The sequence below is a fragment of the Pleurodeles waltl genome, chromosome 9, assembly GCF_031143425.1.
Source record: "Pleurodeles waltl isolate 20211129_DDA chromosome 9, aPleWal1.hap1.20221129, whole genome shotgun sequence".
Classification (NCBI taxonomy): domain Eukaryota; kingdom Metazoa; phylum Chordata; class Amphibia; order Caudata; family Salamandridae; genus Pleurodeles; species Pleurodeles waltl.
In genome coordinates, this window is record NC_090448.1 from 565,001,200 (window position 1) to 565,145,378 (window position 144,179).

The window sequence follows — 144,179 nt, forward strand, 5'->3', positions numbered from 1 at the left end:
TGACCATTGTTGATTACTATGACATTCATCACTGACATCCCCTCAATCCCATGTCGCTTTGATCCATCGACCTAAGGCGAAAATCCACTATTTTGTTTGAAGTAATAGCTAGGATTTCTTGGCGCTGCAGCATGACTAAGGGGGGAAATAATTTTCCTGCCTTGAAGGTACTGTCTGGAGCCAAAGACCTTTTGAGGAACAGTCTTGTTAACCATAACGATTGAAGGTAAGACACAAAACTTTTTTAAGGTTTAATTTAGTTAAACCAATGTCCTGAAAATAAATGTTGTCAATGCAGGGATGTGTGAAGGAAGATCTTCTCCCTACAAACTTTAAAGTCACTTGATTCAATCATTCTGATTGAACCAAAATACAGATGTTCTGCATATCTGACTGCAGAGGTATCTGGATGTAGTATGTTCTGTGTGGGTAAAGTTGGGTCTTAAGTGTGAGGTTGACACTTGGCCCGATCTTTTCCCTGTAACATCTCTGCTGGCATCCATGCCGGTATGCAGGACATATGAGAAGTGGCAGAGCACACTTCATGCAGCTCTGTCCAAACATACCTGATAAAGAGTCTGTAGGAAGCTGGCCTGGTGTGTGGTTTGTACCTATGATACATACACCTTAAACCAGGTCCAGGTATCCCCTCCTAATGAAGTGTAGGCAGTGTCTAGAAGCCCGGCTCTCTAGAGGTAGCTGTGGATGAGCAGCCAAGACTTATCTAGGAGACATTCAAAGCTCATGCAATACCACTGTAGTCACGCAGTACTTACTCACATGAAAGAAAAACACTCAGTTGTACAAAAATAAAAGTACTTTATTTTTGGCACAAATCACCACAAAATACTAGACAGGTGACTCCACCCTTAGGAGGTAAGTAATATACTAAATATGTACACTAGCAATAAGAAATAGGCATAGAAAAGGTTAGAAAACAGTGCAAACAGTAATGACCAAAAGTGACTCATAGGGGGGGAGCACAAACCATATACTAAAAAAATGGAATGCGAGCAGGGTACCCCAAACTAGGTAAGGAACTGTGTAGAGGGGAGCTGGGAGTACTAGAGAACCACAAAGGTAAGTAACAGTACCCCCCAGCGATCAGGAATGCAGGAGTAAAACACTGGATTTTCCCCTAAACCACCCAAAAGGAGGAAAAGAAGAAAAAGAAGACACCCCCCCAAAAAAGTGGTGAATTCCTGAAGAAAAGGCCTGTGGCGACGAAAGGGGACCAAGTCCAAGAGTCACAGTGGAGTCCAGGAGGAGTAGGAGGTACAACCCACCCAGCTGTGGATGCAGGAGTTGGTCAATGGAACTGAAGAACAGGTCAGCACTGCAGCCCAGGAGCCGGAGAAGAGTTCCAGATGGATGCAGAAGATGTCCCACGCTGGACAAAAAATTGCAGACGGATGTTGGTGCAGGATTTCAACCAACAAGCCTTGGCAAAGGCAAACTTTCGGTTATTGGAAAAGAGGTGCTGCCGGGGACCAGCATGGCCAAGGAGGGCTCAACCCAGGAAGGGGGGGGGGGTTAACAGGGGACCCTCAGCGTCGTAGAGAGTCCACAGGAGCAGAGGCAGCACCCACAGGAAGGGGACACAGGAGTCATTGAAGGGGCCCACGCAGCACTACAAAAGAGGATCCCACATAGCAGGAGAATCATGCAGTAGGCTGTGCTTTGCTGGATGGAGTGCTGGGGGCTGGAGCTATACGTCGCCTGAAGATACTTTGGAGGAGATGCAAACAAGCCTTGGCAGCTGCAAGAGACACTGTGCACGGGGGTATTGTCATGCATGGAAAGGCAAAGGCTTACCTCTACCAAAGTTGGATAGCTGGCGGAGAGGACCAAGAGGACCACTCCGGACCACCACCCGTGATGCAGGATACACACAGCTCAGCAGGAGAGGGGATCCACGCAGCAAGTCAGAGCTTGTTTAAGGTGCCTGCGGTTTCAGGGGAGTGACTCCTTCACTCCAAGGGAGATTCCTTCTTCTTCTTGTGCAGGCTGAAGAGTTGTAGTCTTCTGAGGATGCACGGCTGGGGAAATGTTGCCAAGCTGGCAGGAGACCTGGAAACAAAGTTGCAGAAGAGTCTTCTTCATTGTAGCAGCATTTGTCGGTTCCAGGAGGGTCCAGTTGAGGTTCCAGTGGCCAGAAGTCAAAGCAGATGTTGCAGAGGAGTCCTGTTGGAATCTTGCAAGCTGAATCTGAGGAACCACACTGCAGGAAGACCCATATAGCCCAAAGAGGGGGCCTGGTCACCTAACCAGGTAACAACTTATCAGAGGGTGCCGCTGACGTCACCTGCATGGCCACTCAGATGCTCCCAGAGTTCCCTGCCAATATTGGAATCAAGGTGGCAGAACTCAGGGACCCTCTGGAGGAGCTCTGGGCATCATCCCTGGGGTAGTGATGGAAAGGGGAGTGGTCACTCCCCTTTCCATTCTCCAGTTTCGCACCAGAGCAGGGACTGGGGGTCCCTGAACCAGTGTGGACTGGTTTATGCACAGAGGGCACAAAATGTGCCCTTCAAAGCAAACCAGTGACTTGGGAGGGTACCCCTCCCAAGCGAGTCACACCTATTTCCAAAGGGGGAGGGAGTTACCTCCCTCTCCCAAAGGAAATCCTTTGTTCTGCCTTCCTGGGCTTGATCAGACCAAGCAGCAGGAGGGCAGAAACCTGTCTGAGAGGTGGCAGCAGCTGGGCTGCCCGGAAAACCCTGTAAGGCTAATGGTAGCAATGCTGGGGGTCCTCTAAGGAGCCCCCAGAGTGCATGGAATCATACTTTCAATACTTGCAAAAGTATTGGGGTATGATTCCCACATGTTTGAAACTAAACATACCAGGTTTGGAGTTACCATTAAGTAGCTGGACTAGGTAGTGACCTATGTCCAGTACACATAAAATGGCGTCCCTGCACTCACAAAGTCCAGTAAAATGGGGGTGGAGTTCACGGGGGCACCTTTGCTAGTGCAGGGGTGCCCTCACATACAGGTACCTGCACCCCTGGGCTGAGAGGGCCTACCATAGGGGTAACTTAGTGACCTGGTGCAGTGACCTGTAGTGAAACTGGGTGTGTGCACCCGGTTCACGCAGACTGCAATGGCAGGCCTGCAGAACCCTTTGCACGGGCTCCCTATGGGTGGCAGAATACCTGCTGCCACCCATAGGGGTACCCTGAAACCCCAATACCCGGGGTCACTACGTAAAATATACTAGGGACTTACGTGGGGGCACCAATATGCCAACTATCAGGATAAAAAGTTACCAGCAACCAAGCTTAGAGGAGAGAGCACAGTCAATGAGGTCCTGATTAGCAAGATCCCAGTGAACACAGTCAAACACACTGACAAATAGGCCAAAATATAGGGTAACCAAGCTAGAAAGAGGCTACATTCCTACATAGTCATAGTGTAGATGTTATTTATCTTGGTCTCCTTCCTCTATAACTCAGTGGTTGATATGTGATGTCTTAGAGCTGGATTCAGAATCAATCATTTAAGAGCTTGAAGAGACATGCTGATATGCCTTTCCAGGAAAGTGGTTTTGTGTTTTGCTTATCGACGTGTTAAGGGATTTCCTATGGTTGTTAATTTTGACTAGGAAAGAACCTCAAGAGTTTGGATTTGTTAAAGCATGGCACTTTAGGTTCTAAAAATGTGTTGGAAAGGAGGAAGCATCCAGGATGGGGATCCTTATATTTTTGTTGGTGAGGCCCCAGTCCAGTTTCTTGTAGGGCACACTGATGTGCAAAGGCAAGATAGTGGGAGTCTGTGCAAAGTCACAAGCACTAATGTATCAGAATACCAGAGTTTTCAAGTTTGATAGTAGCGAGGTGCATGAACTTGCACATGGAATACTCCTGGGTAAAGTGTGTTTGTGCAATCCAAACTAAGCCAAAGTTAAACCACAAATACCCACATTGTAGAGCCTGGTTGGTATTGTTGGGATGTGAACAGCACAGCATATAGCAGAAAGATCTAGAAGGATCTCTGAGACTCCCTCATTTTAATCCACCTGTGTGCTCAGTCCATTTCCTACAGGGAATACGATGGCTTTGTTCCCTATGCAGGGGTGAAAGCCGATTTGTGCATTCAATAGAATGTTGAGTTTTATTACTTAGCTTTCAGCATCTCAGTGCAGGCAACGACTTCCATTAGTTCGGCCAGAAAATCCATCCGTTTGTTGTAGAAGTGTATCAACGAACACACATTTAAGTTCATTTGGCATAGAAAAAATGTATTGTGAAGCTCTGTTTACCATCTGAACTGTTTCCGCAATACGTTTCATAGGATTTCCTTTAAAATTGTTGGGCTGGAGGCATGGGGTCAGCTGAAGATTTAGATTTATTTCTGAGTAATATCGGTATTTGAACAACTGCTCAAACATGGGATAAGCGTTGTTTGTTCATCGTAGATTTGGGGTCAACAGAGTGTGTAGTTCTTTGCTCTTTCTTAAGAAATGAGAGGCTAAAAAAGCACAGATTGCAAATAAGCTGTTTAGGGGAGGGTGAAGGGAGTCTTACCCTCCAAAAGGGGCAACACAAAGGAGCTGCGAGAGTGGGAATATTTATTTTAAATATTCCGAAGGTAATTCTTAAATGTATAGTTGGAGGTGCGGGGAGGAAGATCTTCCTTTGCTACCTCGGTCTGTATTTGAACTTCATCTGCGCTCAAGTGCTCTTTGAGTAAAGCAAGCTCCTTAGTGAACCATACTGCTCACCAGGTTCGGTGTGTGTGGAAATGTTTCCAGAGTGGTGATTGTGTCAAAAGCTTTGACAGCCATTCACTAAATTTCGTTATCACATATATGAGGCAGCTGAAGGTCTTGGAAGTGGACCTGAAGCTTGTCCCAATAGGATTTTGAGAGAAATTTAAAAACCTTCCACTCACAGTCCTTTACTTGGAGAAACCGGTGATGTATGTTTGCAACATTGTAGTTCTGGCTCTGATTTTGAGGAAAAGTTTAGGTTGTCACTCCAGATCAATGGTAAAGATTGGAAAAGAGTTTCAGTTTCACCAACGATTCCACCAAAAATATGTTCTCCTGCAATGTGTACAGGATCAGCAATTAATTGTGTGGACGAAAAAGCTTCAGGGCTTGAGATTAATGCTCTTTCATCTTGATAGTAGGCCTTTTTTTTAGCAATTTGTTTAAGTCATTTAGGACAAAGAGGCTGGGAATCTTTGAGAAAAGGCAAAAACATTGCAGAAGACTTTTGCAGAATACATGCTCTGAGAGATGAACAGTAAATGAGAAAGGGGGAAGATGTGTCATCGAAGAGAAGTTTTTTTTTTTGCTAGAAGTACTTTTTCAGTTGCAGGTACATTATGCAGGTACATGCTGCGCAAGATGACTCATTCACAACCGAGACTTCACGGCCATTCCATATGAATGGTATCTTGAAGAGATGTTATATTCTGGATGTGTAGGTTTATGTTATATAAAGGCTCTATCATCAGCTAGCAAGGTTGCAATTATGAATAGCTACTCAATGATTTTCATTTACGTAATGTCTGTTTTTTGTTTTGTATAGCTCTCTTGCATTTGTTTCATGCATTTTGACTCTTGATAGAAATAGGGGTCAGTCAGTTTAGGTTGAATTGTAGTTGCCTGGCAGAGATTTTTTGGGGGAGGGGTGTGTGTGTGTGTGTGTTTTTCTTTTTTTTTTTTAAAGGGAAACATAGTAAGAAATTGGATTATTATTTGGGTTCAGTGACTGGCCACCTCAAAGAACAATCAAACCTTTTCTCAGGGTGAACCCTCAAAGTAACTAAATTAACTTGAGCTCTGCCTGTTGGTAGCAATGGCACACGTCAGAAAAGTTTAACTTAAGGCAATGCACACAGTACTTATGCAGTACCAAAACAGTAGTAAAGTCAAAATGCAAAACAATACAAATCTCAATCTGAATTACAAAATAGGAGTACGATTTAACAAACAAAATGACAGCAAAGGGTAGTGGATGACACAGTAAGTGCTGCAGTCCCCTAGGGGCATCTAATAACCCGGACCACGGCTACTAGTGACTGAAAGGTAAGTTAAATATGCCAATTAGTAATACGCCAATTCGACCATGCTTAAACGTGGACCATAAGCACTTTACTACTAGTAAGCAAGGGTAAAGTGCAGAGAATTCTAAGGCTAGCAAAAAGCAACAAATGTGGGGCTACCATGCAAAAAAGGGCAGATTTGCTAAAATCATGAGTTTTTTTTTTCCCGGTTAGCGGTTCAGCTGACGAAACCAGTGCTACTTAATGAAGGATGCCCGGCGGCCACGCACAGAATGTGAGCGTGCTAGCTGTGGTTTGCACGGTCAGGGAAATATTTTACTTAATTATAGCTTTTTAGAAATATATGATACGTACTTTTAAAATACCTCTTTATTTTAGCAGCTTTGCAGCATCTTGGGCACTATCGGGGGTATTTTTCCCCACGTTTCTGACTCCTTTTGTGGCCGAAAGTGAGGGTCTGTTAGAGCCCTCTTCCCGGGTACCGGCATTCAGCACCGCTCGGTTAGCGGTTCAGCTGATTAAACCGGTGCTATTTAATTAAGGAAGCCCAGCGGCCGCTCCGAGGCAACCCCGTCTGCACCCGTCCATACCCGAACAGGCCCGGGAGCTGGGGACTCTGCCCTTTCTTTCAAAGGTGAGGTTTCTGCGGGGGCTAGCTACGAGGTTAGGACTATCCCTTGCAAGCATAAGGCGCCGTCTGATTTTAAGTCTGCCTATTCCCGCAGGGACTGTAATTGGACAGTTCAAACTCCACTAACACTGAAGGAGGCTAGGGCCCAGGATAGGAGGCCAGGGACATCTGGAATATTAGTACATCAGAATACGGAAGCAAAGGGTCTGTCGTTTCAATAAGCTTTGGTAAATGCCCGTTCTCTTCCTAAACATCAGCTGGAAATCTATTAGTTGATAGACACTTGGCATATAGTTTGCCTCTTCATAACAGAAACTTGGGGAAGACCAGACTCAGACCCGGACTTTGTCACAGCATCTCCTCCAGGATATACCCAGTATAGGCTAGATAGACCTGGAGGTAGGGGTGGGGGTTTGGCAATTATTTGCAGGGCTACTTTTATGTGTCTGGTCTGGCCCTACTGTGAAAACTTGTGAGATGATGGTCTTTAAGATCTCTAACAATAATGGCATTATGTTGGAGGGCCTACTGATCTATCGTCCACCAGGTTCTCTTACAACTTTTGTCCAAACTTGGGTTAATCTGGTAGAACCAATAGTCTTGTCCCCCAAAACTATTGTTTTAGGAGATTTTAATGTCCATTTTGATGAGACCTGCAATCCTGCGGTCAGGGAGTTTTTAGATCTTATGGAGGCTTTGGACAGGACTCTTAGAGTCTCAGCAGCCACACATAGTGCGGGGCATACATTAGATGAAGTTTTTGCTCGCACATCTACACAGTTGGCTGTATCTAATATTCAGCTTAGTTGGACTGACCATCATATGTTACGCTTTAAAACGGACACCGTACATCTTCCATATCTGCCTATAACAGAGAATAAGGTAGTGAGACCGTGGAAGCAAATTAAAAAGGAAGAATTAGTCTCTGCCTTAGAAGAAGGCTGGGACAGAGATGAGAAGTTGGCCCGGCCCTTACTTGACATCTTCTACCAAGGGGTAGAAACGGCCATGGCGCAGTTGGCCCCTCCCAAACCTTGGTTCTCTAGTGAACTAAAAAGGTTGCAGAGAAGCTATCGGCAACAGGAGCGCCGGTGGAAATTGGACCCAGTCCCGGAGGAAAAGGCAGTGTTAAAATCTGTCCTTAATGCCTATAAAGTGGCACGTTTTGCAGCTAAATCGAAATTTTATACAGCTAAAGTGAAGGAGGCATTAAACGCCCCCGAGAACTTTTTAATGTGATAAAAAACATTATCCACCCCTCTCAGGCCACTGGATCTGGAGAATTCCCAGGAGTTTTGTGACAAGGTCGCAAGGCACTTCGAGAATAAAATTCTTCAAATACATGCTACCTTTGATCCCCATGTGGTCTCTAGGGAACCCTCTTTGGACTCAGTTACCGATTCTAAAGTAAAGGGCACATTTTTATCGTATTTCCATGCCCCTACTCATGACCATATAAAAAAAATGATCTGTGAAATAAAGTCAGGTTCGCCTTTGGACCGGTGCTATCCTTCCATTTTTAGGCTGGCCCCTGACCTGATGGCTCGGAGTCTAGTCCCGATTTTTCAGGCGGTATTAGACTCTGGTATGTACCCCCCCTCCCCCTTTGAAGGAGATTATAGCTGTGCCATTAAAGAAGAAGCCGGATGGTGATAGTCAAGATTTAAACAATCTACGGCCAATAGCGCTCCTTCCCTTTCTGGCTAAGATCTTAGAGAAAACTCTGAATAAGGAACTAGGGGATTTTTTAGAGGATGGGGGAGGTCTTGATTCTTCTCAACACGGTTTCAAAAAGCCGCACAGTACTGAGACTGCCTTGATTCTTCTTCTGATGCGATCCGGAGATTGGATGATGAAGGCCAAGGGTCCATCCTAGTACTGTTGGATTTATTGGCGGCGTTTGATACGATTTCTCCTTCCTTACTGACGTCTCGCCTTAGTCAAACAGGGATTAGAGGACGAGCCCTTAAGTTTTTAGAATCATTCTTGTCTAATAGATGGACAACTAAGTTGCGGCAATTTTAGTTCATCACCTTATCTATTGCTTTGTGGGATTCCTCAGGGCTCATCTTTAAGCCCTACTTTGTTCAATTTTTATGTTGCCCCTTTGGCTGACATCATCCAATCGTTTTGGTTCATCCCGACCTCCTATGCTGATGACACTCAGCTTATTCTCTCTATTGCAAAACCCTGGGAGGAGGTCGCGGAACAGTTTAGTTACTGCATGCAAGGTGTCAGTAATTGGAGGAAGGCCAATTGGTTGAAAATGAACGCCACTAAGACGGAAATTCTTTGTTTTGGGCCGGCAAAAGAGTTATGGAACTCAAGCTGGTGGCCAGTAGATTGTGGCACTCCTCCAGCCCCTACCACGGTCAGTAGGAACCTGGGCATTCTTTTTGACGACCACCTATCTTTAAAAAATCATGTAAATCACATTTTGAAGACATGCCTTTGGCTGATTAAAATGCTCCGGAAACTTTTTCCTTACCTCAAGCAGGAATGGAGAGTTTCCGCTATCTTAGCACTAGTCATGTCTAAAGTTGATTATTGCAATGCCTTACTCCTTAATATGGATAAGGCATTGATCAATAAGCTGCAATTGGTCCAAAATGCAGCCGCTAGAGCGATTTTAATTCTTTCACGGTGGACTCCAGTCAGCAGGAGTCTTAAGAAACTACAATGGCTTCCGTTGACCCAGCGTGTTATTTTTAAATCACTTTGCCTGACCTATAAAGCAATTTATGGAATTGGTCCTTGCTATCTCACCACTAGGCTCTGTTGGTATGTTCCCAAGAGAAATCTGAGGTCCGCCAAAGCATATAGAATTCAGATCCCCCGCACATACAGAGCAAGATGGGGGGGATAAAGCTTTTACGGTGGCCGCTGCTAAATGCTGGAATTCATTGCCTTTGAATATTAGGCAAGAACCAGCTTATCTAAGGTTCAGGAAACTGGCCAAAACTTGGCTCTTTCATCAATAGCCTCAGTCTTTCTACTTGGCCTACTTTTTCATAAGCAGCATTCCGTTTGTAACTGATTGCGCAGGAATGAAAATGTCACTTACCCAGTGTACATCTGTTCGTGGCATCAGTCGCAGTAGATTCGCATGTTCTGCAATAGCTCGCCATCTGGTGTTGGGCCGGAGTGTTACAAGTTGTTTTTCTTCGAAGAAGTCTTTCGAGTCACTGGACCGAGTGACTCCTCCTTTTGTCTCCATTGCGCATGGGCGTCGACTCCATCTTTGATTGTTTTTCCCCCGCAGAGGGTGAGGTAGGAGTTGAATTGTAGTAATAGTGCCCATGCAATGGAGTGACTAAGTATGCACCTATTTAAGGTTGAGATGATACATATATAAATAATTGAAGGTAACTTCCAAACTGCTACAGGCTCCCGGGGAGGCGGGTGGGCACATGCGAATCTACTGCGACTGATGCCACGAACAGATGTACACTGGGTAAGTGACATTTTCAGTTCGATGGCATCTGTCGCTGTAGATACGCATGTTCTGCATAGACTAGTAAGCAGTTATTTCCCCAAAAGCGGTGGATCAGCCTGTAGGAGTGGAAGTAGTCTGAAATAATGTCCTTAATACAGCTTGACCTACTGTGGCTTGTTGTGCGGATAACACGTCTACACAGTAGTGCTTGGTGAATGTGTGAGGCGTAGACCATGTGGCTGCCTTACATATTTCTTGCATTGGGATGTTTCCTAGAAAGGCCATGGTAGCACCTTTCTTTCTGGTTGAGTGTGCCCTTGGTGTAATGGGCAGCTGTCGTTTAGCTTTAAGGTAGCAGATTTGGATGCATTTAACTATCCATCTGGCTATACCTTGTTTTGAAATTGGGTTTCCTGCATGAGGTTTTTGAAATGCAATAAAGAGTTGTTTAGTCTTTCTGATGTTCTTTGTTCTGTCAATGTAATACATTAATGCTCTTTTGACATCTAATGTATGTAGTGCCCTTTCAGCTACGGTATCTGGCTGTGGAAAGAACACTGGAAGTTCCACTGTTTGATTTAGATGGAACGGTGAAATAACCTTTGGCAAAAATTTAGGATTGGTCCTTAGGACGACTTTATTTTTGTGTAGTTGTATAAAAGGTTCCTGTATAGTAAACGCCTGAATCTCGCTTACTCTTCTCAGGGAAGTAATGGCGATGAGAAATGCCACCTTCCAGGTTAGGAACTGTATGTCGCAGGAGTGCATGGGTTCAAAAGGTGGACCCATAAGTCTAGTTAGGACAACATTTAGGTTCCATGAAGGAACAGGTAGTGTTCTTGGTGGTATAATTCTCCTAAGGCCCTCCATGAATGCTTTAATGACTGGTATTTTATATAGGGAAGTTGAATAGGTAGTCTGCAGGTATGCAGATATTGCTGCAAGGTGAATCTTAATGGAAGAGAAAGCTAGGTTAGATTTTTGTAAGTGAAGCAAGTAACCCACTACATGTTCTGGAGTAGTGTGTAATGGTTGTATTTGATTAATATGGCAGTAGCAAACAAACCTCTTCCATTTACTTGCATAGCAGTGCCTGGTGGATGGCCTTCTTGCTTGTTTTATGACTTCCATACATTCTTGGGTAAGTTGTAAGTGCCCGAATTCTAGGATTTCAGGAGCCAGATTGCTAGATTCAGCGATGCTGGATCTGGGTGTCTGATCTTTTGGTTGTGCTGTGTCAACAGATCTGGCCTGTTGGGCAATTTGATGCAGGGTACCACTGATAGGTCTAGCAGCGTTGTGTACCAGGGTTGCCTTGCCCAAGTTGGTGCTATCAATATGAGTTTGAGTTTGCTTTGACTGAGTTTGTTTACCAGGTAAGGAAGGAGAGGGAGAGGAGGAAAAGCGTAAGCAAATATCCCTGACCAGTTCATCCATAGGGCATTGCCTTGGGATTGTTTGTGTGGGAATCTGGATGCGAAGTTTTGGCATTTTGCGTTCTCCCTTGTCGCAAACAAGTCTATCTGAGGTGTTCCCCAGAGTTTGAAATAAGTGTTCAGTATTTGGGGGTGAATTTCCCATTCGTGGACCTGTTGGTGATCTCGAGAGAGATTGTCTGCGAGTTGATTTTGTATCCCTGGTATAAACTGTGCAATTAGGCGAATTTGGTTGTGAATTGCCCAATGCCAAATTTTTTGTGCTAGCAGGCTTAACTGCGTGGAGTGCGTCCCTCCCTGCTTGTTTAGATAATACATTGTTGTCATGTTGTCTGTTTTGACGAGAATGTATTTGTGAACTATTATTGGTTGGAAAGCTTTTAGTGCTTGAAAAACTGCTAGAAGTTCTAGGTGATTGATATGCAGTTTTGTTTGATGTATGTTCCATTGTCCTTGTATGCTGTGTTGATTGAGGTGTGCTCCCCACCCTGTCATGGAAGCATCTGTTGTTATTACGTATTGTGGCACTGGGTCTTGGAAAGGCCGCCCCTTGTTTAAATTTATGTTGTTCCACCACAGAAGCGAGAGGTAAGTTTGGCGGTCTATTAACACCAGATCTAGAAGGTGACCCTGTGCTTGAGACCACTGTGATGCTAGGCATTGTTGTAAGGGCCTCATGTGCAGTCTTGCGTTTGGGACAATGGCTATGCATGATGACATCATGCCTAGGAGTTGTAATACCATCTTTGCCTGTATCTTTTGTGTTGGATACATGCGTTGTATGATGGTGTTGAAATTTTGAATTCTTTGTGGACTTGGAGTGGCTACTCCTTTTGATGTGTCTATTATGGCTCCCAGGTATTGTTGTACCTTGCGTGGCAGAATTTTGGATTTTGTGAAATTGACGGTGAACCCTAGTTTGAAGAGGGTTTGTATGATATGATTTGTGTGATTTGAGCACTCTATTAACGAATGGGCCTTGATTAGCCAGTCGTCTAGATATGGGAACACATGTATTTGCTGCCTTCTTATGTGTGCTGCGACTACTGCTAGACATTTGGTAAAGACTCTTGGTGCGGTTGTTAATCCGAAAGGCAGTACCTTGAATTGGTAATGTATTCCTTTGAATACAAACCTTAGGTATTTCCTGTGCGATGGGTGTATTGGTATATGGAAATAAGCATCCTTGAGGTCTAAAGTTGCCATGTAGTCGTGCAGTTTTAGCAATGGCAATACTTCTTGTAGTGTGACCATGTGGAAGTGGTCTGATTTGATGAAAGTGTTCACTACTCTGAGGTCTAGGATTGGTCTCAGTGTTTTGTCCTTCTTTGGTATCAGAAAGTACAGTGAGTAAACTCCTGTGTTTATTTGTGTGTTTGGCACTAATTCGATTGCATTCTTTTGCAATAGTGCCTGCACTTCTATCTCCAGGAGATTGGAATGGTGTGTTGTTAAATTTTGTGCTTTTGGTGGTATGTTTGGAGGGAATTGTAGAAATTCTATGCAATAACCATGTTGGATAATTGCTAGAACCCAAGTGTCTGTAGTGATTTCCTCCCATGCTTTGTAATAATGACCTATTCTTCCCCCCACTGGTGTTGTGTGGAGGGGGTGAGTGACATGTGAGTCATTGTTTAGTAGTAGGGGTTTTGGGGCTTTGAAATCTCCCTCTATTTCCCTCCTCTATATTGTCCCCGAAAACCTCCTCTATACTGCCCCTGGTAAGTGGACGGTGTTGCTTGTGAGGTGCTGGCTTGTGTGCTTTGACCCCGAAACCCCCCTCGAAAGGGCGTTTTACGGAATGTGCTGTAATTCCCTCTGCTCTGCGGGGAGTAGAGTGCGCCCATGGCTTTGGCAGTGTCCGTATCTTTTTTGAGTTTCTCAATCGCTGTGTCCACTTCTGGACCGAACAGTTCTTTTTCATTAAAAGGCATATTGAGAACTGCTTGTTGAATCTCTGGTTTAAATCCAGACGTTCGGAGCCATGCATGCCTTCTGATAGTTACAGATGTATTAATTGTCCGTGCAGCTGTATCTGCAGCGTCCATGGAGGAACGTATCTGGTTGTTGGAGATGGTCTGTCCCTCCTCAACCACTTGTTTTGCCCTATTTTGGAAGTCTTTGGGCAGATGTTCAATGAGATGTTGCATCTCGTCCCAGTGGGCTCTGTCATAGCGCGCAAGTAGTGCCTGGGAGTTCGCGATGCGCCACTGGTTTGCAGCTTGTGCTGCAACTCTCTTACCAGCTGCATCGAACTTGCGGCTTTCTTTATCTGGGGGTGGTGCATCTCCAGATGTGTGAGAGTTGGCCCTTTTCCTAGCTGCTCCTACAACAACAGAGTCTGGTGGCAGCTGTGTAGTGATGAAAACCGGGTCCGTAGGAGGCGGCTTATACTTTTTTTCGACCCTTGGTGTGATTGCCCTACTTTTGACCGGGTCCTTAAATATGTCTTTTGCGTGCCGGAGCATACCAGGGAGCATAGGCAGGCTTTGGTAGGAGCTGTGGGTGGAGGAGAGTGTGTTGAACAAGAAATCATCCTCGACCTGTTCTGAGTGGAGGCTTACGTTGGGAAATTGTGCTGCTCTAGCCACCACCTGAGAGTACGCGGTGCTGTCTTCTGGTGGAGATGGTTTTGTAGGGTATGCCTCCGGGCTGTTATCTGACACTGGGGCGTCGTATAGGTCCCATGCGTCCTGATCTTGGTCACCCTGGCTCATGGTGGTGTGAGCTGGGGAGTGTGATGGCGTTTAGGCTGGTGAAACGTTAATCACGGGCGGAGGAGAGGGTGGTGGTGTAACTCTTTTCACCACTTTTGGTTGTGGTGCTTGTTCCGTCTGGAACTCCAACCTTCTCTTTCTCCTAATGGGGGGAAGGGTGCTTATTTTTCCTGTCCCCTGCTGAATGAAGATACGCTTTTGCGTATGGTCCACATCAGTTGCTTGTAGCTCTTCCTCAAACCTATGCTTTTGCATTTGGGAGGTTAGCGAGTGCTCTTCTGTATAAGAGCCTGAAGCTGGGTCGCTTGCAGTTTGTTTCGGCATCGAAACTTTGTCTGCGTGTTTTTTCGGCTCCGGGGTGACTTTTTTCCTTTTCGGGCCCGAAACCTCTCGGCGTCGATCTGTTTCGGTGCCGCTGTCTCGGCGTCGAGCCGTGTCCACACCGGCATCTCGGTGTCGAGGCTTGTCTCCAGCACTTTCTCGGTCCCGAGAAGGCTGCGTGCCGGTGTCTCGACCGGAGTCGGACGATCTCGGCACTGTTTGGGCCTTTTTCGGTGCCGACGGTCAGTCACCGAATTTATGGGTCGAGCCATGGCCTGGTGGCAGTGGCGTCCCCTGGGCCTTGTAAATGTTTCTTTGTGTGGTTTTCGACGTCTTACTCACGGTTTGTGTATCGTCGAATCCTTCGGAGTCTGAGTCTTGGATCGAGAAGGTACCTTCTTCTTCCTGTTCCTCGAACTCCTGTTGGGCTGTCGGTGCGGACGCCATTTGAAGTCTTCTGGCTCGACGGTCTCGGAGTGTTTTTCGGGACCGGAACGCACGACAGGCCTCGCAGGTGTCTTCGCTGTGCTCAGGTGACAGGCACAGGTTGCAGACCAAGTGTTGGTCTGTGTAGGGGTATTTATTGTGGCATTTGGGGCAGAAACGGAACGGGGTCCGTTCCATCGGCGTTCTTCAGCACGCGGTCGGGCCGACCAGGCCCCGACGGAGGATCGAAAAACTACCCCGAAGGGCACCGGAGCTCTTCGATCTTCGATGCGGTGTGGAATCTAAGTACGCCGATCCCGAACGCAACAATACCGACGAAAATCTTCCGAAATTAACTATTTTTTCCGTTCCGAAACTCGGAGCGACAGGAACACGTCCGAACCCGATGGCGGAAAAAAACCAATCAAAGATGGAGTCGACGCCCATGCGCAATGGAGACAAAAGGAGGAGTCACTCGGTCCCGTGACTCGAAAGACTTCTTCGAAGAAAAACAACTTGTAACACTCCGGCCCAACACCAGATGGCGAGCTATTGCAGAACATGCGTATCTACAGCGACAGATGCCATCGAACATAAGTTTTTTTTCTTATCTCTTTTTCACCTTCTACTTTAGAGTTTTGATGCTCTTTGTGAGTCGGAACACGCTTTATAAATACGACATACATACATACATTAGGTATGATAAAAACTACTACATGGCTGCAGACCTTAGGCTTGCCAATGCTAGAATGGAAAATCTGCTGGAGTTACAATTTGACTGTATAGACTTGTATTTCCAAGTTAGTACAAAATGTTAGCCATCATGCTAGCAAAGGGGGAATTCTGGGTCAGACTACTGCATACTGAAATAACATTGATACACTTCTCATCCTAGATATCATTTATAAAATATCAACCCATTAGATGAGGATTTTCCATTACTAACTCCAGTGAAGAGGTACTTTTTATAGACAACATTTATGACGATATGCTGATAATTTATTTCTGTACCACAATGCCTAGCTGGCCATGATGGCAGGGGTCTGGTGCTTATCATTGGTGCAATAAATGGTCAGCTGGCATGATGGACTCATTTCAGAAGTATCTTGATGTTTCCTTGAGTCAAGACCATGTCAAAAGGCTTACTTATGTTACGCTGACACAGTAAATGTATTTGAGATATATCCTGCTGTTTTCCTGAGCCACATAGAATGTCAACTCACGAGGCACAAAACAATGTGTCTATACCTATGGAATATGTGTGACAGAAAAGGTTAAACTAATAAATAATTAAGTATCACCTGTGAATCCACACAAAAAGTGATCCAGCTCTGCTGAACAACGTGACAGAACGGTCAATCTGGGCAGAAATCAGCCCATACTCTGAAGAACTCACAAACAAACCGTCAGAAAACAAAGTATTTTAGTCAAACTGAAAACAACGAGTATAACAGCTATGAGAACAAAATGAAAAACAGATGAGTACTACGTATGGTGTGCGGGTAGGGCTGCTAAATGCACTTGTACAGAAGCAGGGTGCTTCAACTCCATTTTGAAGGCAAAAAGCAATAGAAGTATTAAAAGAAACACTAGTGAACATGGGTAAATCTACAGGGACAAATACTGCATGTAAGTGCACATGTGACAAACAATACAGAGAAAGCCTCACAATGGGCAAACAAAATATAGTGCTCTGCTTTTTTTTAAAAACACTGCTGTCCGTGATAAGTCGACTGTGAAGAGTGTTAGACATGGACGGTTTTAAATAAAATATTAATTTCTGCAGACAAGACCAGCTAAACATATTCACAAGTAGGTGGTCGACGTACGAAACACTTTATATTTGCAAACCACATGACTCACAGCAACAGTGTTTATCCATGTCAAACAACGTTTTGTGAGATGTTAAACCCCTTTTGGGAGTCGGAGATGTATTTCTGACTCGCAATAGGGGTTCTGTAACCCTTTTAGAATAGAACAGGGCCGGTACCAAGGTATATATAAACTGAATGTACTGAGCCTCACCTTTGGGTGGTAACCTATTCCTTTCTGGTGGCCTAAAGTGGAGCACAAAGTGGTCCAGGGAACAACTTCACGTTCATCCTGATGTCTTCCCTGCGTGGTAATATTTTTTTCTGAAGCAGCACTTGTACAGTTAAGGGGCACAGTCTGCTTTATAATTTAACAAGAAAAAAAACTATTGAAGTGCAGGGAATGCGAAGGAACGAAAGTCAGCAGTCTTGCAAAATGTGACCGGCCCCATTAATATTCATGAGGCAGGAGTTTTTGCGGCTGTTAACGAATATACATTTTGTAATGCAGTTGATTAGTACATCAGACACATTGCAAAAGGGAGGGCTGCATGCAAACAAGCCAGAGTACAACTTGCACGTCCTGGTTTTAAAAACACCCACAGTATACTGGGAAACAGTTCTTTACTTAGAGCATTGTTGTGCAAAGTATTTGCTGAGGTTGAAATTTCCCACCAGTTTTAACTCTACCAGTACTTACAGGTAGTGTTCAACAACACACAGAAACATCAAGGAACAAGCACAAGGCATAAAGTTTTCAAAGACCGAAAGAACAAGTACATTGCTGACTTGGACTTATTCTGGGGACCAGGATCAGCATTTGGCTTAGCCAAGATAATTATTGTACAGGGGAGGGGAGACAACTGATAAGCAGTCACATATTCATATGTTATAAAGATTGGTTGTTCCCTATTACTTCGGTATCCTCACCAATTGTACTTTATATCAGAAAGTCCAGTTTTCATCTGCTTGGTCTTAATCAGAGGACATGCATGCTCCTAGAAAGAAGTATGCTGTGCCTAGGGTTAAACTATTAAGTGGGCATATCAAATATTTTCAAAATATTTCCTGTGATTGAAAGCAGCAACTCGACACAGGTAGAACTGCTTAAATCCTTCTGTCTTTCTAGTTCAGTCTTTAGCTCTTCTCTGAAATCCTGGGAATCTACTTCGAGTGGCACCAGCATCACTGCCATAGTGCATGGGCAGTTGAGGAGAGGAGTATAAATATCCATTTCACTTCATCTCATCGGCTTCCATTTCATCTATGTCAGCGGGCTCTTCGTCATCAAAGTAACGCTCTTCTTCATCACGGGTCACAATCTCAAGGTTGTCAAAATCCGGGTTATCGTCTACTGCACTGTGGGAAAAAAAAGCAAAGAAGGAACCCTTCACTTGTTAAAAAAAAACATAATTTAGGAGTTAACATCAAAAGAAGAGGTAAAAATGATGTTTCACAAATTAAACTTGTCTCTGGGAAAAGTAATGCATACTTACATACTAAACATCCATATTTTACAATTAAACAATTCTTAATAGACGTGCAATGGTTGAACGTTCTTTGAATTTACATGTGTGTGTAAACTACACAAATAGAAACATGGAACGGAAATTAGAGTTTACCTAGAACAATACAGATTTAGTAGAGAGGGAGATGCAATTGAAATATGGCTTTGTACAACAAAGTACATTTTTGTGAATTAACAAAAACACTGAGAGCCATCTTCCCACGATTTACTGTGCATCAGATTTTTATCCAAACTGGCCAGCACCAAAAGGGCATAATGCAGCCAAAGGTTCACCAATGCAAATATGGTAAGAAGAGGGCGGGGGGCATGTAAAATAAAATATAGTCAAGGAAATAAGGACCGTAAAAAACAAACAGTGGCATTTATCCACTCTAAACAGGTGTAACAAACTTGTTACATAAAGGGCACATGTAACATTAGCGAGATACGTGCAATTATCCAAAATAATTTAATATAGCCAAACAGATGTAAACTGCCCAAATGTGGATCAAATATCAAATACGGAATATTTTACTCATTCTTTAAATATGTCCCTTTAGTCATAGTTTCTCCCCTTGCTCGTGACTGAGGTGTTTTCACTATCTTATCTTAGCCTCCATTTTGTAGCCTCTATACTGAAAGCAGATCTTGACCTAGAGGGGTAAAAGCAACCATCTATAAACGGTGTCTAGCGCAAGATACCTATTTAAATGTATAGTGTGCAATTTATTTATTTAATATAAACATTAAATAATTACAATTAAATGTTAGGATGAAAATTCTAAATAAAGTCTATCAAATAGATTCTCTCCATCAATACAATTTATTCCACAGGTCACCATTTGGGAAAAGGCATGTCACACAATTTTCACAAAATGTTCCATTCAATAAAACTTTCAAACTGTCATCTAAAACCTTCAACCTTTACACATACACCAGAGATATCTAATACAACATAAAACAAAGCACAAGTTTTCTTCATTCACTACTTACAACTAATCTGACATCTTTTTCTCAAATGTGGAACGCATCTTCTGAAAGGCTGGCTATTTGAGAGTCTCCTCTAATCCAGCTACAAAAGCACATGTTGTGGGAACATAAGACCTAGTACTATTTTGCTGACCCACTGCTTCTTTCCTTATGGACCCAATATGTAGATACTCTGTTGTAGTTGGACTCTAGCTCCTAGCAAGACTGCTGGTTTAGGGATGACAGCACGTTTGTAGGTGACTAGACCAATCCTACAAGTCACAACTGTCGGCCCTACCCTACCGGCTTCACAAGCAGTACCCAACCAAAAAAACAAACAGTAAAAGGTGATTTCTGGCAGCCTTTACGCATGGACTTTAGATTGTGACATCTCAGGAGAGTCATGATGGAACAGAGGTTACCCTTTTCTCACATGAGCACCAAGTCTCAGTCACACACAGGCAATGAAGGAGATGCAGTGAAGTTTTCAATAGGATGCATTAACAAGACTACAATCTACTGTAAAATGCATGAGCTGCAACGATTAAGATAATGAACAATGCAAGAAGCAGGATGGTAAAAATGAGAGTCGTGAATATAAAGACCCCCACCCTATTACAATAACATGGAAAGTAAAATATCCATAGAACCCTACCATGGAGAACCTAATCTCTAACCTAAAGAGAGCTAGGTGTGATAAACCTAATCTGCGAGTACCATGTCCACAAGAAGTGCCGTCAACCCTCATTACCTTGGAATGAAGTCTCTAGATCAGACTCAGTGGGGACACGAAGGCTGGGTCTGCATCAAAACGATATGTAGATAGATAGCGTTGACGGCATCTGGTAGGACTCCCTCCGATACCCTTGTCTGCCTGAGATGCATTTATACAGATCTTGTAGGACCCCTGATGCAGGTATGATCCAATTATATAATCAATTTCCTCCAAAAGTACATTATGTTCCTGTCACATGTAAGTGGGAAAGGCACATGATGTGAATACCTACATATCTCACTTAATTTTGACACTGATAGTGACGCCTTTACAGAGTGGCACTAATAATGTAAAATCAAAGCACTTCACTAACTGTAAATATAGCAGCCATTTTGAAAGAAATAATTAAATGAATAGGCTAAGACAAAGCAAGCTAAGTAGGTTGAAAGTCACTAGGTGACGGGGACACAGGCCTGCAAGCCAGAAAGCTAAGCTAAACTCCTAAAATAGGATCCACTGCATTCATTGAAGATACTCAACTAGTTTGTTTTGTTTCACCCATAGATCAAAACATATACTGTTACAGGGAATGTACTACAATTCAAGATATTTTAATTTGATAAACTCCCTGGCAACTGAAGTAAAACTGCTAGGTGGCGGATAGATAGATGCCTCACCAGGTCATCTCACATTGCGCACACTGCAAAATCCTCCAGAATTTATCTAGATTAGCTAAAAGAACTAAACACAGTTCTTCAACCTTCAGACTTCCATCCTGTTCTTTCGTACATTTGCCATTTCTAGCATCGACTGAAGGAACTCCATCCTTGTACCTAGAGTGTTCTAGGGCAAATAAAAAACTGAACACATCATTCGCTTTCTGATAGTATTGAGTTGTTCCCACTTCAGCATGCAACTAGCATGCATTATTTTCAAAACCCTAAGGCTGGATAAACCTGGACACATCATCATCTCCCTGAAAATATCCAACAGCAAAAAATAATCTCCCAGAAGCAAAAACACCTTTCAACTTGAGAGGAAAAAATCTATACATCAATTTTCAACAGTTCAGCCATTCTCAGGAGAATAAAGGAGATGCGTCAAAGTGTGTCTGTTCTGGAAAAACATTTTTTTATTGTATATTTGTATTATATTTCAACCAGTATTTCTAATCTTTCTTTCTTCACTGGACTTCTCCCTTCACTTCCCCTTCCACCCACCTGCAATTCTTTCCAGTTATACCCCTTTTCTTCACCTGTCCTATCCTTCCCCATATGATTTTGGTACTTCCTCATTCTTCTCAAGCCTTTACCCCATTTTTTCATTCTATCTTCCTGTCTCTGCCTTGCAGGAGATGTCCAAAGGCTAACTTATTTAGGCCTGTATCTCTTCTACCAGGTGCATAGCCAAACTATTTAAGTTTTTTTTGTTCAGTTCTTTAAGTGTTTCATGTATTCTTTGTAAATAGATTTACTATCTATCTATGTACGCAAGTAGATATCTTTTGACAGAGTCATAATAATACAAATGCAAAATAAAGATATAAAAAGGTTTGACATAGATGGCTTAGGTGCCTAGGTGGCTCAGACACCACATTTCCCTGGAAAAAAGCTGCAGCTGCTAGAAATGCTCGATCAGCCACTCCCCAAATACACACCCTGAAGTATTTTGCCCTGTGTGCCCATCACAGTGCTGCAATACTAGGATTAGTGGCGAGTCTACAAAACTCTTAAAACCTATGAGAAATCAAACCCCAGTTTCCAGCTGTAGGAAGGCGCATCGTTTTGCCCCCTTTACAGTAGGTCTCATGGTAACGTTCAGTTGTTTGAGGGAGTTCAACCCTATTCCCAAATTGTTGGAATCACCTTCTCCCCCATGCATGATGGGTCTGGAGATGACATGTTTTAAAATGCTGTAGGACTTGGATCTCTAAATCCCAGTTCCCTAGTAAGTAGTAAGAATCAGCACACCCCGTGGGTGCCCAATTCATGTGGCCAACCCAACCACCTCAACATATTTAGTGCAAGAGGCCCCTAGGAGATAATGGATTGGAGAGAGATCCACTGTACACTATATATGTTCGGTATTCGGGACAATAAAGAATGCTAAAACACATATCAAGTGTTGCTTAATCCTGGGTGCCTGTTTTTATACTGCACAGGGAAATTATGTTCTAAATTTGCTGACTTACTTTGTGGTATGAACAGTATGATAAACACATAGATATGTAAACAGCCCAGCCATCATTAATTTGCAGATTTGTCTGCTTGGCATTGATATGGCTACTGTTCTTTGGGCATTACAGCTGTAAACTGCTACATATGAGTGGTTCGCTACCTAGCTGTAAAGGCTTATGTCCTGCTGAGTTCTTTGTTATGTAATAAGAGTTAATATTCTATTATTTAAAACATTTTTGGCTCCATAAGCCATTTTATGCAGGGCAAATATAAAAAAGTATCTAGATGAAAATATTAACAATAAAATAAAATAATTACACAGCCCTTTGCAAAGGGTGAGAAGTAAGAGTAATGATTTACATACAAACAGGGGAAAAGGTGAGGTTGTATGGGTGAAGGGTTTAACGTGACAAACAAGGTCAGATTGCAGAGCTGTAAATGAGAACATTCCCTTTCGGTGCCCTGGGCGGCTCCTACTAGAGGCTGACTCCACTGATGCTTTTTATTTACCACAGGTGTCCCATGCAACAATGCTACTACTCTCCAGTTGGAATTAAGTGTGAGAAAGACAGTAACTTGGTTATCTATCTAAATAGCGATAACAATCAGTTATGGCTTACTCTAGAAATTGGCAGGGTAAAGGACTCGAATACATTGTGGCACAGTAATTAACAGCAACAAATTCTACTTACATGAGGTTAATATGCATAGAAAACCAAAACCTTTGGACAAAAAGTCATATAACATATACAGGGAGTGCAGAATTATTAGGCAAGTTGTATTTTTGAGGATTAATTTTATTATTGAACAACAACCATGTTCTCAATGAACCCAAAAAACTCACCAACATCAAAGCTGAATATTTTTGGAAGTAGTTTTCAGTTTGTTTTTAGTTTTAGCTATGTTAGGGGGATATCTGTGTGTGCAGGTGACTATTACTGTGCATAATTATTAGGCAACTTAACAAAAAAAAATATATACCCATTTCAATTATTTATTATTACCAGTGAAACCAATATAACATCTCAACATTCACAAATATACATTTCTGACATTCAAAAACAAAACAAAAACAAATCAGTGACCAATATAGCCACCTTTCTTTGCAAGGACACTCAAAAGCCTGCCATCCATGGATTCTGTCAGTGTTTTGATCTGTTCACCATCAACATTGCGTGCAGCAGCAACCACAGCCTCCCAGACACTGTTCAGAGAGGTGTACTGTTTTCCCTCCTTGTAAATCTCACATTTGATGATGGACCACAGGTTCTCAATGGGGTTCAGATCAGGTGAACAAGGAGGCCATGTCATTAGATTTCCTTCTTTTATACCCTTTCTTGCCAGCCACGCTGTGGAGTACTTGGACGCGTGTGATGGAGCATTGTCCTGCATGAAAATCATGTTTTTCTTGAAGGATGCAGACTTCTTCCTGTACCACTGCTTGAAGAAGGTGTCTTCCAGGAACTGGCAGTAGGACTGGGAGTTGAGCTTGACTCCATCCTCAACCCGAAAAGGCCCCACAAGCTCATCTTTGATGATACCAGCCCAAACCAGTACTCCACCTCCACCTTGCTGGCGTCTGAGTCGGACTGGAGCTCTCTGCCCTTTACCAATCCAGCCACGGGCCCATCCATCTGGCCCATCAAGACTCACTCTCATTTCATCAGTCCATAAAACCTTAGAAAAATCAGTCTTGAGATATTTCTTGGCCCAGTCTTGACGTTTCAGCTTGTGTGTCTTGTTCAGTGGTGGTCGTCTTTCAGCCTTTCTTACCTTGGCCATGTCTCTGAGTATTGCACACCTTGTGCTTTTGGGCACTCCAGTGATGTTGCAGCTCTGACATATGGCCAAACTGGTGGCAAGTGGCATCGTGGCAGCTGCACGCTTGACTTTTCTCAGTTCATGGGCAGTTATTTTGCGCCTTGGTTTTTCCACACGCTTCTTGCGACCCTGTTGACTATTTTGAATGAAACGCTTGATTGTTCGATGATCACGCTTCAGAAGCTTTGCAATTTTAAGAGTGCTGCATCCCTCTGCAAGATATCTCACTATTTTTTACTTTTCTGAGCCTGTCAAGTCCTTCTTTTGACCCATTTTGCCAAAGGAAAGGAAGTTGCCTAATAATTATGCACACCTGATATGGGGTGTTGATGTCATTAGACCACACCCCTTCTCATTACAGAGATGCACATCACCTAATATGCTTAATTGGTAGTAGGCTTTCGAGCCTATACAGCTTGGAGTAAGACAACATGCATAAAGAGGATGATGTGGTCAAAATACTAATTTGCCTAATAATTCTGCACTCCCTGTATAATATTCAGGGATGTGGAATTCCTATCGCCGAACGCCCGGGACATCTTGTTTGGGGTCAAGGGCAACAAGTTTTTATGTTTACTTTGTCCTTGGGACAAGTAGGCCCAACCCCCTGCAGCACAAACCCTTTGGCTGCCTGTTTACAGAGAGTTGAACTCTCTGCAGTTGAGGTAATGTGTTTCCAAAGGATAATGCTGTTCGAACTTGTATTTATGGTTCATTATTTGAAAGCCTTCATTATTAGGGTGCGTGCTGTAAATAAATGTTTTAAGGTCACACTTCACTACTGACGTTGGTTCCAGTACAAAAAAAAAAAACGTGTACACACGTTTGAAAAGTTTAGGCTAAGAGGCTAAGTATAATGCTCCCAGAATGCTATCTGATTATATGCAAATGAAGTGTCATTTAGTAAAATGTGTTGATGCATGCTAGTATTTCCCAAAAATATTTCTAATGGAAAATCAGTGTAACCATTTTCAACACGATTATGGGAAGCATGAAAATAAACAAACACTGACAAAGCCAACTGATCTGACATATTTTTATAAGTCTTTTAGTTTCATCAATGCGTGTCTTGTTTTGACATAGCTTTTGTAACACTTTATTGTTGTGGGAGCTACCAGGCCCTCAACATTGTAACAAACATTGGCAAACCCCCCCCAAAAAGTTTTTGAACTCTTAAAGCACACGTTGCCACCAGCGGCATAACAAAGGCCCCGCAGCCGCCCTCCAGGGGGCCCCGTCAGCACAGCACCTGCCCTGAGTGAGTCTGGAGAGGGGGCTCCTCCATGTTCTTTGCAAAGGGGCACCCTCCAGTTTCGTTACGTCACTGATTGCCACTGTAGTTCCTGACACTGAACAAAACTACTTTGTGTGGCAATATGCTCCTTGTGGAAGAGCAGAATGCGATCTCTCACAGTAAAGCCAGCCGAAAGAGAGAGAAATAGAAGTTTAATAAAAACAAAATGTCTTTGTTAACACCAGACCTAATTAGGGACCAAGACCCACATGTAGGTAGCTTTTTGCATGTCGCAAACAGCGACTTTCGCTGTTTGCGACGTGCAAAAAGCACATTGCGATGCACAAACCCAGTTTTGCGATTCAGTAACCTGGTTACCGAATCACAAAACGGGTTTGCGACTCGCAATTAGTAAGGGGTGTTCCCTTCCTAATTGCAACTCGCAGTGCAATGTAGGATTGTTTTGTGACCGCGGGCGCAAACCAATCGCAGTTTGCACCCATTTCAAATGGGTGCTAACACTTTCGCAAAAGGGAAGGGATCCCCATGGGACCCCTTTCCCATTGTGAATGTCACTGTAAACATTTTTTCAGAGCAAGCAGTGGTCCTGTGGACCACTGCTTGCTCTGAAAAAATGAAACGAAAACGTTTCATTTTTCGTTTTTGTTATGCATCTCGTTTTCCTTTAAGGAAAACGGGCTGCATTACAAAAAAAAACTGCTTTATTGAAAAGCAGTCACAGACATGGTGGTCTGCTGTCTCCAGCAGGCCACCATTCGTGAGGGGGTCGCAAATTGCGACCCACCTCATGATTATTCATGATGTGGGCATTTGCGAAGCCCTTGCGAATCACAGATGGTGTCAAGGACACCATCCTACATTCGGATTTGCGACTCGCAATTTGCAGGTCACAAATCTGAACCTACCTACTTGTGGCCCGAAATTCTTAAAGAAAGTCACAAAAGTGCACCCTTGGTATATGTCGTACCCCTACAAAATATTTGTGAACTGTATTTTAGCGTGGGTAAATACGATGTGTAGATTTGCTCATGTGAAAATCTATTGAGCATTTGCAAGTTCATTTTCCCTCCAGCCACTTTCTTCCCAACCCTGGAAGAAGTTCTAATTCTGCCATTGTCAGGAGTAAATGTCCAACCTTTCTTATTATGGGAAAATATTAGAGAGAAGCTGGTAAAAATCTTTAAAACATGCAGGTTAGTAGGTTTGCAGACTCAAAGGCATTCCAGCCCTGGAACTATTGCTTACTGCTTCCTCCAGCCCCAGTATGCAGATCTGCAGAAAGGTGGCAAAATAAGGAAATTGCTACAGTAGGGATTGAAACTCCAAGTATTCAAGCCCTACTATGGTAGTAGCCCTGGCATAATCAGAGAGGCTATTAATTGCTGCCATAATTTGTCACCACACTACATGGCACCAAAGGGACAAGTAGATCTTTTTACAGGACAAGTAGATTTGAGAAGCAACCTGTCCCCTGGACAAGTAGATATTTTAATAAATTCCACACCCCTGTAATATGGCACTAGGGTCTAGTTAAAGCTGCAAGCTCAAGAAAGTGTTGGGTTTCAGGCTGTCAGAGAAATCCTTTCCCCATAAGAGATTTAAGTTTGTATGAATACCACATCTCCACCCATTTTGTGTCAACACTAATACTTGCTTCTCTTTTCTTAAATTTCCTCTATACTCTCTTCCACCCTTCTAATTAGGTTGAAAATCTTTTATCCAGCTTTAGTCAAGCTACCCTCGACAATATGATCAACCAATCAACCATTCCTTTGCATGTCTCTGCTGGCTTCCCTTTTATCTCTGTAGTCACCTTTATTTTCTACGTATAGTTTTTAAATATGTTCATGGTTATGCTCACTACTTCTTCAATCTATAATATGGGTTTTTGTGATAAATACCTGGCCATAAGCTGCAATCAATTCCCCAATTCTTGCTGCCCATTCTTGGTGCCCACTATGTTTTTACTTTTCTGCACGACTCGCTCCCAAATATTCTAGTATTTTACCACATGAACATCTTTAGCTGCCCATCAGATTCATCTCCTGCCTGGAACATCACTTCCGAGGGTGCATCAATTGTCTTAATAAATGCACAGACTGGCATTCGAACATAGAGAATGCCTCATTTAAAGAAAGCAGATTAAGGCACCTCCATGCATGCTTCACTGTCCATGCACTGCATGGAGGCACTTTTGTAACAGATATAACATATGCTTCAGCTGTTTTTTGCAGAGTAGTCCACTGCTTAAATAATATCCTGAAATAGTCCCAGCTTATGTCATGAGCCTTCATGACAAAATGAAAGTACGGGGATTAGGGGTCCAAGCCTAATTAAACAATTTGATGTCCTGTTGAACAGGGATACTAGTGGACTGGTAATCTTTGCCAAGTCAGATCACACTTCACAGTGAGACCTAACAGGGGTCTAACTGGTGTCACACTCTTTGCTATGTTTTAAATGGGAGACACAAGCTGAAATGTGTCTCCTTACCAAAGGTATTCCCCAAAGGTAACACACTTCAGGGGCCCATATCTCAAAATGAGTCTGGCAAGATTTTTTTCCCATGGATATAGTGCCATCTTAGGAACTGGGGCAGATGTTGAATCAGGAAGTACCAACTGGGATTTAGGAAGGGTTCTGCCCACGATTGCAAAAGAGAATACCTCAAAAACAGTAGAGCTGGTTCTGATCGTTCAAAAATCTAGGTGACCAGCCACTGCAAAGGGACACCACCTCAACGGCAGATGTTAAGAGGAAAATGTATGTACGTTTCTGGGGTTAGATGGGGGCAGATAAAGACTCTAGAGGTAACCAGAGGGAAAGGAGAATGCAGTCTGACCACAGATGTTTGCAGGAAAGTTTATCCAGCTCTGCAACCCAAGTAAAGGGCGAGCTACTGATTCACTGGCTTTCACCAGCTGGATAGTAAAATCTCACAGCGAAGGGCAGCTCAGTTCATTCAGACAAAACCCAAGCAGGCTGTCAGTCACCCGAGCTTTGTGCAGGTAATTTTAGCAGTCAACGAGTTGACTCCTCTCCCAGTCAGTCAATTAAGCAAGGATTCTTACCAGCCGCACTTGAGGTGAGCACAAAGTCTTTGCCTCTCGCAAACATCTATCTCAAAACTGAAGTGCAAGATCTCCTCGAAGCCCAAATGAATCCTTAAGGTGGCTGTACTTATTTCACTTTGAGGCACAGCTGTCAGAAGCCTGGACCAAAGATTAGCTTATTTCAAAGTTTGAAAACGTCATTCAATTCCAAGAAGGTAGTCTAGGTCAGAGAATTCAGGGGTGGTCATGGGCACTTTGATGATTAGAGCCCAACTGGTGATGTCATTGAGCTCAAGCTGTCAGGCAGTCAAGTAGGGGCATAAGGCAACATGCATACATTCACAGGGCTTCCTTTTGCATTTCACCGGCAGTGTATCTACATTGAGACAGCAAACCAAAAACTCACCTGTAATCAAAATCCCGGTCTTTTCCATCCAAAAAACACTGATGCATTCGGCTCACAAACTCTTCTCTCAGCATAGCCTTCTCATCTCCATCTGGGACCCAATCTTCGTCTTCAGGGTGTGTTGACTCTTCTGAAAGATATAAACACAATCCATAGCAGTGTTACATCGGAATAAGGGCTTCATTTCAACAAAATTTGGGAGACATGGTGATATGGAAGATCACCAATGCATCTAAGCAATGTCCAGGTACAAAGAGCATGATTGAAGGTTACCCAAAAATGTTACTTAATTGAGTTGATAGTGAGGTGTTTGACTTACTATACTACAATATTGAGCCCCACTTGTTGTTAACCTTAGCAGAAATGCCAGGTTTGGTGAAAGAAGTATAAACTTCTCACACCTGGAAGTGAAGTCCTATTTGAGTCTGAGTTCCTGACATCATCTGGTTTACCCTAATGTTTCTTATGTCACAAGATCACGGGAATCTTTATCAACACTTTTACCTAACATATCAGACACAAAAAGGTTCAAAACACTTAAGATGGTGATGAAGTCCCCTTTTAATTATTAGCTTGTTGAAAGAATAATCAAGGGCATTTTGTCTCGAGTGAACTTCTAACCTTCAGAGTCTTCTTCCTCTTCTTCCATACACGCATCCTCTTGCTCCTGCTGCCTGTGCAATCGGCGCTGAAGAATCTGCTCATCGAATGAGTTCATCATGACTTCGGAGAGACAATTGGCCTCAGCCATCTCTTTGCTGTTGATGAACAGGATCTCTTCCTCAGTAAGGTACTGCCCAACATAGTGTTCATACATGAGGGGGTCACGTAGTCGCATCTGCTCATCACTGAAGTAATCACCACCTAAAATGGAAAGAAAATAAACATCTACATTAGTGTATGCTAAACAAGCAGCCACACAGAAGGGACAAGCAGCACCAAATCCAAAATTATAAAAAGAGGTGTTAACTGCTAGAGATTTTATTAAAAACAATTGTTGTTTAAATTTAAAACCCATGTGAGTGATTGGTAGGCCTAACTAAATGCACCATTTTAAACATGCATTTTCCTTTCTAAACTCTGCATACCCGCACTTGGTTGACAAGTTCGATTTGCTAACATTAACAAATTTCAAACTGCTTTAGTTTCGTTGAAATGATTCTTTCAAGATTTTTTTTTTTTTCTTTTGCATGGCCTTTCATGACGCAAACATCCTATGCTAACAAAGAAGGTTACAATTCCTATTCATTATTCACCGCTTGGCCTGCACTGGAATCTCAAAACTTGCTAAACTAATCTTAAAATTGCTTCTTTATTGTTAGAAATGGGGTCTCTAGTTGGCAGTCAGTTTACACCCTGTCCAATTAGGGACCCTCACTCTAGTCTGGGTAAGGGAGATGCACAGCTCAGATAACCCCTGCTCACCCCCCTTGGTAGCATGGCACAAGCAGTCAGGCTTATCTCAGAGGCAATGTGTCAATTATTTGTATAAAACACACAGTAACAGTGAAAACACCACAAAAGGACTCCACAGCAGATTAGAAAAATAGCCAATATTTATTTAAATCAATCAAGAACAAAATGACAAAAACCCAACATAGATAAGCAAAGTATGAATTTTTAAAGTAAAAAATAGTCTTAATCCATAGAAATCAATTGATGCGTTGTTTCAGCACAAAGTACCTGGTTTGTGTCAAAAATAAAACTGCACGGGCAAGAATGCATCGGAAAATCTGGCGATGTGTTGATTCCTTAATCTCAAGTGAGGCCATGTGTTGATTCTTTCTTTGCCAGGCAAGCGATGCATCGATTCTTTCCTCACAGGTAAGGGATGCGTCGATTTCCGGACAAGCAGCCTCACGTCTGTGCGGTGATGTGGACAATTTGACACCCAGGGTCGATGTGCGAAGGGTTTCTGTTGAAAACAGACATTGTGGCGATTCTCCAGGCGCGAGACAGGCGCTACATCAAATATTCAGCTGCAGGACATGCGCTGTGTCGATTTTACTGACGCGCACACTGAGGTGAGTGGATTTCCCCCGCCCACAGGATACCAGCTTCCACTTCTAAGGACCCAGGGACTGTATTTGGCACCACTTAGCAAGTCAGAGCTCTCAGCAGAAGAGCCCAGGCACTGGCAGATGAAGTCTTTGATGTCCCTGAGACTTCAGAACAGTGGGCAAGCTAGGTTCAAGCCCTTGGAGAAACTTCACAAGCAGGATTTCAGAAAGCAAAGTCAATTCCTTTCACTCCCAAGGCAGAAGCAGCAGGCCAGCACAGCAAAGCAACAGGCAGAGTGACAGGTACTCCTCAAGCATCAAGCGCTTCTCCTTGGCAGAGGTTCCTCTTGATCCAAAAGTAATCAAAAGTTGTGGGGTCAGCAGTCCAATACTTATACTCATTTCTGACTTTGAAGTAGGCAAACTTCAAAGGAAAGTCTTTGCAGTGCACAAGACCCTTTCTCTTCCTTGCACTGACTTACACACATGCTAGTGAGTTGGAGACTGTATCGTGAGAGGACAGGCACAGCCCTTTCAAGTGCAGGTGTCAGCTCCTCCCTCCTACACTAGCCCAGGAAGACTCAGCAGGATATGCAGAATACACCACAGCTCCCTTTACGTCACTCTCTAGAGTGAATTCACAAACAGCACAACCATCAGTCTATCCCAGGTGTGTATTCAGCAGCCAAGCAGAGGCACACAATGGTTAAGCAAGAAAATGCCCACTTTTTAAAGTGCCGTTTTCAAACAGACAATCTAAAAAACAACTTTACCAAAAGATGTATTTTTTAATTCTGAGTTCGGAGACCCCCAAACTCCAGATCTCTATCTGCTCCCAATGGGAAACTGCACTTAAAAGATATTTAGAGGCAATCCAGTGCACTTCCTACCTTTTACATACACTGCAACCTGCCCATGGGGCTACCTATGGCCTACCTTAGGGGTGGTTTACATGTAGTGAAAGGGAAGGTTTGGGCCTGGCACATAGGTACACTTGCCAGGTGAAATTGGCAGTTTGAAACTACACACACACTAACACTGCAGGGGCAGGTCTGAGGGATGGCTACTCATGCGGGTGGCCCAACCAGTGCTGCAGGCCCACTAGTAGCATTTGATTTACAGGCCCTGGGCACCTGTAGTGCACTTTACCAGGGACTTACCAGTAAATCAAATATGCCAATCATGGATAAACCAATCACCAATACAATTTATACAGACAGCATATGCACTTTTGCACTGGTTAGCAGTGGTAAAGTATCCAGAGTTCTAAAGCAATCACAAACAGGTCAGAAAAAGTAGGAGGAAGGAGGCAAAATGTTTAGGGATAACCCTGCAAAACGGGCCAGGTCCAACATTTATGAATAGACCTCTAGTGTGAAGATGTGTGGGAAAGGAGATGACTTAATGTGATCATGCCTAAAACATTTATTAATGTTTTTTCTTTTTTAAACCAAAGCGGCTGGGAAAATACTGCGTGTTTTGCTGTAGTTGAAATTTCTACAAACTGTATTTAGAGCATTCTTTCTTAAAAATTACCATCTCAACGGCGGCTGTTCTTGTCTCACAATCTTCTTGCTTTCTTATTGGATGTTTGCACAACTTATCTGAAGAATTGTTAAACCTTGTATCATTGTACCTTGTATACAAATGTCCCAGTGAAATAACAGCACATAGCTTAGAGATTAGAGCTTTGAAAAGCCTAAGATCATGCTCCCCCTCTCTCTGTGCAGAGGCTGACACATTTACTCTTTATGAGTTCTGATAGCTTTACTGACAAGACAAACTGTCTCAGATGCTTTTTCTTTTCTGCTTTTTTATATTACATTACTTGATGAGCCTTGAAAGCTTTTCAAAAGCTACTTGACTTTAATGTACTTTCCTGACTTAGAAACATAGTACAGAGAATCAGATTTATAGGACACTCTTTATGCTATGTTCTGTAACTTATGCTTGATTAATAAAGAAAACAATCAAAGAACGAATGAAACCTTTAAAATGTAATCACAATTCTCATTCTTGACTTCTGAGATCGAGGTAAGCGGTATTTAAAGTAACTGATATCTAAGTAGTCACCGTTTCCATTACCCCCCTCATTTCCAAGATCCACAATTGTTGTGTGTCTTAAGAGTTGCAAGTTTTTTTTTTTTAAAGAAATTAAGGCTCCTCCTCACTACCATAACCTAATAAAGTGAATATGTGAATAATTGTGCAGGGTTCAGTAAGTAATCTTTTACCTATGTATGTGACTTTGTAAAGCATGCTTCAGTCCTTGCTATGGCTGTGTGGCACTGTAGTGTTTATGCAGTGTTCTTAGGACTGTAGTCAGTTTGGTTGGATCCTCATGCCTTTCTGTAACTTCCAAGACTGCTCTCTATCTCCCACAACAGTGAAAGTCTCCAGATGCCTATGTTTCCCCAATGAAGACTACCCATACCATACTAATTATGTCTACCCCCTTGTCTGCAACCCAGAGAGCTATGTCATATTGTGTTCCCAGTATCATTCTGTACTTTTACTTGTCCTCAGTTGCCTCCATGTGACTGTCCTTCTCCCCATGTTTCCCAAAGGCTGTCTATTCAATGTCCATGTCTTCTCGGTGTGTACCATGTGCTTTCACAGATCTGTATTTCACGGAGTCAGCTCCTTCCTAGGTTTGTGCCACTACTGCCTCTCGCCCAGATTCTGATACTCATACAGTCTCTGTACACATCTCTCTAGTTCAATCTCTGTGTCCTATCTATGCCCCAACCTCTCAGAGCCTGTGAATTACAGTCCAGTTAAAAATTCCTTTTTGTAGCCTTTTTTTGAGAAACATCAAGGAGAGTTTCTGCTTTCTCCATGGATTTAAGTTAGGACGCAGGAGGGCTAGAATGACCATTATAGAAGCACCGATTTGGTTTTAGTACGAAGGCATATTTTTGTAAGACCAAATTATAATAAGTTTTTCATTCAAAGCGAAAGCACTCTTTCACAAATTGCAACATCACAAACACACATGGCAAACAAGAATTGGCAAAACCAATAGGTCTCACCTGTTTGAGAGCTATTGGCTGTGCAACATGGCTAAAAATTAGAAAATGAAGCTTTTTCTATGGTGAGGGGGGGACAAGCAAAAGACGACAGGAAGGTGGAACAAAGGGGCAAGCAACAACGAAGGGAAGGGCAGGGAGAAGGGAAAGCAACTAAAAACTGTTTAAATCTTTAAACTACATAATATGTCAAACTTCACAAAAACATCTCCTGGAGTTCCCCCAGTGAAATCATTTATGAAGCGATATCAAGAAGACGCATAACCATAATCAATGAGTTGCCTGAGCAATGTTCGTCTACTGGGGCAATAGTACTGAATGCACGGAAATGACAAATGGATAACTCTGTTGGCTAAAAATTACGAAGGCCTTAATGTGATACTCTTTCTAACATGTTTAGTCTCTTAACTGACATTCACTGAATTAAGGAAGAAGTTAATCGCAGTTCATCAGCACGAATCTCTGTGTGGTCTAGTCGTTGCCTTTCAGCTTTCAGAGCTCCATAAAATGATCACCATGGATTTTGGTATTAACCCTTTTTTTTCAACCCTTAATGAAATTACTGAAAAAAAAAGATATCAAAGGTTCAAAGTTTTATGTCCTTGAAATACTGCTGGCTGTATCACCATTACTTAAAAATGTTAGTATATATCATAAATCAGTATTAAACAGGTTATAATTTCTTGATACTGCAAATAATCTGGTCTCACTAAAGAGCCCGGCCTTGAGCACAAAGCACAGGGTTCACCAATGATCATGCCTGGTACTAAGGGCATTAAGAAATGAAAATGGATAGTTGGCAACACCAACTTCCATAATGCTTCTATTGCACAGACATTAGATATAAGCGTTTTAATGTTTTCAATGTGTTTGCGTCAAGTAAGACAGTTCATCTTCAGCCAGCAAACAGCCCCATAGAAATTAAATTTGAGTCCCCTTTATGAACTGCCCCTAGAGATCCGAAAGTACAAACAATAAGTTTCAGCATCAAACCTCCATTATGTGAGTAAAACAGACCCAAGCATGCGGCGCCTGCTGCTTGACTGGAGAAGTGTTGCCGGGTCTAAAAGTCACAGGCGGTTACAGTAACAGAGCAAACTGAAGTTACTAAGTAGGTCAAGCTACAAAAACTGTAAGATGTTTTCAAATCATTACGTTTTGCAGACCCCTCTGGTGCTTAAATGTTGGGGAGAAAACATCCCTTTCCATCTGCTGCAAAATAACGACTACGATGCTATCATTTAACTGGGCCCCTCTGACCTTTACATACGGCCCCTAGGGCAACAGGAGCACTGGGCAGCTGTTTGCTCGACTCCACACTAACAAAAATATTAAATACACACACAATCTTTTATTTCAAACTTAATTGGTACTAAAGAAAGGAAGCAGCGACTCCTGCACTTAACTTCAGAAACACCTTGATTTTTAAAGTCACCTTGCAGCATAAGTGTAAAACTAAGACAGTCTCTTCAAAATTAATTAAGTGTATTTAGTTAACATGCAGAACCTTTTCGCCTTAGTACAATTTATTTTATCAGTGCATTGAGATGTATTCCTTTTAAAGTGATAGTTTTCAAACATAATATTTGGAAACATGAATTCTTTCCCTTACCCTGAGAACACCACCTATAGTAAATTAAAGAGGCAAGTCACTTAGTATGTGCACTTTATGGGTGGCCTGGGTTCCTATCATACATAAAAAACATTATAGTTTATTAAATCAAACATAGAAGCAGGTTATGTGCAGCACACACCATGAATCATGTATTTTGAGGACATCTTAAATGTGATAATGCAGAAAAAGGAGGGAAAGTGACACTAAACAATTGCCTAGGATCACACAATTTGGAAAAATGGGTAAGCTGGGATTAATTCCAGGTTTTCTGGTTTCCCATTGTTTATTTCAGCAACTAGTTGTATATCCTTTGTTTCCCCTACACCTACCTTGTCACCAATCCCCCTAGTCACCCCACCCGACCCCCACCGCCCTGGCATCAGGGCGGCCCCCAGGTACATCACAGACCAAACTTTTTGGCCCCTGGGAAAATGTTTGCGAGTACCCATGATTTAACAGCTGGTGCACAGCAAACAAACATGTAATACAACTTTCCAACTCATCACCTAAGACCCACACCAAAAAAACAAGCATTACAGTAGCAGCGCCCTGCTGAAACTGAAACCGTACAGATGCAATACTCCCAGGTTTCCTTGATGCACGGTTCGAAAAGAAAGAAAAGCCTCTCAAACGAGCAAGGTTTCCCGTTTGTGTTCTGCTCAGAAACGGGTTGTCCAACGAAAATGCAAATGGGAAGGAATGCTCCCATCCCTTCCTGATTGAATGGCAATTAGTTGTTGCAGCTCAAGCTGCTGGCAGAGGAAACGGGAACAGGAGGAGGACGGACAGGCAGACTGTCTGGAAGCTGCAGGGAGAGAGTTCTGCAATCAAACCAAATTCCCCAATGTTGCACCACATGCAGGGACATGTATTCTTATGATTCCCATCCAAACAGGGCAAAGGTCGCACACAAAGGGGCGTAGAGAGGTCAGATCGAAAACCCCTCCAAGACCCGCGAGAAAGCAAGCCAGGACCCCAGGAGGGGCGCGCAAAAAGGAGAAAGAGGAAGCAAGGAAGCACACTCCACCTTGCTCTTTGTTGCAACGATGGGACAAGGTGCCTTGATTGCAAAAGCAAATCTAGAATCAGCATTCAGTCTGCTCCCTGTCAACCCAGAAAGTTACCACCTTCAGGGTATCAAATTCAAAGGGGAAGCCTATTTCGATAAGGCTCTGCCCGTGGATTGTTCCATCTCTTGTGCCTACTTCGAGTGCTTTAACACCTTCCTAGAGTGGACCCTGCATAAGCGACTCCGAAAGGGCGGAATGTTGCACTACCTAGATGAGTTTCTGTTCCTAGGGCAGCCCAGCGGCCCAGAGTACGGAGATTTACTGGGGTCTTCCCAAACCTTGGCAGCAGAACTGGGAGCACCGCTGGCAGACAAGACTGTGGGCCCTACAATCAGGCTGGTATTTTTAGGCATAGAGCTTGACACCAGAGCAAGAACATACAGCATGCCCAGGAAAAAGGTTCGAGACATGGATAGGGCCATTCAAAAGCAATTGGGAAAACAGAAAGCCACCCTGGAGGAGCTACAAGTACTTATCAGTAAACAAAATTTTGCAGCAAGTCACCATGGTAGGGAGGGCAGTGGTTAGGCGACTCATACATTTGACAATGGGGCTTCAGAAGAAGCACCACCACACTAGGCTGGATTCAGGGGAGAAACAGGACCTGAGGACACGGCTAACATTCCTAGACAAGTTCAATGGGACTTGATCTTGAGAGAAGGCTGGGTGCCAGCAGAACAAATTGAGCTATACACTGACAAATCTGGCAGCATAGGCTTCGGGTGATCCTTAAGAACAGACAGTGTGCCAAAAAGTGGTCCAGAGAATGGTCTTCAGCAGGCATCACTAAAAACATCACACTCCTCAAACTATTCCCCATTGTGGTGGCCCTAACTATTTGTCAGGAGCAGTTGAAGAACATGAAGATCACGATGTGGTCTGATAACCAGGAGGTAGTTCAGACGATTAGTAAGGGAGCTGCACAACGCACAAGAGTGTTAAAGTTGCTGTGGAACTTGTTAAAAATACAACTAGCAAGCAACTTGGACATTAGGGCTAGGCATGTCCCAGGAGTAAACAACACTAAAGCAGATGCACTCTCTCGCTTCCAGATGGAGAAATTCAAGACTCTGATGCCAGGAGCAGAGCAGGAGATGACACTGTTCCCGAACAGCCTGTGGGGACTGGTGGAAGGGACCTGTCCCATCTCATACAGCATGCGTTAGCCCCAAAGACAGCAAGACGATATGCAACCTATGCAATGACAGTGCAGGAGGTAACAGGATTAAGAGCGTTTGAGAACCACGAGGAGTCAGTTAGGATGATGGACATTTCAGCAAAACTGCATCAGGGCAGGACCCCACAGGTTCACATTAGATCAGGAAAGCAATGAAAGGGTGGCCCAGACAAGAGAGCCCCAATCGAATACCACACCCTGAAACAGCTGGTGGGGGTTCTGAACTCGATATGCCTAGACAGCTACGAGAACAGCTGTTCAAAGCAGCATTTATGCTAGCATTCTTTAGGGCTTTTTAGGTAAGCGAGCTGGTGGCCCCCTCTAATCGACGGGGTTCTTATACATGCCTACGTAGCCAGGACGTGCAGATAGGTGCAAGGCAGATGCAGATTCCACTCAGGAGATCCAAAACTGACCAAATGTGTAAGGGAGCCACAGTAGAGCTAACATGTCTGGATGAGCACAGATTATGCCCAGTATGCAATGTATGGAAGTACTTAGGACGGAGATCGACCGGGGATGTGTGCTTTTTATACAGAACAATGGGGAGATCCTGACACCTTCCAGTTCAAGACAATTCTAAAGAGGGCACTGACCAAAGCAGGTTCGCAAGTAGACAACTTTTGGCACACATTCATTCCAGATAGGGGCAGCGACATCAGCGGGCCAGCACAGGTTACCGGCAGTAGGCATCAATGCAATCGGGAGATGGAGCTCCAACGCCTACAGAAGCTACATCAGGAGGGAACATCAGCTAACCTTTGGGCAGCCTTGCGGCTATTGGGCTAAAAGGGGTCAAATTGGGGGAGCCGCCTATCGCCAGCATGGTGAAAAGAGTGGTTAAGAAGATGGGGAGGCCACAACCAATACGGTGGGGTGGCAGGGCTACTTCACTTTGGATGCCTTACAGCAGGGTACATGAAACACGACGCTTGCAGCCTGGGGCCGCCGGAGAGCTAGATGCAAGAAATAATCAAAGGCAGCGAGTTAAGCCTAAAAACTAGCAGAGTACCTTCCTACACGAAAGGACAAACACCAGTACCAAGGGCAATGTACTAAAAAAACTAACCATTTGATTGATTTATGGCTAAGCGATTTAGGCACATGACATGCAGATGTCGTGATTTATGGTCAACCTGTCAACAATGATTTATGACACGTGATTTGCATGAATGTCTAAGTGATTTATGACATGAACTGTAACTCGAATGAATGTCAAAAGTTAGTTCAAGGTGGTCTGTAATTAGTGTGGAAGAGACTTGGCCAATGATTTATGGCCCTTATAACAAATATAAGGGTGGTCTTGCTATAAATCAATGTTTAATAAACTGGCCAATTTCCCACAACCAGAAATGGGCTCAGGTTTCGTTATTTTCAGCAGTAGGCCACATGGAGTGGTTTAAGGTATCAGTCACACTTCCAGCCCACCAAATTATGGCCCTCATTCTGACCTTGGCGGGCGGCGGAGGCCGCCCGCCAAAGTCCCGCCGTCAGGTTACCGTTCCGCGGTCGAAAGACCGCGGCGGTAATTCTGACTTTCCCGCTGGGCTGGCGGGCGGTCTCGTTCAGACCGCCAGCCAGCCCAGCGGGAAAGAGGCTTCCACGATGAAGCCGGCTCGGAATCGAGCCGGCGGAGTGGAAGCTGTGCGACGGGTGCAGTTGCACCCGTCGCGTATTTCACTGTCTGCGCAGCAGACAGTGAAATACATGTAGGGGCCCTCTTACGGGGGCCCCTGCAATGCCCATGCCAGTGGCATGGGCACTGCAGGGGCCCCCAGGGGCCCCGCGACCCCCCCTACCGCCATCCGGATCTCGGCGGTCCGACCGCCGGGATCTGGATGGCGGTAGGGGGGGTCAGAATCCCCGCGGCGGTGCAGCAAGCTGCGCCGCCGCGGAGGATTCAATGGGGCCGCGGTACACTGGCGGGACCCCGCCAGTGGTGCCGGTCCGACCGCGGCTTTACCGCCGCGGTCGGAATCCCCATTGAAGCACCGCCGGCTTGTCGGCGGTGCTCCCGCGGTCCTCCGCCCTGGCGGTCAAAGACCGCCAGGGTCAGAATGAGGGCCTATATCTTTAAAGTTTTTGACATGATGCGTATTTATCTGTTCGATCTATATATGAGGTGGGTCTACACACAGAACCAAACTCTGTAAATCTAAATAAATAAAAAAAACGTGTGGCTGGCATTATACCTGGAGCATTCAGTGTTGCCAGTTTAATGGAATATGGGCAACGACAGGAGCTGGTAGCATCAACAACGTGGGTGGGGGAAGGGGAGGCAGTCAAAAATGGGCAAGCAATAAGAAACCAGGTTGCGGCAGTGAACAAAACAATGCCTGAATCAATGCACGGGCTGCAGATGGGCACTAATTAAGTTTAATGAGTGTTTCATCCAAGCTCCACTGAAGGACAGTGGCATAGCTTGGTCAGTAAGATTAGGGGGGTATGAGCATCAGATTTGTCAACAATTACCCTGGCATATAATGTTAAAATACATTATAGACAAGTAAGGTGGTAGAGAGGAACCTGAGGGGCAGTAGAAAGGGAGAGGAACGTGGATCGTTAGGAGTATTAGGTGAAAGAAAGTACAATGTTTTGAAAAATAACCAATATTTTTGAAGACTTTCGTAACAGAGAGGGAGAGAGTGCAAGTACTTTTTTCTGTGTATGTAAAAAAAATTGGTCTAGAGATCCGACCAACACCTCCCCATGCCCACCTAAAAGCACCTGTACCAAACTATTTATCAGAAAATGTATTTATTACATGGGTGCAACACCCCAAATACCCCCCTGAAGCTATGCCCCTACTGAAGGAACGGAAATTAACCTTGGCCTGTGTGGTCCATTTAAAAGGCAGCAAAGAAGAGTGAAGATGGAGCAAACCAATGGTAAGTAGTGGGCAGGCTCCACGCTCTTTACTGTATACAATACCCCTTGCAGCAACAGTGTGTAGGAGGTTGGCCTGGTGTGTGGTGAGCATATATGGTGTTATCAACTTATACCAGTTTCAGGTATCTCCTATTAGTGAAGTGTGGGCAGTGTCTAGGAAGCCACGGCTCTCTAGAGGTAGCTGTGGATGAGCACCCAAGACTTATTTAGTAGACATGCAAAGCTTATGCAATACCACTCGTCACACAGTACTTACAGACATGAAAGAACCACACAGTGTTACAAAAATAGAGGTACTTTATCATAGTAACACTAATACTAGAATACTGAACCGGCAATCCCGCAACTGGAGGCAAGTTAACACACTATTATATACACAGTAGCAATCAGTAAATAGCATTGAAAGAAATTGGCAGTGGTAAAAGCAATAGCAAATAGTGAGTGCCCTGGGGGAGGGCCAAACCATATACTAAAAAAGTGGAATGTGAAAGGCAGTTCCCACCCAAGGTAGTGGAATCGGTAAAAGGGAGCTGGAGGAACTAGAAACCCTAAGAGGTGAGTGCCAGGGTGACCCCCAGGGACCAGGAGTGCAGAGGAAAGTACCTAATTTTTCACAAAATCAACAGTAGGACTTTGGAAAAGGATTACGCTAGACCCAACCAAGACTGGAAGAACCCAAAAGGTAGATCCTGACGGAAGAGGACATGCAAAGGGAGGGGACAAACTCTAGTTCAGGTTGAAACATCCAGTAGTGACAGGAGCCACTACCCACCCTTCTGTGGGTGCAGGACCAGGTCTACAGTGGAATAAGGTCAGCAGTGCAGCACAGGAGCTGAAGAAAAGGCCCAGAAGTGATGCAAGTGATGTCTCCCACTTTGGCGGTCCAGATTCAGGTGGTCAGTGATGCTGGAAAACCACCAACACGCCTTGGCAAATGCATGAGATGGAGAAGAAGGTTTGCAAGGCTGAAGACGACCAGCAACGTCCAGGGGACTCAACCCACAGAGCGGAGTCCAGGTTGACCCTCAGCAGGTGAGAGAGTCATAAGAAGAGGAGGCAGCCCCCAAAGGCAACCCATTGGCACCAGACACAGGAGTCGCAGTGAGGCCCAGTCAGCACACCTGGAGGAGTGTCCCACGTTGCTGTAGCAGCAGGCAGGAGACTGTGCTTTGCAGTAAGAAGTGCTGGGAACCGGGAATACACGGAGCCTGAAGATCCCTTGGAAGAGGAGAAACAAGTCTTTGTAGTTACAAGAGTAGCAGTGCACAGGGCTACTGTCCTGCAAGGAAAGGCATGGAGAGGACCAAGGGGACCACGTCAGGTCACCACCTGTGATGCAGGATCTACATAGTTCATTTAGGAGAGCAGATCCACGCAGCTGGTCATCGTTGCAGTTGGTGCCTGCAGATGCAGGGCAGTGAACACTCGCCACCCTCAGAGGATGCCCAGTTGGAGAAGTGTTGCTGTTGCTGGAAGGAGCCAGTGAAACAATGTTGCAGATTCTCTGTTTCTGGAAGATCCAGTTGCAGTCCCAGTGGCCAGAAGATGAAGTAAACGATGCAGAGGAGTCCTGCTGGAATCTTGCACGTCAAATCTAAAGACCCACCAAAGAGGGAGACCCTAAATAGCCCAGAAAGGGGGACTGGCCACCTAGCAGGGGGACCACCTATCAGAAGGGGGGTTGTGAAATCACCTACCTGACCTGGCCACTGAGATGCTCCCAAGTGCCTCTGCCCACCTAGGATTCAAAATGGCAGAATCGAGTGGCCACCAGGAGGAGCTCTGGACCCCATCCCTAGGGCGGTGATGGACAAGAGAGTAGTCACTCCCCTTTCCTTTGTCCAGTTTTGCACCAGAGTAGGGACCGGGGGTCCCTGAACTGGTGCAAACCGGTTTATGCATAGGGGGCACTAAATGTGCCCTTCAAAGCATACCAGTGGTTTGGGAGGCTACCCCTCCCGAGACATGTAGCACCTATTTCCAAGGGAGAGGGTGTTACCTCCCGCTCCCACAGGACATTATTTGTTTTGACTTCCTCTGCCTCAGCTGGTCAAGTAGCAGGAGGACAGAAACCTTTCTGAGGGGTGGCAGCAGCGCAGGCTGCCTGGAAAATCCCAGAAGACTGGTAGGAGCAATGCTGGGGGTCCTCTAAGGAGCCCCCCCCCCCCACCCCCCACCCCCCAGAATGCACGGAATCAAACAACCAATAATGGCAACAGTTTTGGGTGTTATTCTGACATGTTTTATACCAACCATGCCCAGGTTCAGAGTTACCATTATGTTGCTGGACACAGGTGACCTGTGTCCAGTACACAGGTAACATGGTTAATCTGCACTTACGAAGTCCAATGTATTGGAGCTGGAGTTCATTGTCGCACCTCTGCTCATGCAGGGGTGCCCTCACACACATGTACCTGAACCCTGCCCTCTTGGCTAGGAGGGCCTAATATAGGGGTGACCTACAGTAACCTGGTGCAGGGACCTTTAATGAAAGGGTGCATGCACCTTTTCACGCAGGCTGAAATGGCAGGCCAGTAGACACATTTTGCATGGGCTCCCCTGGGTGGCACAATACATTCTGCTGCCCATAGGGAACTCCTGGTGCCCCAATGCCCTGGGTACCCAAGTATCATATACTAGGGACTTGTATGGGAGCACTAGTATGCCAATTGTGGGGTGTGCAAAGTCCTAAGCAACCAAATTTAGAGTGAGCCAGCACAATCACTGGGGTCCTGGTTAGCAGGATCCCAGTGAAAACAGTCAAAACATACTGACAGCAGGCAAAAAGTGGGGGTAACCATGCCAAACAGAGGGTACTTTCCTAAACAGTGCATGTGCGCTGTAGGAAGTTGGCTCTGTATGCACTATTTCAAAGTAAGGAATAGTATGCACAGAGTCCAAGGGTTCCCCTTAGAGGTAAGATAGTGGCAAAAAGAGATAATACTAATGCTCTATTTTGTGGTAGTGTGGTCGAGCAGTAGGCTTATCAAAGGAGTAGTGTTAAGCATTTGTTGTACACACACAAGCAATAAATGAGGAACACACACTCAAAGACAATTCCAGGCCAATAGGTTTTTGTACAGAAAAATATCTTTTCTTAGTTTATTTTAAGAACCACAGGTTCAAGATTTACATGTAATACTTCAAATGAAGGGTATTGCAGGTAGGTACTTTAGGAACTTTGAATTAGCAAAATAGCATATACAGTTTTCACATAAATCACATATAGCTATTTTAAAACTAGACAGTGCAATTTTCAACAGTTCCTGGGGGGAGTAAGAGTTTGTTAGTTTTTGCAGGTAAGTAAACCACCTACGGGGTTCAAGTTTGGGTCCAAGGTAGCCCACCGTTGGGGGTTCAGAGCAACCCCAAAGTTACCACACCAGCAGCTCAGGGCCGGTCAGGTGCAGAGGTCAAAGTGGTGCCCAAAATGCATAGGCTTCAATGGAGAAGGGGGCGCTCCGGTTCCAGTCTGCCAGCAGGTAAGTACCCGCGTCTTCGGAGGGCAGACCAAGGGGGGTTTTGTAGGGCACCGGGGGGGACACAAGTCAGCACAGAAAGTACACCCTCAGCAGCACGGGGCGGCCGGGTGCAGTGTGCAAACACGTGTCGGGTTTCCAATGGAAATCAATGGGAGACCAAGGGGTCTCTTCAGCGATGCAGGCAGGCAAGGGGGGGGGGGCTCCTCGGGTAGCCACCACCTGGGCAAGGGAGAGGGCCTCCTGGGGGTCACTCCTGCTCTGGAGTTCCGATCTTTCAGGTCCTGGGGGCTGCGGGTGCAGAGTCTTTACCAGGTGTCGGAATCTGGGAGTCAGGCAGTCGCGGTCAGGGGGAGCCTCGGGATTCCCTCTGCAGGCGTCGGTGTGGGAGCTCAGGGGGGGGCAACTCTGGCCCCCCATTCCCAGTCCCCCTGAGGTGCCTGCCTATTTTCGAACCGATGCCCCTGCAGTGTTCTCTCCGTTTTGTTGCAGGAGTAAAGTGGGGCCTTGGACTTTGTGATGTGGCCCTGTGGCCCACGAACATTGAAGATTGGGCTGTTTCCCTTGATTTCGTAAATATGTATATACTTTTAGATTGGATGCACGCATTACTGCTTTATTCATCTTATTACACTCACTTTTATCTATTTGTGTTGTCCTTGCATTTTTCCAGATGGGTAAGGGGTGCATATGTTTTATTACTGCATCTGCTTGTGTGTATGGTGTGTGTGTTGTGCGTGTGTGTGTGTCACTCTCTTTTTCCTCCCCCTTTCACTGTGTGCTAAGCAGCTGTACTCACGATGGTCGATGCAGAGTCTTTACCAGGCGTCGGAATCTGGGAGTCAGGCAGTCGCGGTCAGGGGGAGCCTCGGGATTCCCTCTGCAGGCGTCGGTGTGGGAGCTCAGGGGGGGGCAACTCTGGCTACTCACGGTCTCACAGTCGCCGGGGGAGCCTCCCTGAAGTGTTGTTTCTCCACAAGTCGAGCCGGAGGCGTCGTGTGCAGAGTAGCTAGTCTCACGCTTCCGGCGGGAAACGCAAGTTGTTTTAAAGTTGCTCCTTTGAAACAAAGTTGCAGTCTTGGGTGAACAGAGCCGCTGTCCTCGGGAGTTTCTTGGTCCTTCTAGAGCAGGGCCGTCCTCTGAGGATTCAGAGGTCGCTGGTCCCTGGGGAAAGCGTCGCTGGAGCAGTGTCTTTAGAAGTGGGGAGACAGGCCGGTAGAGCTGGGGCCAAAGCAGTTGGTGTCTCCGACTTCTCTGCAGGGTTTTTCAGCTTAGCAGTCCTCTTCTTCTTAGGTTGCAGGAATCGGAGTTCCTAGGTTCTGGGGAGCCCCTAAATACAGAATTTAGGGGTGTGTTTAGGTCTGGGAGGGCAGTAGCCAATGGCTACTAGCCCGAGGGTGGCTACACCCTCTTTGTGCCTCCTCCCAAGGGGAGGGGGTCACATTCCTATCCCTATTGGGGGAATCCTCCATCTGCAAGATGGAGGATTTCTAAAAGTTAGAGTCACTTCAGCTCAGGACACCTTAGGGGCTGTCCTGACTGGCCAGTGACTCCTCCTTGTTTTTCTCATTATCTCTCCTGGACTGGCCGCCAAAAGTGGGGGCTGTATCCAGGGGGCGGGCATCTCCACTAGCTGGAGTGCCCTGGGGCATTGTAACACGAAGCCTGAGCCTTTGAGGCTCACTGCTAGGTGTTACAGTTCCTGCAGGGGGGAGGTGTGAAACACCTCCACCCAGAGCAGGCTTTTGTTTCTGTCCTCAGAGAGCACAAAGGCCCTCACCACATGGGGTCAGAAACTCGTTTCTCAGCAGCAGGCTGGCACAGACCAGTCAGTCCTGCACTGACCAATTAGGTAAAATACAGGGGACATCTCTAAGATGCCCTCTGTGTGCATTTTTTCATAAATCCAACACTGGCATCAGTGTGGGTTTATTATTCAGAGACGTTTGATACCAAACTTCCCAGTATTCAGTGTAGCCATTATGGAGCTGTGGAGTTCGTTTTTGACAGACTCCCAGACCATATATTCTTATAGCTACCCTGCACTTACAATGTCTAAGGTTTTGTTTAGACACTGTAGCGGCATAGTGCTCATGCACCTATCCCCTCACCTGTGGTATAGTGCACCCGGCCTTAGGGCTGTAAGGCCTGTTAGAGGGGTGACTTACCTATGCCATAGGCAGTGTGAGGTTGGCATGGCACCCTGAGGGGAGTGCCATGTCGACTTAGTCATTTTCTCCCCACCAGCACACACAAGCTGGCAAGCAGTGTCTCTGTGCTGAGTGAGGGGTCCCTATGGTGGCATAAGACATGCTTCAGCCCTTAGAGACCTTCCCTGGTATCAGGGCCCTTGGTACAAGGGGTACCAGTTACAAGGGACTTACCTGGGTGCCAGGGCTGTGCCAATTGTGGAAACTATGGTACATTTTAGGTGAAAGAACACTGGTGCTGGGGCCTGGTTAGCAGGGTACCAGCACACTTCTCACTCAAGTCAGCATCAGTATCAGGCAAAAAGTGGGGGGTAACTGCAACAGGGAGCCATTTCTTTACATGCACTGTTTGGCAAAAGCTAAAAAAGAAAAGAACAGATTTGACCTTTTCATGATTAAACTATGGACAGGCAAAAGTATTTTCCTCCAGCTGAACATGTGGCTGTCTTACCAAAAGTGGGAACATGAAAGGAATTCCATTATCATTTGGAATAAGGACCTGTCATTCTACAACTTCTCCAATACAATTAGATGGTAGACATGGAAAACACATTAGACAAACATGGGTCTAATCTGCTCAGGTTAGAACACTGAAAACAACTAACTTGGAACAAAAGTCTCTAAAACCTTCACTCTTGGTCATCAAGACTAATTCTCCGTAATTGAGAATCAGAGTAGCACCCAAATAAAGATCAACTTAGCTCTAATACACAAAAATAGTTACCAGCTAGAACCAGCAGAACATACACTACATGGTGGGAAACACTAAACAAGGTCAAGCCACCGACAAAGATGTCTAAATTCCTGAATAAGGGAATAGTTGAAACTTTAAGCCAAGATTGCACCTTGTTTGACTCAGAGTTCCCAAATGTGCCCACAAAATGGGATTAAGGCTGGCCACCCTTATAATAGCATGTTATTTGTACAGCACTGAACCTGAACAGGGCTCTAGCCACCAGTGTTGAAAAGACACATCCAGAGAAGACCCTAAACCTAAAACCCTGCTAGAAGTTGGAACTTGTCAAGCTACTGGGTTAAATGACCCCACCTCCCCTAGGATGTACATGTATGTATCACAGTGCTTTTACTCAAAGAGCAACACATGAAAAATACAAGGTGTAAGGGAAGCATGCAAAGACCAAATTGAACTGCTTACAATGAACAAACATCAGGTTGGTTGGCTAGGTCAAAGAGATAGCCCTTCAGCAGATTCTAGAATCTGCCATGTGCCAATGTGCTCCTAGCATGGGCAGTTCACTTCCATGGGTGTGGAGTTCCTATAGCCAGATATATTGTTTGGGGTCAAGAACAACATGCTTCCACATTTTTTGTTCTTGGGACAAGTAGGTCCAGCCCCCTGCAGCACAAACCCTTTGGATGCCAGTTTACAGTACTACTTTATAGATCAGAGAAGGGCATTGACTGCGGTTAAAGTAATATATCTATGTCCATTTGTTATGGCTGCTCCAACTTGTATTCATGGTTTATTAATGCAAAGCACTTACTATTGGGTGAGCACTCTAAGGACATGTAAACTCAGACTACACTACTGACAGATTGCAGCATAAAAATCTGTACACACGTTTGCAAAGTTTACCACTATGAGGCTACCGATAATGCATCCAGAATGCTCTCTGATAAAATGCAAACATTTGCAGAAGCCTGAAAGCAAGATTGATGATTCTTTGCTTTCAAAATAAAATGTAAAAAAAGGTTTCCAAAAAAACTCCAGACACCATTTCTCGTCAAATGTCTTGATGTATCTTAGTACATTCCACACCCCTGTACTTGACACTTTAGGTGCAAGAAAGACAAATGAGTGAACAGGGGACAGAAAATATGAAGATTCTAGGATGAATAAGAGAAACCAGGAGGCAGAGTGAAGTGTTCAAGAAGGAGTGTATAGTGAACTCAATGAGCACAGAAATGGTGAAGTAAACACATATAACCCCTTAGCTGATGAGACTTTTCCACTCCACAGTGTTGATCCCTTTTCTTGATGCTTTGGGCACTTTGTGCTTAGGCAGTCATAATTGTTTTTCTCCATAAAAGGAGTCCAGGCAAAGCTTGTGTTCCTCAAACTCACCTCGCAACCCTTCACCACTAAACAAGTGTTTCAATTGCAATGGGTCCCGCATTTTCCTGAGTTAGAGCTATTGGGTGCTGTAAATTTATAACTGACTTTTCTTGCCACACAGCTTGGTCAACCCTGCCTCATAATTTGGCCTTTTCCTGCCACATACTTCCAGTGGTGCTGCATATAACTAAAACACTTCCATTTACCTTCTTTCTCCATCTGCAGCCAAAAATGAAAATATTACCATTTAGCATTCTAATTTAAATCTGCCATGCTAATTCCAGTCGAATACCACTTTCACCACCCTAACATCAGAGTTGCTGGCTGGCTAACAATTCCCAAAACAAGACAGCCATGGAGGAGTAATGAGAGAAATAAACTAGAAGAGTCACCCAAACATATCAAGAGTGTTCAAACAGTCATAGTGTCACAAGGACGTTAAGTTGGCCTGAACATGGCCCTAAATGCAATAAGGAGAGATTAATAAAACATATATAATTATCATAAAAACCCAATAAAAACATTTATCAGAAAAAAAGGTTCGACATTAGACTGTAATGCTCATAACAGCCCCTACAGGACACCACAATTAAAATAGCATTTGTAAGAAACATGGTCCTGTTACCATATAGTTAGCCCCTAGAGGGCATAACAACATGAAAAGAAAGGCTGAAATAATTACAGTGTAACCATATACTTAGCCCTTGGAGGGTGTAATGCATTACACATTTTCAGGGCTAGCAGGCCTATTGTAATTATATTACAAACAAGACCATTAAAACTCAACCTACTCTCAGCTGTAAAACAAAAGTTCCAGCCATGAGAGAGGTTAAAAATAAACAGAATGGAGGGTGGGTTATTATTTTGCCGTGCCCACTAACCTAGTGTGGGGACCCAGAAATGATAGACAAAAAAACAGGTTTTGGTGAACGGTTTTAAGGTGGTCCATTGTCCTAGGACCACCACAAGCTGAGTTATGGGAAAAATGTTTTGTAAAAGAATGCCCTCCAAAGCATTATGGGACGACTGAGTGCAGCACATATTGTAGTATGTTGATTGTAATGCTCTGAACAGACCCTAGAGGACACCACAATAAAAATATAATTTGGAAGAATCATGGTCATGAAACCTTATAATTAGCTTCTAGAGAGCATAACCACATGAAAATAGAATGGCACAAAGTAATGTAGTGCAACCATATATTTAGCCCCTAGAGAGCATAGTGCCTTACACATTTTCAGGACTAGCAGGCCTACTGCAAATACTAAAGACTTAGAACACAAACTACTCCAAGCTGTAAAACAAACGTTCCAGCCCTAAGAGAGCTTAAACAAGGACTGATTGGTGGGAGGAGTTATTATTTTGCAGTCCCTAATAACAGAGTGTGGGGATCCAGCGATAACCTAAAAAGAAAGAGTTTGCCATGCTGAACATTTTGGCGGTGGTTCCATTGTCCCAGGACTACCACAGGCTGAAATACTGGCAAAAATGTTTTGAAAAAGAATGCTTACAAAGCATTGGGGGGGGGACTTTTCCCAAGTGCAGTGTTTACTGTAGCATCAGCTTTCCCGCTGTGCCGGGAGAACTGCATCGTGAATGTCTGTGTTTTTTAGTAAAGCATTTATCAATTTTAAGTGTTTTTGGGAAAGCTATGGTGGGTGAAGGGGAGAGCCAAAAGAAATGACTCAGATTAGGTAACGGTGTGAACAATGTGACGAGTGCTCCAATACCGCTGATGAAGTTAATGCTGTTGGTGCTGTGAGAGCCATGGCTGCCATGGAGCACAAAGGGGAGAGGCAAAAGAAAAATATTGTTCACCCACGATGAAGTATATCGGCAATCGTATAATTATCGATGTAACAGGGTAAGTCTGCAAGGCGTAACATACCCGCCTGCAGTCAGGGCAAACGTAAACCAATTACCAATGACAACAAGAGATTTTTGAAAGGCAAGCCCACAAACAAGTGAAAGTGATGGGCGTGATTAAAAAAAAAAACACCATACTTACAACAGGTCAAAAAGCTTGTGTGCTGACCAAAAAATGGGAACAAACTGTTTCCATCTAAAAATGGGATCAACAAAAGGCTAGTTGTGCTAAGGTCCCCATCAGCCCAGCTTTCAAGTAAAAGAGTTATTAAAGAAAACCTTTTTTTTTTTTTTAACCATTATATTTTTCTAACTGGTAGCCCATTTTTTCCTGTTTCAACCTCCTTGCAGATTTGGTGGAAACAGGTGTGAAACTCATGAGTCAACCTGGGCAGTTATACATTTCTGAAAACTACTCAAAAATCCAAATTTATCAAGGGTCATTTCTGTAGATTACGCAAGTTTTTCCAAAATAATAATTGAAATAAAAAATAATAAAAATAGGTAGGAAAAATAATAATTAGAGCCAAAGTTTTCATCTGTAATTTTTTGCTCTGATGGCAGATGTACAATAGTAACTTACTATTAAGTATGCCAGGCCCTTCCGGTGTCAGGGATATATAGTGGTTGTCTGTTTTCCAAAACACAATCTATCCACAACCAAACGTTGAGATAAATGTTGTAAATATTTTTCATTGTGTACCAACCATGCAGTGAGTCATATGGTAAAATCTGATTAATAAAAAGAAGGAGTATGAAGGAAGCTATGTATTTTTCAGATATGCACAAGATACTTAGAGTTTGCTTCAAAAATTTAACATACTTTACATTTTTGAATAATTGTATTACTTTTCTGTACTCACAAAAAAAAAAAAAACGTTACGTCCTGCACTACACATGGCAAACCACTGGTACTGCAACCCCCTACATAGAAAATAATGGGGGTAGTGACTTGAACTAAAACCCCATAGGAAATATATATTTATGTTTTAAACCTTTATTTTTCTGTTTTAGAAAGAACGCTTTGACACAATCAACAACGCAATTAGCATGGTACAGCAAGAAAGATAAAGCAGATCCTATACAGGACAATGTTTGTTAGATCTTGTCAGCTTCTTTTCATCATCATAGAGGCATTCCACTGAGAGCTCTTCCCTGCTTTTTCTAACTGCATAATTCAGCACAACCCATAGCCAGTGTTCGACATTGGGACTTTGTTCTCTTCTGTTGTGAGCCGACACTTGCAGATTAATCCACACCCTTACTAATGCTAGTGTCTACACTCACATGTAGCAATGTGCCACACAGGTCCTGCCAGGTCTGGAGGTCTTCCTCCACGTTCTCGCCCTGCCTGCTCAGCGTCATATGCATCTCTTCAGCCAATGGCCGCTTCCTGTATATCCCTATGCCAGTGCTCCCGTGTAGGTGCGCATTGCCTCATCCCATTGAAAGCAACCCCATGCCTAGCTAATACTAACGCTAGCTGAAAGAATTTGTAGGCCGTCTTGCGACGCTTGGATCTCCTGACAACTGAATAGGAGAGTCTGAGGTGTGCAATCTATTGGGAGGTAAGTAGTCCATTTCAAGTAGTCCACCACCTGTGTCCATAAAGCCTGGACCAGCTGGAATTGCGAGGATGAATGTAGAAAGTTCGCACTCCTGGTGTTACAGCGGGGACAGCTGTCTGATCAAGTCGGGAAAATGTGATGTAAAATCTTTGGAGTCATGTATGTTCTGTGTTGTAGTGCACTACCTTAAATTTGGCATTACAAGAGACAGTATGAGTGAGGTAGCACACCAAGGTCCACTCCACATCTCCCAACGGTGTATCTAGGTCAGTGTCCCATGCCGTTCGGGCTCTCAGCAGAGGACCTGAAGTATCTGCTAACAACGCTTTGTATAATAGCGTGATCAAGTGGCAGCCCGCTCCACAAGATAACAAAATGTCTGGGGTGTGGGAGGGAGGGGGTGCGGCTGGGAAGGGCAGCCAGGTCATTTTTGCCACTTTATTCAGACCTGCATGATTTAGAAGATGCCCGGGGCCTAGTGCAAATTCTTCATGTGCTTTTTCCAATGGTATAAAGGGGTCTCCGGGATTTAAATCTTACAGAACATTGCAACCCCCCTCCCACTAAACTTGAAAGGACATAGTATCCATCATATGTCTAATTGGCGTCAAAATGCAGATTGGTAGTTCTTAGTGAAACAGGGCCCGCCTCAAATCTGATTCTATGAACCGTTGCAATATATGTGCTCTTTGACATACTACATACAGCATGTCAGAGACACCTTCAATCTCCATCAGTAGTTCGGGGAGGCGGTCGGTGTCCACCGAATTGCTTATTGAGGGTGGCCGGGGCCACTTTGCTATGGTAGCCCGTCCATAATTATGATGTGAGGACTGTGTTTAGTTGCTTAAATGCAATAGCACTATTTTGGCTATGGCTAGTCTACCCATGAGGGAAAGAGGCAATGTGTTCTAAAAGGCGACCTATCTCCGCAGACCATCTAGTATCCTGTCCATGTTGAGGGCTAGCTGCTGAGTTCTGGTGTATGCCACTCTGATTCCCAGAAATCTAAAATGGGACATCTCCCATCGTAGGCCTATTCTTGGGAGATGGGCTTCGGGCATTTTGGCCATAGATGGCAGCGGAAACAGTCGGAGGCCAGAGGTCTCCAATCCTGTCCAGGAGATCCAGCAACACTGACAATGAAAGTCACGGGGAGGTAAGGTAGAAGAGCGCATCGTCTGCATACTGCACCTGCCGGTTTGCTAGTAATTTACAAAACGTCCTTCACATCTGCATTAATCGTCCTGATCAGTCTGCATGCAGCCAGGTCTGTTTTATCACTGACCAGTTTTAGGAAAATACAAATATTCCCTTCGTGCATGGATAGTGGCAAAGTCCCTTTGTTGCGCGCCTCTAGAAATACCCCCAAAGCTTCCCACGTGAGTGTGGAAGAGAATATTTGGCAAAACTCAGAAGGGCATCAATCTTCCCCCAGTGCTTTGGCCCAGGGTAACGGTTCTTAGCTCTTCTAGTTCTATTGGTGCTTCAAGGGCCTTAATTATTAGTGGGTCGAGTCGGGATATCTGGGGATAGTGCAATGAGGTACGCCCGGGTCCGCTGAGTACACTTTCTGTAAGTGTTGTTTGAACATGTCCAGTATACCTGCTCTTGTGTTGGGCCATGTACAGATGATTGGTTAGGGGAGGTAGATGCTCCCTGTGCAGGATCTATTTGAGTAGTCTCCCCGACTTGTATCCTTCTCAATGGAGCCTTTGCCTATAATGTTTCGGTGTATATTTATCTGGTCTATCCCAGATGTCTGCTATGCAACGGAGCACGGTTTGCTCCCTTCCATGTCAATCAGAATGTGACAGTTCTCCGGTTTGCAAGGAAGCCAGCACTGTCTCCTCCCTAGAAAGGTCCGCATAGAGTTGCAGACATACTCTGCAAGATAATCTCATGAAGGTCCCTCTGAATACCACCTTGTGTGCTTCCAACTCCATCACTCTACTAGCTGAGGAGACCAAGTTGCGCTCCATGTGATCTGTCAGTTCCTGTGATATAGCTCCCCTCCCCATTTGATCCATCATAATGTCTATCGACATCCTCCAGGATCTTGAGGTCTGTATAACGTCATCTTATTTTATTGTACAAGGGACAGGCGTATGGTCTGATAGAAAACATGTGAAGTGCGCAACCTTAATGGCATCCATGTTTGGGAAGCCTACTAGCAGTACCCTATCTAATCTGCTGTATGCTTTGTGTGTGGCGGAATAACATGTGTAGATCTGTTGCGTTGGGTGGCGTGATCGCCATACATCTTCTATACCCATATTTTGCATCAACTCCCTAAGGTCTGCTGTCATCAGGGGTTTAGTACCTGATCTAAGAGGTGTTTTATCTAAGATGCAGTTGAACTCGCCAAGGCATATTAGGGGCGAATCAATGTTGAGTTAAGAAATCCTGTATGCCAATGAAGAAGTAGGGGACATCAGTGTTTGGGGCGTAACAATTTAATATGGTCAGAGGGTGTCCATCCTATGTCCCCAGCAAAACCACATTTATCATCCCACCACGTCTGCCTCCATGTAAGTGAGTGAGAAAGGTAACACCGGTGATACCCAGATCAGTACCCACCTGGCACAGGTGGAATATGGGGAGTGGAAGATCTATCCCTGACACTTTTCGCCAGGCACGCAGCCCCCTGCATCATCTAAGTGCGTTGCTTGCAGACATGCAATGGCTATATTGTGCCGCTTTAGAAAAGTGAGCACCCTGTAACTCTTGATGTACGTTCCCAGTCCTCTGACGTTCCAGGTCAGGAATTTTAAGTTAGTCCCCACTGTCATTTTTTTTGTTTGTTTATTATTAAAGTATGGGTGTCTCCCTCCCCTTCTCACCCGGAGCCCTGCCAACTGATGTATGTATATAAATGGTAACATTCTTATAATGTTTAACTCCTTCCCCGCTCCCATGGGTGAGATTAGTGCAAGCATTTGACTACTTATGCGCATCCCCTCTGCTTGTGCCAGGACTTGCAAATCATCCTATCCGATCCAACAGGGACCAGTTAATGTAACTTTTGCGACCAGCATCCCGGCCAGCTCTTCTCATTCATCGGGAATATACCATATCTGTTCCACTTAGCGGGTGTTCATTGTTGCATTCACGCAAACCCATCATAATGGCTGGACATTCGCATACTTTCATATCAAATCAATTGGAACTGTAAATCTAGCTGACATACTAGCATTAATAGCACTCATTGCAGTAATCTTGAGCAGCATGTGAGTCCCACAAGATGCCCACCCGGTAAGTTCCAAGCATTCCGTCACTCCCTTACAGGCAGTACCCTTCACATACATTTGTTACCATCCTCCTACTATGGGCCGCCACGTTGTGCGGTACAAAATCTGTTTCTAAGGCCGAGCCTCCCATACAAGCATCACCCATTGGTTTTGGCATATCATTATCTGGCAGCGCTGAGCTGTATGGTGCCATCCTTCAAGACCGTGACTCTCTTGGTACCCAAAGGGGAAGTGTTAGGGTCATCTACTGGCATGCTGGATCGGCGCTGTCGTCCACCAGGTCGAGTACACCACTTTCATTTCGGGATTCAGTTTGTGTGCGAGGTCCCCCCTCGCCCCTGAGTTCTAACCATTCCCACACTTCCTCAGGCCTCTCGAAGTGCGTTTTCCCCTGCAAGAAGACTTTTAGTTTTACCGGATACAGTAGAATATATTGGAGCTGCATTGCCTTCAAAGAAAGGATTTGCGTTGTTCCTGTACTTGTCTGGTGTAGAGCGGGTAAATGGTTATTGTGCTCCTGCCGAAGGAGTGTGGTACACATTCACGGGCCACAAGGAGGATACAGTATCTGTCACTGTAGTTGAGGATTTCGGCTATAATTGCTCTCTAGGGTGCTACAGGTTGTGGTACTAAGGCCCTGTGTGCTCTATCCATCGTTAAAAAAAAAAAAAAAAAAAAGATAATCCCAGAGTTTTCAGCTCAGTGTCCACCCAATTCTCCAAGAACTTTTCAGTTGTGTTCCCACCAGGTCTCTCTGGTTTAAAAAAAAAAAAAAAAAAGTGTGACCCTCCACATCTTCGGTTCTCCTCTCCAAGTCCTATCCCCTCATGGTCATCTGAGCCATTTGGTGCTTCAGGAAGGGCACCTCTCCCTACAACTCTGCAATATTGTTCTCCGCGGTTGTGACCTTGTCTGCAATTTTAATCAGGTCAGTACGCAGGAGGTTGATATTAATGAACTCAATTTTATGCATGAGCGCTGTTCTGGAGTCTTGAGTTGCTGCCATCAGTTCTGCTCTGAAGGGCTCTGTGCCACCCTCCATAGTGTCATTAGTGTCTACTGCTTCAGTTCGTCTTGTTATTCTCTGAGTGGGGTGTCTTGGGGGGACGTATTGGGTGATGGTATTTGTTGCATGCGAGCGTGCCGCCTTGTCTTTGCCCATGCTGTCCCATGGGGTGTGGCATCGAGGACTCTTGTGTTCTGCACTGATTTACTTCCCTGGTCAATGTGGGTCCTGATGTGACAGCACAATAGCCCAAGAGGGGAGGGCCCACATCACCTGGTTTTGCTGTCCTCAGTGCCTCACCTGCTCCTCAGCTGGTTCACACCCTTCAACTAGAGCCACATTTGCTTTAGGTTGAATAAGGGACGTTCGGTGGGAGAGCCAGTATGGTCAGAGACTTCTGAACCTCCTGGTAGATCCTTGTTGAGTGTGTGTCAGTCAGTCGGATCTGGTCAGTCGGGTCCCAGTCCATACAAGCCCTTGCTACTCTCGAACCGAAGAAAAGGCTTAAGAGGCCTCTACTCCTTGGCTCCCGGGAGTCGCAGATCACCCATCCAGATTGCCATTTTTTGCCGTGCTGTGCTGTGTATGGGCGTCCAAACACCCATCTCATGGGCTCTCAATTTCCCCTGCCAGGTTAGCAGCCTTTACGGGGCAGCTCACCAATGTGCACCGGGCTTTTCTGGTGCCTGGCTACTCTTTTCGTTCTTGCACCCATGACTGCCCACGTGCAGTCCTAATCTCGTAACTTTGGCTGCTCGCTTGGCTGCGCCCCCCACAATCGGCTCAGGGGGAAGGCCGCTCCCCGTTGGGGGATGGCCACCATCTCACTAGTCACTGTTGACCCAGCTGCCGTTATCCTCGTCCTGGGTTTGGCAAATCTTCCTGGTAAGCGCAATATCACTTAGGTCTCCCAAGGCCTGTGTTCACTAGGTATGTTATAAGGCCCAGGCCTGGTGCAATGCTTGTTTTCCCCTCCCCAATGTTCTATGTCTGCATCACGTCTTCACTCGCCCTCCTTGCAGCCCGTCCACCTGTCCCCGGCACTGCAGGTAAGAGCCTGGGGGTGTCTGGCGTAGGGAGGCTACTCTCCAGCTTTTGATGGTATCAGCATGATTTGTTAAGATTCAGTCCATAGCTGTTCGGGAGCTCTGGAGCTCACGTCCCGTTGGCAATGTTGCCAGGATATATGTTAAATTAAATTAATTTGTTTAAAATAGTTAAGAATATAAACAGTTATAAATGAATGTTAAAAATATTAAAATGGAAAAAATCTATTTAATTATAAACTGTAGTGAATCCTACCTTGTTTTTAATGGGAAACAGGAGTTAGCTTAGCCTTTGGCTTGCAGACTCGTGCCCCCGTCACCCAGTGACTTTTACCGTACTTAGTTTGCTCTCTGTTAGCACATTTATTTAATTACATTTTTTAAGATGGCTGCCTTGTTTCTAGTTAGGCCAATGTTTTAGTTTCACGTTATCAGTGCCACTGCGTTAAGGCGTCAATATCAAACGACAAAGATAAACAAACTCTAGGTGTTCACCTTAGGTACTTTCTGTCTTCACCCCTTCGAGGGAATTGTTTACATAAACTGCCGTCCCAAGCAGGTCTTGTTGTCTATTGTTTGGGAACAGAGCTACATCAGGAGTCTGAGCAGATATGTATAAATGCACCTCACTTAGACAAATAGTCAGAGGGATTCCGACCAGATGCCATTGATGCTGCATGTTGCCTTGATTCTGACCCAGTCTTCGTGTCCCTACGGAGTCTGAGCTAGAGACCTCATCCCAAGGTAACGAGGGTTGGGGGGCTCTTCTCATTGACATTGCATTGACAGATTAGGTTTAACACACATAGCTCTCTTTTAGGTTAGAGATTAGGTACATGACATTAGGGAATTAAGACATAGTTCATATCTCATGTCATTTCATGTTATGGCAAGATGGTGGGGGTCTTTATATTGATGACTCTTGTCTTTACCATTCTGTTTCTTGCATTATTCATTCTATCATTGCAGCCCATGCAACGTATCGCAGTTTTGTTAAAAAAAAACCTATTAAAGGTTTTCTGCATCTTCTTCATTGCCTGTGTTTGCGTGAGACAGGACTATTCATGTGAGAATCGGGTAATCTCCGTTCAACCACGACACTCCCTGAGATGTCACATTCTTGAGTCCATACGTAAAGGCTGCCACAAATCACCTTTTACTTTTTGTTTTTTTGGTGACTGCTGCTTGTGAGCCGGGAGGGTTGGGACGACAGTTGTGACTTGCTGTAGGACTGGCATAGTCGCCTACAAACATAAGTACTATCATCCTTAAACCAGCAGTCTTTCCTACAGCAAGCGTCAGACTACAACAAACCTACATAATTATATTAACCTATTTTGAATCTAAAAATATTGTAAGAATAAATTTCATGAAAAATAATAACATGAAATGTATTCTTTATGTCAAATTTTCAAAAAAGTATCTATTCACATTGGTTGGCTAAGGTATGCACATCAGCCAGGCAGAACCAACCACTCCATATTCAGGGTAAGACAGATACACGCATAAGATAAGCCTGCCTACTGTGCGCCAGGTTATCAAAGAGGCAATGTGTAAAACATTTGTGCAACACTTGCTTATAGTAACCCAGTGAAAACACCACAAAAAAGGCTCAACACCAATTTTAAAAAATAGAGTATATTTATCGGAGTCAAATATGGCCAAACAATAAAAATCCAATTAACTTTAAGTTATTGTTAAAACTGTTTTGCCACATCTGAGCTGCTATTACACCTTTTGCAGCATTTGTTTGTTCCAGCAGCCGATGAGCTTCTTTTGAGGCAAGTAAGGTCCCACTGGGGAATTACATGTTAAGTGCCCAAAGGAGGTTACTGTCTGACAGCAAGGAACACAGTGCGTGTCCGTTGAGACTGCCCTGATCGGATGCGGATGAGAATAACTCACCATGTATCACCAGGACCGTCCTGGTCTTGTTACTGCTGACATACAGCCAGGATGTAGAGAGGGGCACGGCAAGTCCTTTGAGACCACTTGGGCCTACCAGCTGCCACAATCCACTGTAGGGGCTCTGCGGGCGACAGGTCGCAGAGAGGAGCAGGGCCAGCTCTCCAAGGTTGCTCGGATCTCCCAGCCGCTGTGATCCACTGCGAGCCGGGAACTCAGCACAGTCCACAGGCGTAGGTGGGGAACACAGCGATGTCAGGCCAGTCAGGCAGACTCTTGGTTCTGGGGAGAGAACCTGTTAATTGCGCGCTCTGCACAATGGCGTTACTTAGGCTACATGATGCAACACTCATGCCATCTTAGACCACCAGCAGTGTTCACAGCGACGGTGAGGCATGCCTGGCCCTAGGGATAGGCACTCCCTCCTAGTGTCAGTGAAACGGGAGCGCTTAAGCCCGACACACCTCCCCAGGGCAGGCATACGGTTACAGGGACCACAGTGGAAATGCTACACTCAGTCTCTTTCTTTTGAGTCAAGTATAGTCCCACTGGAGAATTATGTGGTATGCGTCCAATGGAGGTTACTGTCCGACTGCGAGGAGCAAAGGGGGGGTGGGGCTCGGGGTCCCTTGAGACTGCCTGGGTCCGATGAGGTGGGCGAACATGGTAAGAGTAATTCACAACATATCACCAGGACAGTCAGGGTCCGGTAGCTGCCAACATAGAGCTAGGAAGTAGAGAGGAGCACAGAGAGTACTTTGAGATCGCTTGGGCCTCCAAGCCACCGCAATCCACTCTGGGCGACAGTTAGAACGTAGAGAGGAGCACGGTGAGTTCTCCCCAGCTCCTCGAATCTATATGCCGCTGCGATCCACTGTGGGCCTGGAACTCAGCAGAGTCCACCGGCATAGACAGGGGGGCAGGGCGATGTTGGGCCGGTCAGGCTGTCCTTAAGCTCCGGGGACAGAACCTGGCAAGTGGGCACCTGGTGCACTGGCGTTACTTAGGCAATCAGTTGAGGCCCTCATGCTGCCTTAGAACACCAGGGGTGTTCTCAGTGACAGTGCAGAACCCCTGGCTTCAGGGATAGGCACTCCCTCCTGTAGTCAGCGAAACAGGAGCGCTCAAACCAGACACACAGCCCCAGGGCAGGCTCACAGTCACAGGGACCATAGTATTAATGCCGCACTCAGTCTTTTAGCAGTGTAAAGCCCAGATGGCGATTACTGGGCAACGAGGTCTTTGATGTCCCAGAGATCACCAGAAAAGCTGGAGGCAAGTCAAGCAAGCCCTTGGAGCTTCTTGGGGGGTGTGGAGGATGAAGAGGGTAGTCCTGAGTTTTCTCCTAATTGCACAGGCAGCAGGTCAACACAGCAGAGCCCATGCAGAGTGGCAGGCCCTCCTAGCAGCACAGCAATCAGTAGGAAGCAGGTCAACACAGCAGAGCAAGTGACAATGTAGTAATCCATTCTTGGCAGCACAGCTCCTCGCTGTCGCAGAGTCTCCGCAGGACCCCAAGGTGAACTGATTTGCATGGGCTTGGGGTCCAGTACTTATAACCAAAAAGGTCTTTGATGTTGGGGAGACTTCAAAGGAGTTCTCTGAAGTGCACAAGGGCCTGTTTAATCCCAGCCCTGTCTGCCAGGCCATCTGTGGGGGAAATGTGTTCTTTGTGTGGAGTCTGGACACCACCCATTGAAGTGTAAGCCAGGCCCACCCCTTCCCTCTACCCAGGAAAACCTATCAGTATACAGATGCAGTTTGGTGTCCTGTGTTTGTGGCTGTGTAGAGGGCATTCACAAAGTGTAGCGATCACCCAGATGTGTATTCAGAGACAGGCTAAGGAACAGAATTGTTTAAGGTAAGAAAATGCCACCTTTCGAAAAGTGGCATTTCAAGAGTTATATAAAATCCGACTTCACTGTAAGTTGTGATTTTAAATTGTGAGTCCAGAGACACCAAACTCCATATCGCTATCTTTTTCCAATTGGAAATTACACTTCAAAGATATTATAAGATAATCACAATGCTATCCTGTGGAAGAGATAGTCCCTGCAATATTGAAAAACAAATGTTAGTGCTTTTCACTAACTGGACATGTTAAACTTAAAAGTACATGTCCAACTTTTTAAATACATTGCACCTTGCCCTTGTGGCTGACTAAGGCCTAGTTTAGGGGTGACTTAAATGTGATAAAAAGGAAGGTTTGGGCCTGACAAGTGGTTACACTTGCCAGGTACAAATGGCAGTTTAAACTTCACATACAGGCTCTGCGGTGGCACGCCTGAGATGTTTGAGAGGCTACTGTAGTGGGTGGCACAGTCAGTGCTACAGGCTCACTAGTAGCATTTAATTTATATTCCGGAGCACATATAGTGCACTTGACTAGTGACGTAAAAGTAAATGAAATATGCCAATTGTGGAGAAACCAATGTTACCATGTGTTAGAGGGCAAAGCACCTGCACTTTAGCACTAGAGAGCAGTGATAAAGTGCACTGATTCCTAAAGGCCAGCAAAAATGAGTCAGAAATACAGGAGATCAGAGGGCAAAGGGTTACGAGAAACCACGCCAAGGATGCCAGGTCTGACAGTAAAGTATATGGAAAAGTGAAAATATGTATTACACTCCAAAATAAATATAAAAATATTGTTATGGTAAGTATTAATCTAAATGTATTCTATATATTTACGTTAAATGTAAAACATAATAAAAATGCTACAGCACTAATAATTTTGCATTACAACTTAAATAGAAATGTTACATTAAATTTTTTTCTGAAGTTCAAACTTACAGAAAACACGTTTTTAGTGTGCATTAACAATTATCAAAAGCAATGCACAGACTTACCATTAATGTATTTTTAAAAACAAATTACGTTATTTTTGAATTCAAAATATGTTTCTAAATTGTTTCATAATAAATATGTACTATTGTTCGAATCAATAATACTTTATTCGACTCACTTGAGCCATTGGTCACACAGTTATATACAAACAACAAAATTCATAATAAAAAGATACAATAAAAAATAAAATAACATCTAAAAATGAATAAAACCTCAATATTTAGATCAAACCTACCTTACCGTAAGCCTATTATAATGGTAAACAGCATATATCGCAGTTTTGTTTCCCAAATGGTGCAGCTGCATGTGATTTAGTTTCTAGCACCCAGAATAATGGGAATAAAAACGGTTTCCTTTGAGTTGCATAAAATGTGCAAAATAAGAAAGTGCAATGTACTTTGTCCTGCTGGTACTTCAAAGTGACATGGGCGCCAAGATGAAAACCAGGTGCTATTTAGGGGAAATGCCACCAAAAAGTGAATTGTTTTAAGGAGGAACCGTGTCAACAAAAACATTAGTCTCATTATAAAGTACCCGTAGGTAAAGTGCCGGAAGCACAGGTAAGACACATGCGATACTCTCTATTCTACCACAACTAACTAGTGGCCACACCCTATGATTGTAGTGTTTAAAATGCTCTTGAGGGAATAGCAGCTAAGCTAGTCAGATTGACAAAGAAGTCTGGCTGACCGAGTCCCTCAAACCTCGTTTTGATATATTTAAGTCAGGAGATGTCAAAATAGTTATCCTGGTTTAAACAATCTTACATTATAATTCTATAGAGCTGCACCTCTGGATGTCTCCAAATATTGTGCCATGATAATAGTAGTTGGAGCTTAACGTGATCTTCCATGTTAAGAAGCCCAACCTCTTCATGGCCAAAAGTCACTGGGGTAGAATGTGGAACTGCCAAACAGCCTCCTTAACATTTTTTTTTTACTATTTGCAAGGCTTTGCAGTTTGCCAGCCCCCAAACTCCTGCACCAAATAAGGCCACAGGCACACATTTACTTTCATAAATGCATAGGAATTCTCTCACTTGATTTTACCCCAGCCACTTAGAAAATCTAAAAATAGCATCGATTCTACACCGAAATTAGATAACTCACATTAAGTAAAAACTTCCAGTTAAAAATAACATCCATTGAGATACCTAAGTAAGTAAAGTGAGGAGCTTTCATAATTTCCTCGCCATTAAGCAGAAAGTTTTTAGTCTTGGCTAACTTAAGGCCACATTTCATAACAAAGGACTTAGAACGATTTGTCCTCAGTTGGTCATAAAATTGTTAAAGGTGTCTAGCAAAACCTGAAGCGCATTAGCTGTTCGGGTGATAAGGACAGCATCATCTGCATAAAGCAGAATGGGGGGATTTCTCTAGAATTCACCTTGGGGATGTCTTTCCCAACACTTTCCCAGCCCTGGTGCAATACTCTCCCAGGGAGGTAATATATATCAAGAATAGATAAGGAGTCAAAACACAACCTTGTCTCACCCCAGTTAATTATGGAAATTATTCTGTGAGATACCCTTTCCTGCTATATTAGAATCTTGCTGTAGTGTGACCATAAAGTCTGGCAAGCCAAGAGATGACAGAATTGTCAATCCTCAAATTTTTTATTATAGACCATAACTTTGAGTGATCCATCACATCAAAAGGCTCAAGTTAAGTCCATAAAGGCAAGATGGACAAATACTTTTTTTTTTTGCCTTGGTGTACTTTTGGACAATGAGAAAGATTCAATGAATGTTCAACTGTCCCTAGACATGGGCGGAAGCCAAATTTCAAATTGGAGAGCCCCTGAGTCTCCATTGCCCAGTTTTCCAATTTGGACAATATGACTCTGGCCAATATCTTCACAGTGCTGTCTAAGAGAGATATTGGATAATAATGGTGGGGACGGCTCCTTTTTTATCTCCTTTTTTAAAATATAGGAATAATGATAGCCTCCTGCCAGGTCTTGGCCAGGGAACCTATTATTGCGCTTCTAATGGCCTTGGTCAGTAAAGGTGCCCAAAGTTGTGGCAGAGATTTAAAAACGTCCAAAGGGACACAATCGGGTCCAGAGGCTTTACCTGGGGGGCAATTCTTGATTGCTAAAATTACATCTAATACTGTGAATTGACTCCTCAGAGCCTGACTGGAGCCCAGGTCATAAACAATTCCTTTACAGAGCCCGTAGTGATGGCCGTTTTTTTTTTTAGCCAAAAACATTTGAAAAATGAGCCACCAATTCATTACTAGGGATAACCCATTTAACTTTAGGCAGGGCCTCGCCAAGGGGGGTTTGAAGAATTTACAACTTGCCAAAAGCTATGGGAATCTTTCAGCTTACTTGCTTTTCTTAAGTCCTCCCAGGCCTTAGCCCTAATTTCAGCTTTTCTTGCACAAATTGCCTTTTCATAATGTTTCCTGCCCTGGACTATCTCTGACTGGACTTGTGGGCTTTTATTTAAAACAGATTTTAAAAAACTTATGGGCTTTAGAGCAGACACTGTAGAACCACCTGGGTTTATCATTCAATGTTAGGGCAGCTTTGGTTAATTTATTAGCCATATAACTACTCAGCCTCATATAGACAGTTATAACCTCTGAAGGACTGGCATCCTCCTGCAAAATTTTTTCAATATCTAGGTGACAGTGTAAGAAGAGGTCCCTATGAAAAACTTATTTGTCTATCTTCTCCCATTTATTGCTCAGTCCTTTGTTGCCACTATATTCTAACTGCGGTTGCGGAACTGACTGAATGTCCCCCAATAAGGCTATCTTAAACTCCAGCTTAAGTGGATTATGATCATTAAAACCCAAAATCATGAGTTTACAGGTCTCTAATACCAGAAGCAATTCCCTGAAAATAGACGTGATCAATAAAATATCTAGATTTGGGACCAATAAAGATTGTGGTTATTGTGGAGTTTAGCAGTGTGTGGTATAGAGCCAATATCATATTATGCACAGAGATTACCCTATTCAGGGAGTCCTCATAGGGTGTATGCTTAAAATGTTTGAGGGGTTGATTGAATTCGTCACATATTCCACACAGTGAGACTGCACCAAAAGCAAACTTTGGTGTTAAAATCTCCCACCCAAACAATTACCACCTCTTTAATAAGATCATCCAGAGCCTTTTTGTTCTGCAATTCTTCATTGGTTAACAAAAGCATCACAATACATAGCAAAGGGAGAAACTTCCAAGAAGAAAACATCAAAGAAACATCAAAGGATAATTACGGAACAGCATGGCATAGCATCAAAGGTTTAAACTATAGATGGACATATGTTATAGGCTTTCATACACAGTTTGGGTTAAGACTAAAGGATGGATTAGAGAACGCATCCTTCGGCGAGGCCCCTAGTATAACAGCTCAGTTGCAATGTGAGGTTGTCCTGGGGCGAATGGCAGTAAACAGAGTCGGAGTGACGGGGATGAAGGGTGTAGGGTATGGTCTATGTCAGATTTCTGCATCCATCATCTTGGGGAGGGAGACCGGAGACAAGGTGTGGGGGGGCTGGAAGGGGCAGATGATGTGTTGGAGATGTGGGAGAGAGGTAGATGTAGGGCTGGCAGGTGGGGGTTGGGGAGAGGCAGGGAGGGAAGATAATCGGATGCATCTGTGCTTCTATGTATGGCCATCAACAGGGGCATACGGGTGGCAAGAGGGAGTATGGGGGGGGGGGGTTGTCTGCGATTAATGCACATCGACATGGAGGAAGGGTCCCCATGTTTGAAGAAAGATGCTGGTTCCATCCTGTAGGTTATATATGATTTGTTCATGAGAGGCTGTTTGGCACATAGCCGTGAGCCATTCATCCTAGGAGGAGGGTGTGGTTGAGTGCCAGTGTCAGAGGATGCTCATCTTGGCTGTGGCAAGCGCTGTAGGCAAAAGACAAATTTGTGTACGAGAGAGATCTGGGACCCCCGTGTCACATCAGATGATCAGGGTCGAGAGAGAGAGGGGATGGGACTGGGATGGTTTCCCTTATCGTGGTCCCCACCGCATCCCAATAAGGTTGGATGGATGGACAGTCGCATAGGATGTGTATTTGGTCGCAATGGAGAACAGGACGACGCCAACACTTCGCATGAGGCAGTAGTTCTGCAGCCTTCACTTTCATGGGCGTCCAGTAAAATTCATATAGGGTTAAGAGACAAAATTTCATCCATGCCTCCACTAGGTCGGCCCAATCTTCCATTTCATAGTCCATCTGTAGCTTCGCCTGCCACCTTGTGCGGAGAGTATCTAAGACGGGCAGGGAAAATACACAACGGTTCACTCCTTGTAAGGTGCCCCATATCCTGAGGTCCTGGGTGAGCTCCTATGTGGTAATTAAGGCAGTGTTGAAGCTGTAGATACCTCCCTGATTATTGCGGTGAGAGGGCAAACTTGTCACAAAGGGCTGTAGAGGACTTAAGACTGCTGTTATCCAAGAGGTAACCCGGGAGAGAAAGGCCCACCGATCGCCAAATGTCCCAGTTAACTACCTTGCCCTCGATTGGCAAACTGGCACTGCCCCAAATTTGTGAATGGTCATGAAGGCGGGGATCCACCCCAAAGAAGTGGTATGCACAGCGCCAGGATTTCATCATGGCTTCTTTCTTTGGGATGGCAGGGTGTGTCATCATTCCCCCATCACGGTAGAGCAGATTAAATAAATCCTTGGGGACTTCGTAGTAGTGTGCGTTCCGTCCATACCCACATCGGGGGGTCTTGTATCACAGAGAGCATGTAAGCAAGTTGAGAGAGGTGAAGGGCTAGTGCATAATGCTCCACTGAAGGTAGGCCCAATCCGCCACATGTGCGCTGGGCTAGGAGTTTGGCGCTGGATGGCCATGGCCACAATACCCCATACAAAGAAACGTATGCATTTGTCCACTGATCGTTACATGGAAAGGGGGACCAGTAAGAGCAACATGCCAAGGGCATAGGTGTAGCGTGGCAATGTCACCATGCATGCTGCCTGCTCTCTCCCCCATAGAGATAGGCCCAGATGTGACCACTTCTCGAAGTCTTGCTTTGTGCGAGTAAGCAAAGGGTCAAGATTGTCTGTCCGCATGCGTTCTAGCACTCTGAAGATGTAGAGACCCAGGTATTTGAGGCGTGACGGTTTCCAGCAGATCGGAAAGTCCGCTATAGTCGCAAACTGTCATATAGGACAAAAGGTAATGCCTCACTTTTGTCCCAGTTTACTCTAAAGCCCGACAGTGTTGCGAACTCATTTAGGATGGTTTGCAACGCTGGAAGTGACTGGGTGAGGTCTGCGAGGGTGAGCAATATATCATCAGCAGAGGTAGATTGTGGACATACCACCTGGTATGGGGACTCTGTACAAAAGTGGTGAATGTCGGACGGAAGCTGCCAGTGGTTCCATAGCCAAAAGGAACAACAGCGGTGACAATAGTCAGCCTTGTCGGGTCACTTGTTTTATGGGGAATGGGTCCGACAGGAATCCCCCGCAGTTCACCTGTGCCGTAGGTGAGTAATAAAGCAACAGACTTTGGTTATTAAGTCATCTCCCAGACCAAGGCGTCACAGGGTCTCTAAGTGTTACCACCACTTAATCCTGCTGAACTATTTTTCTGCGTCAAGGGAGAGGACTAGAGCTTCGACTTGCAGGTCTTTGGCTGACTGTGGGGTGTACGCTAGGGTACGGAAGTGATTCCTGGACAATCAACCGGGCAGAAACCACACCAGACTATGATGGATAGGGACGTAATCACCTTTCTGAGGTGGGCCACTAAGACTCCTGCCAGAATTGTAATATCCCAGTTGAGTAAGGAGATGGGCCTGTAGCTTCTACAGATTAGGGGGTCCTTCCTCGGGTTTGGCAGGACCGCTATTGATGCCCTGTTAGAAATGGGGCCAAGTGAACCCAAGTGTTCTGCCTCACAGAAGGCCTCGTATAAGGAATTCACTGATTCTTTGCCGGTCCAGTTATAAAATTCTGCCAGAAAGCGCACTTACCCAGGGGACTTATGGTATGGGATTTTGGAAATTGCCTGTGCTATCTCTTCTTTATTTCTCCCTCTAGTAAAGTTCTGCCGTCAGGGGCAAGGCTAGGAATGCAGATGCTAGTGAAGAATGTGGCGAGTTGGGTGGGATCTTCCTCCGTCTCTTGGGTGTATAGTGTCCGGTAAAAGTTCCCGAATTCGCAGGCGATATCTAGCGGGCAGGTGAGGATTATGCTGTCCATAGCCTTCTCCCCTTGGTTGTAGTGGCACCCTTTTAGCCACTGAAGGGCATATTCCAACTGGTATGTGTATGGAGCATTGAGTTCAATTTTAGCCCGTTCAAGACAGCGGCACACAGGGGGGAAGGGGGTCACAGTATAATCACGGGTGTGTGTCGCCATCTCAGCCTCAAGGTCCTTCAGTCGGGAGCACCTTTGTTAGCTTGTGAGGGCGGCACCCCTCATGAGCTGGCCCCTTAGGTCACTTTTGCAACTGCCCAGAGGATCTTGGGGGAGGACACCGACCCTTTATTGTTGTCTAGGTAGTTGGAGACATGGGAGCATAACTGGTCCTTGCCTTGTGGTGTGCGGTACCGCATGATGTTCATGCACCACAGCTTACGTCCTAGGGTGGCGATTCCCAGGTCCAAGGTAAGTAGGACAGGGGACTGGTCCGAGAGCACAACTTCCAGGATCTGGGATTCTCAACTAGGGAAATTGTTTGGTGTGTGGTTAGGAAATAGTCCAACCTAGACCGGGTGCCATGAACCGGTGACATGAGGGTGTATTCACGGTCAGCCGGGTGCAACAGATGCTAGTGGTCTGCCAAGGCATGGTCTGACAATATGTCCCCCAGTATGGCCCTGTATGTGTTGTTGCTGACATCGAATGGGCCAGTACGGTCAAGTCCTGCTTCACAGGCCAGATTCCAGACCCCTCCCACGATATAGTGGGAGGCTCCTAGCTCAGTCAAGAGATGGCTGAGTTGGAGAAAGGAGAGGCATTTGGAACCCATAGGAGCACATATGGAGCCGATGCATAGTGCGTGGTCACCAAGTTTGAGTTTGGCGAGGACGCAGCAGCCATCCACATCCAACTAGATCTTAAGGACCCTGCATGGTAAGGATCTACGTAGAAGTATTGCGACTATGCATTTTCCAGACATACCAGGTCCCGCAGGGAGAACAGCTACTATGGCGCACTTGACCCACCTAATAGGACAGTACCTTCTTCCGCTTAGTATAATGCGTGAGGCCGTTGATGTTCCATGAGATGGTCCGTAAAGGGGAGGGTGTCATTGGACCCGGGGCAGCCATCTGGGTAACAGAGGGATGAAGCAGTAAAGGTGAGTGTTCTGGATCGCAGTGGGAAATTGGAAGCTATGGGGAAAAGCATCGGGGTGGAGGAAATCAGTATGGGGAGAGAAAAGGGAGACGGAGGGGGGAAGGGAAGCCCTGGGTGGTGTGGTAGGAACCCCTTGGTCATGTGGAAAAGGGGGATGTAGACCATGTCAACATCAGGACAGTGTGCACTCTACTGGTGACAAAAATGCAAAAACCCAGTCTTTATGCAAGAGCATAATTCATGCATTCTGTTTATATGCAGTATGTTAACCTTTTGCATTGCAGAGTTTAACCTTGAAAAACACTATTAATGATGTTTGCAATAACTGTTCATTTGCAAGGTATTGCTGCAGGCTTACTGAGTGTGTTAGGGTGTGGTCCCTTTCTAGGACCTTCTAGAAGCTTTCCCTGCAGCATGACTGGGTGTGGTTTGTGGGCAGGGCTTGACTCTATATAAGGGAGCTAGCCCAGCTCCACATGCTCGCTATTCAGAGGTCTCGGTGCAGAGCAGCAGTAACTTCCTGAGCTCCTGTTCCGGGGCCTACTTTGATATTCCAGGCCTGCCCTCGTTATATTGGTGATCCTTGAGCAGGGCGTAAGGCGGAGGTCGGGGTGGGACTCCGACCCCCATTCTCAAAGACATTCGAGTTTTGGGCCTAGTTGTGAAACTCTGTGTGCTTCATTGTGATTTCATGGCATTTGCACATTCTTGTCCGAATCGGCAGAGTGCGCGATTCATTTCCGACATGTAACCCTTGGCATTCAGGTCAGCAACAGTGTGCGTGATCAATTCATGGCATTTGCATGTTCTTGTCCGAATCGGCAGAGTGCATAATTCATTTCCGACATGTAACCCTTGGCATTCAGATCGGCAACCGTTTGCACGATCACTTCGTGGCCTTTGTATATTGTTGTTCGAATCGGCAACAGTGTGCGCGATTCAACCCTGGCATTAAAACTCTTGGCTTTTGGATCGGCAGTGTGCGCGATCATTTCCTGACATTGAAAACCTTGGTGTGCCGTGTTTGTTGAGGTGCACACATTTATCCTGAGCTTTTGGATTTCTTTGAAACGCTTAATTCAAAGCGCAATATTCTTTGTGCATATTAAGTTCCTAGTACAGTTCCTGTTGTTTCCAGGGAATGTTCAGAAAGGGACGGTGGGGAAGAGAACAGGGGAAAAGAAAAGAAAGAGGGGGGGGGGGAAGAAGGGAAAAGAACATTTCTATAGGGTCGGCGCTAAACCGAGAGGGACCTCAGGAGCGGTCAAGAGCTGTCGACTGCAGGTCTAATCTTGCGCGGATGGCCCCATTGGGCACTCCCCAGGAGAAGGGGGAGCTGACAGACAGAGTATGTGGTGATAAACCAGGTCATTAGAGGAGCCGAGGGGCAATAAATCTGCAGTGATCAAGCACCTATCATTCTTCACCCTCAGTCCTGTGGTGTTATGTGTTGTGGCGGTGTTGCATCATTATTGCGATACTCCACTGTCGTCAGGTGGTGGCATTATGTGAGCAAAGATAGGATGGAGGGCGGCCCCGGTGTGGACCTGTCTTATCCTGCCTGAGTTGTATGGTTAACAGTATGGGGTACCATGGCATTGAGTTGGGAGCCCCTTGTATGGGATATGGGCATGGGAAAATAGTTGCTGCCATTGTGGGGCAACAAGCCCCAAGGTCGCATGAGAACTTTTAGCACAAGGCTACTTAAATTAACACAATCATGGTCATGGAACCTGAAAACAAGAGTAAAAATAAAGAAAAGGAAAAAGAACATTCTGCAGGCCATCTTATATCATTGTGATTAAATGGTGCTGTGCTCAGCATGAAAAACAGCGTTGGGAGATAACCACATATAATTGTGCAGGGTACAAGCCCCCGCATCAGCCTAAGGTCACATAGTAATACAAAATAAAAACATGCTTTACATAATTGCTTAGACAACATTTAATGGCAGGAGAGGGATTAACAGTCCTCAAACAAGAAGCAGAAAAAAAGAACTGTGCCCTTTAACTGTGGCAAAATTAGTATTGGTGATGCGAAGGATATACTTAGCTGTCCGCCACGCGGGTGCCATAGAAGCTCTCAAGTAGCTGCTGCGAAGTCCAATGTTAGAAGGTTGGTCTCAGCCCTCTGGGAAAGAAGACTTCAACAGGTAACTGGATTTGTTTCTGCCCTGGTCCCGATTAAGGGCCGCCACTGCCTGGATGGCTGTGTCCTTACCATCTTGTGATCTTGGAGGACGTTCAATGGTTCTGCCCAGTTTCTGGTTCCCGAAGGGGATCTGGTGGCCACATGACGTGACCTGGTGAGATGAGGTGTCCGTGGAGGAGGAGGAGGGAGTCATTATATCAGATACAGGCTCAGTTCATTCGGGTCAAAGAAGTCTCATTATCAACATGCGGGCAGGTTCGAACAGTCCAAATTTGATATCCAGTTTCCGTAGTTGGGGGTGAAGGGCGAGGTATGCCTTCCGTTTATCATTGGTTCCCTGGGAGAAGTCAGCTGCTATGCAGACTTCGTTCCCATCGAAGTTGTAAGGGTGGCAGTTAGCAGTTGGCGCATTTGGTCGTGTCGAAGGAAGCATGCTATTATGGGGCGTGCATTCCCTGAAGCGCCTTTGCGAAGGGGACCCATCCTAAGAGCAGGTTGGAGTTCCAGAGGGGAGGGATTAATGTAGGGCGGGTGAAGCTAGGGAGGAGGTCTCTGAAGAAGGCACTGGTGTCCGTGCCCTCCACTAGTTCTGGGAATACAAAAAACAGACATTGTCTCTCCAGCTTCTGTCTTCCAGGTCCGTGAGTTTGGGCCGAAGGTTTATCCGTTCCTGGTCCCTGTTCAGTATGGTATCTAGTCTGCCTGCTACATTTGTGAGTCGATGATCTAACTCCATCACTCTGTCCTGAAGTCCAGCTATGTCTGTCCAGATAGATTTGGACTTTGGAGGGTAAGGACTCCAAGATCTGAGACCTGGCTACAGTCTGCAGCCCACTGCGGTAATTTCCTGTAGTATGCGCTCCGTAGTGATGTCTGGGCCCAAGCTTGCAGGGGCTTCAGTTGAACCAGAGTCAGTGGCTCCTTTCGACAAGGTCATGTTGCATTGCTGGGAGATGGCTTCCGAGAAAAGCAACTGGTGGGCAGGCTTGCCAGAGAATTTGCCAGTTGGCCTTGTAGTGTTAGGAACTTGTTGATGACCGGGGTTCTCGAGGGTGGGAATGGAGGGGGGGGGGAAGGAACGTTAGATTAACATACCCGCTTACCATAGAGTGCAGAAATTAGGGGGATGTCTCCCAAGGCTGTGGTCAGAGAGACACAGCAGACTAACCGGACACGGAAACGTGCTCTGATGGTATGGGTACTGTCAGTGGCACAAGTCCTGTGTTCCCAGTGTAGCCTCTGTATTAGGTTATGATATCGGGGTATAGGTGACTCGCCTACTGAGGTATTGATGGAAAGGAGGCAGGGTGGAACAACTTGATCACAGGGAGCTCCCCAGTGACAGGTGAGAATTCGACATGAGAGTGTACTATGTGTCCCAACAGTGGTCGCAACCTCTCAGAGGATCAGTGGTATCGCAGGAAGGTGCAGTAGAGTCAGGGACCCGGTAGAGTGCCATAGTCTTCTGGGTGGTTCCCGGTTGTCTTCAATGAGGGTAGATAGGGAGTTATAGGCTTCCGCTAGCCGTGGATGGTGCAGTGGGGCTTGGCCAGATGACATGCTTTGTGAAGCGATGCGGGGGGGGCAAGCTTGCGCCATGTGTCCTTGTAAGGTGGAGTTGATTGGGCTGATCCCCCTCTAGTTTCTATGTCCAGCGCGCTATGGATGGAGTCATGGGCGCGGGTGGGTGGGCAAAGGGTGAGCTCAACTGATGGGGATGGCAATGGAAATTCGGTGCTGCCGCGGATGCGATGTAGTTCTGGGACGCCGCCTGCAGGGGACAAAGTCATGGGCTATGTTCCTTGTGGGACGATCTTATGAAATGGAGCTGTGGCCCCTGTCACATCATAGGCCGGCTTTTATCACAAGGGGCATAGTTGCGGGCCCAGGCTGGCTGCTAAGGGGTCTACCACACACGGCCTCTCTCCTAGCAGTAGGTCGTGTTTAAGAGGCTGTACCTGTCGAGGGGAGTGGGTATATGGATTGGAGCCCCGTGACTCTTTTGCCCAGTGTAATTTAATAGGGCTGCTCACCCACAGGTTGTTGCAGAGGCGGAGGGCACTGAAGCAGTCCTGTGACTTTAAGCGGGCCGCTGGTTCTCACAGCCGGCACCACAATTGCTGCGTCAGAAGGAAGAAAATCAAGCCCGCTGCTGTTCACGTTGCCACAGGCCCAGTGCTGCACTCCAAATGTCGGAATTTTGCTGCGACTTCAGGCGGGTGCAGGGGAGGAAGGTGTGAGTGCCCCCCAGCACTCCTTCAGCTGCACCACTGTCCCAAGTTGCACACCGGCACGCAGAGCCCTTTTAGCAAGCGGCCATTTCTCTCCGTGCGCAGACCACACCTCATCATTCTGAGCCTTGTGCAAGACATGCTCCAGATTGTCCACAATACTAGTGTCTGAGTGGTAAAAAAATAACATAATAAACATGAACCAATACCAAATCAAAATGATTGTAAGGTGGGACTACCTTGTTCAGGTTCCTAGAGTCAATAGATTCCTCACTGACCCTGGTGTCCCTAAAACTAGAACTGCTGCGACCATGGGGCACTAACTCTAACCCCTGCCTTTCTCTCTCCACTGCCAAGGCCTCCCTATCTAGGTCCAGCTGTAGCTGCTGCAGCCTCAGCTTGGCCTCCTCCAGTCTCAGTTGCCTCAGCTCCCTGTCTAGGTAGTCTTCACCTGAAGTTGAGCAGTGGGTCTCCTCAGAGACTGAGGAGATATAAGACTGGGCAGAGGAGGATCTGTTACTATTCATGGAAACCCTCTCAACCAGCCCTCTAGGGACAAAGGTGGTCCTACTTGTGTGACCCCCCTTTCCAATACCAGTAGTGCTCCTAACAGGACTGTGGGTGTTTCTAAGATTCCTCTGATCCTTCCTGAGTACTTCCTGACCCACCTTAGTGTCTAATTCTACTATCTCGAGCACTAGAGGGGTCTTCCTCCACCTCCTCCTGGCTACCATCATGGTCCTGGTCACCCTGGAGGACCAGACCCAGAAGCAGAATCTTGTTGGAATATCTCCCAGTCTTCAGTTTCCTATCAGCACACATTTTCCTTAACTTCTGGAAAGTTAAACCCTCATAATGAGAGTTCAGGGCCTGGGACGTGAGCTCTACTGAAGACATGATGTCTAACTAGAGTGGTGTAAGAATCCCTAACTACTCTAACTCAAACTCTAGGCTCCTAAAGAAGTTTGGAGCAAGCCTATGCCAGACCATAGCTTACCCAAACTTAGGAGACTAGATTCCTAGCACTACGTGTGTAGTGTACCCAACAGTTAGTAAATGGTCTTTCCTATGGAAAGTACTCAGTGACAGAGTGGTAAGGCAATTGCAAGTGCTTATCCCACCGCTGCACTACCAATGTAGGAAGCTGGCCTGGTGCGTGGTGAGTACCTATGGTATTATCGCCCTATACCAGGTCCAGATATCTCCTATAAGTGAGGTGTATTCGATGTCTAGGAAGACAGGCTCCCTATAGGTAGCTGTGGATGAGCAGCCAAGGCTGATCTACGAGACATGCAAAGCTCATGCAACACCACTTATGGTCACACAGCACTCGCATACATGAAAGAACCACACAGTGTTACAAAAATAAAAGTACTTTATTTCAGTGACACAAATACTAAAATATGATATAGGCAATACTCTACTAGTAGGTGAGTAAACACTATTATACACACATTAGTTATCAGGAATGAGCATAGAAAGTAATAGAAATCAGTGCAATAAAAATAGACAATGGTGACCCTGAGGGAGCCCAAACCATATACTAAAAATATAGGAATGCAAATGATGGACCCCCACCCAGGTAAGTGGAATCTGTAGAGGGGAGCTGGAGGAACTAGGAACTACAAAAGGTAAGTACCAGAGTGCCCCCCAAGAGACCAGGAGAGAAGAGGCAAGTACCTGGCTTTTCCCAAACCCACAGAGAAACTTTGTGAAAGGACTGTGCAAGACCCAAGCAAAACTGCAAGAAACAGAAGATGGATGCAGACAGTAAAGGACCTACAAATGAAGAGGACCAAGTCAGGTTCCAATTAGTGTCTCCGGTTGGGGCAGGAACCACTACCCACCCTTCTGGAGATGAAGGACCAGGTCAAAGGTGAAGACCAGGAGTCGGCTATGCAGCACAGGAGCAGAGGAAGAGTTCCGGAAGTGAAGCAGTCGATGTCCCAAGTCCAAAGAAGAGTTGCAGTGGTGAGGAAAAAACACCAACAAGCCTTGGCAAAGGCAAGAGTAGCAGAAGAGAAGTTGCACAGCTGCTGGGGACCAGGAAGGTCCGAGGGGGCTCAACCCACGCAGGGGAATCCCAAGTGACCCCCAGCAGCCAGAGAGCAGGAAGTCGAGGATGCAGCCCCCACAGGCAACTCACGGGCAGCAGGCACAGGATTCGCAGTGAGTCCCACTCAGTACACCTGGAAAGGAGTTGCACGTCCCTGGAGCAGCAGGCAGGAGACAACGTGTTGCAAGGAAGAGTGCTGGAGCTACACGGAGCCTGAAGATCCCTTGGAAAAAAAAGTCAACAAGCCTTGGCAGCTGCAAGAATCGCGGTGCAGAGGGGTACAGTCCTGCAAGGAGAGGCAAAGACTCACCTCCTCCAATGTTGGATAGCTGGTAGAGGGGATCAAGGGGACTCCTCAAGACCACCACCTGTGTTGCAAGATCCACACTGAGTTGCAGGAGAGAGGACCCAACACAGCTGGTCGTCATTGCATTTGGTGCCTGTGGATTCAGAAGAGTGACTCCTTCACTCTAAGGGAGATTCCTTCTTGCTGCAGACTGACGACTTGCCGCCCTCCGAGGATGCACAACTGGGGAAATGTTGCAGTTGCTGGAAGGAGCCGGAGAAACAATGTTGCAGAGCAAAGTCGTCACAGGAGCTGCAGGTCGTAGGTTCCTGTGAAGTCCAGTTGCGGTTCTAGTGGCCAGAAGTCAAAGTAAACATTGCAGAGTAGTCCTGCTGGAATCTTGCAAGTCGAATCTGAGGAACCACCCAAGAGGGAGACCATACAGGCCTAAAAGGGGGATTGGTCACCTAGTACGGTGCCCAACTATCAGGAGGGGACTGTGACGTCACCTGCCTGACCTGGCCACATAGATGCTCCCAGAGGCCTCTACCCATCTTGGATTCAAGATGGCAGAATCAAGCAGCCACTTAAAGGAGCTCTGGGCCCCATCCCTGGGTTGGTGATGGACAGGGGAGTAGTTACTCCACTTTCCATTGTCCAGTTTCGCGCCAGAGCAGGGACTGGAGGTCCCTCAACTGGTGCAGACTGGTTTATGCAAGGAAGGCACCAAATGCGACCTTCAAAGCTTGCCAGTGGCTTGGGGAGGATACCCCCTCCCAAGCCATGTCCCACCTATTTGCAAAGGAAGAGGGTGTTGCCTCCCTCTTCCAAAGGAAATCTCTTGTGCTGCCTTCCTGGGCTTGAGCTGGTCAAGCAGCAGGAAGAGGGCAGAAACCAGTCTGTAGGATGGCAGCAGCACGGGTTGCCTGGGAAAATCCTGCAAACTGGTAGGAGCAAAGCTGAGGTTCCTCTAAGGAGCCCCCAGAGTGCATGGAATCATACAACCAATACTGGCAACAGTATTGGAGTATGATTCCGACATGTTTGATACCAAACATGCCTAGGTTCAGAGTTACCATTATGTAACTGGGCATAGGTGGTGACCTATGTGCAGTACACAGCTAAAATGGCTTCCCCACACTCACGAAGTCCAGGAAAACGGAGCTGGAGTTCGTGGGGCACCTCTGCTCATGCATGTGTGCCCTCACACACAGGTACTAGCACCCTGCCCTCTGGGCTAGGAGGGCCTGCCATAGGGGTGATTTACAGTGACCTGTATTGAAAAGGGTGCATGCATTCTTTCACGCAGGCTGCAACGGCAGGCCTGCAGATACATTTTGCATGGGCTCCCATGGGTGGCATAATACATGCCGCAGCTCATGGGGAACCCCTGATGCCCCAATGCCCTGGGTACCTAGGTATCATATACTAGGGACTTATATCTTATATGGGGGCACCAGTATGCCAATTGTGGGGTATAAATAGTTAGCGACAACGAAATCCAGAGGGAGAGAGCACAGTTACTGGGGTACTGGTTAGCAGGATCCCAGAGAACAGTAAAAACACATTGACATCAGGCAAAAAGTGGGGATTACCATCCCAAAAAAAGGTTCTTTCCTACAATTACAATGGCTAGGTAGAGACCGTTGAGCTCGGGGGGGGGTAAGAAAATAACAAACAGGATAACTTTGATACCATCATTATGTAGGGCGGTGCGGGTAAGAGAGCGTAAGGAGGCCTGGACAAAACTGGGTTTTCTGAAGCTGATTATCACAGAATCACCCTGCATGCTTCCGGGAAGTGGGCCAATCCAATAGACCCTCCTTGTCATGATAATCTCTCTTACAAGGTCACATGAGCTACGCAAGTGTGTTCTTAACCAATGCAAAAGTTTATTTCTCAAGGAGGTGTGTGATTCTAATTTCAGGGGGATCGATTTTAGGGACATTGGCCAACACAATAATGTATGGCGAACACACAGATGGAATAGGTGGAGGTAAATAATTAGGGGCATTAGCCACGTCCTCACTCTCAAGGCTTCCAAGACCCTGTAAGCTGTGTATTGCAGTTAACACAAGAATTTGAGGTAATAAGGAACCTACTACTTCTCATCTATCCACTAACAGGGTTGGACTGCCAATCATTCTGTGGGTGAAAACGAGGAGGGATAGTTTAACGGGTATCTTGGAATCCCAACAGCTCTGGTATAACAGGGCCAGAGGACGATATAGACGAGGTAAGAGGAACTAACGCTACATGAGCGGTGGTGCAATCATTTTGTTCAGAGCCCACAGAGGTTAACTTCTTGAGTTCCAGCTTTATGACCGCTAACCGATCCAGTATAGGTTTTAGTCTAGTGTCCAGGGCAGCAAAAAGAGATTCTTCAGAGGGTTCTGGGTTTAAACCCAACTTTTCTCCTTCACTGCTCGTATGGTCTTTCTCCCTCCAAAGCGGATTTAAATTAACTCTTGGAGGCTTAAATTTAGTTGGTGCTTGAAGTCTCTTTCTATTCCCCACCACTTCCTGATTTAAAAGGTTTGCCCCCACAACTATTGAGTCCAGGGGGATAACGTGCGGATGAAACTGTGACAAGACAGTTGGCTCCATAATAGAATGGTTCAGCTCATTAATCACTTGTCCACCAGTCAACTCAGTTAATGTCCCTGGATTTCCCACTGATTCGGTCTCTAAAATTGTAAGGATGGCAGTTTGCACTTCTCACACAACTGCTGGGGAAGAAAGAGAGGCGCCCCACCCCCAGGATGATTTTTGTTGATAGTGTCTACTGAGAGTTGAGAAAGTGGCAGGTGTAGCGGCTGTGGATGGTGCTGAGGCACAGGCTTGAGCTTTACGCTTTCCCATTTTGACAAGTGTGCGGAAGGTGTGCTCACGTTTCAGATTATAGGGATAACAATAAGCTCTTAAGTGTTTCAAGAATCTATTCGATCCTCTTGGCTCAGGACTAGACATCCCCCTGGATGTCTAATCCTGAGCTAAGAGAGCAGGCCTAGCCCAGCCCAGCCTTGTGCAGGTGCGGACAGGCCCGTTCTTAGCCCAGTCTTCACCTGCACAGTTGGAGCTCGCCCCTGGTTTTAACCGAGCGCATGTGGGTGCAGACGACACTGAGGGCCGGGTGGCATCAGGGATTTCCGGGGCCGGCACTTCTCTGCCCTGCTGCTGCACTCTTTCTGGTGTTCCGCGCAGCAGGAGCTCGACCCTGGGTCTAACCAAGCCCCTCCAGGTGCAGGCGACTGTGGGCGGGCGGTATCAGATTTCTGGGGCCGGTAGTCCTCTGCCCCGTTGCTGACCTCCTTCTGGTCTCCCGCACAGCGGGAGCTCGCCCCTAGTTTTAACCAAGTGCCTCCAAGCAGAGACGACATTGTGGGCGGGTCAGGGATCGGTAGTCCTTTGCCACACTACTGCACTCCTTCTGGTCTACTATTGTTATCTTTTTATAATGTTTACTTACATTTTGAACTATTTTAAACAATGAAATTTAACTTAACATTATTTCCTACGTATTTTTACTTTAAGCCCCTATCTCTGTTATTTTCAGTGAGAAGATGTTGCAATACCAGTGGATGATCATGAGTTTTGCTGAACTTACTTCTGTTTTTATGGTTTGGCTTGACATCGCAGAAGTCACCACACAATTATGCGACTATCTCCGGACGCTTCGGTGTATACTTTAAAATGAATGTTTGGAAGGCAGTGGCAGGACATGTATTACTAAATATTATTTTTGTGCTGTTATTTTTAAGATACAAACAATTCTTAATGCCTAAGCTGTGATGTTGGTAGTATTCAACGTTCAACATTAAACATTTTAGCATGCTACATTTATTGTTGGGTACTTCAAAAACCAGTGACAAATAAATGTGCCCTCTACCAATATTCTCTAGTAATTACAGGCTTCCCATTCTGTGGAACTTTTTAGGAGTTACGGGGCAAACAAGGATTGCGTGGCTCAATTTAGGTGAGGAGTTTACTACTAGCATCCCGGAGCTTTAACTTACTACCGGAGTCAAAGCTCATCAAGTACTCCTTTTTAGCACTTGACTCTCATGGTAGCGAAGCTGATCAGTTAGAGTCTTGCTTACAGAAGTGGAGTGGACCAGTTCATGACAGCTCTTCTCTTTTGCTATTTCCTCGCAGACTGATCCAGCCATGATTTTGTTACAAGTGTGAGCAGGTAGGAATGGGGTAGCTGGCAGTCTCCTTTTAGGAGCAACCAAAAACAAAAGCATGAAGGCAAGAGAGGTTGCCATACTTAAATACCATTTAGACTGTGGAGGTTGGGTCGTTAGCCTCTCCCAGAGAATAATCAAAGGGGGTGCTCTAAACCACACCTTAACACTGCTTAGTCTGAATGTTTTAAAAGTTCTGGGGAGAAGCCCTCCAATGTACAACTGTTGCCACTTGGATGTCCCTCCAATTTTTAATTTAGATGGTGCTATTCAATACAAAAAGTAACCCAGTGAAGGCAGAGCTACTAGTATCATATGCTCCCTGCACGTATCCTTTGCATACTCAAGTAATGCTAATATACACAACATCCACATCCTACATACATGGGTGAACAAATACCGGAGAGGTCTTCCTAGCAGGAGACAGGTGAATAGGCCTGCTACTACAATCGTTATGCTGCAACCACTGTCAGGCACCTACAGGTTACTTAGTTAAAGTGGTCAATTTATTTAAAAGGAAGAGACGCATAGTGTGCCATTCCTACCACAAAGCCCCAACTCTGGGTCAGACTTCATATTATAGAAGGACTCTGAGCTCACACATAATTGTTGTGCTTGATGAGCTGGGGGTCAAAAACACTAGAACTTCCTATGGGGAATTCGAGTTAGGGTGCACTGTAACCAGAACAATGCAGGGGCCCTTTCTCTATGCCTATGAATTAATTCACTGATGTGTCAACTACTACGCATAAGCACTTGGTCAGCACAGACAGAACAATCTCAGAGCAGTGCAAACTGTACACCCAGTAGTCAGCCTATGCTTCTTCCGTCCTCTGCAATATGAAAGAAAGAAAACTGCTGGCTCCCAGCCAACATTTACAAATGCGACCAATGCCAACTGGTAAGAGGGCTAAAGATAAAATATAGTCTCAACAGGCAAAGGAAAAAAAAGAATTGACCCAAATATGTTGACATACCTTTGATCAGCTCTTGCAGGGCAGCATACCTCTTATTGCGCACCCGTGTTCGGTGCACCTTCTTTAACGAGGACTTCCTGACCTCCTGGCAGTAAAAGTCCACCTCATAGTTACCTGCCAAATGGTCGAAGCAAGCGAGGTGCTCCTCCTTTAGCACCTTCCGGAAGCGTTCCAGGAACACCACAGGTTTGGACTTGTACATTTCCAGGAGAATCCTCAGTTTCTGCTCTTGGGTGAAGTCTGGCTCGTCCTTCTGCTGACTGCGAATCTGTAATTTACTGCTAGCAATCACACCCAACATGTTCATTAAGAGGGCATCTTCTAAGAGTTCAGCATCATTAGGTCCCTCAGGAGATGCACTCCTTGCAACCATGCCTGTTAAGAAGCCAATCTTATCAGATTCTGCATTACTCAGATTCTCGGGATCCACATTGTCAGCAGCATCGATTAGTCTGGTCTCCTTTAATGCCTGCTGAACAGCATCTATGCATTCTCGTTCCCCATTTGCTCTTTGAAAGTCAAGCTCTGCAGGTGCTGTATCATGGGGTTGCAAAATTACTTCATCTGGAAGATCATCCTTTTCAGCCTGTGGAATCTCCACAGCATCAGATGGAGGTGTTGATGGTAAGTCACCATCTATGCTGGTCAACTCAGCCCGGATCACAAGAATCTCATCATCATGAATGTGATCTGGTGGGAAGGGAGGTAACATTGGATTAAATTTAAGGACAGAAACAGAAACTCAGCATATTTTGCACAGTTCCACAACTTTTCACATCAAAAAGTAAGAACAAAAATCTGGGAACTTCAATAATCTATGTGTACAATGGAATGCTGGGCATACCAAACTTATAACAAGCATTTGCAATGCAATGGGTCTCGCATTTGATTGAGTTAGAGCTATTGGCACTGTAAATTCTTAGCTGGACATTTATTGCCACATAAATTGGACACTGCAGTTTCTAGATAGATGAAAAACACCTAAGAAAGGAGGGAATTGTAACAAATAAGCAACACACTTAAACATGAGCGGGAAAGTGACTCAAAAGGGAAGGAAAAAAAAAACAAGAGTCCCCTAATAGTCAAACATATTGGCAATTGTGCATTAATACATGTATCAGGGGCAGTCTGCAAAGCGGGATAAACGTAAAGCATTTACCAATGAAATCAAAGGATTTTTGAAAGGCAAGCCCACGAACGAGTGAAAGTGATGGGAGAGAGGTGGGCGTGGTTGAAATCCCACAATACTTACAACAGGTCAAAGTGCTTGTGCTTTCAACCTAAAAGGGGTCTATTCAATTTTGAAAGAGATTTTTTTTTTTACCAGCTAAAGCAGTTTTCTAGAATTAAGAGGCAGCCATGTTGGAAGACCAATAAATTACACTTTTGCTGCTGTGAAAATTTCCCTTTATGTTAAATATTGTTTCTAAACCCTGAACTATGCCCATCCTGAACTATGCCCAGGAGACAAAAATGTGCAGCGAGACTTTTGGCATATTAAAACTCCATTGCTTACTAGTTGAGTCGTAGCCCTCTGTGTTTGTGTAGGAGATGATCAGGAGAAGGGAATTTAAACCTTTTTAAACTGAACAGCCACTGGAGTTCATCTGTCCTGCATTAACACTATAGCCAAAGACCACGAAAGCAGAGATCTAAACAACTGCCAAGAATGCTATGCTGTAACAATTGAATATGGCACTTTTGCCTTACATTCACTGTGGATTTGAGTACAAACACTGCAGAAAAACCAGAGTATCGAAGCTCCATTCCCCAAACTGTCGCTCCCAGCGTACACCCAGTACAGCGCCTCAGAATAACACTGGCCATACAGCAAATGTTATAAAACACTTCACCTAGTGCTTCAACACCATAAACAATTGGGTCGTACCTGCCTCCAACGTATCCTTGCAGCAACTAATTTTCTTCCTGTATCAATCAATCAATCATTTGTAAAGAGCGCTACTCACCCGCAAGGGTCTCAAGGCGCGGGGGCAGGTAGCTGCTACGGCTCGAACAGCCAGGTCTTGAGGTGTCTCCTGAAGGTCACCAGGTCCTAGGTCTGCCACAGGTGGATGGGGAGGGTGTTCCAGGTCTTGGCGGCAAGGTGGGAGAATGATCTGCCGCAGGCTGGTGTCCTGTGGATGCGTGGAACGGTGGCGAGGGCGGCAGAGCGGAGCTATCGGTTCGGGGTGTAGAAGGTGAGTCGTTTGTTGAGGTATGCTGGTCCGGCGTTGTGGAGTGCTTTGTGAGCGTGCGTGAGGAGCTTGAAGGTGATCCTACTGTTGACGGGGAGCCAGTGCAGGTCTCTCAGGTGGGCTGTGATGTGGCTGCGGCGGGGGATGTCAAGGATGAGGCGTGCGGAGACGTTCTGTATGTGTTTTCTGGAGATTGGCCGTGGATCCCACGTAGGGAGCGTTGCCGTAGTCCAGTCTGCTGCTGACAAGGGCCTGGGTGACCATCCTTCTGATTTTGGTGGGATCCACCTGTAGATCTTGCAGAGCACGCGGAGGGTGTTGAAGAAGGAGGATGAGACAGCGTTGACTTGCTGGGTCATGGAGAGCGATGAGTCCAGGATGAACACCAGGTTGCATGCATGGTAGGTAGGTGATCAGTACAGGGAAAGGTGCGGAAGACATTGTGACGCGAAGGGTTAATTAGTTTGAGCAGTGTAGATGAGCGTGATGCCTGCTGAACCCCCCCCCCCCCAACCCCCAAACAACGTGGAAAAGTTCATGGTATTATTTTCAAGCTTGTTTGTGTAGAAGACTCAGTCTCAACCTTGAGAACGAGAGTACAGGGAGAAGATGGAATGAAAACAAAGGCTGGGGAAGGGCAGAGCAGCCAAGTGCTGATAACATAGCTAGAAAATGCCAGAAAGAGATAGAATCCAAGCTTCGAGTTATTTAAGCACTGAAGTGTGGGTGAGGGATTTGAAGCTCGCAGATGGAGTTGTGAAAGCTGCCAAGGCCCAGCGCTGCCTCCCTGTTTTGCTGACCGTGAGAGAGGTCCAAGCAGGCGGTAGAGGGCTTCCCAGCATTTCGTGGACTAAGTTAAGTTCCACACAGGGATAAAAGCCCTTTGTTTCGTTTCTCTGCTCTATTATTATGATTGATTATTTATGCTTGCACTGTGTTTATAACCTGAAGTATTCAGCTCGTTTATATTTTGCTTCCTGAACATCGTAGTGTGATGCATTTTGGTATACAGTTAATCAAAGCTTATATCTGTCAATGAACTCTTTGCTTATATATATGCATAGATGCTTTTTGTAGTGTACTTATATATAAATAGATGCTTTTCATTGCTATTCTTATTCTACTATTGTTAATGTGCTAAATGCCTTCATTTACCTGAAACTCTAGTAAAGCTAAATTGTATTTATAATTGGCGTGTGGTCCTTCACTGAGCGTCCTTATTGACTTATACCGAACAGGTGTCAACCAGTAACCTGGATAAGACAGTAGGCGCTGGTGCGGCACCCAGTGTGGCCTGCCACCAGGAAATCATCCCAGGCAGAGGGGGTGGATCCAAGGATGAGGACCTCCATCTTGTCAGAGTTCAGTTTCAGGCGACTGTTCTCCATCCAGTCGGCGACGGCCTTTATTCCTTTGTGGAGGTTGGTTTTGGAGGTGGCAGGGTCCTTAGTGAGGGAGAGGATCAGCTGGGTGTCGTCGGCGTATGAGACAATGTTGAGGTTGTGAGATCGGACGATGTTGGCGAGTGGTGCCATTTAGACGTTGGAGAGCGTCGGGTGAGGGAAGATCCTTAAGGTCCGCCGCAGATGGTCTTGGTGGCTTCAGATCGGAAAGGAGGGAGGCTGACTCTGGGTTCTGCTGGTGAGGAAGGAGGAGATTCAGTCCACGGCTTTGTCGCGGATCCCTGCGTCGTAAACAAGTGTGCGTATGTTGTGGTGGCAGACTGTATCGAAGGCGGTCGAGAGGTCAAGGAGGATGAGGGACACAGTTTCGGCTTTGTCCAGCAGGGTCCTGATGTAGTCGGTGGCGGCAATGAAGGCGGTCTCAGTGCTGCGGAAACCGGATTGGGACGGGTCCAGAGTGTTGTTTTCCTCAAGGAAGTGGGTCAGTTGCCTGTTACCGATCTTCTCAATGACCTTTGCCGGGAAGGGGAGCAGAGAGATGGGCCGGTAGTTTTTGAGGTCCTTTGGGTCCACCTTGGGTTTCTTGAGTAAGGAGTTGATCTTGGCGTGCTTCCAGCTTCCCAGGAAGGTGGCGGTCTCGAAGGAGCTGGAATTCGGGGGTGATGATGGAGCTCGCTTTGTGGAAGACGTGAGGACGGCAGGGGTCAGATGGTGAACCGGAGTGAATGGTGTTCATGACTTTGATGGTATCATCGTCACTGACGTGGGTCCAGGAAAGCGGGAGATTGGTGTGGCTGGGGGTCGGTAAGTGAGGTGTTGGCGACTGTCAGGGGAGGGGGGGTCTTGGTGTTGAAGCTGCAGTGGATTTCTGCGATCTTGTGGTGAAAGAAGGTGGCTAGGGAGTCACAGAGGTCTTTTGCGAAGGTGGGATGTCGCTTGAGCTGGGGTTGGAGAGTTTCTTCACGATGTTGAAGAGCTCTTTGCTGTTGTGTGCGTTGTTGTTGATGCGTTCCTTGAAGGAGGATCTCTTGCCGGTCCGGATGAGCTGGTGGTGCCTGCAGATGGTGTTCTTGAGGGCCGTGTGGGTGACCGGTGTCTGTGCGTGGCACCACTTCTTCTTGAGTTTTCGGCATGTCTGTTTGGAAGCCTGGAGGTCCGCGGTGAACCAGATGGCCTTTCTGTCGGTGCAGTTGTTGGAGGGCTTCTTGATTGAAGCGAGAGCGGTGGCGCAGTCGTTGATCCATTGCCTGAGGTTGCGGGCAGCTGTGTCGGTGTCACTTGGTGGAGCTCGGGCGAGGGCAGAGATCAGCTGGTCTTCGGTGACCTTGTTCCAGCTGCGGCAGGGGATCCGTTGCAGATGATGGTGCGTGGTGGGTTTCTCGAAAATGAAGTGGATGCTGCGGTGGTCGGTCCAGTGGAGTTCGGTGGTGTGGCTGAAGGTGACATGGCTGCTGGTGGAGAAGATGGGGTCGAGCGTGTGTCCGCCGGCGTGGGTGGGTGTTGTGACGAGCTGTTTGAGTCCGAGGTATCACAGCTGTGCTTGTCCATTAACGCACATGCACATTAAAGTCCTATTTTTCTTTGAAGCTGTACCACTGGCTAGACAGTGAGTTTATTGAGTGGTACCTTCTGTATTGTGCTGTATCTGCATTTCTAACAATGCCTCCTCTTATTCAAATTCTTTACTGCCCTACTCTACTACTCAACACTCAGTTGTCCAAAATGAGCTAACTGGTTACCCAAACTGGGTGCAGTACTATTGGAGCTCGGGGAGAACAAGAGGTAGCAAATATGACCTTGATATGGTAAACCGAGATTTTACACCTTTTTCTGGTCCCTATCTTTGATGGCTTTAGAACTCTGCTCACATTACCACTAACATAGTTGTTGAAGCAGATATGTTAATTAGAAATTATTAATGAACGTTTATGCGTTTTAACAAGAAAATGATAAAAAAAATAAACGTAGAAAAATGAGTGTGCACGTTTGAAAATGTGGCCACGAGGAGTGGTTACCAAATTACACAAGTTGTACTAAAATGATTAAAAAAAATGTGTGAAACATTGAAAATGTGCAATAACAATGTAGTAATATGTCATATTAAGATTTATAACGTATTTTTTGCATTATATTGTAGAGATAACTTAGCCGAAGTTGTGGCCTGGTTTTGCCAGGCCTCGAGCAGCAGCTCAAGGCCTGGCTAATGTATTGAACTGACCCTGAACCACTCAATGTTAATAAAGTCTGCTTAGCTAGAATTCTCTGCAATGTATCGCCAGACAGGAGATGAGGGAAGAAATGTTGCAACATACAGTGTGTAGAGCAGGCTAGATGTACTTTCCCAGGACTCGAACAATAGAGACACTGACTGGAGAAGAAGATGCAACATTTTCGATACCTGAGGAGTTGGATGATGAGGACATCGTACCGTGAACCAATCGACAATCTGACAGCAACTAAATATTAGAATTCATAGATTTGAAGAATTAAATGTATTGGGTAGCGTCATATATGGTGATTAATTGACCAATTAGGAATTAGGGGGATGGACTGGGCAACTTTGATAATATGACGAGACAGAAGGTGAGAATTCAGCAAAATTAGGGCCAGATGTTGGAGGAGAGACCTTAACCCGAATTTTGTTGTGATATTGGGGGAGAAGAGATTCGAGACTGTCATTGGGCTCATGCTCTTGAGAGCCTGATGCGTTGCTGATCGATTGATGACCTAAAGACGACGACTGACTTTTTGCTGATCCATTCCGTGGATAGGTAGCTATGACAATGCGACGGTTAACTTTTGTGCCTTTCTTTCTAGGTACCAACTGCACTGTCTAAATAGTTTTTTCTCTTAGCTAGATGTATTTCCAAATTCAGGTTCTAAATTGTTTTCTCATGAAGTCCCACATGCTAATGCTAATGCTAATCTCGGCTAGGTAGGGTTCTTTTGAGTGACACTGACAAACGATTGACAAACTGATTGCTGAACTCTGCTATTAATGTTGATATATTCATCTTTGCTGGCTTTTGCTGAAGCATCAGAGCATATGTTTTCTTAAGTTCTGATTAGATTATGTTATTGGTGGTCACTAATGAACTAATTCTGAGCTGATTGAATAAAGTTTGAATTAACCGTATGGATTAGTATTATAACAAATAGGGAAATAAAAATTGTTAAAACGTATATTGAGTTGTGGTTATTCATGAATTGTTGACATTATCGACTTATGATTAATGCTTTTCTTAGTGGTTATTGATTTGTATATTGATTATTAATTAACACTGATTACTACATAGCCAGGATACTCCATGCAAATCAAGGAGGTTCATCCGCCTATACGTATCCCCTTGTAAAATTACTTACTAAGAACCAGGCGTGCTAGCAGTTTTTGGTAGCAGCTTGATGGTTAGTTTCCTTGGAGAAACTAGTTATGTGGTGATTAATGGTTATGGTGGTAGTTTGAGTTAGGGATAAGTGGTTCATTATTATTGTGATTTGGATTTTGTTTTTCGTAAGGGCAGTTGTAGCAAGCATGATGTCCCCTTAAGCCCAGAAATGTCTTTCCCAGATCCTTGATCCCGCAAGTAAGGTTGGGTATGTTCTTGGCGTTCTGGTAATAGTGTGAAAGTGGTAGGTTGCGCTTGCAAAGGCTTATGCAAATCGCAGGTGAATTGTGACGTATGTGAGGGAAAGTAGGAAGTCTGCGTACTCCATGTGAAGTTTAGTAGGAGTGTGCGTACTCCGCAGTATGAGCGTGGCGCTTTGTGCTAAGAAAATGGCCACGTGGCTGGTGATGTACGGACCCTGCGTGGTCTAAGACTCAAGAGTATATTGACAAGTGTAGGAGACACTTGGTTATATGATGTAATCTGCCTGGTTTAGTAGGTTCATCGGACGTGGTCAACAAGTCGGGGTGTAAGTTAAGTGAGCAAGAGAAATTTTCGACTGAGATTTGGCGAGTCCTATGTGCACCAGGACAGACCCATTGATCAGTTGAGAGTGAAATTCGCGGGTCGAATTTTGCTTGCGAATGTGGGGACTGCGAAAGGGGAATAGCTGTATGAGCGAAAGGACCATTAGTGAAAATCCGTAGGGTCTCTGAAGCGATTGTATACCTTCCTGTAGTAAACCAGCAAGTTTATTTTGGTTATTGGTTTTGGTTAGTGCTCGCAATCATTTTGCATTAGTTTTGTGTGAATTGGAGATCAGGAGGACAAGCCTCAAGACTTTGTCAGCCGCAGTGTGTGAGTGTGACGTCAGAGTGAGCCGCCATGGGGTAGGTTGGTTAGTAAGAAGAATCGCGAGCGGATTGGCAGCCGCCTGTAAGAGGCAATTGGTTGAGTAAGAGGGTGAAAGGAATCTTGGGGGTATAAGTTATTTCCTTATTTAATCGAATAAATATAACAGAGAAAGACTAAGTTTTTCAAAGCGTTTAGGAGTGCCATGAAGGGTGATCCATACATTAAGGTGATAGTGGGGGAGCCTACCCCACCGGAAAATTCTCCAGCATTTATTGTGATGGAGGAGCGAGGTGTCGCGCCATGCCTTTGGTTAAAGCAGTGGTGGAAACTGATGGAGAAACAGGGAGCTTTAGAGTTTCCAGAGCATGGAACGTTTAATTTGAGAATTTTTTATCAGTTGTGAATGACACTTAATGAGAAGCCACTTCCGAGACCAGCACAGTTTGAGGCATTAGCGGTTTGGGAGATCATAGCAAGACACCAGCAAAAAAATTTATGCCAGAGGAGGATAAGGAAGGTAGAGAAGTCTTTAGCAGAGGCGAGATGGGATTGGGAACAGAAGAAGTGGAGAATGGAGACATTACAGGGTGGTAAGTTGTTTCGTGCAATTACAGAAGAAGATGAATCAGAAGAGACAGAGGATACTAGCAGGGGTGAAAAGAGTTCAGGGGGGTAAGAAGAAGAAAAAGACTTATGTGGAAGAAGATGATTCAGATGCTGAGGATCTTATTACTCAGGTGTTGAGGGACCAACCTCCACCATATGCGATGCGGGAAGGGGGTCCAAGTACTAGTTCTGCTCCAACTGCCCCAGCCCAAGTGTCGGGACAGTGGGACCAGTACAAATAGATAAAGGACAGATACAAGGGGTAATGCAGAGTACTCCTAATGCAGTGACTACTTCGGTGGTCCAAGCGCAGATGCACCCACCACTGATACAGAGAATTTATCCAGAAGTACCCGTTCTTGACACAACTTCGAACTTAGTGGTTACTCCAGAGCACGTGGTTCTGAGGACAATGCTAGTTCAGACTGAGCAGACTCCAATGTTGATACCGCAGGCACAGCCAGCCACAGGGTTTGCCAAAGTTCACACCAATGACAGGGACACAGTCAGATGTGACACCAGTGATGAATCAAAGTATGGGAGTAACCCTTCCACAAAATGTGGGTAGCAGAGCAGCACCAGATGCAATATCGTTGCCAGTTACTGTTGGTCCAGCTATACCATTGTTTGCACAAAAGAAGCCGATTACTGGAGAACAGGGTAAAATGTCACAGAGCCTCGTGAGGAGGGGGTAAGAGATCATGTACAGGGGATATCATCTATGGGACTAACCTTTGATGGATCTAGGCCATTAATGGACCTTAGTCCACTTGTTGCGCTTCCAGATGCGGTAAATGGCCAGAGCATAAGTCAGAGCTTGAAGCTTTTGACACTGCAAAATCCAGGTGCAGTGGTACCACAGGTGCCAATGCCGGATGCAAGTAACATCTCGCTACAGGGATTGACAGTACAGCAATTTAATGAGTGGTTAGATAGTCTGAATACTCCTCTAAATACGTCCAAGGATGAAGAGCAGATTAATCATGCAAGACGGGCTATAGAGATAATGGAACTAGTCGAGGGATCGATGGGAGTAAATAGGTTAGAATCCTATGCAGAAGAAGAGCTGAGATATTTGCATCCGAGAATTACGAGATAATTGGGCAAGATACACCACAAATTGGCAGACTTGGCAGATAAACATGACACAGAAATTGAGAAAAAGCATTTGAAAAGGAGTTACGGGTTAGATTTTTAGGCAAAAGATTGTGAACACATGAGGTCAGCAGGGATGAAAGCGCACCTCAAGGAGTTATTGCAGAGTGCTCAGATTTGGGGAGCAGTAGAAAAATGGGTAGGCAGATGGGCAAAGAAGAAGGATAAACGCAAAAGAGATTCACAAGAAGGGTCTGAGAATGCTCAGAAAGAAAAAAGGTCCAGTAAAGATTTTACCGATGAGGGAAATTCCAGGAGGGCAATTTGTTCATATTCCTTGGCACAGGAGTGATATTTTGTCATTCACAAATGATTATCCAAAACTGAGAGAGAAACCGGTTGAGTGGTACCAGCAGACAGATAAAAAGTTTTATAAATCTAAGTGTCTGTGGGAAGACCTGAATACTCTGTTGGAGATAGTGGTTCCAGCTGACTTGTGACAGCAGTGGACTGGCCGTCGAGTGAACAGGAAAGAGATAGACTTACAGGTGCACCATCACCCAAAGTGATGAAACATTATTATAAGGTGATCGAGTTTCTGAAGTCAAGAATCTCGCCTAAAAATATTAATTGGCAGAGAATTGACAGTGCAGTAAGTAGGGGAGTCAATACATACCTACTATGAGAGATTGTTGAAGGCGTTCAAGGAGTACAGTGGTAAGGAGGCGATCGAGCCGAAAGGCATGTTGCACTTTGTTTTCAGGTTCGTGGAAGGATTGAGACTTGAGGTAGGTCAGATGGTTAAGAGTCATTTGATTTGTTGGCAAGCAACACCGACTGATGAGGTGTTGCAGTATGGGAAATACCGTAGTGATGAGGTTGAATTGAAGCAGAAGAAGTTAAAGGAGTAAGCGATGGTGAGGTAAATTAAGGCAGCTCAAACGGAAGTGCAAGGAGCTTTAGTGCAACAGATACCACAGCAGCAGGGAACTGTTATGTTCCAACCTCAGATGAGAGGTAGGGGTCATTGAGTCAATATGAATCGCAGTCCGGATTTGAGTACTATAGTGGTTAAGAATGATGTCCAAGGGATGAAAAAGATGTTACTGTGTCATCTTTGCGGAAACGTGGGACACTGGAAGCAGGAGTGTCCGTTGATGGTGCAGGATGGTGTTGTTCAGCAAAGTGGTGATGTCAATACATTTCAAACTGTGAAAGTCTCTAGAATGAGAGGACTTAATCCGAATTTTCAGAATAACATGAATCAAGTACAGAATTTTCAAACCATGCAGCAGGTGCAAATGCCTCGTGCGCAAGTGACACAGTTGCAACCAATGCAGCAGCAGGTTCCTACATAGCAAATACAAATACCTCACGCCCCGATGGAACAGCAACAGATGATGCTTACTCAGCAGGTTACAGGTCAGAGACAAGACAGGAGTAGTGACATAGTGCACCAATTCCCATTCCATAGTGAGAATGAAATACATGATGAATGGATGAGTATTAGTTCAGACGAAGAGCCATGTATGCTTGCAGCTTCATTAGAAGTTGATCAAAGAGGACCTTTTGTGACAGGAAAGGTGATGGGTCACAGGATCTCATTCTTAGTGGACACAGGAGCTACACGCTCTACAGTGAGAAGTTCCAAACTTACCTCTTTCAGGCAGAACAGTTCAGGTTGTGGGAGTGGCAAACAGATAAATCCGATCACAGATCCAGGTCAAGGTGCGATTGGCAACTTCCAGGTACTGCATAAGTTTGTAGTCTGTGACTCGAGTCCAGTATCCCTCCTAGGAAGGGACTTATTGTGCCAGACCAGATGTTCAATAAATTGTTCAACTGCTGGAATAGTGGTTCAGACAAATAGTGATGATGAGGAAGAACATACTCCTGAAACTGAGAATGAAAAAACATTAATGAAGAGTACCCGTTGATTGAGTTTTTCCCGATGTTTACTGTGAAAGAATTGCATGCAGACTTGCAGGAGACAGTCCAGGAAAATGTGTGGAACCTGACAGGTAAAGAAGTGGGATTGATCAAAGGAGTGGGGCCGATTAAGATCACTTTGAAGCCAAATGTATTGATTCCGCAGATTCCACAGTATAACACAGCACAAGATGTTCTGATGAAAGTGGCACAAATAAGTGGAGATTTTCTGAAACAAGGGGTTTTGAAAAAAGTATTGAGCATTCCATGTAATTCACCGATAATGGGCTTAAAGAAGCTGTGTGGTAAAGTACACATTGTGCAGGACTTGCGAAAAGTGAATGACATGGTGGTCAAGTCTTGTCCTGTAGTGCCGAACCCAGCAGTAATAATGTTTCAGATTCCATGTGATGTAGAGTGGTTCACAGTGGTTGATTTGTCACAAGCTTTCTTTTCTGTGCCTCTTCATAAGAATAGTCAGTTTCTTTTTAGTTTCAAATTCCTAGACAGAGGCTACAGCTGGTGCAGGCTTTCACAAGGGTATACGAGTCGCCGTCTTTGTTCAATCAGATCTTGAAAAATAATTTGGAGTCGTTGGAACTACCGCACCAATCGACTCTATTGCAGTAAATTGAGGACTTACTGATTGCGTCCAAGACAAGGGACGAGTGTAAGTATAACTCGATTGTCCTGTTGAATCATTTGGGAAAATTCAGACATAAGGTGTCAACTTTGAAACTGCAGTACTGTCAGAAATCAGTGAAATACCTGGGACATCAAATTGAGGGTCGAGGAGAATTTCCAGACAAAGGATTACAATATTGCAGAGAAGTCCACCGGCTTCACAAAGAGATGTCAGAATGTTTCTGGGAATGGTAGGTTATTGTCGTCAGTGGATTCCAAATTTTGCTGAGATTGCCAAACCATTGCAGCAGCTGACACATAAAGAAGTTATAGATCCCATTACACTAGATCAGGACCAGATGAAAGCGTTTACTGAGTTGAGAGAGAGTTTGTGCAGAGCTCCAGCGTTGGGAATGCCTGATTACACAAAGCAATTCACATTGTTTTGTCATGAACGTGATGCTTGTTCTTTGTCTGTTTTGACACAGGTCCATGGAGGTGCTTATCGCCCAGTAACCTATTTTTCAGCTACCTTGGACCCAGTCGCAGCAGCCTTACCAGGTTGTCTGCGTGCCATTGCCGCAGTTGGTCAAAGCCTTTTTCAATGTGAGGGAGTAGTGATGGCATACCCTCTGACGGTAATGGTTCCTCACTCTGTTGAGATCTTACTGACAAGGACGAAAACACAGTATTTGTCTGATGCCAGATTAACAAGGTATGAGACGAGCATTCTAGGTGCATCAAATGTATCATTGAAAAGATGAACAGTGCTGAACCCGGCAACATTACTTCCAAGTGATACTGTTGAAATTGAAAAGGAGGAAGACATTGAGCATAATTGTCTCAAGGTAACTAAGCTATGTACAAAACCAAGACCAGATATCAGAGATACACGATTGGAAGAAAATGACCAAATTGTCTATGTTCATGGTTCTGGTCTCAGAGATGGTACAGGAACTTTGAGAGCAGGATATGCTGTATGCACAATTACAGGGACATTAGAAGCTTCTTGGCTCCGAGGTGTATATTCTGCAAAAGTAGCAGAATTGGTAGCTCTTACTAGAGCGTGCCAATTTTTCTGCGAGATTGAGAGTCACAGTCTATTATGACAACCAATATAGATTTGGAATTTTTCATGATTTTGGTCAAATGTGGGTGCAAAGAGGTTTCCTGACCTCTACTGATTCACCATTAGGAAATGGCGACAAAATAAAAGAATTGCTGTATGCAATACAGTTGCCTGAAGAAATTGCCGTGGTAAAATGCAGCGCACATCAAAAGACAAAGGACTACATCTCACTGGGAAAAGGACATGCGGATCAAGTCGCAAGGTTTTGCGCATTGAACTGCAGGTCGTTCAAAGATAAGTGGGAATTGATGTCAGAAGAAGATAACCCATGTACAAGTTTTGCATTGAAAGTGATCGATACTTTGGAAGAATTGAAAATAATGCAAAGTAATGTTGACAAAGAAGAGAAACAACTCTGGTCCAAATTAAAATGTGTCCAACGTCCTGATGAGATTTGGGTTTTTTAGGAGGGTCAGATGGTCCTGCACAATAGCTTATTGTCACAAATGGCCCGTTATTCTCAAGGCCAGGCACACATTGGGAAGGATGCCATGGTTCATTTGTTCAAGATCGACTGGGTTAATCCCAGGTTTAGGCAGGCAGGAGAGGCAGTATGTCATCGCTGTACAATTTGTCAGCGGCTAAATGTGGGAAAAGGGACAGTGGTGAATTTCAGCCACATTGGAAGAGCAATCGGTCCATTCAGCAGAATGCAATTGGATTTCATTGAGATGCCTGCATGTGGAGGTTTGAAGTACGTGTTGGTGATTGTGTGCATTTTTAGTCACTGGATTAAAGCATACCCTACAAGAAGGAATGACAGACACAGAGTAGCAAAGCTGTTACTTAGGGAGTTGATACCAAGTTTCGGGTTTCCGATCTGTTTAGAATCAGATAGGGGAACTCACTTCAACAACGAGGTGATTAAACTCTTATGTGCAGCACTAAACCTTGAGCAGAAGCATCAGGACTAGTGGAACAGATGAATGGTACCTTGAAATCAAGAATTGCAAAGATGTGTGCAGCTATGAATCTGAAATGGTCAGATGAATTGCCTTTGCTGTTGATGTCGATGAGAAACACACCTGACAGGAAGATAGGGCTGGCGCCTCATGAGATCCTCATGGGTAGAGCAATGAGATTACCAGCAGTTCCAGCCAATGCACTTGTAAACATTACAGATGATATGGTGTTAGACTAATGCAAGGGACTGGCTGATGTGGTTCACTCTTTCAGTAGGTGCAGGCCACCACCCTGCCACCCTTCCACGATCCAGGGACAATCTGAGTGCCGGAGACTGGGTCGTTGTCCAAAAACATGTTCTCAAGACGTGTGTAGGAAGTTGGTTCTGTATATACTATTTCAAAGTAAGAAATAGTGTGCACAGAGTCCAAGTGTTCCCCTTTGAGGTAAGATAGTGGCAAAAAGAGATCATTCTAATGCTCTATTTTGTGGTAGTGTGGTCGAGCAGTAGGCTTATCAGAGGATAGTGTTAAGCATTTGTTGTACACACACAGGCAATAAATGAGGAACACACACTCAAAGACTTACTCCAGGCCAATAGGTTTTTATATAGAAAAATATATTTTCTTAGTTTATTTTAAAAACCACAGGTTCAAGATTTACAAGTAATACTTCAAATGAAAGGTATTTCACTCAGGTATTCTAGGAACTTTGAATAATCACAATAGCATGTACAGTTTTGACAAAAATAGCAATAAGCTATTTTAAAAGTGGACACAGTGCAAAAATCAACAGTCCCTGAGGGAGGTAAGTCATTGTTAAGTTAATAGGTAAGTAAACCACTTACAGGGTTCAAAGTTGGGTCCAAGGTAGCCCACCGTTGGAGGTTCAAGGCAAACCCAAAGTTACCACACCAGCAGCTCAGGGCCGGTCAGGTGCAGAGGTCAAAGAGGTGCCCAAAACACAGACTTCAAAGGAGAACAGGGGTGCCCCATTTCCGGTCTGCCAGCAAGTAAGTACCCGAGTCCTCGGAGAGCAGACCAGGGGGGTTTTGTAGGGCACCGGGGGGGGGGGGGGGGGGGGAAACACAAGCAGGCACAGAAAGTACACCCTCAGCGACACAGGGGCGGCGGGTGCAGAGTGCAAACAGGCGTCTGGTTTTGTATTGAAAGCAATGGGGAGACCAGGGGGTCTCTTCAACGATGCAGGCAGGCACGGGGGGTCCTCGGGGTAGCCACCACCTGGGCTAGGCAGAGGGTGGCCTGGGGTTCACTCCTGCACTGGAGTTCGGTTCCTTCTGGTCCTGGGGGCTGCGGGTGCAGTGTTGGTTACAGGCGTCGGGTCCCTTGTTACAGGCAGTCTCGTTCAGGCGGGAGCCTCTGGATTTCCTCTGCAGACGTCACTGTGGGGACTCGGGGGGTCAACTCTGGCTACTCACGGGCTCGCAGTCGCCCGGGTGTTGGTTTTCCGCAGGTCGAGCCGGGGGTGTTGGGTGCATAGTAGAAAGTCTCACACTACCGGCGGGAAACGTGAAGTCCTTGAAGTAGTTTCTTAGTTGCAAGAAAGTTGCAGATGGTTGAACAGAGCCACTGTTCACTGGAGTTTCTTGGTCCTTGGGTGCAGGGCAGTCCTCTGAGGCTTCAGAGGTCGCTGGTCCCTGTCGAATGCGTCGCTGTTGCAGTTTTCTTCGAAGTTGGGTTGGGTTGGGGCCAAAGCAGTTGTTGTCTCCGTCTTCACTGCAGGGTTTCAGGTCAGCAGTCCTTCTTCTTTAGGTTGCAGGAATCTGTTTTCCTGGGTTCTGGGGTGCCCCTAAATACGGAATTTAGGGGTGTGTTTAGGTCTGGGAGGGCAGTAGCCAATGGCTACTGTCCTTGAGGGTGGCTACACCCTCTTTGTGCCTCCTCCCTGAGGGGAGGGGGGGCATATCCCTATTCCTATTGGGGGAATCCTCCAAAACCAATATGGAGGATTTCTAAAGGCAGGGGCCACCTCAGCTCAGGGCACCTTAGGGGCTGTCCTGACTGGTGGGTGACTCCTCCTTGTTTTTCTCATTATCTCCCCTGGACTTGCCACCAAAAGTGGGGGCTTTGTCCAGGGGCGGGCATCTCCACTAGCTGGAGTGCCCTGGGGCATTGTAACACGAAGCCTGAGCCTTTGAGGCTCACTGCTAGGTGTTACAGTTCCTGCAGGGGGGAGGTGTTAAGCACCTCCACCCAGAGTAGGCTTTTGTTTCTGTCCTCAAAGAGTACAAAGGCGGTCACCCCAGGGGGTCAAAAACTCGTCTCTCAGCAGCAGGCTGGCACAGACCAGTCAGTCCTGCACTGAAGGATTGGGTAAAATACAGGGGACATCTCTAAGATGCCTTCTGTGTGCATTTTATAATAAAACCAACACTGGCATCAGTGTGGGTTTATTATTCTGAGAAGTTTGATACCAAACTTCCCAGTATTCAGTGGAGCCATTATGGAGCTGTGGAGTTTGTTTTTGACAAACTCCCAGACCATATACTTAATATGGCCACAATGTACTTACAATGTCTAAGAACAGACTTAGACACTGTAGGGGCATATTGCTCATGCATCTATGCCCTCACCTGTGGTATAGTGCACCCTGCCTTAGGGCTGTAAGGCCTGCTAGAGGGGTGACTTACGTATGCCACAGGCAGTATTTTGTGGGCATGGCATCCTGAGGGGGATGCCATGTCGACTTTGCCTTTTTCTCCCCACCAACACACACAATCTGCAATGGCAGTGTGCATGTGTTAGGTGAGGGGTCCCTTAGGGTGGCACAACATATGCTGCAGCCCTTATGGACCTTCCCTGGTCACAGGGCCCTTGGTACCACTGGTACCTATTACAAGGGACCTATCTGTGTGCCAAGGGTGTGCCAATTGTGGAAACAATGGTACATTTTTAGTGAAAAAACACTTGTGCTGGGGCCTGGTTAGCAGGGTCCAAGCACACTTCTCAGTCAAGTCAGCATCAGTATCAGGAAACAAGTGGGGGGGTAACTGCAACAGGGAGCCATTTCCTTACAACGTGTTTAGAGCCACGCTGGAGAGGTCCGTACCAAGTGGTCCTGACAACAACAACAGCTGTGAAGTGTGAAGGACTCCCGAACTGGATACACGTGAGCCATACAAAGAGGGTGGTATGTCCGCAAGATCATGAAGAAGTGTTATAGAGAGCACCAACAGCAGCGAAACAGGTTGCCGCACCTGAACCAGAAAAAGAGCCAAGAGAGCCTGAAATTGAGTCAGAGCTTGTGGAAGATGGTTCTATTACCCCCTAAAAAAGAGACAAGAGTGAAGAATTACAGGAGGATGCGGAAAAATCAATCTTAACGGATACAGCAGGAGAGTCTAGCTCAGCAGAGGTTCTCCCAGAAGCAGATGATGCTGAAAAACAGAGCAAGTGCCAGACCAAGAGGGGGGAAAAGAGTTGAGACGGATCAAAGTCAAAGTGATCCGACTCCTCCTGAGCCCATTGCAGGTCCATCAAGATAAAACACCAGAGAGGAAGAAAAAGAGAAGAGTCCAATCCTGAGAAAAATATTGACAGAAGGATCAAGAAAAGGAGATAATTGGCCTGAGTCGCAGATAGGGAAGAGGAAAGAATTGGTCATAAATGAAATAACGGAGGAAGAAGTAGATACTACGAGAAAAGAAGAATTGAGTGAAGGAGAATTAAGTCGTGATCTAAAGTTGAAAAGAAAGAATAGCAACTCGAAGTTACGCAGGTCCTGAATGTGCGTATGCAACTACCAATGAATGGCGACACAAGTTTATGTCTTTTTGTTTTGATAGAGAAGTTCTGAGTCAGTACTTTGATATAACCTGAAGGTGATCCAGAAGCTGAATTGTTGAGCTAATCTGGAGAAACCTTAAAGAGGCCGTTGAAAATAAACCGGAAGGGACATTGATAACTTGATTTGACATTAAAAAACGGATGTGACAAGCTGCTAATCGATTTTTGACAAAGGAAAAGGGGTTCCGAGTGTAAAACTGAACCGTGAGAGAAGATTTTTTTCTTCTCTTCCAAGAGGATGGTATGGGACATGTTATTTCGGGATAATTTTGCCAAAGATTTATCAGATAGCTGACTTAAAGACGTTTCCGAAATTGACTGAATTACATCATAAGTGATAGAGGAGGGAAACCTCTTCTGCAGTTTCGGGAGATATCTTTGGTGCAGTGATTCCTTCTGTAGGAGTCATACTGAATTTGATCAAGATACGAAAGTTGTCTACTATTGTGGATAACATGCTGACAAATTCTACAGGGGCAATACTCCTGATAGATACCGAATTAGCTGCGGCTAGAGCTATGACGCTTCAAAATCGGCTTGCTTTAAACATCCTTTTAGCAAAAGACGGCAGAGTCTGTAAAATGATTAACTCTACGCATTGTTGTTCCTATATTCCAGATAACAGTAAGGAGATAAGAGGCTTACTTACTAACCTGACTAACTCAAGTAAGGATTTGAAGGAACTGAAGGAACCAGGTGTTTGGGAAAAGGTTGGAAAAGGATTGGCTCCAGTGGGAAATTGGCTTAGTAACATTTGGAATGGGGTATTATTAAAAATCATACGGGGAATATTAATTGTGATTGCTTGCAAATTAGGATTATGGGGTTCGTGTAAATTGTGTCAGAAGATTAAATTGAGAAAGTCTAAAAGAAGAACAAACAGGGAAAGAATCTATAGGGAAGACTTGAGGAGAAGGCAAAATACAGAAGAGACAGTTGTGAAATTATGGCAAAGAATGGTGTAATGACAGTCATCAGAGGAGGGACTGTTGAAGCAGATATGTTAATTAGAAATTATTAATGAATGTTTATGCATTTTGATTAACAAGAAAATGATAGACAAATTTAAATATAGAAAAATGTATGTGCACGTTTAAAAATGTGCCAACGAAGAGTGGCTACCAACTTACACGAGTTGTACTAAAATGATTTTAAAATGTGTGAAATATTGAAAATTTGCAATAACAATGTAGTAATGTGTCATATTAAGATGTATAAGGTATGTTTTGCATTATATTGTAGAGCTAACGTAGCCAACGTTGTGGCCTAGTTTTGCCAGGCCTCAAGCAGCAGCGGAATAACCATGCACTGTAGAGAAGCTAATGTGTTGAACTGACCCTGACCTACTCTATGTTAATAAAGTCTGCTTAGCAAGATTTTTCTGCAATATACCGACAGACAGGAGATGAGGGAATAAATATTGCAACATAGTGTGTGGAGCAGGTTAGATGTACTTTCCAAGGACTCGAACAATAGAGACACTGACTGGAGAAGAAGATGCAACATTTTCGATACCTGATGAGCCGGATGATGAGGACATCGTACTGTGAACCAATCGACAACATGAGAGCGACGAAATATAAGAATTCATAGATTTGAAGAATTTAATGTATTGGACAGCGTCACATATGGCGATTAATTGACCAATTAGGAATTAGGGGATGGACTGGGCAATTTTGATATAATGACGTGACAGAAGGGGAGAATTCAGAGATGTTAGGGGCAGATGTCGGAGGAGAGACATTATCCCAAATTTGATGATATTGGGGGAGAAGAGATTCTAGACTTTGTCATTAGGCTCATGCTCTTGAGAGCCTGCTGCATTGCTGATCGATTGATGACCTGAAGACGAAGACTGACTTTGTTGCTGATCCATTCCGTGGATAGGTAGCTATGACAATGTGACTGTTAACTTTTGCGCCTTTCTTTCTAGGTACCAACTGCGCTGTCTAAATAGTTTTTCTCTTAGCTATATGTTTTTTCAAATTCAGGCTCTAAATTGTTTTCGCATGAAGTCCCACATGCTAATCTGGGTTAGGTAGGGTTCTTTTGAGTGACGTTAACAGAGACAAAGGATTGACAAACTGATTGCTGAACTCTGCTATTAATGTTGATATATTTCTCTTTGTTGGCTTATGTTGAAGCATTAGAGCATATGTTTTCTCAAGTTCTGATTAGATTATGTTATTGGTGGTCACTAATGAACTAATTCTGAGCTGATTGAATAAAGTTTGAATTCACCGTATGGATCAGTATTGTAACAAATAGGGAAATAAAAATTCTTAAAACGTATATTGAGTCGTGGTTATTCATGAATTGTTGACATTATCAACTGATGATTAATGTTTTTATTAGTGGTTATTGATTTGTATATTGATTATTAATGAACATTGATTACTACATAGCTAGGATACTCATGTGAATCAAAAGGTTCAGCGGCCTATACTCGTCCCCTTGTAAGTTTACTTATTAAGGACCATGCGCTGTAGCACAGTCAAAGTGTGCGTGCTTCCCCGCCACAACATGTTCTGTATATTGGAACTCTCTAGTTAGTCAGTGAACTTCCCTAAGAGTTCATTGTAAATAGTGCCCTATTTGCGTCTATAGAATGGATAGTTAAATATCATAGTTGGCTGCAGTGCATATTTGCAACACATATATGCTCAAAGCTGGGGCCCCGCTCAAGGTTTGCTGAGGCAGCATGGATTGCACCCGAGCAAAGAAGGAGAGTGTCCCATGCATTGAGCCCTCACACAACAGACTAGCCAGGCATTCTGATTCAATACGGCCCAAAGACAAGAGAAAAGTTGTTACCAGTGACTGGTTGAGCACCGCATATAGAAGGAGTTTGAATGCACCTTCTCTTTAAAATGTTATATAAGCATTAACAAGAAGGTAATTGGTTACTTGTCAACTGCCAGTGCTGATGAAGCCTGCAATTCTAGAGAGACCGAAATGCATTGCCCGCTTATTTCTTTGGAGGAGCAAACATGGGTTGAACTTCCAAAAATGTTCACTTTGGGGAAGTGTGTGTGATTTGGTACGAATAGATTTCATGTGTTCCTTTCCCTTGCTAACTCCATTGGGATTATGGATTTCTAAAGTGTAAATATAAACACCATCTATCATTTCCAAAAATTGTGGTTGGGACAGGCAAGAAATGACCACAGAATATGTATATGTTTTTTGTGATTATACGTCAATTTGTTTGTGAATATTCATTTTGTTCATTTGTGATGGTCTATACGTATTATTATTTTTTTACAATTTTACACTATTAAACATCCCTGAATGCATAATCAAAGAATAAATACGATATATGGTATTTGGCAGTTACTTTAATATATTTAGCTTTATACAATTTATGGTTGTGAGTTGCAAACAAATACATGTTGTTTTGCACATGTAAGCCAATAGTATAAATAGTTTTCTGTGTTCCCTAATTCTTTATGGTCAATTTATAAAGAATAGGGCACACTCTGCATTGAGTTTTAGTGCCCGGATAATGAAATAAAACCCCATATCTATTTCACTTTGTAAGCCTGGCCTGACCTTTCACTATTAGGCCTAAATGGGATTAAAATATATATTTTCCACCTCCACTTAGGAAAGAACTAAAAAAGACCTTTTTATTCCCTGCTTAGTTTCCAAAATCTGACATAAGCCAACAAATAACTTTGTAAAGGTCAATGGGTGTTAACTGCTGAGCACTTAGCAAGGATAACCAAGCTGGCAGTGGACAGAAACAGTTGACAGAACAAAGGGCAGCTTTAACACTGCCTGTTTTAACTTGGAGATGCCAAGGTTAGTTTTTTCTATTTATTCTCAGCACCCTTCTAGACAGACAGTCCCAAGTCACAATAGGAGGAAAAAACAGTTCTGTCACATGTTATACTTCAAGAGTGGGAATACACATCTTTGGATGGGAGACTTAACCCTAGAAAAGAGGACACTGGATTGCCTTTGACCCAGGAGAGGCCAAGAGGTGTTAACTGCTGACCACTTAACAGGGATTAGCTACCTGGGATGGGCAGGTACAGTTGGCAGAACAAAATGGAAGCTTTTTCACTAACTCTTTAGACTTTGAGATGCAAAGGAGACAGTCAGGCTCCAACCGCAGTAGGAGGGGAAACGGTTTTATGACACTGCCATGTAGAGAAGTGGACAAGAACCCAAAGATAGGCCTGTCTGGTGGTAGCTGGGTCTTGCCATCTTGAAACAGGAGCTCCTGGGTAACTCTCCAGAAAGGAAAAGAGTATGTGCTGCAAAAAGAGGTGAGGGCACTGCGAGAAAATTGTTCTACTGGGTAGTAGAATTCCTCCAATAACTAGCTAGTGCACAGGATAAATCTAGCAACTCCACATCAACCTCCGAAGAACATTCCTGGACCTAGGAAGACAACAACAAAAGAGTAAGGCTCTGCTGGAAAGACAATTATGCCTTCTGTCTCCTGATGGGAAAATGACTCTCACAAGGACCCCTGAATCTTGCTAGCACCCTGGCTGGCCTCCTGTTTACCTGCTTCAGGGGCACAAAACAAAGGAGTCCTGACTTTAAGAAAGCCCAGCTGACTAGAAAGGACTAGATCCTGCAGGAGACCTGGCTGGAGAGAGAGCTGGTGCCCAGAAGCCTGCCCTGAGGATCGAGGGGCAGCAGGACTGATCAGATTAATGTTTTCCAGCAGCTGGAAAATAAGGCTGAAGGTAAAACCTTTGACTAGGACAACCAGTTTGTTGTATCCGACCTCCGCTTCACTGTGGGCAGCATGAAATTGCACTTAGGTTCAACTCCAGTATGAACTGTTGTTTTTCCAGAGGGCGTGACTTTTTCTAAGTGCTCCTTACCTTAAATGATTAACAATGCATACAAATGGTTTCACTTAACCTATTTTAATAATATTGGTGTTATTTTGCTCATAAAATTGTATATATTTTTGTAAATTGGTCCAAGAAGTTTCTGGGTTGTGTTCTGTACTTTGAAATTGTTGGCATTGCTTGAACTTAGTACACACTTGTCTGGGGACTGCCTGCTGTTTGTGCCAGAGCTTTCAGGAGTTGAAAAGATTATCTCAGAACTGAGTTCTGACCTAACCAGAGTGGGTTTATTGAGTCTGTAGGAGTACTTCTCTCCCAAATTAACCCCATTTCTGACAAACAGTAAAGTGCCAACAACTGATCCTACCCAGGTACTGACTAACCCAGTCTCCATAGAAAATATATGAGGGATCATTCACAAATAAGTGTATTTCTTACAAACAATAGTCATCAAGCGAGCACTGTCCGCTTAGGGAGAGCTATTTTTTTAAGAGAAACCTTTTAAAGTTTGCATTTGCTTTTAAGTGTATTAGGTGGCAACTACAGCAATCCACTGTTTGTCCAGTACCATGAGAACTTAAAATAAAAATTTTAACTTAAAAGGACCACCTTTACATGCTTGCTCTTTTCAACCAAACTTTTGAAATATGCTTGTCTCATACCCTCATAACTTACAAAGCAGCAACGCCTTTATCATTTAGTATGGGTTCTTAGGTCGTGGTATATTAGGCTGCTTTGTATGCTAAGCTACTTGTATGTGAAAGGAACACCTCAAAGAGTGGTCTAGTGTGGTAAACCCAAATTAATGTAGTACATAAACCATTAGAAAAGCAAATCAAGTTGGCCCAAAGCCTGTATAAAAGAAGTATCTTAAGCATTTTTTAAATATAGAGGATCTCTTCATTCCTCAGGGAAGGCGCAGCGTCTTCATTAATTTGGTCTAGTTCTTATAACTGCCGGTCTCTCTCTACCAGATTATCCCACTCTTGTATCATTGGATGTGCATTTCATAAAGCAAGACTTCTGAGGTGATCGCTCAAGAATGAAGAGTTAGGCAGACCCTTCCCTCAGCAAGACAAGAACACCTAATTTCTACTCCCTATATTAGTTTTCTTCCTCATCAGTCATCATTGCTTTAGCTACACTTTCAAAGCTGCCAAGGTTTCAGATTGCTACGTGTGACATTTTCACGATTTCAGTTTAATTATGAGTGACATTTCAACAACCATGAGTGACACTTTTTCATGAACAAAATGAAGTCCATGGAAACACATAAATATTTGAAATTACACCCACTTAACCACCAAAATATTGATGGAAAAAAAAAAAAAAAGCATTTGCAATGCAAATGTTCTCCCATTTGTGAGAGCTAGAGTTGGCGTTATTAGTGACAATGTATTTTACCTATGTGTTTTGGTTTGGAGTGCAGTGGGGTTATGCCAGGTGCCACAGCAACACTCTCAGGCCTGTCGCTGCAGGAGAGAGGACATGACAAGGCCGCCATCTTGGGAGTGTTTTTGCCTCATTCTTACAGACAGTCTGTGATACCGTAGAGATGCAACAGTTTCTAGTGTTTACCTTAAACTTTATAGAATCAAACAAGCTCAAAAGAGGCACCTTTGTGGCATTTAACCTGGAAAATGAGGGGGCCAAGACAGTGAGGAGCAAAGAAAAGGGGGCAGCCATATATTTCTGTATGTAAAAAGAGTTATTCCTCTACATTGGCAATACCAGCCTAACTATTAAAAACATTGACTGTATACAAAGAGAATAACAGAAGAGGCATCTTAACTTAAAATGAATTATAGCAATTCTGTTAAGAATGGTACATGTTTTGCAGTGTTATGAAAGGGCAGAACCTGTATTACCAAACATTTTTTTTTTTTTTTTAAAGAAAAAAAAATAATAATAATAAATAGTCATTCCCAGACAGCCAGATCACACACCAAAGAACCCTAGGGGACTGGATGTGGCATAAGGGCCACAGCTCCCGAACTCGGAGCAGGAGAACACAGTTTGAGTCCGGTGATTCTGGGCTGATCACTTAATCTCCCTTTTCTACCAAAAACGAATGTATTCTTGTCTAATGTAATCGGTGCTCATGTAAAGCGCTGTAATACCTTTGTATCGAGTTCACGCTATATAAAACTGCAACAAAAATAAAGGTGCTCCAATACGTATGTGTTGCGCTAACTAAACTCTATTTGAAGAGACCCAATTTACATCAAAAGGCTAGATGTTTTTTGCTATCAAGCTTGAGGCTGTGAAGTGCTTGGGTCTGGAGTCACTACTCCTTTTCCATCATTCTGGAGATGACAGCTTTTGCCAACTTTTTGCCTAGAACTAACCTATGTGCTTGGTTGCTGACCCTCCGGAGGTTATCAAGAGCACGTTCTAACGCCTAGAGTTAAGCTCTACTCAAGACAGTTGGCTAATGCACCCACTGCAGAGGTCTTGACAGAACGAGAACGTCATAGATTACAATCCTGACATAGCATTTTCACCTCTTCATCTCAGCAAGGTCGATGCAAATGAATTATAGTGATTTTGCTAAGAATGCAACTGGCTTTGCAGCGCTATTAAATGGCAGAACCTGTATTACCCAACACTATATTTAAAAAAAGAAAAAGTTATTTTCAGACTGCCCCAACATGCACCAGAGAAAGAACTCAACTCTAGGTGAGAGGATGTGGCGTAAGGGCCAGTGCTGCTGACTTTGGAGATGGGGAACACGGTTGGAGTCTCTGTGCCGGCTCAACATCCTATAATTCTGGGCAAATCTCTTCATCTCCCCTTGCTACCAGAAATGAATGTGTTCATGTGTAATGTAACTGGTGCTCATGTAAAGTGCGGTAATACCTTTGTATCAAGTTTGAGTTATATAAAACTGCAAAACAAACAAAAAAGCGCTCCAATACCTTTGTGCTGAGTTTGCGCTACATAAAACTGTAACAAAAAAAAATAAAAAAATAGAAAAGACCCCGCAGACACTGCAAAGAAACAGCAAGAAGCCAGAAACCAAGGAAGAAGAAGAAACATAACACCATGAGTGAAGCGGTTAGGCAAAAGAAATAATAGTGGGCTGACATGATGCTATCTGGCCTATCGTGCAATAACCCTTGTAACAGGGTCAGTCTCCAAGATGGTAACAAAACAGCCTCAAGGTGGGACAAATGTAAAGCATTTACCAACAACATCAAGGTACTGAAAGGCAGGCTCAGGAACAAATGAAAGTGATGGGTGTGGTTAAAGTCCATAGAATAGATTACAACAGGTCAAAAACCAGCGCTTGTGCGCTGCTATGCTCGACCTAACAATGCCAATATTTTTTTGCATGTGTGGTAGTGTCAGTCTGAACATAAAGCAGACAGAACGGTTGTTTCCCCTCGCTGCTGTAAGAGGCATTACCCTCTTGTTCCTAGCCTTTATAACTTCCTCCCTTTTAGTGGGACAAGGCACAAGCCCCCTCTTACTTTATTACTCTTTCACCACTGCTGCTTTCAGAACACTCCACTTTCCACACTTCTCCCTGCTTCCTCTCTCTCTCTCTGGGCCCGCCGCTCCGCTACAGGTCAGACAGCTGTAAATTAAATATTCACAACATTCACAGACCTGTCAGTTGCGGCCGTGACTAGTCCTGCAGCACGCGCCACCAGAGGCTGTCAGATTCTTTTGTATAGTTGTGATTATTTCATCATGATAAACCAGCCTCTGCAATGACTGCGAATAATCACTGGCCAATGAATGTCGCCAGCCACGCATCAACGAGGCACGCCACGGGTGACCTATGTAATTACTTCAGTGGCAAGGCAGGCAGCAGCAAACTAAAACAAGCATTTGCGATGCACTAGGGTCTCGCATTTGTCGGAGTTACAGCTATTCCCAGTTGTAAACTCCCAACCGGATTTTTCTTGCTTTAAAAGAAAAAAAATAGCATGATCCGCTGCTACAGTTCACTCGTAATAATACCTATCGGCAAAAGTGCAATTATGAACGTAACCGGCAAAAGTGCAATTAACTGTGTAACAAGATCGATAGTATGCAAATCGCTTGACTTCTTCCCAGCAAGATCGCGCTGCAAAAATAGAGAAAAAGTAGTCCACCAACCTGACGGGAAACAGCGAGCCTCGCATGTTTTCTGTACTTGGTAGCTGCGCTCGAGGAGGGCTAACCACAGGAAAAGGCATGACGTATGCGTGCCTTCCACTAATCAAAGCAAGCTGATTCTAACAGGCAAGCCAACGTGCCAATGAAAGACACTGATGTGATGTCGATGGGGCTCCGAGCCCTTTTCTAATACCTAAAGCGTCTCGCTAGCGATACGCATGCGCAGGCTCGACCCTAAAAAAACAAAGTGCCCCCCGGGCCGACGTGACCCACTCCTGACTAAGCATTGATTCAAAACTTACATTGTACAGTAACTCTGCAGTACAGCAATCTCATACTCTGCCAGGTAGAGCAGCGCACGGTATAGGCACCGCTGCTTGCTCATCAGTACTTGGCCACTGCTTTCCATCCAACGTCTCTCTCTCTGCCTCAGTGTGCCGCTGCTGTCAAGGAGGCGCTATAAATACGTGCCTTTGAATTTTAGCGCAGTGATGAGGACCACCACATTAAAATGCATTAATCTCACCTCTGATGCGTCGTACTTGACAGGGCTGCACTTTTCTCTGCCTCTCCTCTCATCCATGACTGGCTTCTCACTCCTCTTCACTTTGGCTCTAATGAGCAGCAGAAGCACATTAATGGAAAGTTTTAAGATCCTGCTGTCGCTAATAATACAGCACACTACTTGAGTGGTAAGAAGTTGTACAGAAACAGTTGTAGACTATGTCTTTATTGATGCGTTCCTATGTCTGGCGAGCACCTCGCCCGTTTTTCTTTGATGTATATATCCATGTGGTTTAGATATCTAGTATGGTCTGATATCCGAAACCAACAACCTCTATTCAAATGATACGATAGGGAGTTGGTGTCTTTACGGGAACTACTTACACCCCAACCCCCCACGTTGTTATTGTGGTCCTGTCTATCACAGTTTCTCGTACCCGATCCATCCTTACCTTCCATTATCCAAGTGCCACAGGGCTAACGCATCACACTCGCAGCAAAATAACCTACTTGATACAGGACTTCCGGGATTGATGGTGCATGTCCGTGATATTTTGGATCCCCGGCCAGCAACGACAAAGAGGAGGAAGGTTTCCGGAGTGAAAACAGAAAAAATACTATCAGTGTCCAAATGGCGGCCATGCTGGAGGGAGGCGGAAACATTGGCGTTTGCTGCACTTACACGTTTCTTGCAGTGCCAGAGAGGAACGTGCTTGCAAACAAAATATCTTGGAAGGAAAAGGTGTTCCGTTTGCTGCAGTAACAGTTCCGCCTACAAATAGGGGAACTAAATGACGTCTATCTCCGGACAGCAATTGCAGCTTGACTTTAGATCAAGCAGGGGATAAAGTGCATGAAGTAGTATGGGGATTCAATGTCAGGACTGGAGGCTTCGGATTATGCTTCTCTTCACTTTACTGACAAACACAGCAGCCAATAAAAGTGTAAGAATTCAAAAAACTACAAATCCCATGAACCCCAGTCCACTAATCATGGGTCTATACTGTCCATAAATAGCCTGAATGCTATAGTCCTTCCTCTTTCTTTGCTGCTCCAGCAGCCAGATAAGTGAAGTGCGCTAATTCTACGTCAGGATCGGAGGCTCAGATTATGATTCTCTTTCTATGCTTTATTTTCAAATAGCCGCCAATAGGAGAAGGTATTGTTAAAAGAAAAACATATCCCAGCATTCATAGTATGTACAAGATAACCATAGAGAACAGAGTATATAAACCGAAGAGGCTAAAGAACTTCCTCTTTCTTTGCTGCTTCCACAGCCAGCTAAGTACATTTATCTTGTCTTTGAGCTTTGTGACTCGCGCTGTGTTTGCTATACGTGCGCCGCTAATTGTGGAGCGGGAGTGTGTCGGGTCTTTCCCCGACTCGGAGAAATTTTCTCAGAGGGTTGAGGCGGATCGGCGGCCTTTTTGTCTGTCGCGCGTGCGTTTCGTTTCAAATTAAACGCGCGGACAGAGAATGGGAAGGTGCAAGTGCCGCATATCGCCCGGCAACGCTCCCTGAAGCTTTTTAAGGCAATTTGGGCGATCGCTCTTCCTGGTTTGTGCCGGACCGCCTCTTCCTTACTCCCGGACGCCCTGGTATCACGCTGTGACCAGGGTTGTACAAATTGGATTAGGCGCTGCCTAGAGTGCTGCAGGCTGGCTCCCTCCACACTTTAAATCATTATAGAGCAGTGTTTTGCGTTTAATATGCTGCTTTCAGCCTGCTGGGGTTTGCACTCCCCCTGACTGTAGTCTTGTACTACCCAGAATCCACGTTTTACACGTGACAGAGATACCCAGAATCCACGTTTTTACACGTGGCAGAGATAATATGGCCCAATCATATTCTTATGAGGACGAAGAGTATTTTGGGGGTGAGCCCCCCTTTTTTGATGAGAATCTGGCGGGCGCGCTGGACAATACCGTGCAGCTCTCGGTAAATAAGGCATTGGCAAACGCTCTGGGGCCTCTCACCCATCATTTTGAGAGCTTTGCACGCCAAAAAGGTTGGTTGCCCCACATTGCGTCTTCGGAGGAAGCGCTACCAGAACAGCCCTCTACCTCCAAAGGTAAGGCTAAAGCCAAGACTTGGGCCCACTCTGACATTTTCAGGAAATTGGCCTCCTCCATTCAAAAGGAGCACAGTTATAGCTCCTCCCAAGCGCAAGACGCTTATGGTTCAGACTCAGACCAGTCGTCCTCCAAATCGTCATCCGGGTCTGATTCTGAGGAGGATCTCGGAGCCCGGCCGAGCGCGAGCAAACGCAAGAAGTCGGAGTCTACAAAAGCCCCGCCTCCCAAAGCCCCTTGTGTATTGACCTTCAGCCCGGAGGAGATCGTCCACCCCCACTCTTCAAGCTGGGTTCCTCCGCCCGAGGTGGCAGAATACCTCCAAAATCATATCAGGGCAGGTTTCGATAAGGACGTGAGGGCCAGGCTTCGCGCGGAGTGCCCTCGCCCAGACTTGGAGGGTAAGGTCACAGATACACCGGATGTGGATCCTACGATGGTCACCTTCTTAAAGAAATGGGCGAAGGACCCCAAAAAGGGCCTCGACCGGGTTGGCGCTCTTGCCAAGACAAGCTACTTGACCTCTCGGGCCCTCTAGCAAAGATCTTGGAGATGGCTTTCGTGGCCAAGGAGTCTTAGTCCCCTATCGATCCTAACATCCTGGTAGGGTGGGCTCAGCGAGCCATTTGCCACCTAGGCAATGCCAACATGGCTTTATCAACAGAAAGGAGACGCTCTATCCTGATGAGAATAGACCCTCAGCTCCCTGAGCTCGCCACCTCAGAAGCGGGCCCTGTGGCCCAGGGACTCCTGTTCGGGGCCCCCTTCATTAAGGATTTTGCCAAGTTTCCTGCAACCTTCAACACCATGGATAAGGCACAACTGTCGCTCAAAAAAGTCTTCAGGGAGACTCTTTTTCGGAGGGCCGGACGTCTGCGGGGTCGCTCGTCTGGCCGCTCCTATTACCAAGGCCCCAGACGAGATGCCCTCTCCAGGGGCCGTGGATACTACAAAGAGCAACAAGCAAGCTCCACCTTCTATCCCTCGCGTCCCCGAGGAGGTAGGGGCCGGTACCGCAAGAACTCATACAGAGCTCAGCAAGGGGATACCCAGGATCACACCAATTCAGGTGAGAATAATCCACCCTTCTGAGGTAGTTCTTGGGGGCAGGGTTCAAACTTGTTTGACGGAGTGGCAAAAGTTATCCAGGGACCCCTGGCTGTTACAGACCGTTCAAGGGTTCAGATTGGAATTTTACCAGACCCCTTATCACAAGCCCCCCGCCGCTTCCCCATTTTTCCCATCCCGATATCGACATCATAGACTTGGAGGTTCAAGCGCTCCTCAAGAAGGGTGCTATTTGCCGAACTGTTCCCCATCCCAGGGGTTTCCTAAGCCCCATTTTTCTAGTAGACAAGAAGGGGGGAGGATCGCGTTTGGTCCTAAATCTCAAGGAATTCAACGCATGGCTGGTCTACAGACATTTCAAGATGGAAGGAATCCATCTTCTCAGGGATATACTGCAAGAAGCAGATTGGTTAGTGCGGCTAGACCTAAAGGACGCTTATCTAAGCGTTCCTATTTTCCTGCCTCACCGGCGTTTCCTTCAGTTTCTCTGGCAGGGCCAGTGCTTCGAGTTTCAAGTACTCCCTTTTGGGCTTTCCTCCGCTACTCGGTGCTTCACCGAGGTGATGAGGCCTGTGGTGGAATCCCTTCGCGCAAGGGGTGTGCGTCTGATAGTTTACCTCGACAACCTGATCATTATGGCTCAGGACCCCCTTATCCTGCAGGTCCACTTGTCTTGGACGATCCAGCTTCTCCAGGATCTGGGTTTCATAATCAACCAACCCAAGTCTTGTCTCCGTCCGTCCCAACAGATCGAGTTTCTGGGCTTCAAGATAGACTCGGTGACAGCTCAGTTGATCCATCCTCCTCTGAAGGTGCACAATATCAAGAAGGAATTGCGCCTACTTTTATCCAGACAGAAAGTATCATTGAGGAGTTTAGCCAGGACGGTGGGTCTTTTATCCTCCTCAATCCAGGCTATTTTCCCTGGTCCCCTAAATTACAGAGCCCTCCAACGGCTCAAGATTTCTCACCTCCAGAATGGCTTGTCTTATACGGACTTAGTTCCTCTGAATCTAGAGGTCTGCTCGGAGATAACCTGGTGGTTAGAGCACATGGAGGCCTGGAATCGGAGACATTTTCTCAGAGGGTTGAGGCGGATCGGCGGCCTTTTTGTCTGACGCGCGTGTGTTTCGTTTCGAATTAAACGCGCGGACAGAGAACGGGAAGGTGCGAGTGCCGCGTATCGCCAGGCAACGCTCCCTGAAGCTTTTTAAGGCAATTTGGATGATCGCTCTTCCTGGTTTGTGCCGGACCGCCTCTTCCTTACTCCCGGACGCCCTGGTATCACACTGTGACCAGGGTTGTACAAATTGGATTAGGCGCTGCCTAGAGTGCTGCAGGCTGGCTCCCTCCACACTTTAAATCATTATAGAGCAGTGTTTTGCGTTTATTATGCTGCTTTCATCCTGCTGGGGTTTGCACTCCCCCTGACCGTAGTCTTGTACTACCCAGAATCCACGTTTTACACGTGACAGAGATACCCAGAATCCACATTTTTACATGTGGCAGAGATAATATGGCCCAATCATATTCTTATGAGGACAAAGAGTATTTTGGGGGTGAGCCCCCCTTTTTTGATGAGAATCTGGCGTGCGCGCTGGACAATACAGTGCAGCTCTCGGTAAATAAGGCATTGGCAAAGGCTCTGGGGCCTGTCACCCATCATTTTGAGAGCTTTGCACGCCAAAAAGGTTGGTTGCCCCACATTGCGTCTTCGGAGGAAGCGCTACCGGAACAGCCCTCTACCTCCAAAGGTAAGGCTAAAGCCAAGACTTGGGCCCACTCCGACATTTTCAGGAAATTGGCCTCCTCCATTCAAAAGGAGCACGGTTATAGCTCCTCCCAAGCGCAAGACGCTTATGGTTCAGACTCAGACCAGTCGTCCTCCAAATCGTCATCCGGGTCTGATTCTGAGGAGGATCTCGGAGCCCGGCCGAGCGCGAGCAAACGCAAGAAGTCGGAGTCTACTAAAGCCCCGCCTCCCAAAGCCCATTGTGTATTGACCTTCAGCCCGGAGGAGATCGTCCACCCCCGCTCTTCAAGCTGGGTTCCTCCGCCCGAGGTGGCAGAATACCTCCAAAACCATATCAGGGCAGGTTTCGATAAGGAAGTGAGGGCCAGGCTTCGCGCAGAGTGCCCTCGCCCAGACTTGGACGGTAAGGTCACAGATACACCGGATGTGGATCCTACGATGGTCACCTTCTTAAAGAAATGGGCGAAGGACCCCAAAAAGGGCCTCGACCGGGCTTGGCGCTCTTGCCAAGACAAGCTACTTGACCTCTCGGGCCCTCTAGCAAAGATCTTTGAGATGGCTTTCGTGGCCAAGGAGTCTCAGTCCCCTATCGATCCTGACATCCTGGTAGGGTGGGCTCAGCGAGCCATTTGCCACCTAGGCAATGCCAACGTGGCTTTATCAACAGAAAGGAGACGCTCTATCCTGATGAGAATAGACCCTCAGCTCACTGAGCTCGCCACCTCGGAAGCGGGCTCTGTGGCCCAGGGACTCCTGTTCGGGGCCCCCTTCATTAAGGATTTGGCCAAGTTTGCTGCAACCTTCAACACCATGGATAAGGCACAACTGTCGCTCAAAAAAGTCTTCAGGGAGACTCTTTTTCAGAGGGCCGGACGTCTGCGGGGTCGCTCGTCTGGCCGCTCCTATTACCAAGTCCCCAGACGAGATGCCCTCTCCAGGGGCCGTGGATACTACAAAGAGCAACAAGCAAGCTCCACCTTCTATCCCTCGCGTCCCCGAGGAGGTAGGGGCCGGTTCCGCAAGAACTCATACAGAGCTCAGCAAGGGGATACCCAGGATCACACCAATTCAGGTGAGAATAATCCACCCTTCTGAGGTAGTTCTTGGGGGCAGGGTTCAAACTTGTTTGACGGAGTGGCAAAAGTTATCCAGGGACCCCTGGCTGTTACAGACCGTTCAAGGGTTCAGATTGGAATTTTACCAGACCCCTTATCAACAAAGCCCCCTGCCGCTTCCCCATTTTTTCCGTCCCGATATCGACATCATAGACTTGGAGGTTCAAGCGCTCCTCAAGAAGGGTGCTATTTGCCGAACTGTTCCCCATCCCAGGGGTTTCCTAAGCCCCATTTTTCTAGTAGACAAGAAAGGGGGAGGATCGCGTTTGGTCCTAAATCTCAAGGAATTCAACGCATGGCTGGTCTACAGACATTTCAAGATGGAAGGAATCCATCTTCTCAGGGATATACTGCAAGAAGCAGATTGGTTAGTGCGGCTAGACCTAAAGGACGCTTATCTAAGCGTTCCTATATTCCTGCCTCACCGGCATTTCCTTCAGTTTCTCTGGGAGGGCCAGTGCTTCGAGTTTCAAGTACTCCCTTTTGGGCTTTCCTCCGCTCCTTGGTGCTTCACCGAGGTGATGAGGCCTGTGGTGGAATCCCTTCGCGCAAGGGGTGTACGTCTGATAGTTTACCTCAACAACCTGATCATTATGGCTCAGGACCCCCTTATCCTGCAGGTCCACTTGTCTTGGACGATCCAGCTTCTCCTGATCTGGGTTTCATAATCAACCAACCCAAGTCTTGTCTCCATTCGTCCCAACAGATCGAGTTTCTGGGCTTCAAGATAGACTCGGTGACAGCTCAGTTGATCCTCCCTCCTCTGAAGGTGCGCAATATCAAGAAGGAATTGTGCCTACTTTTATCCAGACAGAAAGTGTCATTGAGGAGTTTAGCCAGGACGGTGGGTCTTTTATCCTCCTCGATCCAGGCTATTTTCCCGGGTCCCCTACATTACAGAGCCCTCCAACGGCTCAAGATTTCTCACCTCCAGAAGGGCTTGTCTTATACGGACTTAGTTCCTCTGAATCCAGAGGTCTGCTCGGAGATAACCTGGTGGTTAGAGCACATGGAGGCCTGGAATGGGCGAGCGATTTTCGGCGACTTCCCCAGATGTTATTCTGGAATCGGATGCCAGCAGATGGGTCTGGGAAGCCCGCTGCGGGGATGTGACCACGGGGGGCCGTTGGTCGGAGGAGGAGCTCCGCCTCCACATCAGCTGCCTGGAACTTTTAGCCGGATCCTTTGCAATCCGGAGTGTCTCGCCTCTGAAGGCGGATTGTTGCATTCTCTTGAGAATGGACAACATCTCCGCGGTCAGGTATGTGAACAAACTGGGAGGCACGAGAACTCAGACCTTAGCTCGCATTGCCAGGGATTTCCGGCAATATTGCCTCCAACATCGCATCTCAGTGATTGCGGAGTACCTTCCGGGGACTCGCAACACAGTGGCGGATTGGAATTCCAGATTCCTCCGGGATTCCAGTAATTGGATGCTGCTCCCAAAGGTATTTGCCTCTCTCAACCGGAAATGGGGCCCTTTCTCGATAGATCTTTTTGCCTCGAGATTGAATCACCAGCTTCTTCTCTTCTTCAGCTGGAGACCAGATCCGGAGGCGATATCCACTGATGCCTTTCTCCAAGACTGGTCTCCCCATCGAGCTTATGCCTTTCCCCCGTTCAGCATGATTCCTCGTGTCATTTCCCAAGTCCAACGTCTGAGAACGGAGATTGTGTTGATAACCCCTCTTTGGAGGGCTCAAGCCTGGTTCCCCTTAGCACTAGACCTTCTCTGCGACTTCCCTCTCCTAATCCCTCCTCTTCACAACCTTCTCCTGGACCCTCTGGGGTCCCCGCACCCCTTGATTGTTCAGGGCAAGTTACACCTGGTAGCCTGGAGAATCTCAGGTGTCATTGGTTCCTACCAGGCATTTCAGAACAAGCTTCCAGATTCATCCTACAAGCCTGGTCCCCCAATACACACAGGCGGTATGCCTCTGCTTGGAAGCGATGGATTAATTGGTGTGAGGAACGGGGTTCCGATCCCTTTAACGCTGATGTCAGTTTAGTGGTCAATTTTCTGGCTTCACTTGCAGCTGCAGGCCTGGCTTACAGATCGATCAATAATTATAGATCCGCCATTTCAGCAGGTCATTCACCAGTTCTAGGTAAACCTATTGGGGAGCACATTATTGTCTGCAAATTAATGAGGGGTATTCGTCTGTCGAATCCCCCGCGTCCCAGATACTCTTCCCTTTGGGACGTCAACGTAGTTCTTACGTTCATTTTGTCTTGGCCAGATAACAGATTCCTTTCTCGCAAACAACTCTCGGCCAAATTGACCTTATTGCTATGCCTCATTTCATGCAAGAGGGTATCTGATGGGCGCTCCCTTGATCTGCAGGGCAGGATTTTTTCTCCTACGGGAGTTTCATTCTCGATCTCCAAACGTACTAAAACGGGCACCAATTCAGTGTTTTACCCTTCTTTCCCTCATAATCCCAAATTATGTGTAGTGCAGTGTTTAAAGGCCTATGAATCGGCTACAGAAGAATTTTGTGCAGACCCTAGAGGTCAATTGTTGATTGCCTACAGAAGCCTTTCAAGCCAGTCTCGTCGGCTACTCTAGCCAGATGGATCAGATGGCTTCTTTCTGAAGCAGGGATTAATGTCTCCATGTTTGGAGCTCATTCAGTCCGTGGAGCTATGGCTTCAAAGTCCTTTAATTTAGGAATGAGGTTGGAGGATATTATAAGGGCGGCAGACTGGTCTTCGGAATCTACTTTTAAGACCTTCTATCATAAAACCATTGTAGACATTTCATCAATCGTGGTTGATCAGCTTTGAACTAGCATAATCTGAGCTTCCGGTCCTGACATAGAATAAGAAAATGTCAAGCTTACGCGTTAAGAATTTTCAATTCTATTAAGGACACGGAGGCGAGGATTATCCCCCCCCTAGTGGACAATAAGACCTGTGCTTATGAGTTAAGTACACTGTTTTCATTTGATGTCTCATTGTCTTGCCCACCCAGTGATGTTATCAGTGCATGTAAGATGTGGACATTGGTTCTATGGCATATACTATGATTAGTTCTCGTTTTATTCTCTTCACAGGTGTTGATCAGAGTTGAAGCTCTTCATTCCAGGGACTTATCAGTTTGGATGATTGCATCATCACTTGTCCGGAGTGCCTGTTCTCCTGGATCTTTGGTTCGTGTTTTTGTTCGATTCGATGTTGTTTCAATTATTGACTCTTACTGACTGAGATTTCGCAAAGAAAGAGGAAGTTCTTTAGCCTCTTCGGTTTATATACTCTGTTCTCTATGGTTATCTTGTACATACTATGAATGCTGGGATATGTTTTTCTTTTAACAATACCTTCTCCTTTTGGCTGCTGTTTGAAAATAAAGCATAGAAAGAGAAGCATAATCCTCGCCTCCCTGTCCTTAATAGAATTGAAAATTCTTAACGCGTAAGCTTGAATTTATTTTATTGTGCTTGTGTTTGTGTTTGTGTGTTTATTGACTGTTAAGCAGCACGAAAGCGAGGGCGTTTGCGAGCGATTTCTTGATTTTATATCCTAATGTTATTGCAGTAGTTTTGAATTGGTTTTGTTTCCTCATTTCATTTTTGCCGGCGTGGAGTGGGGGCAGGCCGTTCTCGGCGAGCTTAGGCTCACAGAGTAGAGGACGCTGTCCTCTTTCTGCTCCCATGCTCGCGCATGCGCGTTGAGAAGAATCAGAGGTTTTCTTTCCTTCCGACCGGCTTCTCAACGTGTGTGTGCCTCGGTGGGGTGTCAGACCAAAAAATAGTATTCATACGGCCAGCAATCGCCCGTAAGGGGCTGTAATAATACCTTGAGAGCTTTGCTCAGGGGGCATTGGGAGTTTTTTCATTGTTAGCTTTTTTCTATATATTACAAGCTAAACTCTTCAAGCAGGTGGCTCCCTCCACAACAGATTTGCCGGCTGTACAGCTACTAACTGTACCTTATAATTGTCATTCACCTGCTCAGGGTTTTTTCCCCCCGCTAACTCTTCCCTTAACAATAAGTTTAACATGGCATACTACGCCAATGATGATGAGCAGTATGGCGAACTGCAGGAGATGCCATCAGAACACCAAATGGAGGAAAGACTTGTGGAGGCACTTGGCCATCATGTGCAGGACTCCGTGAATTGGGCCCCAATCCAAGCCCTGAAACCCTTTACCCAACCCCTGTCTAACTTTGCTAAAAGGGAATTTTTGGGCGAGAGTAGTCAGCAACCTCGCCTACAATCTGGCGATCCCGGTGAAACGATGGGTTTGCACCTGCAACGTTCAGCTGGCAGTTCCTCTGCAGAAATCTTATCACAGATGGCAACCTCTGTGTTGCGCGACCATGCTTATGGAGGGTTTCCCTCTCCTCAAGAGACATCATCTAACTTCCTGCAATCCTCGCATTCCAGCTATCATGATCCTTCTTCCTCAAAGTCAGACTAAGACGATTCGCAGGCAGATCGCCAACCACGCAAAAAGCAGCGCAAGACACGGCATAATATACCCGAGAGCAATCCCCCTCAAGGCAAGAACCTCTTATTCTCACCTGAGGATATTATCCATCCTCGCTCCACCGAATGGATTCCTAACCAAGCGGTCACCAGTTACGTCCAAGATAGGCTACGTAAAAGCTTTGAGAAGGAGGTGCGCAACACCCTTAGGTCAGAATGTCCTCGCCCATCCCTTCTGGGTAAGGTGGCAGAAACACCCGAGTTGGATCCCAGCATGGCGACTTTTCTCCGGAAATTCGCCAAAGACCCGAAGAAGGGTCTAGATCGTGCCTGGAAAGGATTCCAGGACAACTTACTGGACGTGTCCGGTCCCTTAACAAAAATATTAGATCTAGCCATTCAATCTAAGGAAACGGAGACTCCGTTAGATACGGAGGCAATATTCCAATGGGCTCCGAGAGCAATCTCCCTACTTGGCAATGCCAACTGCGCCATGTCAACGGATCGCAGACGCTCCTTTCTCATTCGTTTAGATCCAAAACTTGCAGAATTGGCCACTAATGAGGCAGGCTCCTCGGCCAATGGTATGCTCTTTGGAGATAAATTCATTTCCAAATTGAGTAAGTATGTGGCTACCTTTACAGCCCTTGACAAAGCCCAATCCAACATCAAAAAGGTTTTCAACAACGGTCTTTTTATCCGGGCCGGACGTTTCAGGGGCCGAGCGTCAGGCCGAAGATATCAGGCTTCCAGATACGCCTCTCAAGGCAACCGTGGGAGTTATTCAGACCAACACAACTTCTACCCCAATCGCTACAGGGGTCGTGGTCGATCCTCCAGAGGATATCGTGGAGGTTACTCCAACCAAGACAACTCAAACTCAGGTGAGAATTATCCCTCCTTCGGAGGTCATATTGGGGGGCAGGATACAATATTTTCTCCCAGCCTGGAAGTTAATTACACAAGACCTGTGGGTTCTTCAGACAGTTCAGGGCTTCCAACTAGAATTTTACACCCCTCCGAGGCAAACAAATCCTCCTATGCCTCTCCTTTTTCCCCTCGCAGATCGCAAATTTATAGAAGAAGAGATACTCTCCCTCATTCAAAAAGGAGCCGTAGTGCAGGCCTCTCCTCATCCTCGAGGCTTCGCCAGCACAATCTTCTTAGTCCAAAAGAAGGGCGGCGGATCCAGATTGTTCCTGAAGCTCAAACATTTCAACTCTTGGATGGTGTATCGCCATTTCAAGATGAAGGGTATTCTCCTCCTCAGAGACCTTTTAAGAGACAAGGACTGGATGGTGCGTCTGGACCTCAAAGACCCTTACCTCTCAGTTCCAATATTTGCCCCTCACAGACGTTTCCTCCAATTTCAATGGGGTTCCCATTGGTTCGAGTTCAGGGTTCTTCCCTTCGGCCTCTCCTCAGCACCCTGGTGCTTCACCAAACTCTTGCGCCCAGTGGTACAATTTTTAAGAGAACGAGGAGTGCGTCTAATTATTTATCTGGACAACATTCTGATTATGGCCCAAGACAGAGATCTTGTTCTGACTCACCTAAATTGGACGTTGCAATTACTCCAAGACCTCGGGTTTGTCATAAATTCAGAGAAGTCTTGTCTCATCCCAGCTCAGAATGTAGAATTCCTAGGGTTCCAAATAGATTCTTTGGCAGCCGTACTAATTCTTCCGATCAGCAAACGGAACCTAATCAAGAAAGAATTGAGGAGAGCGCTTGCCTCTCCGACTATATCATTGAGGACGTTAGCGCTCCTTGTCGGACTCTTAGCTTCGTCCATTCAAGCGATTTTTCCGGGCCCCCTACATTACAGAGCCCTTCAGAGATTGAAGATCCTCCACCTTCAAAAAGGCCATCAATACTCAGAGCTAATTCCCCTGTCGGAAGAAGCCAAGACAGGGATGTCATGGTGGCTAGACCACATGGATGCATGGAATGGCAGAGCGATTTTTCCTTCCAGTCCGGATGTGGTGATAGAGTCAGATGCCAGCCGTTGGGGCTGGGGGACACGTTGCGGTCCTGTGGAGACCGGGGGTCGTTGGTCTCCGGGGGAGTTGGCATACCACATCAACTGCCTGGAACTCCTTGCAGGATCTTTTGCCATCAAATCCCTTGCCCCTCGCCGGGCTCATTGTTGTATCCTTCTGCGGATGGACAATGTTTCCGCAGTCAGGTACATCAATCGCCTAGGGGGGACCAGGTCTCGTCTCCTAGCAGAGATAGCGAAGGAATTCTGGCACTTTTGCCTCAATCAGAAGATTTAGGTGGTGGCGGAATACATTCCGGGCATTACCAATACAACAGCGGATTGGAACTCTTGATTTCTCCGGGATGGCAGCAACTGGAAGCTCAATCCGTGCATTTTTCAAGCCCTTCAACTTCGTTGGGGGACATGTCTGATGGATTTATTTGCCTCCCGATTGAACAGTCAGGTCTCTTGCTTTTTCAGTTGGAGACCGGACCCTCATGCGAAGGGGACGGATGCCTTCCTACAGTTGTGGACGAAGAAACTTCTTTATGCCTTTCCTCCTTTTGTGATGATTCCTCGCGTCCTGGCACAAGTGCATCGCCAACGCTCGGAAATCATGCTAATAACTCCGTTGTGGAGTGCTCAGCCCTGGTTTCGTTCTGCAATGAAACTGTCGTGCGACCTTCCGGTGAAGATTCCATGGTCGGTGGATCTTCTCACGGACCCGTTGAACAGTTTTCACCCTCTAATTCTGCAGGGATTGTTAACCCTGATGGCCTGGAGACTTTCAGGCGACGATGGCAAGTGCCTGGAGTTTCGGAATCAGCAATGTTTTTCTTATCCCAATCTTGGGCCCCTTCCACTCAGAAAAGATACGAACAAGCCTGGAGGAAGTGGGTACGTTGGTGCAATACAAGGAGTTTGGATCCCCTGGGGTCAGAGATTCATGTCATAGCCAATTTCCTTTCTGAATTGGCTTCCCAGGGTTTGGCATATAGGACAATTAATAATTTTCGCTCAGCCCTTTCTGCAGGTCATCCTCATATCCAGGGGAAACCGGTAGGAGAACACCCCTTAATTTGCAAATTGCTCAGAGGTATTCGTATGGTAAAACCCCCTCAGCCGAAATATACTTCCTTAACATTGTCTTAGGATTCCTTAGAAATTGGCCGGATAATGAAGGATTATCTCGCAAACAACTATCTGCAAAATTGACAATGTTATTATGTTTGCTTTCCTGCAGAAGAGTCTCAGATGTTAAAGCTCTGGATTTATCAGGTAGAGTATTTACTCCGGATGGAGTGTCTTTTTCCATTTCTAGACGTACAAAAACCTCATCCAAATGTATTTCATACCCCTCTTTCCCGCACAACAAGAAATTGTGTGTTGTTCAAAGTTTGAAGGTTTACAAAGATGCCACAAGAGAGTTCAGGCAGAATGTTTTTGGGCAATTATTGATTTCGTTACAAAAGCCCTTTCGTCCAGTCACTGCGGCAACTTTGACTCGTTTGGTTAAGTGGTTACTGTCCGAAACTGGTATTGATATAAGTGTTTTTGGAGCTCACTCAGTTAGAGGGAGCCATGGCCTTGAAAGCTTTTGCTACTGGAAACAGATTAGAGGATATTATGGCTGCGACAGACTGGTCAAATGATTCCACTTTCAAGGTTTTTTATCACAAACCCATTGTCAATGTAGTTTCAGAAGTAGTAAATAGACTTTAAACTAACATAATCCGAAGCCTCCGGTCCTGACATAGAATTAAAAAATTTCTAACTATCGCGTCAAGAATTTTAGATTCTATTAAGGACACGGAGGCGAGGATTATCCCACCCGTTATACACAATTTATTGCATGGGTGGTATAAATATTGAATGGTTATAGCATAAAATGTGTATGAAATACCCTCCCAAGGTATATCTCGATATTAGTTTGATCTTTTGTCTCACTCAGGAACATCTAACACGACTTTGTGAGTTTCTTCGGTGGATTACCGCAGGTGCAATCAAGATCCCCAACGTCTATGGGATCGTTTCAGAAGACCTGGATAGAGTTCGTTGTCAAGTTCTGCAAGTTATAATGCATGTTTAAATTGGTTTTGCAAAGAAAGAGGAAGGACTATAGCGTTCAGGCTATTTATGGACAGTATAGACCCATGATTGGTGGACTGGGGTTCATGAGATTTGTAGTTTTTTTGAATTGTTACACTTTTATTGGCTGCTGTGTTTGTCAGTAAAGTGAAGAGAAGCACAATCCTCGCCTCCGTGTCCTTAATAGAATCTAAAATTATTGACGCAATAGCTAGAAATTTTTTAACTGTGATACAGAGTGCAATCAGTGTTGTCAGATTTTAACCCCTTCGCTGCCAGGACTTTTCCCCTCCTGTTCCGAGCCTTTTCTGGCTATTTGGGGCAGTTCTCGCTTAGGCCCTCATAACTTTTAGTTCACATAAGCTACCCACGCCAAATTTGCGTCCTTTTTTTCCAAAATCCTAGGGATTCTAGAGGTACCCAGACATTGTGGGTTCCCCTGATGGAGACCAAGAAATTAGCCAAAATACAGCAATTTTTTGTTTGTTTTTTTAATGGGAAAAAAGAGCTGCAGAAGGCGGCTCGTGTTTTTTCCCCTGATAATGGCATCAACAAAGGGTTTGCGGTGGTAAGATCACCATCTTCCCAGCATTCAGGAACAGGCAGACTTGAATTAAAAAAAACATTTTTCAAAACAATTTTGACATTTTACTGGGACATACCCCATTTTTAGTATTTTTTGTGCTTTCAGCCTCCTTACAGTTAGTGGCCAAAATGGGTGAGAAATCAATGCTGCATCCCAGAAACCTAAACATTTCTGAAAAGTAGACAAAATTCTGAATTCAACAAGGGGTCATTTGTGTAGATCCTACAAGTGTTTCCTACAGAAAATAACAGCTGAATTAAAAGAATATTGAAATTGAGGTGAAAAAAACAGCCATTTTTCTCCACGTTTTACTCTGTAACTTTTTCCTGCAATGTCAGATTTTTTAAAGAAATATACAGTTACATCTGCTGGAGTCTTCTGGTTGTGGGACATATAGGGCTTGTAGGTTCATCAAGAACCCTAGGTACCCAGAGCCAATAAATGAGCTGCACCTTGCGATGGGTTTTCATTCTATACCGGGTATACAGCAATTCATTTGCTGAAATATAAAAAGTTAAAAATAGGTATCAAGAAACCCTTTGTATTTCCAAAATGGCCACATGATAAGGTGTTGAGAAGCAGTGGTTATTTGCACATCTCTGAATTTCAGGGTGTCCATACTAGCATGTGAATTACTGGCCATTTCTCAAATAGACATCTTTTTTTACTCACTGTCTTACATTTGGAAGGAGAAAGACAAGGGTCAATAACACTTGTTTTGCTATTCTGTGTTCCCCTATGTCTCCCGATAAAAATGGTACCTCACTTGCGTGGGTAGGCCTAGTGCCCGCGAAAGGAAATAGCCCAAAACACAACGTGGACACATCACATTTTCACAAAGAAAACAGCTGTTTTTTACAAAGTGCCTAGCTGTGGATTTTGGCCTGTACTTCAACCGGCACCTGGGGAAACCTAGCAAACCTGTGCAGTTTTGAAAACTAGACACCTAGGGGAATCCAAGATGGGGTGACTTGTGGGGCTCTGACCAGGTTCTGTTACCCAGAATCCTTTGCAAACCTCAAAATCAGGCAGAAAAAACACTTTTTCCTCTCATTTCGGTTACAGAAAGTTCTGGAATCTGAGAGGAGCCACACATTTCCTTCCACCCAGCATTCCCTCAAGTCTCCCGATAAAAATGGTACCTCACTTGTGTGGGTAGACCTAGCGCCCGCAAAAGGAAATGCCCCAAAACACAACGTGGACACATCACATTTTCACAAAGAAAACAGCTGTTTTTTACAAAGTGTTTAACAGTGGATTTTGGCCTGTAGCTGAGCCGGCACCTAGGGAAACCTAGCAAACCTGGCAGTTTTGAAAACTAGACACCTAGGGAAATCCAAGATGGGGTGATAAAAATGGTACCTCACTTTTGTGGGTAGGCCTACTGCCCGTCAAAGAAAATGTCCCAAAAAACTAGCTGGACACATCAAAATGATAAAACACAAAACTACCTGTTTTTGCAGGGGGCACCTGCGTTTTTGGTCCTGGGCTCAGCAGCCATCTAGGGAAACCTACCACACCCAGACATTTCTGAAAACTAGACACCCGAGGGAGTCCAGGGAGGTGTGACTTGCATGGATCCCCCAAGGTTTTCTTACCCAGAATCCTCAGCAAACCTCAAATTTAGCTAAAACAATCACATTTTTCCAACATTTCTGTGTGGGATTAGTGCACTGGGACAAATTTCATACCACTCAACGTTCCCCTCAGTCTCCTGGTAAAAATGATACCTCATTTGTGTAGTGGGTCAAGTGCTTGTGAAAGGGAAGAGCCAAAAACATGTCGATATTAAGGGGGAACCAAAGGGGGTCCAAAAGGGCAGTTTTCAAAAAAACATTTTTAGGCTGACAAGTGCAGCAGAATTTTTATCGGTATGGATGAGACAATGCTGGGTGGTAGGAATTTTGTGGATTCCTGCAGATTCCGGAACTTTCCATCAAAAAAACGGGGGGAAAATGTGTGATTTCCAGCCAAGTTGGAGGTTTGCAGGGCATTGTGGGTATGAAAATGGTGCGGGTGCATGTGAAACACACCACCCTGGAATCACCCAGATGTTTAGTTTTCAGATGTGTCTAGGTCTTGTAGATTTTTCTACATGGCAGCGTCCCAAAGTCCATAAAGTGCAGCCCTCACCATTCCAAGTTAGACGATTTTGAGAGTTAGCCAAGCTCTCATGGGCCAATTGTAAAACCAAACCCCAAAATAATTAAATGTCTTCTTGCTTGCTGTGGGATGAGATGTTTTAGAGTGTGGGGAGAGCTGAAAGACGTTACTCCCTTCAGTTGTGGTGGGGGCATAACCAGGCCCATACTGGTTGGTAGCCACCACCCCAATATTTTTTTTGTTTTTTTAATTCCCTGGCATCTAGTAGACTTACTGCCCCCCCCGGGGTGTGGATCAGGGGTAATTGCCCCATCTGCCCACTGGTGGGCAGAACAACTTTGGCTCCATTTATTTGGGGTGGGGGTATAGCCAAAACCCCACCCGCTTATTTTTGGAGAAAAAAAAATCCCCTGGTCTCTGGTGGGTTTTCTGCCACCCCCGGGGGCAGATGGGCCTTCCAAATATAGGCCCATCTGCACCCAAGGGGGCAGATATGGCCAACAGTAATATGCCCCCATGGGGAGCGACCCTTACCCAAGAGGCTGCCCCCCTAAAGAAAACACATGCATACACACACACCAATCCTTGGTGCCTAAGTGGTTTCTACCACCCTTGGGGGCGGATTGGCCTAACAAAAATCGGCCAATCTGCCCCAAGGGGGGCAGAAATGGTCTAAATACAATTTGCCCCCCAGGGGAGCGACCTTTGCCTAAGGGGTCGCTCCCCACCTCTAAAAAACAAAACGACAACAAAAACAACCTAAACAAAATTTGCCCTGGCGCCTAGACGTTTCTGCCCCTCCCCCCGGGGCAGATCGGCCTAATAACAATAGAAATGGCCTAAAATAAATTCCCCCCCCCCTTGCCTAAAGGGTCGCTCCACTTGCGTGACATTGGCGCAAAAAAAAAGATCCCCGGTGCCTAGTGGTTTCTGCCCCCCTTGGGGGCAGATTGACCTAACAAAAATCGTCCAATCTTCCCCCAAAGGGGGCAGAAATGGTCTAAATACAATTTGCCCCTCAGGGGAGCGACCCTTGCCTAAGGGGTCGCTCCCCACCTCTAAAAAAACAAACAAATGAAAAAAAAAAAAAAAAAAAAGTGTTTTCCCTGGTGCCAAGATGTTTCTGCCCCCCCCGGGGGCAGATCGGCCTAACAGCAATAGGGCATCACTCCCCTTGCGTGAAATTGGTGCAAAAAAAAGATCTCTGGTGCCTAGTTGTTTCTGCCCCCCTTGGGGGCAGACTGACCTAACAAAAATTGGCCAATCTGCCCCCAAGGGGGGCATAAATGTTCTAAATACAATTTTCCCCCGGGGGGGCGACCCTTGCCAAACGGGTCACTCCCCATCTAAAAAAAATATATATATATCCCTGGCGCCTAAAGGTTTCTACCCCCGGGGGCAGATCGGCCTCACAACAATAGGCTGATCTGCCCCTGGGGGGGCAGAAATGGCCTAAAATAAATTCCCCCGGGAGTGACCCTTGCCTAAGGGGTCACTCCCATTACTTGAAATATGCGTTAAAAAAAAAAACTCCCTGGTGTCTAGTGGTTTCTGCCCTCCTTGGGGGCAGATTGGCCTCATAAAATTAGGCCAATCTGCCCCCAAGGGGGTAGAAATGGTGTAAAATACGTTTGCCCCCCGGGAGTGACCCTTGCCTAAGGGGTCGCTCCCATTACGTGAAATATGCGTTAAAAAAAAAAACTCCCTGGTGTCTAGTGGTTTCTGCCCGCCTTGGGGGCAGATGGGCCTCATAAAATTAGGCCAATCTGCCCCCAATGGGGCAGAAATGGGCTAAATTTAATTTGCCTCCTAGGGGAGCGACCCTTCCTAAGGGGTCACTCCCCTTGCGTGAAATTGGTGCAAAAAAAAGATCCCTGGTGCCTAGTTGTTTCTGCCCCCCTTGGGGCAGACTGACCTAACAAAAATTGGCCAATCTGCCCCCAAGGGGGGCAGAAATGTTCTAAATACAATTTGCCCCCGGGGGGGTGACCCTTGCCAAACGGGTCACTCCCCATCTAAAAAAAAAATATATATATCCCTGGCGCCTAGAGGTTTCTGCCCCCTGGGGGGGGCAGAAATGGCCTAAAATAAATTCCCCCGGGAGTGACCCTTGCCTAAGGGGTCGCTCTCCTTGCGTGACATTTGCGTTAAAAAAAAAACTCCCTGGTATCCAGTGGTTCCTGCCCCCCTTGGGGGCAGATTGACCTAAAATCGGCAGAAATGGTCTAAATACAATTTGCCCCACAGGGGAGCGACACTTGCCTAATGGGTCGCTCCCCATCTCTAAAAAAACAAACAAAAAAAAAAACACACAAAAAAATTAGCCCTGGCGCCTAGAGGTTTCTGCGCCCGGGGGGGCAGAAATGCCCTAAAATAAATTTGCCCCTCCACCCTCCAAACTCCCCCCGGGAGCGACCCTTGCCTACGGGGTCGCTCCCCTTGCGTGATATTGGCGCAAAAAAAAAGATCCCCGGTGCCTAGTGGTTTCTGCCCCCTTTGGGGGGGTAGATTGGCGTAGCAAAAATCGGCCGATCTGCCCCCAAAGGGGGCAGAAATGGCCTAAATACAATTTTCCCCTCCAGGGGAGCGACCCTTGCCCAAGGGGTCGCTCCCCATCTTTAAAACAAAAACAAAAAAATCCCCGGGGCAGATCGGCCTAATTAAAATAGGCTGATCTGCCCCCCAGGGGGGCAGAAATGTCCTAAAATAAATTTGCCCCCTAGGGGAGCGACTCTTGCCTAAGGGGTCGCTCCCCTTGCGTGAAATTCACGTAAAAAAAAAACCTCCCTGGTGTCTAGTGGTTTCTGTCCCCCTTGGGGGCAGATTGGCCCCCTTAAAAATAGGCCAATCTGCCCCCAAGGGCGGCAGAAATAGCCTAAATATAATTTCCCCCCTAGGGGAGCGACCCTTGCCTAAGGGGTCGCTCCCCACCTCTAAAAAAAATCCCTGGTGCCTAGAGGTTTCTGCCCCCAGGGGGGGCGGGAAAGGCCTTCCAAAAAAAAATGCCCCCCCCCCAGGAGCGACCCTTGCTCAAGGGGTCGCTCCCTTATGCCAATTTCTAAAAAATAAAATCCCTGGTGTCTAGTGAGAGACTCAGAGAGACTTCAAAGGGGGGCAGAAATGGCCTGAATATAATTTGCCCCCTAGGGGAGCAACCCTTGCCTAAGGGGTCACTCTCCACCTCTAACAAAAAAAAAAAAAAAAAAAAGATCCCTGGCACCTAGAGGTTTCTGCCTCACCGGGGGCAGATCTGCCTAATATTAGGCCGATCTGCCCCCAGGAGGGTGGGAGAGGGGGGCAGAAAAGGCTTTTAAAAAAAATGCCCCCCTGGGGAACGACCCTTGCCCAAGGGGTCGCTCCCTTCATGCCAATTTCTGTTTAATAAATAAATCCCTGGTGTCTAGTGGGCATTTCAAAAGCCAGATCGCTTTACGATCCGGCTTTTGAAATGCTCTGAGAGACTTCAAAGGGAAGGAAATTCCTTTCCTTCCCTTTGAAGCCTTTCAGGACCCCCATCACATGATCGGAAGAGAAATGCTTTGCATTTCTCTTCCGATCGTGCTGGAAGCTGAGCTTCCAGTGCGTTGGGAGGCGGTCTCTGTAAGGTCAGCGTGCGATCGTGCGCTGACTTCACAGTGGGGTTGGGGGGGGTCGGGGTGGAAGGGTAAGGGCTTCCTCTGAGCTTTGTGCCCAGGACGTAATGGTTACGTCCTTGGCACATGAGCACTGTACCGTGGGACGTAACCATTAAGTCCGCGGCACAGAAGGGGTTAAAAGCCTTCTATAGTCCAAAGCTGTTGAACGACCAGCCCAACGTAAGCCCAAATGAACCGGTCCCAGCCTAAAAAGTAGCCCAAACTTTTAACACTGAACTAATGCAATCGCAGGCTGAAGCAAGCATTTTAAAGCATAAATCAAATTTCTACTGTAAGCAAATATGGGAAACTCACAGTGCCTATATTATTCATTGCATTATACACAAAAAATGCTCTACACAATCTGCCATCACTAGCCACCGTGTTTCGCAAGGCGAAGTTCATTTTAGGGGCATGCCTCCGTCCAATGTCAGATACAATTCACTGTAGTCGGCCTGGCATTTTGGGGAGTGGAAAAACCAGTTGTATGTTTCTCTGATCATGAATTCTACATTGCTTGGAATGCTCCTTATTGCTTTCTTTGCAATGATGTCCAGGGAGTGACAAATGCAGCGCACAAGTTGCAAGGATGATTGCTTATCTCGCAACAAGGTGAATGCTGAGTGATGCTTTCCGCACATGACGCTTGCTCCATCTGTGCCTATGCCTATTAAATTTTCAGTCTCAAGGTTACAACTTTCAAGCAAGCTTAGCACTGCATTTGCTATATCTTCGTCACAGGCCTGATTTAATTCTAGCATTCCAAGGAAGGTGCTTACTAATTTTTTATGCTTTATGCTGAAATACTTCACACAAATGCAAAGCAGTTTTTTTAATTCAATGTCTGTGGATTTATCAATTAATAAGGAGTAAGGTGATGTCCCGATATCTTCCAGCATTTCGTCTTTAAAGTATGGGCCCAACACAGAAGTAATTAGCGCTGTACATTTGGTACGATGCATTCGGAAGGCAGGGAATTCATCCTTCAAAATTTCACCATATCTATCTACATTATTTATGGATGTGCAACAAGCAGTTTGTATGGCAAACCTAATTTCTCTTCTTTTCTGGTCATTAGATATTAAAGGAATAGGTTGTACCAAGGATGCCATGGAAGCACTTGATGAATTACATCGAGAGCGCTGTTTTGTGGTCGCTGCATGTTGCTTCAAATCATTACAATGGGCACGCAGGACTATATGGCAGTACTTGCAGGCCGCTTTGGAATTATCCGATTTGACAGGGGCAATCCATCTTTTTAATTCAGGATCCAACTCCCACTCTTTTCTGTTTATTTTTTTATATTGCACCGACTTGCCCATGGTGCAACAATTAAACTGTCAGGTCAGCTGGGAGCTGATCAATGATGAACTATGTCAAGATGAGAGCCCAGGGGACTACCTGAAACTGCAAAAAAAATTGCAATCATTGTCTCTAGCTCACTGATAATCATGTGCAAAGCAATAAAAAAACACTATCTAGAATTGCCAATGGTTATTGAGCATACCTCTACTTTAAGTGTCCAAGGATGTCATGTACTTATTTTGGGGTACAACACCAGTGAATTCAATGGAGATACAAAGTGGTGTTGACTCTGCGCTGGGGCAAGTGATTTGTTTCAGGGCAGACAACTGACTCTTTGGATTTGTCATGTTTTGAAATGGAGAATGAGCCAAAGGATGGCAACTCCCTCGTATTCAATGTTAATTAAGAGGTATGCTCTAGTTTTCAAACTGGTTTTATAATAAAGTAAGAACTCACTGATAACAGCAAAAATTAATACATCTTAATGGTCTACCCCTCATACTTACTCAACTTTTCATGCCAAACTCAAGTTTGTGGAAAGCAGACCCAATCCTGTTTTCCCTTCGCATTTTACAGTTCAAGTCCTGTTAATCCCAATATAATGTCAGCCCCAACATGCAAAGATAACATTTGCTACATTAGCCCTGTCATTAACCTATGATAATCAACACCCCCCCAAATGGATTCAAAGCACAACCTTTATTCTTTTCACTGCCTTTCAGATGCACACAGTAGATAAAGGTGAAATGCAAGTAGCAATCTAGCCTCCCAAGTGTATCTGCAGTCTGCTCTACTACTGTTCTACTTTCTGGACTTTTCATTAAATGGGCAGCAGACCTACATTTCACTCATTTCCTGCCTCCTTCATACGTACTCAGGCACTACCCCTACACTTGTTTTAGCGAGCTACTTCTACCCTGGACAGTGGAGGTCAACAGGGCCCTGCAGGAAAATACATCCTTGTGTGAGGTGAAAAAGGCTGTTTGTGTGAGGCGATAGACACCCTTCTGCAAATTGCTACCAGAGGCCAGAACAGTGACCCAAACTCCGTGAACTTGAACTTAAATTATTGGTAAAGGCTAGTGTTTTGTGTCAAATGCAAGCAATGGCTACGCTGAGCAGAGCATAACTACAAGTGATGTCAATAATTTAGACACTAAGACCATGAACAAAACCATGCAGTGAGGCTGAGCACTGACGATGTACCCTCATTTCTCTTAGCTCAACCAATGAGCCCACATCTGTGCTTGCACTGCCTGCAACTGGAGTGAAATAAATGAATAAATCAGCTGAGCACACAGCTCAAAGTGAATTAAAAAAAGTATGGGAACAGTGGTGCTGCATGCAATGGGACGGGGTTAAACGTGTGGCTATAAAAAAATATGTATATATTCTCTTTCAGGTAGCCACATACATAATTCATGCCTTAAAATAAAAAAATAAAAAAGTTAAGTTAATCACTGTATATTGTGAAACCTCTATTAGTTAATGCACTGAAAGGTCTGTGTGTAACCAAAAAGCCACAGAATGAAATCTTCACTGCTGCAATGGAGAATTGTGTGTTGTGCAAATGTAAGTCATTAGGTTAAACTTGCATTACTGGCAGTATAAGATAGACTGCTACCAAACGTGCAAAAAGGGTCCAGATAAAATGGTTTAAGTAATACCCAAACTGAATGATTTATTTTTATTTAACTGCCCTGCAAAGCACGCACTGCACAACTCAACTGGTAACCCCCTTGCATTACGAGTCGAAAACAATAACTCTTTGTCATCACCAACCTTCATGTGATTCCATCCAGTACTTAATTTGTGCTTGTTTCCGGTGCAGAGGACCGGCACTTATTTTTGAGGGACGGCACTCTTTTTTCCTGCCTCAAGCATTTACTGCGAGCACAAGACACATATGGGAAAGGCAGAGGAATGCAAAAATGAAAAAGAACGTCAGAAAGGGAGAGAGCAGAAAGCTTCAGGAGTGAGGTGAAATGGCTTAAAATGGACTAAAGAGGCCCAACATGGCTTCAGGATTACGCTGCCCTAGTATTCTGCGTTTTCACATTTAATTGCAGCAGCCGCGTGTTTAACCGGCACGGTGCCTTGGACGAGGTGATCTCATCCAAGGCACCGGTTCCCGGGTGCCTTGGACGAGATCACCTCATCCTGCACCCCGGAACTGCGGGGAGCGCTAGCGCTCCCCCCATGGGCCCCCCACCCACACCCCCCGGTCGTTGATGGAAGGGGAAGCCCTTCCCCTTCCACCCCGACCCCCCCCTCAGCAATCCGATGATGTCAGCGCGCTTACAGCGCGCCAACGTCATCAAATATTGCTGAGGGACGCGCTGGAAGCCATTTGCTTCCAGCACGTTGAGAAGAAAGGAGATAGAAGGTAAGTCCTTTCTTCTTTGGGGGTTGGGGGGGGAAACAGACACAGGGGAAATCAAAGGGTTTTTCCTTTCCCCCTGTGCCTGTTTTCAGTGGATTCCTGTTCCACAATCGTGGGCAGGGCCCGCGATCGTGGAGCAGGAATCCCCACTAGGCATCAGGGAGTTCTTTTAGCTGTTTAGATTTAGGAGCGACCCCTTGGGCAAGGGTCGCTCCCATGGGGGGCTAGTTTTTTCCAAATTTCGCCCCCCCCGGGGCAGATTGGCTGATTGTTCGGCCGATCTGCCTCCGGGTGGGGGGGGGGAAATCCACTAGACACCAGGGACATTATATTTTTGAATGTTTGGAATGTTTTTTAGGGAGCGACCCCTTGGGCAATGGTCCCTCCCATGGGGGGCAAATTTTTTTCCGAATTTCGGCCCCCCTGGGGGCAGATCAGCTGATTTTTTGGCCGATCTGCCCCCGGTGGGGCCGAAATACACTAGACACCAGGGAAATAATTTTTGGCATAAATTGTAGGGAGCGATCCCTTGGGCAAGGGTTGCTCCCATTGGGGGCTAATTTAATCCATATTTTGCCCCCAGGGGGGGCCGAAATCCACTAGACACCAGGGAATTTGTTTTTGGCGTGTATTTTAGGGAGCGATCCCTTGGGCAAGGGTCGCTCCCATTGGGGGCTAATTTTTTCCATATGCCGATCTGCCCCGAGGGGGGGGGGGCGAAATCCACTAGACACCAGGGAAATTATGTTGGGCATGTATTTTAGGGAGCGACCCGTTGGGCAAGGGTCGCTCCCATTGGGGGCTAATTTTTTACCCTATTTCGGCCCCCCTGGGGGCCGAAAACCACTAGACACCAGGGAAATTATTTTTTTTTGTTTTAGGGCAGCGACCCCTTAGGCAAGGCTCGCTGTCCCGGGGGCAATCATTTTTTTGTATGTTTCGCCCCCCCCCCGGGGCTAGATAGGCCATGTTTTTGTCCGATCTGGCCCCCGGGGGGGTCGAAACCCACTAGGCGCCAGGGATTGTGAGGTGTATGTGTGTTTTGTGTGTTTGGGGGCACCTCTTGGGCAAGGGTCGCCCCCCCAAAGGGGGGAAATTTTGTATTGGCCATCTCTGCCCCCCTTGGGGGCAGATGGGCCTATTTTTGTAGGCCCATCTGCCCCCAAGGAGGGCAGAAACCACCAATAGGGCAGGGATTTTTTTTTTGGGTTCCCCTTTATTTGTTTAGTGCTGGGGTGCCCCCTTTGGCAAGGGTCGTCCCCTATAGGGGGCACAGAGCTGTTGGCCATTTCTGCCCTCCTTGGGGGCAGATCGGGCAAAAAATCCTGTGTGTGTGTGTTTTTTTGTGTGGGGGGGCGGCACCTTTGGCAAGGGTCGCCCCCCAAAGGGGGCACGTTAGTGATGGCCATTTCTGCCCACCTTATGCACCAGGGACAATTTCTAAGTTCTTGGTGGCGGGGTGTTTGTCAATTGGCGAAGTATTTGTATTTGTGATATAACAGTTTATTTCTTCTTTTGTTCTAGTTCAAAGCTTTTGCTTCCTTTGCTGTGGATCCATGAGGTGTTGGCAGTAGTTGTCCTGCGGTTTGCATAGTTGCATGTTTTAGGTAAGTGAAAGCAATTTACTCCAAAGGAGTATTGTTGACATGCATGAATGACATGATTGTGGGTGGTGTACTAAATGCAGTATTGTGTGTGAAATTGTCCTTAGATTTGAGCACAAAGATATTTGTGTTGTCATATGTCAAATTTTCTTTTTTCTTTTTTCTTTTTAATGGGATATCATTGGTGATTACTGTGTCTGTGCAGAGTAGTTGCTGGTGAGTAGCTTGTTCAGGCAAGTGAGTGGTATAGTTTTTTAGTACATAACTCTTTGTGATAAAGCTAAACTTTGTTTATTACTTATTGCAGTGGTAGTTGTTGTTGGCAATCCATTTGTTGTTAGTGAGGATCATGGCTAGCCGCAGAGTGACCGCTCAGCAGGTTGTTGGCATGCTCTTTGAGTCGTCTTGAGACCATGATTACGAGACTGACTCTGCATCTGAGGCAGAGGAGGAAGTGAGAGATTCTGGCAGTGAGTTTTCTGTCCAAGAGTATTCTTCTGATGAGGAAGCTACTCTAAGTGCAGATGAAGGGCCTGTTTTAGAGGAGGACATTCATGTGCCAAGAGTGCAGCAGCCTGGGGCTGAAGGGTTTCCCATTAAAAGACCTGACACCTGGATTGCCCCAAACATGGAGCAGCCACAGTTACCTGCATTTACTGGTCTCCCAGGGTGTAGAGTCAATACAGAAAACGTTTTGCCTGCCCATTTCTTTCACTTGTTTATGGACAATGTATTTTTGGAAGAGATTGTGGAACAGACTTATTTCTATGCAGAGCAATATTTGAGGGACAACGCTGCCAGACTTAGGCCTCAGTCTAGAGCTACTCAGTGGGTTCCCACATATCTGGAAGAGATGAAAAAGTTTTTATGTTTGACTTTTTTGATGAGGTTGATCAGGAAGCCGTCACAGGCTTCTTATTGGTCTACTAGTCCCTTGATGGCAACGGCTATATTTCCCGCAACTATGACACGTAATCGCTATTTGCTTATTCTTCGTATGCTGCAATTTGTAGACAATGCTTTAGCCTTGCCACGAGATCACCCTGATTGTGACCGTCTTTTTAAGATTAGGCCTGTCCAGGCACTTCCGCAACCTGACCCCAAACAGTCACAGGGGAAGTACTCTCATCATGGATGGTAGATAGCATGTACACATCCCTCCTGTCTGAAAATTTCCGAGCTAGCAGCTCATTATTCCGCAAGGCACTGCACTGTCCCCTCTCAAGTTTTTTACAGACAAGCTCCCTTGGATAGCCTTTCCAGTTAAAACGGATTGTGCCACAAGCAACAGTGTCCGCTCTAAACAACTCCTTGAACAACTGCGCTCCAGTGTAGAAATTATCTACGTACAAATGGTGACCTTTGTTAAACAGTCGTCTACCAAGATCCCACACAATTTTTTCGCTAACTCCGAAAGTGGCCGGACAACCAGGATGGTCAATATTGGAATCCCTACCAGTGTAGACCCGGAAATTATACACATATCCTGTACTGCTTTCTGACAGCATATACAATTTAATCCCATACCGTGCCCTCTTACTAGGAATGTACTGCTTAAAAACTAAACGCCCCTTGAAAAGGACCAAAGACTCGTCCACACTTATCTCTTTGCCTGGAACATAGACCTCTGAAAACCGATCTACAAAATGATCAAGGACAGGCCTAATCTTAAAAAAGACGGTCACAATCAGGGTGATCTCGTGGCAAGGCTAAAGCATTGTCTACAAAATGCAGCATACGAAGAATAAGCAAATAGCGATTACGTGTCATAGTTGCGAGAAATATAGCCGTTGCCATCAAGGGACTAGTAGACCAATAAGAAGCCCGTGACGGCTTCCTGATCAACCTCATCAAAAAAGTCAAACCTAAAAACTTTTTCATCTCTTCCAGATAGGTAGGTTTCCCTAGGTGCCCGCTGAGCTAGAGGCCAAAATCTACAGGTAGGCACTTTGCAAAAAACACCTCTATTTTCTGTCAAAAAATGGGATGTGTCTATGTTGTGTTTTGGGGCATTTCCTGTCGCGGGCGCTAGGCATACCCACACAAGTGAGGTATCATTTTTATCGGCAGGCTTGGGGGAATGCTGGGTGGAAGGAAATTTGTGGCTCCTCTTAGATTCCGGAACTTTCTGTCACCAAAATGTGAGGAAAACGTGTTTTTTTAGCCAAATGTTGAGGTTTGCAAAGGATTCTGGGTAACAGAACCTGGTCAGAGCCTCACAAGTCACCCCATCTCGGATTCCCCTAGGTATCTAGTTTTCAAAAATGCACAGGTTTGGTAGGTTTCCCTAGGTGCTGGCTGAGTTAGAGGCCAAAATCTACAGGTAGGCACTTTGCAAAAAACACCTCTGTTTTCTGTCAAAAAATGGGATGTGTCCACATTGTGTTTTGGGGCATTTCCTGTTGCGGGCGCTCGGCCTACCCACACAAGTGAGGTATCATTTTTATCGAGAGACTTGGGGGAACGCTGGGTGGAAGGAAATTTGTGGCTCCTCTCAGATTTCAGAACTTTCTGTGACCGAAATGTGAGGAAAACGTGTTTTTTTAGCCAAATTTTGAGGTTTGCAAAGGATTCTGGGTAACAGAACCTGGTCAGAGCCCCACAAGTCACCCCATCTCAGATTTCCCTAGGTCTCTAGTTTTCAAAAATGCACAGGTTTGGTAGGTTTCCCTCGGTGCAGGCTGAGCTAGAGGCCAAAATCTACAGGTAGGCACTTTGCAAAAAAAACCTCTGTTTTCTGTCAAAAAATGGGATGTATCCACGTTGTGTTTTGGGGCATTTCCTGTCGCGGGCGCTAGGCCTACCCACACAAATGAGGTATCATTTTTATCGGGAGACTTGGGGGAACGCTGGGTGGAAGGAAATTTGTGGCTCCTCTCAGATTCCAGAACTTTCTGTCACCGAAATGTGAGGAACACGTGTTTTTTAAGCCAAATTTTGAGGTTTGCAAAGGATTCTGGGTAACAGAACCTGGTCAGAGCCCCACAAGTCACCCCATCTCGGATTCCCCTAGGTCTCTAGTTTTCAAAAATGCACAGGTTTGGTAGGTTTCCCTAGGTGCCGGCCTAGTTAGAGGCCAAAATCTACAGGTAGGTACTTTGCAAAAAAACACCTCTGTTTTCTGTAAAAAAATGGGATGTGTCCACGTTGTGTTTTGGGGCATTTCCTGTTGCGGGCGCTAGGCCTACCCACACAAGTGAGGTATCATTTTTATCGGGAGACTTGGGGGAACGCTGGGTGGGAGGAAATTTGTGGCTCCTCTCAGATTCCAGAACTTTCTGTCACCAAAATGTGAGGAAAACTTGTTTTTTTTTGCCACATTTTGAGGTTTGCAAAGGATTCTGGGTAACAGAACCTGGTCAGAGCCCCACAAGTCACCCCATCTCGGATTCCCCTAGGTCTCTAGTTTTAAAAAATGCACTGGTTTGGTAGGTTTCCCTAGGTGCCGGCTGAGTTAGAGGCCAAAATCTACAGGTTTGCACTTTGCAAAAAAAACACTTCTGTTTTCTGTAAAAAAAAAAAAGGGATGTGTCCACGTTGTGTTTTGGGGCATTTCCTGTTGCGGGCGCTAGGCCTACCCACACAAGTGAGGTATAATTGTTATCAGGAGACTTGGGGAAAATAGAATAGCAAAACAAGTGCTCTTGCCCCTTGTCTTTCTCTACATTTTTTCCTTCCAAATATAAGAGAGTGTGTAATAAAGACGTCTATTTGAGAAATGCCCTGTAATTCACATGCTAGTATGGGCCCCCCCGGAATTCACAGATGTGCAAATAACCACTGCTGGTCAACACCTTATCTTGTGCCCATTTTGGAAATACAAAGGTTTTCTTGATAGCTATTTTTCACTCTTTATATTTCAACAAATGAATTGCTGTATACCAGGTATAGAATGAAAACCCACTGCAGGGTGCAGCTCATTTATTGGGTACCTAGGGTTCTTGATGAACCTACAAGCCCTATATATCCCCACAACCAGAAGAGTCCAGCAGACGTAACGGTACATTGCTTTAAAAAATTTGACATTGCAGGAAAAAGTTACAGAGTGAAACGTAGAGAAAAATTGCTGTTTTTTTAACCTCAATTTCAATATCTCTTTTTTTCAGTTGTTATTTTCTGTAGGAAACCCTTGTAGGATCTACACAAATTACCCCTTTCTGAATTCAGAATTTTGTCTACTTAAATGTTTAGGTGTCTGGGATCCAGCATTGGTTTCATGCCCATTTCTGTCACTGACTGGAAGGAGGCTGAAAGCACAATAAATCATAAAAATGGGGTATGTCCCAGTAAAATGCCAAAAATGTGTTGAAAAATTGGGTTTTCTGATTCAAGTCTGCCTGTTCCTGAAAACTGGGAAGCTGGTTATTTTAGCACTGCAAACCCTTTGTTGATGCCATTTTCAGGGGAAAAAACACAAGCCTTCTTTTGCAGCCCCTTTTTTCCATTTGTTTGAAAAAACCCGACATTTTCACTGTATTTTGGCTAATTTCTTGGCCTCCTTCAGGGGAACCCACAAAGTCTGGGTACCTCTAGAATCCCTAGGATGTTGGAAAAAAAGGACGCAAATTTGGCGTGGGTAGCTTATGTGGCAAAAAGTTATGAGGGCCTAAGCGAGAACTATTCCCAAAAAAGGCCTGGCACAGGAGGGGCAAAAGGCCTGGCAGCGAAGGGGTTAAGAGGAGAGCTTTGGACACCGGCACGTTTTTATTTACAAACTAAGCACTGGCTATGCCACTCATTCTTATTCAATCCTGCCATGCTTTAGATCCTATGCACTCTCAATCCACAATTAGCCCCTGAATATTAAAAATAAGGAATACATCTACTCACAACAAGTCACAAAGGCACTAATTGAAGGACACTTATCTTGTCTTCCGCAGCTGCGCACCAACCGGTGGCACGTCAGTGTAGGTAGGGGCCGTAGGTAGCACCTACACAACAGGAAGGGGCCAAGGGGGTGTCTCCCCTCTCCTGGGACCCAATCTCGCACTCTGGGGCTGGCTTTAATTTGGGGTCCACGCCAAACACACAACAGAAGAGACTTTTCCGGGGGGGGGCACCACCACCACACCTGTGCAGGCTGAGGCTCATGGCGGGGCCCAAGAGAAGAGCCACAAACACACACACACACACACACACACACACACACACACACCAGACACCACTATGTGCGCAGCCAGTGAGTAACAGACAGTGCGCACTCGCTATGTTTTTTCTTTCAATTCTGTGACTTGTAGTCCTTTTGTTTATTATTTTTTTTGTAATAGAATAAACACTTATACAAGTCAAATAATTCAAAAGAACAAAAGCATGGACTAGAGCAACATATCATGCATGGACGTGAGAATAACGTTGCCACCCTTCCTAGGGAAAAATACTGGCCCTTTGTCCATGTGGTAACATTTTGCAAAGGCTCAAGATCATATTAAGTAGAAATAGATAGGAAATTGTCTGTATTCATTTTTAACATAGCCTTCTGTCTTTGTTTATTTTAATTATTATTTGGGGACCATTAAAGCAGGGGTGTAACACATTTTAAAGTGTTTTCGTCTTATAAATAGTATGTACTAATAGGGGGAATGAATAAGAGCTTTAGGAAATTGTTTTAATGTTTGTACCAGCAGGGACATTAATATACTGGTCATGCCTGTCTGTATAAAACCACCCAGGTGGCAACTCTACCTGGGAAACTCGGCAGGGCTGTGGTATGTGTGTTTATAATGCTACAGGGTCCCAGCTGCAGTTGCCACCTTTTTTGGAAAAAAAACATACCAGCCATTTTTTTACATTTTGATACTCTCAAACAGCCAGGAGTTGGTATGTACGAATGAATTGTTGTAAAATTATCAGAATTCTTTAGTACCATGGCAATCTTGCCTTTGCTTGCTCTAATCAACATTCTGAAACACTTTAGAGAGTGCTCATGTTTTTTAACAGACTTGTTTGCTGTTTTAGGTGTATGTTTCAAGAGGGAAAAATATGGGATTTCACTGCATTTCCCAACATCTTTACCAACTGGGACGTAAAAATACAGACCAGCCCAGTAAAACATTACCCTAGCCCCAGCCTGAGAGTACCGTGACTATCCAAGTCACTTCAAAACTAAACTGCATTACACACAGTATAATCTGCAGTGATGCAAAAAAGAGATTCAGGCCTTATTTAATAAGACTATTGCGTGGAGTAATTGCCTCCGCCACCCTGACTGGACTGTCGCCCATCATATCTAGATATCTTCGTCGGCTCTGCGGAGCCCTCTGTGCCTTCAGATGAGCTATCGCTATGGTGGGACTGCTCAGCAAAGCTTTTTGGTTTTCTAAAACAAAATCACAAAGTGCAAATTGGTATTTGAAGACTGTAGCGTCCTCCCCAGCTTGGGCACCAGCCAATGACTATTCCACAGGCGGATCCAAATATTACACTTTTTTATTCTTCTGCTTATTGTTCCTCATTCTTCTGTGGAACCCAACATTCTGAACCAAGCTTTCCTTGCTTTCTATTCTGACAGTTACGTCACACTTGTACGAAGTCCGTTCGGAGCCAAAGGGGCTCCATCATAAAACTTACAAGACCCTACATCTCCCCCATCTGTTAAGTAAAAAATTTCAATTTGTTTTTTACAAAACCCCTATACATAGAAATGTATATATATATATATATATATATATATATATATATATATATTCACTTAAAAAAACAGAGGTTACAGGGACGTTATAATTAGGTTAAAATTTGAAACATACCATACCATAGAAATTCTAGAAATGCACCTGTTATAGTTTGAGTTATCTCAAGTAACTATCACTCGTACCCTAAGGTAACTATAAATTGTGCCCGTGGCCCGCCTCCCCAGGCTGATCTCGGCCCCAGTGACCCCATCCCTGGGGCCAAGCCTAATTATTTTTTGGGGGGGAGAGGGGGGCCACGTGGCCCCCTCCTGTGTGCCGATCTCACCCGGGGACCCCACCCCCGGAGCCAGACTATGTGACCTGGTTATCCCCCATGGCACCCAGTGACAATGTTGAGGATTACAGCAGAAGTCTAAAGGTCTCAGCTGGCTCCCCAGCTCCTGTGGGAGCCGGCATTGCTGTCACAGAGGGGGAGCTGCTAAAGCTAAAAAAGATATGGCCAAAGAATTTTAGCTTTCTTTTGTGGAACTCACACTTGTCTGCATTCAAAGTCAAACCTCCATCAGTAAGTAAAGAACATACTTGTGCGCGAACTCTATTGTGCTCCTTCTGAAAACTAATGTCATTGCTATAATTGAATGCATTTACAACAGGCTGTATGAAAGATCAAACAACATCTTGGAAAAGCTCTTCAGCCAATGACACACCAAAACTAAGGCCCTCATCCGCCCGCCAAGGTTGGGCCGCACTCCCGCCGTGGCCATTATGAGATCCCCGCTGTGCCGGCGGGCGGAAAGAGGGGATCTCGGCGCAACACAGAAGCCGGCTCCAAATGGAGCCAGAGGTGTTGCAGCAGTGCGATGGGTGCAGTTGCACCTGTCGTGCTTTTCACTGTCTGCTGTGCAGACAGTGAAAAGCTGCACGTGGCCGCGGCAGGGGGCCCCTGCACTGCCTATGCCAGTGGCATGGGCAGTGCATGGGCCCCGAGGGGCCCCGAGACTCCCCTTTCCCCCAGCCTTTTCATGGCGGTTCAAACTACCATGAAAAGGCTGGCGGGAGAGGGACTCTTAATCCCCTGGGCAGCACTGCAAGCAGCGCTGCCCTGGAGGATTACTTCCGCCGGGACAAAAGTGGCGGAAAACCACAGGTCCCGGCGGTGTGACTGCAGCGGTAATCCCCCATGGAAGCACCGCCAGCCTGTTGGCGGTGCTTCCTCGAAAACAGCCCTGGCGGTTGTAATGACCCCCTATGTCTTTTGTATTGAAACAGATCAGCAGGTGTAGAAAAGGTTGTATTGTGCCTGCAATTTTCCAGCTGATGATAACCTTTATTTAAATCAAGGTAAGAGAAGACCTTTGCACCATTCAATTGCGTTATCATGTCAGCAATGTGTGGCCCTGACTGTCATTCTCGTTCAATTGCCTTGTTTGCCTGACCATGTCAACTTATATGCATACAGCTCCTTTACTGTCCTTTTTGTCCACTACTACTATGGAAGAAACCCATGGTGTTGAACCAGTAGGAACGCTTAATAATGTCATGCTTGAGTAACAGTTCAAGTACTTTTTCAACAGTTTCTTCTAAATGAAAATAAATGTGTCTGTATCTCTGAGCAACAGGACAGACATCCTCTTTAATATACAGCTCTTCTTTCATAGTCATAGGCTTTCCTAAACCATGGAACAACGAAGAGAATTGACTTACTATTTTATGATGAGTATTCATGTTGTAATTCACAGAAATCAGTCCCATATAGGCGGCTGTGCTGAAACTGAGTAGACAGGCACTTGAGGCTGTACCTTGAAGCACAGGGACGGGTGCTTCCACCTTAGTTTTCTTGTGTTTCATCGTCGCCACAAATTAACCTTGACTTTATATGGGCGTCAATACAGCCCATGTACACACTTTGATTTTCAAACCCGGGCACTTCTTTTTGAGTCACTTCACAGAGTATTGTGGTACGATGAATCTCTTTAGTGGATTTGGTGAGTCATTTATTTCTTCTTTTCTAAACGTCAATTTTCACTTCCTGACACCTGGTTGATCTCTGCCTTCCTGCGCTTCTGTTCACAGGGTTTATTGGCAAGATATGATTATCTTTGGCTACGCTTTGTAAACCTGTTTGTATCTGACTTCAGCGTTAAGGCTTTGTATAATGTACAATTTTATCTTGTGTGGCAGCGTGGTACCTTTATGTATCGCCTGACCAGCAGGGACTCGGCCGATGACGTGTAGATTCCTTACAGTGCTTCCATTGTCTTCAACTGCTTCACAGCGGCTGGAGCTCTGCTTTGACTCCACATACATGAAGCGTTGATCCAGAATTTCGACAGCAACACAAGAGGCACGCACACGCAGTTTGCAAGGGCCATGGCAAACTTTCTGGGAGAGCCCGATCATTCTTGGGGTGACTTATCCCGTATCTCCCCTCGCCATTTGTAGAGTCCACCCCAGCGTGGGTACCCGCCAATGATTACGCCACACACAGAGCTGAATATTACACGTCTTTATTCTTCTTCGTGTAACTGCGAACCCATCAATCGAAACTAAGCTTCCATTGCATTCCACTCTAACAGCTATGTTACACTTCTACGGAGTCCGCTCAGAGCCAAAAGGGTTCCATCATAAAATTTGCAAGACCCTACAATGATTAAAGACTGCAAGACCCTGGGAGCTTTCTCCAGGATGTGTGTTATTGCAACAGGGTTTCCATGGTGCTGTGAAACTGAAAAAAAGAATACCCTAAAAGGATAGACATCTTCATCAACAACACCAACTATGGCCATCAGCGTGGGGTTTACGACAGTCGAATCAGTTTCAACACTACCATCAGAAACATGATTGGCCACCCAACTCAAAATAGAGTAGGCAAACAATCAGTTTGGCAGACTAGTTACTCTGCCAAATTTGTGGCAGCTAAGCTATAAATCAATCCCAAAGTGTTAAAGATAAAACAGATAATAAAAAATAAATATATATATATATATATAAACATATATATATATATAGCTAGTAACATATAATTAGACTGTACCTATTGCAAACCTTTTTTATTTGTTTGCATTAAAAGGGCACACTCCAAAACAGAGCTTGCAACACCCTCACTTTACCTCTCAAAAGGATAAACCTTTGTTACCATTAAGGCTCCCTTGACT

At 45.4% G+C, this 144,179-nt stretch overlaps 1 protein-coding gene across 4 annotated transcripts; it reads right to left on the reverse strand.

Annotated features, from left to right (window-relative positions):
• Positions 1-16,388: 16,388 nt before the first annotated feature.
• Positions 16,389-109,178, reverse strand: CCDC97 (coiled-coil domain containing 97). 4 transcript variants are annotated; one of them, XM_069207533.1, is made up of 6 exons: positions 108,720-108,823; positions 108,290-108,377; positions 80,912-81,601; positions 29,318-29,560; positions 28,697-28,826; positions 16,389-18,152 (listed from the first exon to the last, which is right to left on the reverse strand). In XM_069207533.1, exons 3-6 carry the CDS (start codon positions 81,282-81,284, stop codon positions 18,029-18,031), a joined length of 870 nt encoding a protein of 289 aa, XP_069063634.1. In that variant the 5' UTR covers positions 81,285-81,601; positions 108,290-108,377; positions 108,720-108,823; the 3' UTR covers positions 16,389-18,028. The 4 variants fall into 4 exon arrangements, with proteins under 4 accessions (XP_069063634.1, XP_069063635.1, XP_069063633.1 ...); XM_069207534.1 differs by lacking the exon at positions 108,290-108,377 and having other exon boundaries at positions 108,778-109,178; XM_069207532.1 differs by lacking the exon at positions 108,290-108,377 and having other exon boundaries at positions 81,026-81,601; positions 108,720-108,862.
• Positions 109,179-144,179: the final 35,001 nt, after the last annotated feature.

Excerpts from the sequence above, each read along its gene's own strand:
- CCDC97 (XM_069207531.1), bottom strand. Across the intron at positions 29,561-80,911 it reads CCTGCAAGAGCTGATCAAAG|GTGGTGATTACTTCAGTGAT; the intron begins GTATGTCAACAT and ends TTTCCATTTTAG. Across the intron at positions 18,153-28,696 it reads GACCGGGATTTTGATTACAG|TGCAGTAGACGATAACCCGG; the intron begins GTGAGTTTTTGG and ends TTTTTCCCACAG.